Source organism: Cylas formicarius, unplaced genomic scaffold (assembly GCF_029955315.1).
Source record: "Cylas formicarius isolate icCylForm1 unplaced genomic scaffold, icCylForm1.1 PGA_scaffold_3__17_contigs__length_32017465, whole genome shotgun sequence".
NCBI lineage: Eukaryota > Metazoa > Arthropoda > Insecta > Coleoptera > Brentidae > Cylas > Cylas formicarius.
The window spans coordinates 16,499,774-16,643,952 of record NW_026844326.1 but is presented as its reverse complement, the minus strand read 5'-3'; the positions used below and the strand labels follow the sequence as shown (position 1 = coordinate 16,643,952).

The following is a 144,179-nucleotide window of genomic DNA, read 5'->3' as shown; positions in this document are numbered from 1 at the left end:
AACGCGATCGACAAGAGAGCGCGATAACGACGCCGCAGGAATCGCTACTGAAAGCGTCTCGGGCGTCCTTCTGCAAGACGCTTTGACGACGACTGATTCGCGCCGTCCAAACGCCTTCGCACCGCCGACAACAACAAAACGGTCGGATATCGCGAACGAATGCCGCTCGTGAACGATCGCCGGACTTACCTGATTGTCCTGCGGGCCCGATACGTTGCAGGATTCAATTATCAGGATTCGTTAGATCTTATTGGATTGAAACTGATGACTAACCCGGTGGCTGATTGTTCCGGAGAGTTGTATTTTGCAGGACTCTTTTGGGAGTTTATAGCGTTAAAAGGGGTAATTGTTGCTGGGGGATTTCGGCAAATTAATTTTCGCCGGGGGAGTTTCAGACGACGCGGGATAATGAAGTCGAGTCCCTCGATGATTGACTCGGGTTTACCTAAATTTTCCAAAATTATCTGTGCGCGCCGGCCTTTGTGAACTTTATTATTAATTGCTCTAACTATTCTAAATTTCAGATGGTGAGTTTAAATAAAACTGAAAGTTCATTGTTGGTAATTAAATAATAACATTATTCGTTTCGCAGGTAATGCTATTACTTTGTACAATGGAAAAAATTGACTAGAAATTAAAAAAATGCAGAAGGGGATTTAATCAATAAATAAATATAAAATACATCTGAAAAAAAACGTTTTGCTACTGCTACGAAATAATACTTAACTAACAATAATAAATAAAATTGAAAAAGTAAATCAAGTCAACACCCTCAAAATTAGAGTTGCAAACAGTACAAATATACAAAAATGGAATAAAATGTAACTAAAATTTAATATATCATATCTGTCACTATTAGACTTCACATTTGAATAGAAAAGCGCAATATAGAAAGATATTGCAGTTTTGGGATTTAAGAATTGCTTTGTGCTCCTTTTTTTAAATTTGTTACATTCGCTAATCATTTTTTCTATGTGGTTTTTGAAAATCCATTTTCTTTAGAGTTGCTTACTTCTTTTAGAAAAGGAAATATCAAAAAAATTTGGTGCATTTATGAACAATTTTTTTTCACTTCAGTACAGTTCATCCTGAACTTTTCTAATTTTTATTGCGCTTTAATTCTTTAAAAATTTTTCAAGTTTAAGTTATCACTAGAACTTTTGTAAATGAAGAACCCTCCTTTTGTGCGTTTTTACAGAGGTACTTTCTGATCTAGAGAACTTTCTTTTCATTGATGAGATAGTCACTCAATGAAAATAACCAAAACCTTCTTTGTGTTGTTGTGTTTAAAGGAAAACATGAAAGTCACTGGTTTCAAAGCATTTGCGCCAAACTTTCAAAGGATGCAATACAATATGCAAACAGCTAGAAAAAGGATCCTGCATTTCTCCAGTTTTTATTCTATTGTATTTTTTTGGCTTCGCTTTATGGTCAATCTTTGCCCAGCAGTGAGCACGTTGTCTTGACTTCTCTAAGTTGTGGAAAAACATTCGATGCGGTTTGAAATTTTCTGCACTAAAAAGTATATTATGCAACAAGTGTGGTAAACCGCATTTGAACACTAGTTTATTTGGCACGAGCAGAGCGCAGCGGAGTGAGTGTTAATTAAATGAGCTATTTTGAAAGTTTACCGAACGTGTTGCATATTATACTTTTTCTACGACCGTTATTTTTGGGTACATTTTTGTAAAACAACCCGAATACATTCACTGATATCACCGTCAGAATTGACAAAAGTCAAAATTCAATTACACCACACGCTATGTTGGTGTATCGTTGGGTACTTCAAAGAAGGGAGTAGAAACTAGTATATTATACAACAAGTGCGGTAAACTGCATTTAACTCACGAGTTTATTGGGCACGAGCGGAGCGCAGCGGAGCAAGTGTTTAATAATAAACGCGTTTAACGAAAGTGTTGCATACATTATCGCAAAACAACAGGAATACATTCACCGACATGCCCGTCAGAATTGACGTCAAAATTCAAAGCGTGGGAAATATCTCCGAAAACATCCGATTGCTCCCAAACCCGTGCGTTAAAATCCCGGAAATGTACGATGTGGCTTGGATCCGTGGGAAACGAAACTGACGTGTTAAAGTAACGCTTCCCGCACGCCAGATCGGTGTGTAATTAGGTATTTTACAGACGGGAGTAGAATAGTATTTGAAGAACTGTGTGAGAGTGAATGAAAATATTGTAGGTCTGATCCATATTTTCCGAAATATAATTCAGTACAGATTTTCTAAAAAGTTTCCATCATTATTAAATTTCTGTAAAAATTCTCATTTTCGATTAATTTTGATTCAATTTTCAAAAGTAGTGATTTTTTATCCTTTTTTTTCTTTGTCAAAAATCAACCAATATTGGTTTAGGTAGATGATAACAAAAGTTATCTAGTTATAGGGTATTTGATCTAAATTTAAAAATAAATAGATTTAATGTGAATCATTATAATTAAATTTTGGAAAAAAATGGATGCTAACACAAAGTACTTAGAAAGCAAAATTCAATAGTTCCCCAGGAATTTGAATAAAACGCTCGATGCGAATCACCCTGTATTCCAAAGCGACCTTCTAATTTTTCAATTACCGTGGCAATGGCACTACACCGCGATCCCATATTAGCGTCATACCGAACAATTCCTCTTCAATTAACGCGCCGCAAGTAGAAACGACTGTAATTAAAACGCTCTTAGGCTCAAAGAAGCGCGTCCTTAAGGTGAACGTCACACGCAGAACGATTAACCTTGCGTTCGATAACCGTGACATCTTAACTCATAAATTTATGTGTAAACGTTTTTACGTTGCTACTCGTCCACTAAAAATGTCACGCAGTTAAATGGAATCGATAGCCTTCTAAGATTCGATGCCCATCATACGGCAGAAGACATTTTTTTACGTATACATATGCAAATTATCCGATATTTTTTGTCTTTTTTATAAATCTCGTGAAAATCGGTTGCTATAGTTTTTATAGTGTAAAGAATGTACAACAAAATGTTGTCAGAACCTTCAAAAATTAGTAAACTAGTCATGAAAATCTTACCAATTTAGAAACACTAGATTTTGAAAAATGTAATTTCCGATTTTTTTGCTATATATAATTCTTTCCCGTAGTTCGAATAAAATAAGAATTTTAAATATTTTTTTTCACTTTAGTCCTTGTTTTAGTCAGAATTTTATATTTCAAAATATTTAATTGTTTTATGTAAAAAATATTGATAAAACTTTTAATATGTAATACATTAATATATATATATATATATATATATATATATATATATATATATATATATATATATATATATATATATATATATATATATATATATATATATATATTAATATATTACATATTAAAAGTTTTATAAATATTTTTAACATAAAACAATTAATAACTATATATGTAATATATGGAATTTATTAATTCCAGTTCTTTATGTCCCGCCATTCTGTCAAAAATTGAGTTTTTTGCACCAATACGAATAACTCTTCTGAATAGCACATTTTTAGTACCGTACCACATAACCAACTATGGACGTAATAACATCCATTGCAAGGGCGGCCCAGCTGGCTAGCCACTAAAGGTAGGTTTAGGAATCAGATTCAAGCAAGCATAACATAACATAACATAACTTGTGAGATTGTAACATAGGCTTTTACTTTTAGTTTTTACTTTTGTATCAACCTGTAATTTAATTGTGAATTTTTAGTAAGTTTTTATGTAGAAATGGACTGTGTCCGTAAAATGACTAATAAATAAATTAAGAAACAAATAAATAATTGACAGCTCAATTGATCGATCAATTGACACAAAAAAAACGCACTTTTTCAAAGTGTTCAGGTTGAACAATTACATTTTTTAATAACTATGTGACGCCAAACAAATAATTACAATACGTTATGGTAGTTTATTATTATATGTGTGGAATAATGGGAAAGTACAAATTAGCGATGTTGAAAAAATATACATTTATCGAACAGAACAAACTCTTTAAATACATGTGGTACATTTTTGTTACCATCAACTTGAGTTATTGCAAAATAATGGGGCTAAATAAGTGTTCAAATAGCATTATTAATATTTTATGTTATGTTTTTTTGTTTACTTCAAAATTCAGTGTCGCTAGCGTTGGTAATATTTTATAGCTAATTTTTGTAAGGCTAAACTAAGTATTCGTTGACAAGGCTATATACCGGCTTGAGATAGCGATTTGAAATTTGAAAGGGTTAATATGGACTGAATGTCCAATTTTTTGCCAATGTGTAGCCAATGGTTGCACTTCCGGTTTAAGCGGAAACCACAGCAACCCTCGAATTTTTGGATTCAGGATACGTAGGATAGGACGGTTTTTCTCTTTTTTTTGTTTTTTTAAATTTTTATTTAATTTTCGAAAATTTTGTCTAGGAGACTGTGACCATCATAAATACTATTTACCGGGTCACCTGATCATTTGATAAATTGTAAATGGAACGTTTCTTTACTTGTTCAGAGGCAAATAATATTTATTGTCATGATCTATTAATTTTTTAGGATAACATAGTTTTATCAAATAGCACCCTAGTGGGAACAAAAACTTTTTAAAACCGGTACTTTTTTTGCAACATTTTGACGCCAAAATTTTCTAAATGCGTTGAAAAATAAGCTCACAGGAAAAAAAAAAACAATTTTTTATAAAAACAAAATATTACTTGCAGAAGAAACTCTCGACAAGCTCATGCAGTGGAAAGAAAAAAACAGATTAGTATTTAAAAAAAATAAAAGTCAAGGGAGAGTTTCTTCTTAGATTCAGTGATTAGAATTTTTTGTTGAAAATGTTTTATTATGGTAAAAAGTTGATATGCTGTTGGAATACGGGGATAGAGCTAACGTAAGTATTGTATGTATACGTTCGTCATTAGCTGCAAGCACTTTTTACCGGATACTCAGAAGAACAAAAGAATATAATTTTTTTTCATTTCAAATCTGTCACTTTTTGGGATAATTCAACACAATATTTTGAAAATCTGTTAGAAAACAAAGCCTCAACAATATCGATAGAATCGATTTAAAAGTGGTATATCAACGTGTGTTACTGTAAGACAAGTTTTACGTTGACACAAAACATCACATTCATTTATTTTGGAACTGGAGTTATGTAATTATTTGAATTAAATAAGTGGGATAGATATTTACCTAATAACCAATTTATTTTATAATGAAACTTACATAGAATGTTTTCAAAATGTCCTCCTTCTTGTGTACGACACTCCCTGGTTCTAGAAATTACATTCGCTGTAACCCTTCCTAACATTTCTGGAGTTATACCATCAAATGCAGCTGATATTCTCCGCTGTAATTCTTGTAGGTCGACAACTGGATTTACCTAAACACGGTCTTTCACGTACCCCCAAACAAAAAAATCTAACGATGTCAAGTCTGGTGACCGTGGGGGCTAATTGATTGGACCGTGTGTTGAGATTTGTCTATTCGCATAAACATCACGTAGGTGTTCAGTGACATCTCTAAAATTATGGGGAGAGTTTTTTCAACATTTCCCGTTAATCAGAAACATATAAACTTTTTCTGCATTTGTAAATTGATTATTGGTTTCCATGATAATCCAAATCGATAACACGACAAAATCGAATTTTCAATCATGCCGACTTAATGATGAATGGAAGTAAAGCCGCCTAAGTAATATTTTGTTTTTATATCAAAAATATTTAATCTGGTTTTTTCCTTCCTATCAGCTTATTTTTTAACGCATTTTAAAAATTTTGGTGTCAAAATGTTGCAAAAAAGTACCGATTTTAAAAAGGTTTAAAAGAATTGACTACATAAAGTCAAAAAATTGGACATTCAGTCTATATTAACCCTTCCAAATTTCAAATCGCTATCTAAAGCCGTTTAAAAATTATAAGGTATTCTCACTTTCTTGTGTCACCCGGTATATATATTTCCTTCGCAGAGCCGTAGCAAGGCTACAAAATTGAATTACCACATTTGATGAAATATTATGTTAAAAGGGAATCGGGAGTAACGCAGGATAAGAAGAAAAATCGGAAAGGAAATGTCTCGTAACGCGCCGCTTAAAATGGATATTTAAATGAGATGAAGGTTTAGTTCGAGTTAGTTTTTTAAAATTCTGATTTATAACGTAATTTTAATAAAACGTGATTTGCGACGAAGAAGCGGTCTTATGGGCAGTTTATTTCAAAAATGGAGCTTATTTGTTGTACTAAGTCTGTGGCCGCAGCATGTCCATCATTATTTCACTAGACTTGTCGGAAGATCTTAAATCCAAGTTTTATCGTAGTTAATTGAAGCGTTTCATTAAAAAAAACCTGATCAATCACTACGTAATGGCATCCCGTTCGTGACTGGAAGTGCCGTATTTTAAATGTAATTAATAATTTATACGTCATTAACTAAGTATCGTGTGTCGATTCATTTAATATTCCCTGCACGAAGCTTTACGATTTTATTCATCATAAACACAGTTTTTATAACTTACGGGGAGATATTTTTGGCGCTGTTAGTAACGAGAGATGATAGATTTTAAAAGCGGGCAACTTTTACAAAATTGAACATAGGTTAATGTTTTCAGACCTGGTAAGTCCACCGAGTCACATAACTCGCGTGGACTACATGATGGATGCTTTTGAGTGGCGATTTCAAGTGGATACGATTAACACTGATTTCGCATATTCGATAGGATGTCCTACACCACGTTACTTCAGAAACTTTATTCTTAATTGACGAACCCTTAATTTGACGATTTCGTAGCTACTTGTCTGGTTGAAGAGAGTGTGTTAAAATGGGAAATTTTCTTTTCGAAGTTATAGATGTGACATTTTGGGGTGCCTCGGGATTCACATCTTGATCCACTGTTTTGCTTTTATGAATGACATTCACGAATGTTTAACCAACTGCCTTTTTCTGCACTTTGCCGCTGACCTCAAAATGAGCTTTATAATTAGACTTCCTGTTATTGTGATCAAATGCAATATGATCTTAATAATTTTCTTGACTGCTGTAATAGAAATTTCAAATATTTTGTTCTAGAACTAGAATTAAATTTAACTACAAAATTGGTCCACACTTCCTTGACCAAGGGAAACTCGATGTCACGTTGATGCAGTTATCCATTTTTCCTATCACATAAACAATGCTGTTTAAAAAGCACTTCAGATTCTTGGGAGACTTCAACTTCAGCAATATAATATACTTTATATACAATATTCTTCACGAGAGAGTTTCAGCTCCAGACATATCAGCTAGACTTGCTAATGATCACTGATTGCTTATTTATTTCGTATGTTTGTTTTAGTTTTCCATTTGTTGAGTATTGCTATGATTATTTCTATTTTTAGACTTGTTATTGATCTGAAGTATATTTTGTTTTGTCATTCAATTTGATTTAGTCTATATCAAACGTAGTTCTCATCTTAACCTACTGGGAATTCTACGTCTAGCATTTTGTAATTGGACCTTGCTCGTGGATGAATAAATAAATAAATAAGAATGTCAGAAATCCAAATGATGCCCGAATAATTTCCTAACTTAAACCAAACTCAACGCAAAATTGTTTTTTCTTCCGTGTATTTTTTAAGTTAATTATTTTAGTGCGAGTCAAAAGCAGCACAGGTCAACGGTAACGCGCCTATCTAGTAGCGGCACGATTAAAGTTGCAATTTGTAATTAAAGCATCCTATCATTTAACGGGATCCAGCTTGTGGACAGAGCTATCAGATTAATTGGTGCGGTGGTTATTGTCGTCTTAAATTTATGTAGTGCAAAATTTCGACACGTCACGAACATCCTTTGTCTTTAATTTATGTATGGCCCACTAGATTTATGCATATCATTGCTTCGGCATAGTAAACCTCTGTTCGAGTTCGATCTAAATCTATAACGCGGGTTGATATGGTAACTCCATCTTAGATGAATACAATTTGACCAGTTTTTATTACGTATTCAACACATGGGCAAAATAAACAAAATAAAAAAAACATTGTAGGTTTTTGAAAAAAAAAATGTTTATGATAATTTCTTTAAAAAATTTTTCAAAGCGTTCAAACTTATTAAATAAACTGCTTACCTAAACAGGTAGGTTAAATTAAATATAACAATGAACACGTTTTATGGAAATAAAATTGATTATATTATATGAAAATATGGCATATTTTTTTATAACTATTCCGTTTGACTTTGTATAAAGGTTTTGTATAAAATTTTCCAATTTTTGCTAATTGAGACCCCTGTATGGAACACATTCTGAATCGTTCCTGTTATATATCTCAATATTTTGACGAGCGGCTCGAATAAGATGACCCCGGCATTGACCCGATGTCGTCTATGTTCCGGCGTACGCAGGGCTCGGGGCACGATTACAGACGCAGCTTCCCTGAAACACGAATGTTTCATCTCTATCGCAACCAGGCCCAGCGTCCTACGTAGCGCCGCACACATTAGTTAGTCAGTCGAAAACAGATGCCGGATCACGCAAATAACAAAATCGACTGATATTTATGTTTATAGTAAACAGTAGTGTGTAAATAGCGACTTTGTTATGTTCGACGAAATAAATAAAATAGATAAATGGCACCCAAACTATTCACAACACCTTAAGGAATATAGACAGAAATATATGTTACAAGGCCAATCCATATAAGCGGATATGATTTGGAAAGCTATAAGGCCTATGAAAAATAAAAAGGCATCTTTAAGGAGCCGCCTAATAGAAATGTTCACCCAATATATCAACGGAAACACAATTCCAATGAATTGGAAAGAGTTATGGATAACGCCTATTCATAAAAGGGGTTCAAAAGAAAATATGCGAATTATAGATGTATCTCCATCAAGTACCATGCGTCGCCAGTTGTGGAATGGGCAAACTAAATGAAGACACGACAATGTATACTCTCCATTTTGCAGACTATCAGGTTGTTTTATAGCAGGATAAAGAGGATTTAGAGTTCATGGACCGAAGGCTATTTAGGAAATATCAAGAATGGGAACTCAGTCAATTGAAAAAAAACAGTATCTATGCATCGAAAGGGAGGAAACAGAATATCTCGCCGTAGACCAACAGGTTAAGATTAAGGCTTTTATAGAATATAACTACTTGGGTACGAAAATTGAAAGCAGTGGTCGTATAGAAGGAGAAATGGGGCAGATAATTATAAATGCTAAATGCTAAATGCTGTTCTGTGGTCTAAACAAATATCTCGAGATAGAAAACATCTCATATTTTACACGGTTTTCAAAAGTATACGGCTCTACGGATGTGCAATTCGACAGAAATCCAGAACGTCCGCTTTTAACATTGGAAATAGACTTCTGGCGAAAGATCCGCTGGAAGAATAAGGAATGAACAAATCAGAGAAATCATGAAGGCAGACATAAGAATAATCGATGAAATACAAAGGCGACAGTAGATGTGGTATAACTATGTTAAAAGAATGAATGAAGAACGTATTCCCAAACAAATTCGGAGTTCAGCACACCAACGAATGATAGCTCGGAAATTGGCATCACATTTTCCTTGAATCAATACGTCCTTGCAAAATATTTCGGTAATAATCCAAACTATGCAACGAATTTCATTTTCCTGATCGATGGTGGATGATTTAAAAACACTTATCACACGTATTGAAAAAGATATATATTAAATATTAAACTAAAACTGGAAAAACTGATTTACTCTGAGCGCTTTCGCGTGATTTAATCCTCGACGTCAAGATTTCTTCGTGTGCAAAATTATCGAGGTGAGTGCGGGACTCTCGTATCGTACATGTATCGCTAATTAAAAGGAGATTATAGCGTAATTGAGTTCGGAAATTAATGCGCCGTAAATTGATATAAGCACGGTGTAAATTTTGAGTGAAATATGGCCGCGGGTTTTTCGCCGGCAACGTAACTGGCAAATTTATAAACGTGGAACAATTATCGCCGAATTAGCCGAAATTTAAAATGGATTGTTAATCTTTGCTGTCGCGTAACAAAAATTAAAAGTGAAAATTATAAGGTAAAAGAAAAATTTAATTTATTTCCATAATAAAAGCAAAGAAATCACATTCGTTTCAGAAACTTTAGGCTTCAAGCGTAGAAAACAATATTAGCCATATGAAATCCATAACTAGCACTACACGAAATTACTCTCATCGATTTGGTCAAAGGCATGTGGTCTCTTTGCAACCAGTTGAGTCGGTTTGCAAATCTGTTCACTTGAAACCAAGAATTCTCAGTGTTCATTTGATCTCATCCAGTGAGAATTGCTCAGTAACGAACTTTACTCGGAGTTACTGCATTTCCATATTCGTCTTCCAAAAAGAATGAGCCGATGAGACCTCTGCTATAAATCCAGCACCAATCAGTAATTCTTTGTGGATGCATTTCTCTTTCTTGAATTAAGATGAAACTTCCACGAAAGCACATCCTAAAAATCGCAAAACTATAAAAAAAATTGCAACCCTTTCATATATGGCGTTCTTTCTGAATCACGATTTATTTAGGGAACGTTGGAAAACAGTACGAAGTTTAAGATTCAAACCTGAGGATCCGGTAAACTATACAACCCTCTGAATTTTGCAATCTTTTTTATTTGTTTCATTGCTTGCCTGAAATAAAACTGAACACAATAAGAAAAAGAACAGATTCATTTTCACTAAATGTTTTAATTTAAAAAATATTATTAGTTACAAGTTAGAATATAGAAGGGCATGGGTTGCACTGTTGTGGTGTAATTTCCGATTTTTTCATTGCTCCTTTTGAATTTCTTGCCAATAACGCCTTAAAAGTAAACTGGTGGTATATGCATGAAGCGACGTCGCCACATTTTGCGTTGGTCAGTGCACCAATATTGGAAATTAGTTTTGCCACGAAAGATTCGAGCCTTAAACCCTCCCGATTTCTCAATATGATTATACTGGAAGAATTTGGTATACGCCGAAGAAGTTAATTCTTTCCAAAAATTGCAGCAGAAAATACAATAAAAAAGAAGAAGTTTTGTTTCATTCAACATTCAGTTTTAACAATCAAGGTAGACGGTGGAAAAAAAAGTTATTGTTAGATGTCTTTTTATTGATCTCTACACTTTTTATATATTCATAGTATTTATCAAAAAAATCAGAAAAGACAACTTCAACTTTTTAAATGCCAATAACTCAAAAGCTCAGAGAGTTAGATGACCTAAAGAGTACTGTTTCTATGTAAAAATACCTAAAACTGCCAATTCATTACAATATTTTGGTTTCTAATATCTCCAGTTTAGTGACTGGCCATTCTTTCTGAATCATACTGTATAGATATTTCTGGGATGAATCATAATATGTAAAAAATAAATAAATAAGAAATAAATTTTGAAAAATATATTTTCTATAGTATATAGGGTTGTTTGGAAGGGATCCACATTATTACGAGTAGGCTTCCTAAAGAAATTTCTGTATCTGTAGACAGATAGTTTTTAAATTAAGATCACCACACGGTCTTATTGATGTTAAGATCAGTCCTGCTGAAAAGAACTTTCCAACTAACGACCAATTAAAAAATATTTAAAAACTACATTAAACCGATCCAAATTTTACTAATAATGGGTAATTTGTTCATTCTACTATCCCATTGTTCTATTCCATGCCAATTAATTTTTCGCTTAATCGATCTCATACCATCCTCGTCGTTAACCGCACTCTAATGAAACTACTATTCTGGCGAATTAGCATATTATCTAAAATTTATATAGAATTTCATTGCTCGAGAGGCAACTCCCGCCAAAGCCGTTAAACCCCACAATTTATACTAAGCGGGAGCGACGCCGAAGCACTATTGCCGTGCAGTTCGTCTTGGTTAAACTCATCTTATCTTTAATATTCGCCAACCGTATGGGATATACATTCCACACCTCGAGAGATATTAATGAAGTCTGAAGGGAGGAGGACGAGTGAAACACTTAATACCAGCTGGCCTGGGAACGAATTATTAACTTCGAGAGGGTCGGTGTGTAGTTTTCAAAATGGAGTTGACGAACCGCGTTTTGAAACGAAGGGTTAAGCTGCTAATTAAAAAGTTGTAAAACTAGGGCCGCCGCGCTGTAGCTGATTAACGTGATAAATAAATACCCGGATTTCATTTGTCAGCAGCGCTCTAAAACTCGCTTAACAAAATGAATGCTGCTAGTAACTGATTACGATACACCCTTTCTTAAAATACCCTTACGTTTTTAAATTTACTAACCAAAACTACTATTCATCTACTATTATAGTTGCACGCTTCAGCTTCTTTTTTCCGCTAACTAGAAAATCCGGGAGGCAAAGGAAAATTGACTATCGAAAAGGTCTATAGAGATAGAAGAACTGGACAAAAAGTATGACAGCTTTAACTTGCATAAGAAGATCAAAGAAATGACAGGACACCGGAAGAGCACAAAATCACATATTCTTAAGGTTAACGATGAAAACATAATTGGGGACACAAAAAAGGTGGCGGAACGGACGAAATACATTCCGATCTTAATAGAAGAGATTATAAAAAATACAAAAGGAGGCAAGGCTGCGGGTCCGGATGAAATCCCAATCGAAGATGTAATTGATGTCTTGACTGACCTATTTAACACCATTTATCAGACGGGCACAATACCTAGACAGTGGCTCCATTCGACCTTCATTGCCAGCCTCAAGCAGAAAAATGCCACAACTTGTGCTGATCATCGAACCATATCTCTAAAGGTGTTCCTTAAGATTATTCACAATCGTATTTTCAGAACCCTTGAAACGGATATGAGTAACACCCAGTTTGGTTTTAGAAATGGAATGGGTACAAGAGAGGCACTGTTTGGTATAAACGTGCTGACTCAAAGATGTCTCGATATGTACCAAGATATATACCTGGGGTCCATTGATTTCGAGAAAGCTTTCGATAAGGTGAAACATGAAAAAGTAATAGAGATTCTAATGGCTAAAAACATTGACAATAGCGACATCAATATAATATCAATACTGTATTGGAACCAAACAGCTAGGGTCAGGTTAGACGATCAATATACCGAGAACATCCAAATACTGAGGAGCGTACGACAGGGCTGTGTTCTGTCGCCATTGCTCTTTAATGTCTATAGTGAGGCCATATTCCGGGAAGCGTTGGATGATTGCTCAGAGGGGATAAAGATAAACGGCGAAATTCTCAACAACAACACAGTGATCACAACAGATAACATCGACGATTTGAAAAATCTAATGCATAGAATAAATACATGTTGCAACAAATACGGGTTAAAGATCACCCTTAACAAAACAAAAATTATGGTCGCCACTAAATCACCAGGCATAAACTGCCACTTAGTTATAAACAACAACATCATCGAAAGAGTGGACTCATACAAATACTTGGGAACGTGGATGACCTCTGGCATTGACCACACCAAGGAAATAAAAACCCGAATTGAAGCAGCACGAACAGCGTTTGTCAGGCTTAAAAAGTTCTTCACCAACAGAGACCTAAGTTTGCCTCTGCGGCTAAGAATGCTCAGGTGTTATGTGTTTTCCGTCCTTTTCTATGGTATGGAAACATGGACGCTGAAGCAGGTGCATATAAATAAACTGGACGCATTTGAGCTCTGGTGTTACAGAAGGATCCTGAGGATATCCTGGACGGAAAGGGTCTCAAATGCTGAGGTGCACAGAAGGATGGGATGTGAACCGAAAATTCTGGTGACAATCAAAAAACGAAAACTTGAATACATGGGACATCTAATGAGGGGCCCGAGATATGGCTTGCCAAAACTAATTATTCAGGGAAAAATCCGAGGAAAAAGAAGTGTCGGAAGGCGAAAAATATCCTGGCTGAGAAATCTGAGGGATTGGTTCGGATGTAGCAGCACCGAGCTGTTTAGAGCGACTGTCAATAGGGTTCGCATTGCCATGATGGTTTCCAACCTTCGATAGAAGATGGAATTTTAAGAAGAAGAAGCGACTCTGATTAAAATTTGGGACTCTTCAAACATGGCCTATGGCCCTTTGTTTTTTAATTTCTTTTAAATCGTTCTATAGCAACTATTTGAATTATCTTTTTCTAATATTTGCTGCGTTGCCTGTAGCTGCAGGATACTATTTAAGTGGCTTTGGATGGTTCTCACTGGATGGTATACCTTATACGAAACCATGTAAGTTTCTTCAGAAAAGTTTACAAAAGGTTTTTATAGTCTTCAGAGCAAGCTGTTTCTATTTTAATTCATTCGGTAATGAGAAGCATTGTATTTTTTTTGCTTTATAAAGTACTAGAGATTTGTCCAATGGCTTTTGCCCCTTGAATGGTGGAATATTTCCTGTGGTCGGTTTTGGTTGTTTGTTTAGTTGAGCAGTGGACCTGTTTCTTGTTCGGTAGGCATAAACATTCTTGATCAAAGTAGTGCATCGTTTAATGGTCTCTTTCTAGTTCTATAACTATCTATCTACTAGTATTCTTTGAATCAGCGATATTTCTTATATTCTTGAGAACTTAATTGTACTTCAAAATTTTGTGAAAACAATTGAAATTCTGTAGGCATTTCAACGTAGTGTTTTAGGGTTTCCTGTTCATGCCTTGTTCAGAAAAAGAATCTGAGCTTTTATTGTGGCATTTATTGTCATGTAGCGCTCGGGCATTCATATTAGATATTGATTGGCAGCAGTTCTTCTTCACACTCACAAATCACTGGTACTTCGCGTTTGGCTAAACCAACTTTCAAATAAATCAGCGGTGGTGTCTTCATGGTAATCCAGAGAAGAATCCTTAATATTTTTCGCAGACAGAGAAAGTCCATTTGGAATCCAACCATCTTTAGAGCATGCAAAATAGTTATTATAGGATCGAGGCGAGAAAACTTGCATGCTTTGGGCACATTATCAGAAATGAAAAATATCGAATACTCGCAACTTATAACACAGGGAAAACTAGAAGGTTAGTTACACAAACTTAGGCAATGGACAGTAAAATCCTCTGTCAAACTGTTCAGGGCGGCAGTAGACACAGTTAGATGGCCCAATATAATCACCAACGTCAACAGATGATAAGGCACTAAAAGAAGAACAAGAATATGTCAACATAGGTACCCGAAAATGATTTAATCTATTGTGAGGTGAGAGTTTAAGTCAATTTATTCAGTTAATAATTTGATTAACTCTAATATAATTTTTCTCTGTTAATTTGGTTCTTATATTTATTATCGCATAACACAGTGTTATTTAGCAATATTAACAATATAATATTAACAATTAAACTGAAATATTACTAATTATTTAGTGCTGTACTTTTATGTGCATTTAAATAAGAGTATATAACAAAGAGGCTTTCATATCGAGGGTGTTCATAGATATAAGAAAGTGGCTAACTGATACAAATTAAGGAAAGACCAGGGCTTAGAATTTAATTATTTGGGGTTTTGTTAGGAAAGATATTAAACGATATTTATTTATTTATGTATGTATTTATGTTTAAATCTAAAATAAAATTACAAATTATTTTTATTACCTACTTAAATTACTTACGCATAATATATCAGTATCACTATCGCTATCATTGCCTGTTCTAATTATTATTTGTTCTATATTATTTGCAATATAAATATACGATTGTTTTGCTTTTTCTATATGTTTAACAGAATTTGCCCAACTTTATTCTTTTACCTCTTTTTGATGGCGCGTTTGTTTCAGTCGAGGCAACCCAACCCTTTTCCGGGGTATCATAAGTGTCGAACCAGATTTCATCCAAGTAAATAATTGGCCTTTGTTGTTATCTGCAAATCCTAATTTTTTCTAGATATTCCAGTCGCCATTTCCCAATTCTAAAAGATTCTATTAAAACTTGCCTTTTGTCAAATTTTTTAAATCTAAAACCCATGTGTTGAATACACTTCCATAAGATAGTTCTGCCACATTTAACACCGGTTTCATCTTTTTCAAGCCTCCTAATTAAGATATCTAATGTAGGTAAGCCTTGTTCCTCGTATAACTGGTAAATTTTACGCCGTATTATATCTTGATCACTTTTATCTACACTCGAGAAAATGTCAGCATCGCTTCTTCTTTTCCTCGCTGAAATGGGATTATTCACAATTTTCCATACAGTTCATGTTGGAATTTTCGTCAATGTGGTCGTTTCTTCTGAAAATGCTTGCTTGCTGGCTTACTCAATAGAATAGTGTTTTCTACATTTGGGCGGGAGCATCTCCTGAGATACACTAGACTCGCACGTATTTTCATAATTCGCACACGATTCAACACACGCTGTGTTACACACGAAATAAGAATGATTACCAATAAATTTAAACTAAGTAGTATACCAAACCAAAGAATATTAAACAGAGGAAGGTATAAAATTATTTTCTATTACGGGCCACAATTTTACCTGAATTTAAATTTCGAAACTTTAGGTAATAATCTTGTTGCATTGTTTGTTCATGACCACCCTTGGATAATCCCTTTCAAAAGCAATTGGTCACTTTCTTATATCTATGAACCGACCAAACACAGTAAAATGCGAGCCAGTTTCAGTCAAGCTCTGAAGAAGTCAATAGAATAATTGGCCGAATGTTAGCTAGTTCAACTCAACAAAAACCGACGCAGGACGAATCCAGAAGTTTCATAAAAAGTAAAAAATGCCAGTTTTGCAGTTATATAGCAAGTGCACGAAGAATGGGATGAACAAAATTACATTCTTTAGGAAACGTCCTACACCGCAATGGATAGAAAAGTATCCAAACTGAGCAAACTATTGCTCGATACTTTAATACTTACTTTAGAAAGCTGTGTCTTGTAAACGATTCCCTTACGTCACTGTAATCTACATTATTATAACAAGATAATGTTGCAGTTTACAAAGTACGGAAATTATGATTCCACATGCGCTCCTAGATAAAATTTCTAGGAAACCGTGAAACTGATAGGACGCGACTCCATTAGAAATGCGGGGAATCCTCATCCGGAGAGTCCGGGACCTCTGTAAGTTAGTGACTTATGGCCCATTAAGTTGCCAGACCGTTTACTACAACATTCATAACACGTAGCCAAGGTGTTTAATTTCGCTTCGTGAGAGAGAGCAAAGCCGCCTTGAATACTGTGCCGCACTTCGGGTGAATTATGTTTATCTTCTGATCCTTATATACGATTTTGAGGATTTAAATTTTAGGCGTTGTTGAGTAAAGCGTTTATTAAGGTGCTTACATTCGGATTAATATATTCATAATTATTGAGAACCACGAGTTGGATTATTTGAAAATAAACTTTACCGACTGCAACTCACGCTTTGCTTATAGGCATTTTTACAAAATTTTTGATTTTTATATATACGGCTACTTAATAATATTACTTTATTACTCTATGACCTAAATAAGTGTATGTTTCAATAATGTTTATGCTAAGAAAAACCTTAAGGATTTTTAAACAATTTGAAATTTGTCAAATAATCTAATTTTAATTTCTCAAACATATAAGAAGGATTTGAAGTATGTAAATGAAATCTACAGTAAGGTGTAACGTTTTATATATCAATTACAAGAGGTTTCTCATGTTATACAGGGTGACCAAAAATTTATCCTAATCTAAAAACAACTTTATGTGAATATTACATTAATTTAATATTTTAACTTACCAGGGAATATTCTTTTTAATTTCCTGTGGAATGGTTTCAAGCGTCCTACAAAAAGTTCTAATTTCTTTTCGCGGAGTAAAACTAGAGGTTGCTTACCACCGATATGAAAAGAAAATAGGCGGCGAGTAGGCTTTAAGAATTTAGAAATAATACCGATCGCCAAACGGGCCGCTAAAGAAGTTTGAGGTCTCACCTTAAGCGCACGCCTCCGTCTCCTCAGCAGGCCTGCTTCCTCTTTGGTGTAAGTTCTGCTACTCAATTCGCAGAACTGACCGGGTGTTACGCCACGGACAACACAAACGCACAACGAGAAGCTTAAGAATTAAAGTTCCCTTCGCGGAAAACGCGCAACAGATCTCGGTGCTACCGCACACGGAATAGTAATGCACTCCCGATCGGCTTGACGCAAAAAAAAACTTTAACGGCCATACCGCGGTAAAAAATGTTCCAGCAACTTAAATTTTTATTTGAGTACGCACAAAATTATTGGTCCCAAAAAACCCGACTAAACATAAGAAAACTTTCTCTCTTTGCAAATTACCAAAAAATAAAATAATTAAAAAAAATTATATATATACAAGGACAGACGTGTGATCTGTCCAACTTCATTTTTTTTAGTTAATGTTTAAAATTGACAAATAATTTATTGTAATTTATTAGATTTTTATAAAATTTTTAAGCTTGTAAATTAATTTATCATCCAAGCTATAACGACAACTTACTAATCAAAACTTGAAGCGTCTCGTAAATAATACCCCTATAGAGAAATAAGACAAAACTGGCACCCTTAATAAATGAAAAATAAAGGCACCAAAAATTATAATTTCACGTTTTCTGCGTATTGTGACACCTCGGTACCATTCGATGGGTATATGAAAAGACGTGGCTGTAGCAACATTTCATAATATATATTTACAATTATCTAGCAATTAAAACATGAATAATATATGTTTAAATGCATTAACGAATTGCCTCTTCACTGGGAATAAAAATTATACCGAAGTTGGGCACCACTCCTAATAAACATTCATGATTATATACGAGAGTGACCCGAAGGCCTTTCTGGTGGGTCTATCTCAAAAATATTCCGACTTTCCTTTCACAAACCTGACCGCTCCAGTCGTGCGGAGAGAGGGGTACAGAAAAGCACTTTATGGCGGGGTTGGTTTGACCGCGTTATCCACTTACACCATCCACATACCCCAGCGATATTTTATTTACTATATCAATGAATAAGATTCTTAACTTAGAACTTAAATAATTATTACTCCCGATGCCGATGTTTAAGTTAGAATTTGGTTTTCAAAAATATACGCTGTAATTGCAAATAATTTTGGTTTAATTATATGTTTAATCTTTTTAATCGAAATTTTTCAACTCCAAAATTCCAGTTGTCCATAGCGATGGTGTTCAATAATTCAGAGGAGAGCATGGAGCCTTTCTCTACAAAATTTACAAGTACAGTGAAATCTCTCTTAACGGACACCTCGATAAGCGAATATTTCCCTTGTACGGACAGTTTAATATAGACTTCACCACTTCCCATAAGAAAACCTATATCGTGACTCTCTCCTAAACAGGCAGTCTCTTAAGCTGACTCGGAGAATGTTTTTAATATTTTTTACTACAAAAACTGACGCAGAACAATTAAATTATTCTTTCTGTATTCGACGCTTCTAACGATGTCTATCACATGATGTCGGGGAAGTATTAATATAATAAAATTAATCACATATTGTGGTGATTCCCAGAAGCATCCGTTGCGTCGTCGGTTTCTTTTTTGTTATTATCGCTTCCGTTCTTCATTAGGATGTGAAATACGTAAACGCAAATTTTTCATCTTTTATTAATGAAATCACCAAGGCAGTTTCTAACGTTGCAACAAAATGTTGAAGTTATTGAAGTTATTTAAGATCAGAGAAACTTTCTTAACAAAGTGGAATTCCAATGACAAATCACACACATCCACAAACCTTCATTCTTTTAAAATTTACCTGCATGACATGAATTTTCAGGTCCCTTCATACATGCTAAACCAAACGAAATTGCAGAATTTTTCTAACTTTCGCGCTTCGTATTTTTGGCTTGAAGATTTAGAACTCGCTACGACATTGCTTTGCTTTGTGAAGGATCTTCTTCGGTAAATCCTCAAGATATATAATCGTTTTTAGAGAGTTACCTCAATTCATTAAAAACTACAAAGAGACATTTACAAAGCGGTGAGACAGCAGTAGAGCATTAACAAATAAAACCCTGATTTAAAAAAAATGAAACTCTCCAAAGAACGCATAACGCATATGATATGAAAGAAAAGCTATTGCTTATAGGCAAATCAGCGAGATCTAGGGTATTCAAGAGCATTGATTCAAATCAGTTACCAGTTATATGTAAATCTAATAAAAAGACCTGGATGACAAGTGACGATAGAAGAATGGGTTTCAGGGCCGCCTCTCATCCCAAAGATATGGGTTTGAAAAACATCAAAATTTGTTTTCTTGCCCCGAACTGCACATGGGTATGTTAACCATTGTTTCAGGGCATTATCAGAAATTTCAAGACTCATTACAGGAACTTGATTGTAAAACACTTACTGGTTAATATGGACAAAGCGGACTCTCGCTACGACTTAGTTAAATTTTAAAAAATGCTCGACGCCATTTACTTTTTTAAGTTCAGGAAATCGATTAATCTTACGATGAGGAACCCATGGAAGATTAGCATCTAGGCCTACATCTACATCTACAGAAAAATAATTAAAATTGTTTTGTGAAAATAAAGCTTTTGTAATGTTATCGAACTTAGAAATACATGTTCAAGATAGTATTTTCAGAAAGAAATCCAGATAAACCACATTGGATGATTTATTTTACAAATAAAATTTAAAGCGATGTATGTTTCTGTAGAATTTGTTTTTTTTCTTATTTTTATATTGCCCATAAACACCAAATTTAATATGCATAATATTTTATATTTTAATCTGTTGAATTTGTTTCTATTTGTTTTTGGTTTGTTCTGTTCTTATTTGTTTTTTATTTTGTTATAATATGAATGTACAATATATGCGTATAAAGTGTTTTTACTCTTTTGTGTTTTATTTGCAGCTACTTCTATATTTTGTGATTGAGTTCCCTCGTAAGCGGACACCTCTCTTGTACGGACAATTTTTCTGGTCCCATCACTGTCAGCTCAAAAGAGATTTTACTAGTAATTTCACGAATATAAATATAATCACATAATCACCAAAATTAGATGTTGATTCGGATTACACTAGTTCATCTCAGTCAATACAATGAAAACTTAAGTTTGGAGAAAGAAATCATGAAAGGAAAAAGAGTAATGCATATAATAAAACATAAAGCCAGTTGCGAAGGGTTTTTACTATTTCTTTCCCAGATGATAATTTCTTATAATTTTTTAAAACATTTTTTTTCTCCAGACTCTGATGAACATATTTAATAAATAAATAATAAATTTTGTAGACTTTATATTCGAATTATATCAAGTGCATTCGAACAAGAAAACACCTCTCTGTAATTATATTTTCAATATAAATAATAAGATCTGTAACAAAATAATAACAATGGACGTGCGACCTTGGTTATGATATTTATTAATGAATTCAAAATAAAATTATTATGCTGACATATTGTCGGCAAGCATTTTTTTCTTAACAAGTCAGCTGAGCCGATTAATTGCCGTGAATACATAAGATTATTGCCTCATTAAAAACCTATACGCTTCTAGGAAATATTCTTTGTGCGAGAATTATTATGAACTAAATAATGAATAAATTAACGAATTCAAATAGTGTAAAGCACAGCTCGCCCACATATGCGGAAAACAAATTCCCTTCCTACATTATCTAGTTTACAAAGGCATTCAGTACCCACAAACTAAATGGCTAGCTAAAATTTCTAAAATATATTCTCGATACTTTTTATAGGAGCACGAGTAATGCTATGTAAGATATCTGGTTTCGCTTGGAGCGTATATACTCATGGTCGTAATATATCAGCCAATGTCATCTTCATTTTCCCATTAAAGTATAATAATCATTGCTAACGAAAACATTCATTAAGTTGTAATATAGAATTGCTCTTTCGAACCTGTTATAATAATATATTCTTAATATAAGATTTGGCGTAAAAATTAGATGATAAACTTTTGTTTCTGAAAAAACAAATATTTCTTTGGAATGTTCATATTAGTTTGTATATTATTTTTTCTACTCCCTATTCTTCCTTCGTGTCTACTCCCTTCGTGTCTAACCAAATTTGTTGAAAAATATACTATTTACCACACAATTTTTTTTACTCAAATTGTCTACCCAGGGTTAGATTTTCATCAATTTTTTTTCTCTGCGTGCAGAAGATTGATTGCATATTATCTGAATATCGATGTTTCTTTGAAATTAGCACACATCATTGCGAAATCCTTTAAAATCATCTTTGATAAGAACAACCCTGGACAAGATAAAAAAAGTTTTATAAAATTTTATTCATTTTACATTTATCAAAACCAACTTAACGATTGTAATAAAATAAAATTTAAAAACTAATAATTAAAACGAAAAAAATGTGTACGAAATTTCTTACAAAAAGTAGTAAAATAATACCAAAATACATCAAGATAACCTATAAGAGACTAGAAATTTGTCTTATTGGGTGTATTTAATTTTAATTTTATCTGTGTTACTGAGGCTTTAAATCCTTCCTTTTTAACGACAATTTGTGTGTCTGTCAACTATGTTGTAAACATGACGTCACCTTATACTTAAAAGTATACAGGCCATACATTCAAAATCACTTTATAACAATTTATTTCTATTATTTTACATCTTGGAAATAAATCTGGATGGATTATTGTGAAACGTGTCACATTTACAAATTAAACGAGTAGCTCCTTTTGTTTGCCACGCGCAAGCTAATAAGTCACAGCGCATTTCGGATCAAGTTTTCCGTAATATGCCTCTATGCAAGAGCAGATTGCAGGAGCACATGCACTTTAAAAGGAATACCGAGTAATCCCGGAAAATCCCCCGGAAAATCTTTCTTTCCGTGAAGGATTTAAATTCTCGTTGCTTTGTGCGGAATTTTCAAGTACAAACTGATTGTGACTTGCTCGCTTGTTGTTAAATTTTCATTAGCTGAGTGACTAATATTTTAAGGAAAACTGGACAAAAAATAAACCTAATCGCAATATACGACAAGGTACACTGTAGCCGAACTACGTGACTTTCAAAAAGCTGTACTTTTGGCATAGGCATGTACATTGGCATGGAGTCTCTAGTGTTATTAAATGTTGCTGTTGTTCGGATTAAATGTTATTTTTGTTTATTAAAATAATTAACAATTAAGTGAACAATTAACAACAAGCAATTTATTTTGTTCAATAAATACAAATGGAGCTATTTCATTTACTTTTATGAACCAGTGCCGGACACTTTTAGTGATTAATTTAATAATTAGGTGGTATTTTAAAGCCACCATAACGGTTTTTTTTATTAATCATTTGATGTTTGTCAAAACCTAACCTAATTTAGTGATTTTCCAACTTATAAAGGGTGTCCAGTTTGAGACATCTTGCTATACTCCCCTACATCCTAAAAAAATTTTTTTTTAAAAGCCACGAATTTTGTATAGCTCGAATTACTCTGTATCTACATGTAACCTCGGAATTTTCTTTGTTTTAATCCCCCATATTCATTTGCGAAACGAATATTAACGGGCTTTACATTGGAATATCGGTTATTCAAATAGAACTCAACGAAAAGTTATGCCCGCTATAAAAGAGCAGAACGCACCTGAGGTTTTATAAAATTTTACTGTAATGGCGGAGTATTAATGGCAATTCATTGGGGAGACCGGTTATATATTTTTTAATGCGTTGAGACTAACTCGCTGTTTCTTTTTGTGTCGCGGCTTGGTATTAAATGTTACAGTCATATACATCAAACTCTCTTGAATATACCTTAATTAACGCAACATAATTGCACGCGCCATTAATGATCTTATATTAAATTGTGCTCAAGCGAAAATCTCAATACGTCACCTATATCGATAATGAGGGGGAAATATTCTGCAATCTGTTTATTCACTGCACATGTAAATGAAAAGAGAAACGCAGCTTTGTAACATTTTAACATTTTAAACTTACACTTAAACCAACTTTAACCTTCTTCTCGAAGTAGTCTAAGATGTGCGCGTATCTAGGAAAAAAAACATTATCCTAAGGCCATCAAAGGAAAAAAAAAATAAAATTAACGCTTTATGACAAATTTAACAAACGGTGAGAAAAGAAAATTACTAGAAATATTAATTTTGATATAGTGTTTTTATTATGGTGTTAAAACGATGTCATGTATAAATATTGTTAATACGAGCCTAATGTCATTTGGATCATTGTAATATCAAACGAAATTAATTTTCTGATCGATTATAACAAATTTACATGGCGTGTTCATACGGCAACGCTTAGTAGTTTTTTGTGTTCATGCAGTTTGACAAATCTTGAAATGAAATTATTTCTACAAGAAAGGTGGTTCCAAACTCATTTAAGAAAACTAAATAGAGAGGTTAAATATTACCTTGTCGACAATAAACAACTTATTAAGTAAAGGCAACTCTTTGAGAGATCCAAAGAAAAATCGTATGCGAATTTTTTAAAATTTGGAATCAGACATGTGTGAAATGCACAAAAACTGATTTTATTGGCTGATATTGGCTTTTATGGCTCTTTGTTTGTATTTTGGCGAGGATGTTGGTTTTTTACATCAGAACTTTGATGGCTTGATGTTACTTTGAATTAAACGTCATAACACTGTATGATCCCAAATGATAATTAATGCAATTATTCAAAATAAATGTGAGTCCACGATCTGTCAATGTTCTATGCCAGGTTTCTTAAATCCTTTTAACAAAAGTATTTACCTACCTTATGGTGATCATTTACTTACTTTAATTTTAGTTCTAAAAATAAAATTCTCCGAATTGTACAGTTGGCTCCTACTCTGGGCGCTGAATTGCTGTCTGTTCCATTAGTCAAAGCTCTCCATACTTTAGTTGGCTACGTGAGACTAAGAGAGGACGATAAACCTGACAGGCACTGGAACCCAGATGAACTTCAAATTTTCGCATGTTATATTGTTAATTCATTACAATTATTCTAATTTATTTGTTTTTCTATTTAAATATTTGGTGACCACCAAGGATACTATAGGTCTGCACGCATTAATGTATTCACAAGATAACGTGTACAATACTATAAAAATATAGCTAAGCATAACTAAAGTTAGAACAATAAGCTGCAAGTAAGGGGTGATTTTTTTCGATGTATAGAACTTTAAGTTGCAATAAAACAACGATGGATTATTCGATTGACATGAATTTTATTTATCCGAAAGATAATCTTGTGGCATTACATTTTAAATATGATTTCTAGCATATGACCGCCACAGCTGGCGCGGATGTAGTCCAATCTGGACGTCCAATTTTCGATGACTTTTTCCAACATTTGTGGCCGTATATCGGCAATAACACGGCGAATGTTGTCCTCCAAATGATCAAGCGTTTGTGGCTTATCCGCATAGACCAATGACTTTACATAGCCCCACAGAAAGTAGTCTAGCGGTGTTAAATCACAAGATCTTGGAGGCCAATTCACAGGTCCAAAACGTGAAATTAGGCGGTCACCAAACGTGTCTTTCAATAAATCTATTGTGGTACGAGCTGTGTGACATGTTGCGTCGTCTTTTTGAAACCACATCTCCTGGACATCATGGTTATTCAATTCAGGAATAAAAGAGTTATTAATCAAAGCTCTATACCGATCACCATTGACTGTAACGTTCTGGCCATCATCGTTTTTGAAGAAGTACGGACCAATGATTCCACCAGCCCATAAAGCGCACCAAACAGTCAGTTTTTCTGGATGTAACGGTGTGTCGACATTTGAGGATTAGCTTCGCTCCAAATGCGACAGTATTGTTTGTTGACGTAGCCATTCAACGAGAAGTGCGCTTCATCGCTAAACAAAATTCGTATTCCGCACAGAACCATTATTTTCGAAATAAAATTGCACTATTTGCAAGCGTTTTTCAGGCGTGAGTCTATTCATGATGAATTGCCAAACCAAACTGAGAATAAATCACTTGACAGCTGTTAAATCGGTCGCCATCTTGAACGGTAATGCCAACTTTAAGTTCTATACATCGTTACTGACCACCATATATTTCTTTCAATAAATTGTTACTGTTTAACTTGTTTAATAAGACTAGAATACTTAAAATTAAATTAAATTTTTTACATTTTTTTAAAATAATATTAAAAATTTCATTAAATCGAAGATTGACTTAAGTTATATTTAGACGAACCAATGCGAATTATTAATGTTAGAATTAATTATTTTACACAAAACCGGGATATCATAGACCTGTGCTCCCTGTACTAAGGATGACAGATGAAATTTTTGTCGAGCCAGTGGAATACTGTTCCTAGTATTTCTTTCTATAATTTAACTTGAATGATATAAATTTTATAAACTTATTTTCAATTCTTTCCCAACGCTCTACATAAATAGTGTAATTAGGATTCCATATCACAATAGAGAAATTTGGCTTCAAGCTTAATCAGAAAACCATTTTAGATATTATAATGATACGTGAAATTTATTTTATTGCGTATAAATATTTTGGATGAACATTTACCAAACTTAAAAACAAACTTTTTTCGACACTGAACTTCACCACCAGTAACGCTGCTGCCACATTATTTATCAAACTCCGCTTTTATTTTATGCAAATTAGTGTTACCTCAATTTAGAAACGATTCGAGGTGTGTAGGTCTTAAAAACAGAAATGCGGAATTTATAAATACTATCATTGCAATTTATCTGCCCTTTGCGACAAAACCTGTAAGTTACCCACCCTGTTTAATGATGCCTGTCATTGCAAATTCATATTTTATTACTGTCTTGCATTAGTAAATATAGTATGGGTTTTTTTTACTTATCACTTCTTTTCATTAACCCCACGAACTCTTTAACAGAAATCTATCACTATTTTCGATAAAATTTGATGCCAAAAAGCAAATTGTAGTGAGTATAGTACGGCCGCAGATCACAACAATAAAAGACAATTAACCATAAACAATAGGAATAACAACAACAAAAATACAACTAATAATGTATACCGACCTTGCGTGAGCATGGAAGCGCATCAAACTGTTTGAAGTTACGACGAGGAATGGCTTGGAACTTGAGATAACTTCGAATAATTTGAATCTCATCGTATTTTAAATTTTAAATAGGCAGTTGTCATTTTGAAGTAAAAAAAAATGACATGTTCCAAATTTAAGCTCCATCTCAACGTGCGCGTTCTACATAAAACGTTTAACGGCCGTAGTTTTTCCGGACATAAACACGCTCCAAATTATTTGAGATGAGCGCAAAGTAGAGCGTTTAAAACGCCCTAATAATTATTTCGACGCTCACCGCTCTGATCTTGGCTCGCGTAACAGACAAAGTTGTTTATAGTTTTAATTAAAGACACAAAGTTAATTTCACGGGGCGGTAATAAAGTGAACGGCTCGCCCCCATAAGTTTCCGCGGGAGGAAGTATAACGTGTGGCGTAAAACATTTTTGGTCAGCTACCGTAATTTAATTTCACCTGCCCATAACTCATGTGGGCTTATTGTAAACTACGGGCGGTACAATTTTGTTAGTGTTTATGTGAAATATGATCATGTCAGAAATTTAGCCCTGACGGTAATTTATAAAGGCTTTACGGTGGCTGGAGAGGAGAGCTGAAAAAAACTTGGCGTGTGCGACGTGTTAATTTCGCGTGAGCCTCTTTCGAAAGGAAAAGGCGGAGGTGAAATTTGAAAATGAAGGCTAGGATTTTATTTGGAGTTTTTATCATTGTTTGTTGCACTTCGAGCACTAGAAGGTGAAAGTTGAGTTTATTTATTTGACGGTAAATAACTAGGCTCTATTTCTTGAGGCCAAAGAGGTGTACACCGTAAAACTTGGAGGTCTTAACCGTATTTCATAGGAATAGTATTGTCAATGGTCTCGAGCGTGGCAGGTAGTCGGACAGGTAGTTGATCTACCTGTGTCTTAGTGTTTAAAATTAGAATTATAATGATTTGCGGCAGATGATGGCAAGGTTCTTTCTTGAAAATGCTGAGAAACGGATTAGTAAATCTCGTCCTTCTAAAAACGAGAAAGTTAATAATCTCAATGTGAAAAAAGCTCTTCGCCACTAAAACTGGACAAAAATGCTTAAAATGTGTTCGAAAATGACTGCAGTAGGGCAGCAAACAAAATACCGACTTGTACACGAGGATAAACGCGGCCCCAGGTCACCAAGAAGAAGATAATGCACTCGTTTTAGCTAAAAAAAAAAACCTACCTTGAAAAAGGATAAAAATGAAATTTTGTTTCGAAAAAACTCAAAAATCACGATTAACAGAGAAATAATTGAAATACCATGCGTGCTGATGTTTTTGGTGACTATTTCCGGCAAACGTTATACTCATTTCGCCTGGGACTATTGTAGCCATGGATAATAGCAACTAGAGCTCAGGAAAATTCGAAAAAATACATACTCATCTGCTGATCTGAACCGTTTAAGTCTATATATCCTATTCACAGTCCTGGTTGGATAGCCGTGCTTGACTATAGTTAGCATACGTTTAGGTTAAGTTTTAGAATAACTCAATTTATAATGGATAAAATATCGTTCTCTTACTCCCTCTCTACCCAATCAGAGATGCGCAAGTGTAGTGGTTAAATAGTATCTGACACGTCTATAACCCTCTTCAAACTCGTTAAATTAAACATTCGCTGTGTTCGTACCTAAACAAACTCATTGTGCCTCTCCTGGCACTTCATTTTGCACCAAGTAAACCTGTTTTTTTTATTCTATATTATGTTTGTTGTCTACTACCATAAATTGCTAGTATTTCTTCATTTGGTACTCAGTACTTTAGGTACGACCACACATCTTCCCCAAAATCCGTTTTAAACTTTATTTCTTCATTGATTAGCAGCACACAGCACACTTAAATAATTCTTTTTTGTTTCTTTTATATTTCATTGACAAGATGGAATGTAATTTTTTTGTTATCACTTTGCCTTTCCCAGATTTCTTTGTGATTTTTGAAGAAGCAACAGCAGGCAACCGTTAATTCAACTCTCTATGTCCATTCATCTCTGATTGCTGAGTGATGTAGAACTCGAGTAGTTCATTACAAGTTCGTTAGAAAAGTAATAATCAGCGTTTAATTTCTAATGATTTCATGTCGTCGCGAAAACCACAAAACAGCATGACAATTTCCAACAACAAACAAATTTTTGCCATTCCAAATTTTTATGTTAAAAGATTTGGCCTCTGAATTGCAATTACTTTTTCTCAAAGCTTAATATTATTATTAGGATGTCATCGATCAAAATTACGTTATTTAAAATCTACAGAAAATGCTTTATTTTATCTTTATTTTAAACGGGTTATATTTTAACGTTGCATTTAATTGGTTCTATGGAGTGCTTGCTTTTTTATTTTTTAGTTACCTGGGAAAACTTTATAAAACGGAACTTCGACAATTAAATTTAGACTCAGTGCAATCCAAACTTTTAATTGAAGCTTGTTAAACATCTGCGCTTCCTCCAATCGCAGTATTCTGTTAATATTAATTTTAAAATATTTAATAAATTTGAGTACTTGCAGGCAGAATTTTAACGAATAAGAAAGTTTGCTTGTAAGTTAAATCTATTAAATATGCCAATCGAATTACACGCTTATCATAGGACGTTTTTATATTTGCATTAAAAAATTATTGCCTTCATATTTAGGGTCGACGCGATATGCTATATGACACATACAAACATTGCTTCGTTGGTAAAATATTAAAAGTGTGCAAAAATGAGTATGAAGAAGAGGTGGTAGAGTTCACTAAAGCTATACCGTTTTTACCAGCTTTCATGGACTTCGGAATAAGTTTAAGATCCGCCTGGCGTAAAGCAGAAGAGCAGAAGGGACCATTCATCTCAGCACGTGTACCACAAGCCAGGGCCGTATTTAAGATGTTAGACGACAAGAAGTGTGCCGTGCGGAATGTTGTATTGTATGAGTCGGGAAATTTTCTTTGATTAAACTGTTATTTTAATTCATATTATTCATATTTTGTAAATCTTCCTAAAACAGTCTCTACTTGATTTAGCTCGATTTCAAGTTGAGTTTAGGTTGAAGATAGGTTGATCTCCTATATTAAAAACACATTAGAAAGCTTAAACTGATTTACAATTTAAAGGTTTAACTCTAAAATATGTTCCTAGGAAAGCAATACAAAATCGTATGGAGATTTTTAATGTTTTTTTTCAAAGTTTGCCATTGGTTGATTTGTGGGGGTATTGGGGAGTATGCTGTTAGTTTTATGAAACAGTTTTTCTTAGCCGTCCAAGCTTTGGAGTTATTTTTATTCCGTCGGTACTGTTGGTAATTAGTAATTACCAACCAAGGAGAAAAAATATCTGCTTCTAGTGCTACTCGTGTAGAACGTGTCATCGAAGAAGAAAATGTTTACAGAAGTCGACTAGTGCCAGTATTAATTATTAATGTGATGACCGAGTCAAGTGACGATTACTTGGATGTAGAATAACTTTTTTTGATAAATATTCTAACATTTTTTTATAGCTAATTTTACTCCTTCATTTATATTTATAATAAACATATTAAAGTAAGAACGGATTTTTCACTGCATGGGCTAATAATAATCGAGGAATCGCACCGATGAAATTCTACACAAATTCGTCAGTTTTCAGCATTTGTATGCACGAAGTACCGAAGTACGGTTCTGGAACATCATTGTGGAATTGCGAATGTATTTATTGAAGGTAACAAAGAGACCCCCGAGCGAGGTAGGCCTGTGGTTAGACCTTCATAAAAATTTACCAGAGTTAAATACCGAAATATGTCGTGAAACGATATATGGTTGGGCGAACTTTAACTACTAAAAATAATACAGTAAGCTAGAATAACGAAAGCCGAGTTAAAAAATCAATTGAGTGTGTTGTTAATACACGTTACACTTCTGTAGATTGCTACGATGCTATCGTATTGATGAGGATACCCGGCATAAACATTTTTGAGGATTTCTGAACGAAACGTCATTGCCGTGGTGATCTGTGCAACGCAACGCTGAGCATTTCGTTATGGCTGGTTAAAATACTCGCCCGCTGACTACCTCAAAGGAATGTAATTTACATTCAAATTAGGCGTTAACTTTTGACGTATTGGCTGCGGCAGCCACATCAAAGCCGTCCTTTGATGCGTTAGTTGTCCAGACTATTAAACTAATCATTCAAATTGGTCTTGTTTGAAACCAACGATTCGAGATTATGCCAGGGAAATTTGGAATGTATTAGGGGTGTAAGATCAAGCGTTCCGACCGCCAACTAGTGCTGTAACGGAACTGAGGTCAAATTTCTATTATGCAAAAAAAACTATACGTCGGAACGGTCAAACGTCCCCACAAATATTAGCGCATAAACAAATGTATGCAACCTGTCCTACTACACATGAGTTATTTTGAAATTGCTAAGCTTAAGTTATCAATTTCAAGACGTAAGGCAACTCTGAAGTGTTATTATAATAAGAAAGACTTTGCATAATTCTTGACCAATATTTTAAAACGAAAGATTTGGCAAGATGTCATATTAAAAAATGGGGATATAAAAAACTCGCACTTTACAAGAACTTTATATATAACGCCACAATGAGATATTATTTTAATCTATTCCCTAATCCACATGGGATTTCGGACCAATCAATTTCACGTGTGGTTCGAAAATATTTTACTGTGGATCACAGCCTTTGAGTCTAGGAAATAAAAACCGAATTGACAGTCAGTTACACAAACCGCAGTTGCCGATATTGCCAATATCCGGGCGAAATGTCCATCAGACTGGGATCCAGGATAAAATAGTTCGCCAATCTTTTTCGTTTGATCAAACCGCCCGGAATTGATTGGTTATCAATTTATGCTTTTCTTGTTTGGCCGCTAGATGAATTTCTCCTATTACGGGAAAAAATCTACTTCGTACTATGTCCATTACATTGGATAAATTGTTAAGCACTTTTAACTGAGATTTCAGTAAATTTTACCATGAGAATGATTGCACAGACCTGCATATAATTTGACGCCGGTTTGTTTGGAGCCGACTTTGAAACCAATTTGCCCTGAATTCGAATATGCCATTAGCTTATGTCTAGTACCTTGAATTTCAAAAATATGTTATGTTACACTCTTGGTACTTGGTATTTTTTAATATCATACTATATGAACGTTATTAGTATAACATTTATTCAATTTCAGAGATGGAACTCATCGAAAAAGCTCATTGAAAACTTTCCTTTCCGTGACATTCTTGAATGTATCTTGACCCAAATGAAATCTTTGCTTTTGCTTCTCATTGACATCTCCAAAATTCTGAGAACATTTTTAATGTTCCAAGAGATATGACTTGATGAGCATTACATTTACCAATTTACCAAATGATGGTCGTTCACCTTCATTCTATGATTTTAAGAAATCGAACCATCTTTTTCCATCCTGAGATCACTTTTCGCCTCCTCAGGCTCAGCATGCTTCATTGACAACAACTCAAACAACATTTTTCCTCATTTAATAAATGGAATATTAATTTCATTTATTTCTCCAACCTCCTCCTACTCTGCTATCCCAGAGACATAAGAAGCAAGGCATTTATTTGGTGTAGCCATCTGTCGCTGTCCACGAAAAAACTTAACTACTTTTAAGTGTATACAATTCACTAATTGATGCTCTTTAAAAAGACCAAGCTATGTTTATGTTCAATGATCAATATCTGCATTGAATCATTATTTATTACCTATACATCAACCTTAAAATAATTATTTTAAAATTATTATTATTATTATCCACTAATTTAGAAGTCAAACGCATAAAGCAATTTCAGCCATACCATTTATGTACCTACTTACCGGCTAGTTATTATTTCCCTTTGTTTGCGACATTAAACCCCAGGGCAAATGATTGTTTGAGTAGAATTGCTTTACGCCTACCGCACATACAACTAATAATAATAATTAATAATAATAAAATATGCTCGTGTCAGAATACATATTTTAAAATGGATCGTCTCGTGCTCTGAATGTGAGACTTTTGATTAAAAATCTTCAACGTGTTGGCTTTCGATGGATTCTCCCCAATAAAATAACTTTAAAGATGTTATTACCTATTGTTATTGGGTAAAGCCATTAACAACAAACTTATTCTTACTTGAGTAACAGTACTGGGGTGGGCCAGGAATATTTCTTTGCTTCTGATATATTTCTTGAGTGATTGGAAAAAGTTCATCAAATCATTTGGCGCTTGATGCAAAACAAGTTGTGAAAAATGTGTATAAAACATTAATCAGTAGAGAACTTATTCAACAAGAAGCTTTAAAAAAAACCTGCCTACTTAAACGTGGTGAGTTTGAAAATCAGGATCAGGACCTAATAAAAAGAAAAATATATTGTCTTTAACGAAGCGAAGTTGTTCCTACCTTGGATAAACTGAAAAAAAGCTAGAAGAAAATGAAACCAATATAAATATAAGCCGTGCCATCCTCTAGAGTTGTTCAAAAAATGGGACTTAAGTACCGCAAAACAGACAAACGACAAGTAGTAATCGAAGATATTAAAAGTTATAGATTAGACAACAGATCCATCATTTACCTTGATGAAACATGGTCCGATACACACGACACTGTATCCATTCAAAACTGCCTACTGCACCTACAAATAAAGGAAAACGCATTATACACGACGGATTTTTCCCAAACTGCTTGCTGTTGTCTGCAACGAACATTAAAAGGATTCTAGCTTGGATTATCATAAGGAGACAATTACCGGACTTTTTGAAAACTGGTTTCTAAACAATTTTTTAAAAAAACATTCCCAATAACAGTTTTATTGTCATGGATAAAACAAGTTTCAACAACCATCTGCTACACAAAGAGTCAGCCTCATCAAGTTCAAAAATTGAAATTCAGGATTATTTGTTAGAAAATGGTATTTATTTTGAATTCAGGTAGTCCTAAATTCATGTGCAGTTAAAAAACAGTATGTATGCGATAATTTGGCTGAACAGACCGGGCATACTGGTTTACGTCTTTCTCAATATCATTGCATGTTTTAGTCCATAGAGCATTTGTGGGACAAAGTAAAATCAAACCACAGAGACATTAAGTCACAGTGTTATAAATTTCAAATAAAATGTATTTAATAACATACCAACTGAGAGCTGCAAAAATTCAGGACAGCAGATTATAAAAATTGAGGACTTTTACATTTCTATACAAAACAACATAATTCCTATTATAATTAATAATGAAACAATTAGATTTAGTCATTTAGAATGCATATATGTTCCTAGCTATGAATTCCTTGTACATAACGTAATTTATTAAGATTAAACCATTGAGACCTTGAACAGGATGGGCGTACTGTTTTTCCAAGCACCAACTAAAATCAAATGTCAGAGCAGAAAATGTTACTTCCACTTTAAGTCCCACTGTGATAAATTTGATAAAACAATATAAATAATATCCAATTGAGAACTGGAAAAATGCAGTACAGCACATTGTAAAAATTGAGGACTCTTACATTTCTATACAAAACAACATAAATCCTATTATAATTCATCTCAAAGACTACTCTGATAGTGCACCAGAATTGGATTTAGACATTTAGAATAAAAACGTGTAGATATTACTAGCTATGAATTTATTGTATATCATTGTTTGCCATTGTTTTTTCTTAGTGTAATTTAATAAGATTATACCCACCTAAATAAACAAATATATATATATATATATATATATATATATATATATATATATATATATATATATATATATATATATATATATATATATATATATATATATATATATATATATATATATATATATATATATATATATATATATATATATATATATATATATATATATATATATATATATATATATATATATATATATATATATTCTCACGTATTGATTCACGGATGGAAAAATGTGATGACACTATACTCCGGGATATCATCCGTTCGCTCGTTGAACTCCGACTGGAATCCTGCATCCGACTGGAATCCTGCAAATCCTGCATCCGACTGGAATCCTGCAGACGTTTCGCCAAAATCTCACTTGGCATCTTCAATGCTCGCGCTCCGAAAACACTTCGAGTGTTCGAATATATATATATTACCAAAACCTTTGAGAGTCCGGGAAAAAACCAGCACGATGAAGATTAAAACAGACTATAAATGCCCAGTGATGTCTTATTATCATATCTGGTGGAGATATTTTTTTATTTAAGACTAGAGATAATACCTTAATTTCATTCATTTCTTTTATTTTATTATAACAAATGTCTTTACACTTTAGGAAGATTTTGGAAAATATTTATGAATTAGATACCCACTTTACTTAATAGTGACCCTAGTGAATGTATATTGACGCTATAACCATCCTTTCAGTGAAACGAACTGTTTGCTGTAGAGTCCTTAAAAATGTATACCATATTCAATATGTCAATATTTTTATTGCAAAACATTTAAAGAAAATGAAAAATTACTGGCAATACATCTTAATATATAAATAACACGTAAATAACTTAACAATTATTACATCACACGGACGTTTCGCCCAAAGTTCTCAACAATGAGTCGATTTGTTTTAGGTTTTCCTCTGCGTGCTGATAAATTATTCCTTCAGGTAGGGCTTTGGGCTCGTGCCGTAATAAATCCAAGGACTCTTCCAAAATTTTCTTTGATTCCTGGAATGGTTCAAGTGTAAAAGGTTTTTCGAAGTGCGACTTGCTTTTTCAACACTAGGCTCCCAAAAAATACGCAATTCGAACACTTTATATGGAAAAAAATTGTCTACACCACTGCGATTGGAATCATCAGAAATAGGAACACTTTAAAATTTGCTAAAAAACTATTCATTAACAACAAAATATGTTCTTTGAGTAGATTATAAAAATAATAATAGTAATGATAATAATAATAACAATAGTAGCAAATAAAGTGCCAAACCAGAATTTGCGAGTGAGGTTTGGAAAAATATTTTTAATATTTTTATATCTTTTTATTCGACAAGAAAAGAAATCATTTGTTGAAACTGAAAATTAAATCACTATAACTATAATTTATTAATACCTAATAGCATATTAAAAATTTCGACATTGATTGGAAGGACAAAAGCGAAATATAAACCTACCTGTACAAAATAAATGAATTGCTGACTACCCATATGTCTTCTTCCCCTTTCCGAGATTACCACGTGCAACTGAAACAGCACTAAGCCTCTAATTTTGGTTTCACCTGAATTTCAAAGAAAATTGCTTTAGGATCTTGGTTGTGATGGATGGTAGAGTTCGCCGAAAGATATACCGTTTCTACAACCTTTTATGGTTTTCACTTCGGAATGAATTTAAGACGCGCCTGTTGTAAAGCGGAAGGAAACATTCTTTGTAGCACGTGTACCACAAGCCAGGGCCGTATTTAAGATGTTAGCCGACAAGAACTGTGCCCTGCAGTAAGGAAATTTTCTTTGATTAAACTGTTATATTAATTCATATTAGTGTGCTTTTTATAAATCTTCCTAAAACAGTTCCTACTTGAGATAGCTCGAATTCAAGTTGAGTTTGTCCATTAGATAGACTGATGTTAAAAACACATTAGAAAGCTTAAACTGATTTCCAATTTAAGGATTTAATATAATGACTCTAAAATATTTTCCGAAGAAAGCAATACAAAATCTTATGTGGATTTATAATGGACGTTTTCCCAGTTTGCTATTGGTAGATTTGTGCGGGTTGGAGAAATGGGAGTATGCTGTCAGTTTTATGAAACAGTATTTTCGTAGCCGTCGGAAGCTTTGGAATTATTTCTATTCCATCTTGTGTTGGTAAATAGTAATTAAAAACGAACTCTTATTCAATTGTTTTTTAAAACTCAGTACGCCATTTCTATTGAGGTACCATATTCCAATGGGTCAAAGACTCGGACACATTTGCCGGTTGCTGCCAAAATTATAATTTTAAATGTGTTCATGTTTATGAAATCGATATCTGGGAATAGTGGAGCCATAAAATTAACGTCCGAAATGACTTAAACACCAAATGCCACAGTACGTGATATAGTTGTGAATGGTGTCTAAGAAAGAAACACGCAGAAAGATCGTGAGATCCCAAAAAGTCTACTTTATAGAGTTACGTAGTGTGTTGAATATTGACCGTTGCCAAGAAACTTTGCGCGTTCGTACGAAGAAAACCACCAATAAGAGACAAGTTTTGATGGAATCAAGAAGAATTTCGGAGTGGAGGACTAGATATTTGAGAGAAATCCAAGGAATTCGTGCTAAAACCGCCATCATCATATATTTAGATAAGAACTAGTTTTCATAGCCACAATACCGTCAACAGAGGATGGACTGATAATAACAGCAGACGTATTATCATACTACATACGGGCTCTGAAGCTGGTTGGGTAGATAACGCTTTGTTGCTTTTTGCAAAAGATGTCAAAGAAGCAAAGGTTGACTACCACGAAAACATGACACATCTTTGAAAAATAGTTTTCTGAAAAATTGCTTCCCAATATTCCACCAAATAGTGTTGTCGTGATGGACAGAATTCATAATGGACTATAGAAGTAATTCAAAAATTTTTGCTTGAAAATGATATGTATTTTGAAAATTAAAATTCAAAATTTTCACGGCATGGACTAATAATAACCTAGACCTGCGTAAAAATTTAGCAAAGTTAAATACCGGGTTATGTTGTTAAAACGGTATATCGTTCTTGGAACTATACCTGAACTCGTACCTGGTACCAACGCCACCATTAAATGCGACAGTTCCTGAGAAGTTCTGGCTTTTAGTGTCAGGTCGTCTTCAGGACACGCAGGAAGCCCTTCGTCCAACTCGTGTCCGATTATCTGGCTTAAGACAAGCTTCACGTCGGTTAAATAATAATGGTTACTATGGAGATGTGGCTCGTACATCGTTATAAAATGTTTACATGAAATCGAGTCGCCCTTTTTCATTTCCATCAGCTCTTGGCCAATGTGTTCCAAGATATCGTTTACGCAGTAAGCAGACAATAATTGGTTGCATTGATTGCAAAACCAATCGGGACCTTTGTCGTTGTTGTCATGGTCCAAGAAAGAGCGCGGAAGCAAAAAGCCGTTGCAGTCGCTAGAAGATAAGGATCGTCAGATGAGATTTAGGTGACGCAAGAGAATTTGTCACCTTTTCTGGCATTTTAAAGCACTAAAAAAAGTACCAAACTCAGTGGGGTCGGAGCACCTGGCACAGATGCACCAAAAAAATTTTGATTCGTGTAAATGATATCTCCTGTTGGCGGTACCCCAGAGCGGATCGGTGTAACAAATACTCAGATGTTCACCTTTCTTGATATGGGTACCTGCCTTGATCACTATCGATCCCTGATCGGTAAACGTCTTGGTGCAATTGGCAGAACAGCTGTGCTCGAACATGGAGGACGTTTCATAGATGGCCACGTACGGTGGACTGGTGAGGGGTACTTCATGTGCGTTGACCTACAGGATTTTAAGTTTCTCGTTGGGGAATTATAATGGGGAGCGGTTTGTTCACCATTATAATTCCGCAAATTCGCATGATGTCTTCCTCTGTAAATATTTTCTTGAGTTTAAAGAATCTCAGAATAAATTGCGCGACGGTAATCCTTTCATTTTGGTATTTAGGCGTGCTTTTCCTTTGTTCGCAGTGAGACTCTAACAAGTCCAACTTCTTCCAGATATTCGACAAGAATTGCTTTTGATACAAACATCGCAAAGCCGTAATGCATTGGTACGATGGGTGTACAGTACCGAAAGTGCTTATCGTCACCTAAAAGGGGAAGCGAAAATCAATTAGGTTGGTGGATAAAAGATTCGAAGAAAGAAAACACCTTCGATCCTCTGGAGACTGTGTATTGGCATTCGGGTATGTGAGAGGGAGATTGTTCGCAGATTTTGGAACACACAGGCCATCCGCATTTCGAGCAGCACTCGTAGTTTTCTGGGTCGATTGCCTTTCCGCATCCCAAACAGATGGGAACAGTGACCTGAGCGGGGCCCCAGATCAAAGGCGGTTCTTGTAAAATGATATCGCCGGATTTGATATCTTTCGTTGCTACAAGATGACGCCCGATATTGTCGTCTTTGCATAACTAAAAGTATAGCAAAACTATATCTATTAATTACCATTGAAATGTAATTAATATTACGCATCAACCTCCTCCAAAAATTCTAAAAATTTTTTTCGCCGTTCCCAAATTTCTGTTACTTTTGAAAATATAAAAATAAGCAAAATTTAGTCAATGAAATATTTGGAAATATTAACGGTATTATTATTTTTCTACTCCCTTCTGTAAAATTCTCAATTATACACCGATCTAGCGTGCAAGGTGCGTCACTTTACCACGGGTTTGGGAGAAATCGGATGTTTTGAGATGGCCGTATTTGTCCAAATGTTCACTTGTCCGTATAAGGACGTTCGTAGCTCGTTCAGGACAGCGCGGGAGGGAGGCCGGCAAAGCGTTTACGTGGAGAAGGAATTTTCCTCGATAGAGAATAATTATTTGTTTACGTTACAATGTTTTTAAAATACATCTATGTCATAATATTTACAGTGACTCGGCTCAAAAGATTCAGTTGCATTTTAATTAATCAAAGAGCCAAACCCATCATAAATGTGTTTGTTTAAAAGTTCTCAATTATTTTAAATAAATCATTGCGGTCGTAGTAAAATTGTATTTAGGTACCTTTTACTCGGAAAATTGCCTACGCCGATTATCACGAATCATGAAAGGTTAATAAAAACATGTGCCCAATTGTTCTCACAGCTAAAATTACTGACGATTTTTAAATTTGTTCAATAAGCAATATGATTGAGGATATTTTGGATTATGCAAAAAATTAAACAGCTACCTAGCATACCCAAGAATGAAAAAGTAAAAGTTACCTAAGTAGTTTTCAGGATAGAAAGTATGAAAAAATTGAAACTGTATTAATTGTATTATCTGTCTTCGTCGAAATCTCTCTCTTTATTGGGATAAATGTTTCTGTCGCTTTCTGGTGTTCGTCGCCCGTGTCTCGGATTATTTGGACAAATGCACATTATCGCATTTGTGGCTTTCCCGATGTTTTGACGTTTGTCAATTCTGACGGTCATGTCAGTGAATGTGTTCGCGTTGTTTTGCGAAAATGTATCCAAAAACTAACTGTCGTAGAAAAATTATGGTATGCAACATGTTCGGTAAACTTTTTAAGTCCATCGTTTATTAAACCCTACGCTGCGCTTGTAGTTGCATACTATACTATTAACTAATTTCACATTGTCGTAGCAAAGTTTATCCTATTTACAAGATTGTAGAATAAAATTTAAATCGATTTTTTCCTCTCGGTAGAGTTTGAAATTTCGTAGTTCGTAATTTAGATGTTTCATCAAATTAACTGCGGTAAATGCCAATTTGATTTAACAAGACATTTACAAAGTATATTTGTAATTGTCTCTGACTGAATTAATTTAGTTACCGTGGGTAATTCTTTTCTAAAACAAATAGTAATTTTGGATTAAAGAAAATCTATTCCTTATACTTTTATATTATTTTTGTGCATGCAGCGCCAAGAAAAAGAGAATAATTGCAAGATTGTTGCTGAGTTGTATGTTTCCTATGAAATTATAAAAATTTTAATAATTCATGTGAACTTCTGCAATTGTAAAGTATAATATTATAATTATCTAAAGTATTTTAAAGAGTCTAGAACTGAATCCTCAAATAATATGTATTTTATTAAGCACATACAGGGCGATTCATTAACATACGGCCACAATTTAGGGGCTGGTTCTGAAAATGTTTTGTCACTCAGAACTCTGTCTCTCGACATCAAAAATTTGGTACACAATCGTAATACAATGCGTTTCAACGTCTACATTTTCTAAAGTTTTACAAAATTTAGTCGCCCCAAACTTTTTCGTGGAACGCCTGATGCTTTTAGTTGTTAAAACAAGCGTTCCTTCATTTAGAAACTTTCATTTTCTCTTTTTTTTTTCACAAAATTGCTCGTTTTCAAAATAAACCGGAAAATCCATCTGAATGTCTAGCTGTGTGTAGCTAATTATTTTATAAATTGTATGAGATAAATAAATTGAAAAAAAAAAACAAATAATATATAGTACCTACCATTGTTTTAGTCGATGCAATACCGTTCAACTTTCAATAAAGTGAAATAAAATTAGTTATAAATAACGGAAAAAAATATTGTACAAAATATTAACTAGATAAATACAATCTGACTTTGATTTTTAATATTATATATGAAAACGCATACTAATACACATTTATAAATTATTATATACATTTTTTTTTTTTAATTTGATAGTATTTTAATAATTCGATATAATGAGCCACTTCTAAATTTTAGTTTTATTGCAACAGATTTGACAACACTTATAGTTAAGTTGATAAACGTTTTGAGTTAGAATTATTATCATTTTTGGTAAGTTTCAATTTTATATCCTAAAGCGTTTATCGCCTTTTAAATTCCTGCTTTTGTTGTGAGTATTTTTTACAGAGGTCTTTCTTATTATTATTATATTCAACTAATAGTCCCTTGAAATTTTTATATTAATTGTAATAACTGATATTTTGCTTTTATAAACGTTGGGTTAATTGATTCAAAGTTCAGAGAACATGGAAAAGAAATCCTTCGTAGTGATGACTGTTCCAAGTTAAATTATTCTTCTTTGACATCCTTTAGTTTTTTTACTTTGCATCATGTGTGCCTACCTTATAGGGTTTGCAAACTTTTTTGTGTCGCTTCCAATCACTTTTCTGATGTTCCCTTGAACAATAGTGTACCGTGTGACAACCTCCGCATTTCTGAGTGGCTGGGCTCGAACAAACTTCACATTTTGGATCTTCAGACATCATTTAGAAGCACGCGAATCGGTTTTAAAGTTTAAAAAACATAGCACGATCGGTTTTAGACTCCACTGTACACAAGCAAACACACTTTTGGTCCCCACTAGGTTTTAAATAACCGAATCTCGCAACATATAAGTATATGCCTACTTCCCGACTTTAAATTAGCGAGTCTAAAAATAGGTGAAACTGTGTAATGGAGATGAGCACCGGCCTTCTTCAATAATAAAATTCATCATGTATTATTTCTTTTTATATTATGTATTACATCAATTCATGTTTTTTTTCAAATGAATTGCAACCATAAAAGAACACAAAAAATTCTGAGCAATAAATTCAAAGTTTTCTTAATTTTTCTATTCTTGCGTTTAGTTTTTTTTGTTTAAAACTTTCGTATAATATATATAATTGCATCTTTATTCTAAGTATCCAAATCAAATTTTGATTCACTGAGTCTTCATTACAGTAGACTTTATGTTGTTTCGTATAGGAATGTTTTTAACGTATTCATTGCTGACAACTGTATCGTGTTGTCCGTTAAATGTCACAAAAAAATGTTTTCGAAAATATAATTTAAAAAGCATTTAACTACGCTGAATGACATTTACACTCACATTTTTGGAGGTGTTGATGTTGCCATGGCAACTTTTAACCGCACATTTTTAAAATTGAATACGCCGAGACGTATTTTAATGATAAAGAAGGATACGAACTTAACCTTGTGTTTCCTAACTACGAAAACAAACATCAACCGAATTATGGGCTTACCTCGAAATTATCGAACAACTGCCGCATATTCACACTAATTGACCGGCCAAACAGAAACTTTTATGAAAATTAAAACGTCCAGTGAAACTCCTACACCTACAGCTGTCGTGTCGCTATAATCCACGTGTTTATCCTTGACTTTGAGTACACCAAGTTAAATGTATAAACATTTAATTATGAATCATTTTCAGTACTTATACCTACCCACAAACTTTGCCGACGTCTCAGATTACACCGCACAGTGCGACAAATATCGACGTACTTTGTCGCTAATTATTATTGTATTTCGACGGGCAATGTTATATTAAACATGGATAAATATGTGATAAATTCTTGGTTGGGGTATCGAATTTAAGAGTCAATATAGATTGTTCATTGACCATCGATTGGTAGTTCCTATCTGGTTTTTAAGGAATTGTTGATAAACGAAATTATTTATCGACATTTAAATATGCGTACAAGCTAGTTGAATTTTTTAAAAATAAGTTTTCAAACGCAACCCGTTATTGATTGTTAATATCAAATTTAATTCTAGAAGTATAATAACCACCATTCAAAAATTCTTTTTGTTTACAGAATGCAATGCTAAAAAAATTCTCGAACAAGGAATACAACAAATGGAGGGTCTTGAAATTAAAATACAAATTGTGGAATCGAACATCCCTTAATGATTTAATTATATAGATCATACAATAATGTACTACTAAATACGTTGATAATGGAAAATGTCCAAATAGCATTTCCTACAGTAATCTCTCACGCGAAGTACAATAATACAATCTACTTTCAACATCCATCTTGACATTTAAGATCCACAACATTTACAAAGTATCTGAAAGCAATTTGACAAGATGTTCTGTCAAATTATTACACTACTAATACCATAGGATATAACATCTGTAAAATTCAAGCCATCAAAAGCAGAATACACATTTCAAAACTCAGTGTGAATTTTAAAATGAAATCAAAATAAATTCTGATACTAGCTAGTCAGGTATAGAAGATAGACACTGAATAATGTACCGTATAATGGAAAAACGATGCATAGTCGTCTTAAAAAAGGCGAATTGTCAAACAAATTATTTTGAGGCGCAGAAGATTGAATTTCTGAAACCGAGGGCCAAAACTATTCTTCCCAAGGAAATACAAAATTATATTAAATTACATACTAAAAAACCAAAAAAATAACCTAGACATCAACCATAAATAAGAATACAAGCATAGGTAAAAAATTTAGTAGTCTACTTCTCAGAGGAAGAAGGACCCGACACGATTTTAACATTTTTAGACTTTCTTGGCTGAGCCTGTCCTGGCGGGCTGTAGGGAGTCCTTGAAGAACTGAAAGAAAAAAGTTTTATTTAAACTGAACTAATTTGGATGGATATAATAATTATTATACAAGTTTCAATAATTTTTCATCAAGTGAGCCTAATCTGAAGATTAAAAATTTGCAAAGCAAAAAAATGCAGCAACTGCATCCAAAAATAACAAATATAAATATAATATAATATTCTAATAAAAATGAATCTGAACTTTAGCAATTTTAAAAATAGAATAGCATGTCTGTCAAAACCTGTTTGGTGGTATTCTTACACTAGACCTATTTATTAACAAAATTTTTAGCAAAATCGCCCTACAAATTAATAATTATTTTTAACAATCATTTTGAGATACATGATAAATGGGTGAAAACATCGAAAAATTAAATTAAATTAAAACATTACAAACCACGCCAAATATTAAAACACCAATGCCATTTACATTTAAGGCTATAAAATATAAAACATGCATAGCAGAATTATCTTGTTGCCAGGACAAAGTAATTTTTATTACCCACAGGGAAAGTAATGCGCCATATATACATGTTTCATAATTAGGTAATCGGCAGTTCATTTCAAATTTACTTACAGTTTAGAAAATGGAGTTAGTCTTAGTAACGTCGACTTAACCTGTAAACAACCACCTCCCAGTGAAATTTTAAAAACTGAAATCAGTACATTTAATGAAAATTCTCAAAAAAGATGAAGCATTGGCTAAACTATTTCAACATCACTTTTAAATAAAATAGAAGCTAGTATTGGTTAGTGATACATTATCATTGCATAGCAATTGCTATATTAAGAGGTTAAAGATTATTGAATAAAATGCAAATCCTACCTTGCTGCACTTGCTGAGGAAGGTAGGGCTAATTTCGGCGACCTTATACTTCTACGAGCGGAAACTAGCGGTGTAGACCTTTCCTTGTTCCGACGGCTACTGCTACTATACATGCCCAATAACATTTATACATATATACAACATGAAGCAATTTAGAACAAAGTAAAGAGACGTGATTAAATTTTAAAAAAGTCAACCAAAACAGCTCAATAGTGTCGCAACTGTTGCAAAAAGCTGTGGTACAAGACACCAACCAACACTAAGGTCCATTATCATAACAAATTCCTATTTTTACACATTCTTTTTCTTTCAATAGTTGCTGATTTATGTAAAAGTACTAAAACGTACAAAATAGTATTTCCTACCTTGATCCAGCAGTAATCGCAGGGATTGCAGAATAACCGCTATAAGTATGACGATTACGACCAGTTCCAGAACTAATCCTGGGAATTTCTGATATGCATCTTGTTTTTGTAGTCCATTCCTTATTAAACTCTTCAGCCTCATCTTCATCTAAATTAATAAAATCTTCACGCTCTTCTCTATCTCCAGTGTGCATATTTTGCTCCTTTTCTATAATGTGAGCTCTTTCCCCAATATGATGACCTATTGCCATTTTTTTAGTACCTGTTACTGTATCTGTAACAGTTCTCTGTGTTTCCTTAATACCACCTGGAGCTACTTTAGTGCTTGAAGTTTCCTTATAAACTTGTGGTCTCCCATCAGGCCCTGGTGTCATGCTAATAACAGTGCTCGAACTACTATAGTTTGTACAGTTTCCCATCGGTCCCATACTGTCTAATGAACTATTCATCAGTCTGTTCATATTAGGCATAAAAGGCATTCCAAATGGAGACATCATAGAATGCATACGAGCTCTAGTGTTTTCAAACTCTCTAAATATGTTACCCACTTCAAAAGAATCTTGAAACAAAGAATTCATCATGTCCATATTTCTTCTCATCTGACGCATAGCCATGGAGGACCTAAAATTTGTTAATTTTTGAAAAAATCTGACCAGCATGGCGGAGTGTTTACCAACGGTCCATATTAAATATACAGCAAAAGGGAGAAACTTACCCGAAAAATGGGTCGCTATCCATATCGCCCATCAAAGAGCCGAAAATCGACATGCTCATCTCGTTTGCTAGTCCGATTTGACTTAAGATACACTGGATGTACGCAAAACACGATAAGATACACCACAAAACCACAAATAGCAATTGACCAAATTTGACGTGGTTGACTATCCGCTGCAAATGGCACAAATGTTGACTGACGAGAATTAATTTCCGGTCATCTGTCAAATATCGGAAATTTTCATCTAAGTAGAGTTATCTTTTTTTAGATTTTTGAAATAATTTAAATTCCTAGTTGTTGTTGATTGTTCTAAAATGTTAAGTTACGAAATAAAAACATTTTAGAACTTTGTTTTTTTTTTAATTCTGACATCTGCAATTCACAGTTTAGTGCATCACGTCCCACAATTGATTAAAAGTTGATGTTCTGTATATAGAGTTCTACAGAGAGAGAGAGAGAGAGAGAGAATATAATAAATTATATTGTAATAAAATTTATAAATATTCTAACAGATAGATTCAAATCATTCAAGCAGTAAAGTATTATCATGGATAAAGACCCAGTTGTCATAGTTAACATACAAAAAAGTAAACCAAAGAAAATAGTTGCATTAGCGATTTATTTCCTTAAGTTTAGGGCAAACGGTGACTTCATCTATCACCTTGGTACAAGTTTCATGTACTTGTCATAGACTAGAAGGGTAAAATATATATATATATATATATATATATATATATATATATATATATATATATATATATATATATATATATATATATATATATATATATATGATGACACTATATTCCGGGATATCATCCGTTCGCTAGTTGAACTCCGACTGGAATCCTGCAAATCCTGCATCCGACTGGAATCCTGCAGACGTTTCGCCAAAATCTCACTTGGCATCTTCAATGCTCGCGCTCCGAAAACACTTCGAACACAACGAGCGAACGGATGATATCCCGGAATATATCACATTTTTCCATCCGTGAATCAATACGTGAGAATATATATATATATATCGGTCAACCAAAATTATTTAGTAAGTCTTTTGATGCTGCTTTTGGTTCGTAATGCAATGGATAGTTGGCAAGAGATTACACGTGAATTACAGAACAATTTTCATCGGCTTTTAGGATCGGAGAAAACTCGCGAACACCATAGAATACTAATGCCAGTTTGCGAATCCAGCTCTAGTGGTAAGTATGCATCCGCCTTAGTTTGCAGTTTTGCGATATTTACATCACGGTGCTTTGATATTTGCCAGGTCTGTGGTCATCTTCATATGATTCCCATGTTTGACATGTGACTGACATTTGACTGTCATTTGACAGTTGTCATAACCGAAAGTAAAAATAAGCAGAAATACTTCATTTATATTTAATACGAGAGTGATAATTTTATTTATGTATGATTTTTCATTAGCGAGGCAGGAATTGAAAATTATTTTATAATAAATTCTGTTATTTTCAGACAAGTGGTAATTTTGTTGACGTGTTCAGGCGCATCTTTAAACGTCAAAACTTTTTTTTGAGCCACGTTGGAAGTTTATGTTTTGGAATTCCCTTCTTCCCTTTGCTAAGGTAATTTGCTACATAAAATAAAATAAATGACCTTACCACCTTAATGCTAAATTGCATTTGATGTGTTTAGCAAATGGTTTTATTATATCAAACATTTCTGTAATATTTGTTTACTGATCCATTCCACTAGGACGTAACATTATGAAGGTGAAAGATATAGAACGTACTGCTAATGTTGCCTGGTCTCCTAAACACCATCAGCCCATTTACCTGGCAGCTGGTACAGCAGCACAGCAGTTAGACGCTTCTTTCAGCACCAATGCCGCCCTAGAAATTTACTCTCTAAATTTAACAGAACCAGGTCCCGATACTCAGCTGATTTCATCTGTTCCCAGCGAACATAGATTTCATAAAATAATTTGGGGACCCAGTGGCACTGAATCTAATGGCATTATAATAGGGGGGTGTGAAGATGGGTTAATGCAAATTTACAATGCCTCTAAGATGCTCAAAAGTGAAAATTCTTTAATGGTCAAGCAGCAAAAGCATACCGGACCTGTACATGCTTTAGATTTTAACAATTTTCAACAAAACCTGTTTGCCTCAGGTGCCGGGGATTCTGAAATTTTTATATGGGATATCAACAATACAACGACTCCCATGACACCAGGTGATATATGATAAATGTTTAGGTGAGATATTTTAAGATATGTATTTTACATTGTAGGGGCAAAATCTCAACCATTCGAAGATGTTCTTTCAGTTGCTTGGAACAAGCAAGTTCAGCACATATTGGCATCCTCATTTGCATCAAAATGTGTAATATGGGACTTACGAAAAAATGAACAAATTATCAAATTAACTGATACAGTATCTAGAATTAGGTGGAAAATGGTCACTTGGCACCCTGAAGTTGCCACCCAGTTGTGTCTTGCATCAGGTAAACAAAATTATTTGACAAAAATATTTTCTTGATGGTTTATGATTTTTAGAGGAAGATCATTCACCAGTTATCCAAGTTTGGGATTTAAGGTTTGCTACTTCTCCCCTGAAAACACTAGAGAATCACCAAAGGGGTGTGCTTGCTGTGTCATGGTGCACAGATGATGCTGATCTTCTTGTTAGTTGTGGAAAAGATAACCGTATCATTTGTTGGAATCCAAATTCAAATCATCAGAATGGCGAGGTATCTACTGTGTCAATTAATATTCAAATCTCACAATATTTGATTTCATTTTAGTCGTAATGGGAACTTTAGATGTGAGTATTAAATATTGTTCACTTTTTAGATACTATCAGAAATCGCTAGGACGAACCAATGGAGCTTTGATGTGGTATGGTGTCCCAGAAATCCAGCTTTAATAGCTTGCCCCAATTTTGATGGACATGTTTCAGTGTATTCAATCATGGGAGGTGTGAATTACATTTTTTTTTTAATATTTAGGTATATATGAAATGCAAACCTTTTTTAGGAAAAACGCAGCAAGTTCAAACCACTAATAAAATAGCAGATAGTTTTCCAGGCATGGATGGTTATGTGCAAGCCCCAGTACAAACTACGCCTGCTGTAATCAGTGTTGACTTAAGTAAACCTCCGAAGTGGTTGAAAAGGCCAGTAGGTGCTAGCTTTGGGGTAAGAAAGTTAAATTAGAAGGTGTCTGCATAATTAAAAAAAAATTATTTTAGTTTGGAGGCAAATTAATAACATTTGAGAATGATAAAGAGAAAATTACCCTTGCTCAACAAACTACCCAGCCTGGCCAAGGTTCACCTCATATAAGTAGGATAGTACAGATAAGCCAAGTTATTACGGAACCAGAATTCATTCAAAAATCATCTGAACTTGAACAAGCTTTAGAAAGTGGCAATTTTATAGGTATGTGCAAATCAATAGCAATGAAATTGTTTCATTATGTGTTTTTAGAATATTGCCTAAACAAGTCAGAATCCTCAAATGATCAACATAGGAAGTACATTTGGCATTTCCTAAAAGCTAATTTTGATTCAAATCCAAGGGCAGAGTTTTTAAATTTGCTGGGTTACAGGATCGATGACGTGAATGCAAAGTTAAATGAACATATAGGCGAATCTTTACTGCAGAAAGGCGACATTATTGACCATCTTGCAAATGGCAGAGTAAATAAGCATATTTACTTTTTATAGTCTTTGTCTTTACCTATAATCCTTTTTAGATAGATGATTTTGACCTACTACAAGACAGTAATCAAAAAAACAATATTCCCTTCAAAATCAAAACAACTGATGGTAAACTTGTAAAAGTTTTAGGTTTTTGAATTGTAGAACTTTTTGTATGATTTTTAGATACCGATGGGCTCATCACTCAAGCACTTCTCCTCAACAATGTCGAAGCAGCTGTGGAATTGTGCTTAAAGGCAAAGAGATATGCAGATGCTTTGATTATTGCTACAACAGGTGCGAAGTATAACTGGGCACTTAAATAATTGGCTTTGATTGATTTTTTTTTATAGGGGGACCTGATTTACTAGCCAGAACTCAACACCAGTACCTAGAAAATTCTGAAGGTTATATATCCAATTTGATATCAGCTATTGTTTCTGAGGACTGGGGTTCTATTGTCAATAACTGTGATATAAGCAGTTGGAAGGAAGCTTTAGCGGCCATTTTAACTCACGCATCTGACGATCATTTACCAATACTTTGTGGTAACAAAATTAAATTATAACTGACCTCCGTTCTGATAATACAATTTTCAGAGCAACTTGGCATGCGTTTGGAAAATGAGATAGATATAAATCCTAAATTAGGTCAAGACGCGCAATTGTGTTACATTTGCTCTGGAAATTTTGATCGTCTGGTTTCCAGTTGGAGTGACGGAGATTTTAGTTCGACAGAAACTCTGCAAGAGCTCGTTGAACTGGTTTCTTTTCTACAAAAATCTATCGAACGGCAAGGGAAAAGAGTACAGGTAAGTTCATAAGCAACTAAAATTTGTGAGTAAAATTGTTTGCGCTTTCATTTTATTTCAGATTTCAGATGGTTTGGCAGATGTGCTATCCAGATACTCTGCCTTATTAGCTTCTCAAGGCGACCTATCAACTGCTCTTTCTTATTTGGGTTCTTCACAAAATGAAAAGATGGCATCGTTGCGGGACAGATTGCTCACCGCTTTGGGTCAAAAACCGTTGAATATCCAAGAGTTGAGGCAGCAACAGGGTAATAGACGTAGCAGCACAAGGACATCTTTCAGTAACTATGGAGGACCGTCCCAAAACACAGTAAGCAGATATTTTAAAAAAGAGAAACTTATCTTAATCTTAATTTAGCCACAGATTCAGCAATTTGTCCCACCACAACCTGTGCCACCTACCAACAATGCGTTTCCTTATGCTTTCAATACGGGGTTACCTAATCCGACAGTGAGCAGTCAACCATGGCAGACACAACCAACTCCCGTGTCTAATTATAGTTCTCAGCCACCTCCAAAAACATTTTCTCCGCCGTTGAGTCAACCTCCCAGACCTACTAGCGTGGGATCTTCCCATGGTAACGCTCTTTATAGTATACATAAAGACAGTCCATTGAAGCATTTGTTATCAGGAGGAAGTGCCGGTTTACCGACTCGGAAATATGTTCTTGATCCGTCTGTAACGTCAAATCAGTATTACAATCGGAATCAGTTTTCTTCTCAGCCTGTGCCGACGTTTGACGGTAGTTACGGGGCCTACCCAACCAACCCACACAATTCGAACTATGGCGGTCAGCCGATCAGCACACAATTATACCAGCCTTCGACAAGTAAGAATTTATTTATTTACAAAATATATATCATAAATATCCCTGCCAACCACTAGCTAGAATTAATAATAATAATAATAAACATTTATTTGAGCAATTAGATTAAACATTCGGAAAAAAAAATCTGGTGGGCCTCAAGGTTCTGACCTTGGACCACTTTTGTTCAAAATATTTTTATCCGATCTCATACCTTTAATCATCTGCAACAAGCTTGCCTACGTGGATGACCTAAGACTATATCGCTGGTGTACTAAAAATATATTGGATCGCAACATCAGCAAGTGCAATGTGGTTTCTTACCTGCATGGTTTCCAGTACAAAGCAAATTGTAGGATTTGTATATAAGAAATTGCACCCATTTTTGTAGCTCGTTTACTGTTAAATTGTTATATAACTGTTACGTTAGGTCCAAGCTTGACTATGGCTCTTTGGTATGGTCACCACTATATAACTGCCACTCTTAGTCCATTAAGAGTGTGCAGAGAAGGTTACTTGAGTATATAATGTTGATCATGATTTTCTGCTGGGAAGGTTCGCTGTACTGCCTCTGAGCTTGCGCAGAGACTTGCAATTTGTTATTAAATTTTACACCCATTTAATTTTATTCACAATTAATTTATCACTTCGAGAATGTCATACTCAACAAGCCTCCTAATTTTTGTATATTCCCTATTTTGCAAATTTATTGGAAGGGCGTTATATATTCTAGGGGTTGCAAACAGCTCTTTGCAAAGCTCCTCTGCACTGAAGTAAATTTTAGCATCGGTACTGACATGGTACAAGTCTGGTTTTTACTGAATGGCTGATTGATGCGTTGGAATGCCTTCATTTAAATATTTTCATTCACTCAAATGATTCAGAATAAATATAGCATTGGCACTTTTTTTTCTCAGAATTAATTTAGTTAGGCTAAAGTTTGGTTTTCTGTTTACACATTTATATTATCACATGGTATATTTAGATGTCTACAGTGTCAGCTGCCTAATTTTTTTAATATAGGTTCTGCTGCTGTGCCTAATCCTCCTTTAAATCCAGTACCTCTCGCCACGGCTCCTCAGTATGGGACCCAACCTCCAATTGAGGCAGCTCTATCCGCGGGAAATAGTTATCATGGACAATCGGCTCCTGGTTGGAATGATCCTCCAGTATTGAATCGACTTTCCAGGCAACAGGTAATACTTAAATATTTCAATGCTTATTTTTTATTAGCACCACCAAAATGTTTCTAATTTGTATATTTAAATGGCAAATACCGACTATTATATAAAGTAGTTCATTTGTACTGACCATGTAGCTAACTGAAGATATAGAGGCCCTGCTTATATTGATAATACAGAAACTTATGAAGCGACTATGAAAAAAGGTTCAAGAAGGTTCAGTCAACATGCGCATGCGCGAGATTTAGAATCTCGTTTTTAATTAATGAGCTTGCGGCATTCAACAACTAACATGGCCGCTAACAAATCGTCAATAAGTTGGGAATATATACCTAGAATTCGTTAAATGATGTAGGAAAACGAATTAAGTGTGTGGAAATCGCTGTTTAGAAAGAAAATGACTCAACATGCAGGTTAGTGGGTGAAATATTGGAGCATGCGCGATTATACGAAAATATCAATATCGACTGAGGCGCATTACTTTTTACTGTAGTAGGGTCACTATATTATCTAATAGCTATATGGTATTAAACAACAATGTTCCACTTGCAATTGGTTTGCTATAATTTAAATAGCACACTTGCTCTCTCTCTCTCTCTCTCTCTTAAGCTTTGTTATATTTATTATATTTCCATATTATTCTCTTACAAAAGATTTCGTCTTATCAGAAAGGGATGTCACCTATGCATGCTGGGACAAGATTATGGAGAAAGGTATTTCCGAGTGACAAATGTAGTTATATAGATTGTTTATATGTGTAGCTCATTGGTAAATGCAGTTTGTCGGAGTTTTGCTGTTTTGTAGATTAGATATGCCCGTTTCTATCAATTCTATATTTTGATGGTAACAATTATTAAACCATTATTAAACTTTTCAGTCAAAACCGGATTCAACTCCCTCTGAACCTATCACACATCCAATTTTTGGAACAGCCCCGCCCCAACCCACACCCGCACCCAACGGATACACTTACGGTGAAGTCACATCTCTACCACAACCCTACAACCCGTCTGCCCCTGTAGCTCGACCCCATCAGCAACCCCAAATGTTGAATCTTCCAACCATGTCTGCACCCCCACCAGCTGGGTTCCCAAATCCAAATAGTTTCAACCAAAATGCCATTAGCGGACTGCCATCTGCACCTCGAGTACAAGACATCAATGTTAAACCAGAGGTTCCTGAAGTTGTTCAAAAACCACCCATTCCAGATGAGCATATTCACTTGCAGAAGGTTCTGGATGAATTAAAACATAGATGCGGTTCAGCAGCAAATAATCCAGTGAGTGATGTATTCTTTGGGTTAATAAAATATTGACTGGTAGAAAGCTGATCTTGGTCAGTAAAACTATATACAGAATGATTCATGTTGAGTGTCCTTTTAAAAGATCTAGAGACCTATAAATAGAGCTTTTCAAATTTAAGCATAGGATCTTAAATGTAAGTAATTGTAGCTTTGTCAGATCTGCCAGAAACCAGTAGCAACATTGGAATTTTGATATTAATTAATTAATAAAAGTTAGTATTTATAAAACTTCTGGATTCATCCTGCTTCGGTTTGTGTTGAGTCGAACTAGCTAATGTTTTGCCAATCATCCTGTTGGCTTCTTCGGAGCTTGAAAAGTTTCAGTCAAGCTCTGAAAATGCCAACAGGATAATTGGAGAAACGTTGGCTAGTTCGACTCAACAAAAACCGACGCAGCAGGAATCCAGAAGTTTTGTAAAAAGTATTACAGTAGCCTGTGAAAGTTTCTTTGAAAAATTAACAAAAGTTGCTTACAATTTTGTGTATGTTTCTGTATTACAAAATATAGCATGTCCAATTTGAATTTGAAATTTTTAACATAGATTTCAGATACATTGGGCAATGATAAGTTCAAATCAAATTGCTTAAATATTTTTTACACTCCTAGGTTATCACATCATATTTGAATTAGTTTTTCACTTCACTCAACCTCAATCATACTGTATATTAACTGAATATAATGTTCATTGCTAGAAATATTAAATTTTAATCTTGACCACCATTTGCAGCAAACTAGAAGAAAACTTGATGATGTTGGTAAAAGGTTAGACACCTTATATGATTGCCTGAGGTATAATCAGGTATAGTTTATGAAGGTATTAAGCTATAAACTTGTAACTTTTACTGTTTTCTTCTCCAGCTCTCGTCCAATGCTTTGGGAGCCCTTCATCAAATTGTAAAATTGATAGAGAGTGGTGATTATGCTAACGGGCTACACTTGCATACCCAACTAGTGCAAGGCCCAGACTTTGCGCAAATAGCGGGATTTATGCCAGGATTGAAAGTACTGTTACAGTGTGCATTGCAGTTACATGTATACTTAAATTAGGGGCCAAAGTTTTTGTAAAAAGTTTTTATTTTAATGCTTTATTATTAAAATTCTTTCCTGAAACTATTGGAAGGGAGTGTAAAAGTTAAAAAAAAAATTGCAGAAATTAATTACTAAGCAACTTTGTAGTGATAAGAGTTATTGTATCTAGACTTGATTAAATTATATATACATTTTTACTCTCCTGGTTTTATTGAATACTATTAATTTAGAGTCTTCAGATCTTCAAAGTAATAACTGCTAGTTCGGATTTGCAAATCTCGAATTTCCATAATATCCGTCTTTAACCTAAGCTTGAGGATTTCCCTCCAGATTGCCTCCCTGTGGACGGGATCGGTTATACCCAGCCTGAGCAAGGAATTATCGTTCATTCTTATAAGTGCACGTCCTGTAATTTCATGATGTATGAAGTTTTGCATGTAAAGGGAACAATGATCACTGCAGTGCCTGCGTAGCCATTTCTGTACATCGATTACATTCCAAGAATAGACGGACTTTGGTTTATTCGTTTTCACCTACAAAGAAAAAATAATCCCTTAAATTTATTGCATTTAAATTTCGATAAAATGTGTTTTTAAAATACCTTGGGTTTATTATTGACACTGTTGATTGTTTCCTCGACCATTTGCCTTAATAAAACTTTTGCACCTCTTTTAAATCGTTAAAATTTCTTGTAAGTGGAAAAAATAAAAACATATCACTGGCAGCACAAAACCCATGGATTAACTAACCAAAACATTTCCTAATCTATGATAAGTTCAAATCAAATGGATTACAGACCACCGAAAGACACGGGGGAAGAATATAATACAGAATTTTTATTTGCATATTTAAAGCATGAAGTGTGGGCGAGTGTAGTAATGGGTTTGACCTTGGATGTTTTTATTAATGAAACAAAATAATAGGCTTCCGCGTTATCATTTTACCAAAGCATTTTTTTCAGATATCTAGGAAATTTTAAGGGTACTACAATATTTCTATCTCTATCATATATGAGTGGTATCTATATACAAGTATGGTGATGTAGGGAAAATACAACTAAACCTTTCGTATAAAATAATCGATAAACCTATTTCAAAATATCTTCCAAAATAGTTTCAACGACGCAATGAGATTCCATGTAAACAAACTCCACTGAATAAAAATAATTGGATTCTAGGTATCAAAAATACCTACGTGTTTTCCACGAAAATTGATCGATAGTGTTTCCTGAAAATAATCGAAACCGTAGTTATACATTTTCTAACCTTCCCGGAATATATAGGTTTCCATTGGCGCCCATCGACATGTTAATTTTTTCAGTCAACGGAATTCATGTCGTAGGTATGATAGATTATTGATAAAGTAAAATCAAAAATTTATAACCGGGTGACTTTAATGTTGAAAAAAACACATAGTATTTAAAAATTTAATTTCCGACCAATGCTTTCAAAATTTTGAGTGACGCAAGTATGCATGTATTTATTTGTATTCTCCCTTTTGGTTTTGAGTTATTTGAAAAAAAAAATGCATTGCAAATAAAGCTGGTCTACTTTATTTTAGGTAAGAAATGCAAAATAATTAATCAATCTTTACTTCTTTTCTCACATGTTGATTTTTTGTCATTCCACGCATCTAGTTTACTTAACAAAGATTGATAGATAAAAAAAATCATCTTATTGTTATTTTTCAAGGATTATACCATAAAGCAAAACGCCTTGTATATTAGTAATATTTATAATTTGTGGTGAGTATATGTCAGTTGACACAAAAACATTTGTATATAAAAAAAAGCAAAGTAAAACTGATAAAGGTCATTTACAATTACTTCAGAAAAATTGCCAATCTTGTTCTTTGATCGAGCCCACCATGCGCCACCTCTGACGACGCGACGGGTCATCGAGGACGTAGGTTGTTATCGATTCCTTTCGAAATCATAAAAGGCGTCGCGGCGCCCATGCTGCAAGATAGTACGTTCGGCGGCGCCTTCTCCAGCGGTGAAGAACCTACGTCATCGACCTCCAGAAACCCATTTTTCTGATGAATACTGCTCGTCTCTGTTGAATTTTCATTCGAAACGTAACAGGTAATATCAATTTTGATGTAAATTAGAGAATCAACTCCACAACATTTTGAATTATTTAGTTTTCGCTGAAAGGGAGCTTTTTGTAAGATTTATCTCATTGGAAAAATTTTAAGTTTGTTTGGTTACTTTTGAATACATCGAATATCAAAACGATTAAGTTGGTAGAATAATAATTAGTTTAGAAATGTAGTCTAAAAGGCAGGACCGCATTAAGAATAAAATTGAAGTAAGTTATATATTTTTCCTTATTTGACACAAGAAGAATTAACCACAAACGAATATACCACGAACCAGGTGAATAAGTGAAATCTAAAGACAATTTCATATCCATTTAGCTGCATTTTGCGATGACTGATTTAAAGATGTCTTAAAGTCAACAAATCATCCGTTGCTGAATATTTTGCTTCAGCTATTATATATATATATATATATATATATATATATATATATATATATATATATATATATATATATATATATATATATATATATATATATATATATATATATATATATATAGATATATATAATAGCAATTACATTAACATTTTATTTTATACAATATTTAAATGTTATGCTTTATTTTCGAAATACAGGGTGTATAAACATGTATGCTCAAAGCGACGGTTTAAGACTCCAGCTTCACAATTAAATTAGAACGAAAAATGTTCAGATTTTCACAGTTATGTATTACTTTATAACAGCTGTTTCGACAACATCGTGCCTTTATCAAATACAAAATATGACAATATTCCGACATCCAAATATACAAATCAGGTAGTAATAGATTCTTAATTACCACTTAAATCCAATTGGTCATTATGTAATAGATTGGATTATCTCATTTCAACAAATTTAGTTTTTTGCTTTTTGTTTCTTTATGTAAAATATCAAAATTATCGTCAAACTTGTGCATTTCTGAATATAAATGAATGGCATAGTTAGAATCCGAACTTTCATAAAAGCAATCTTAAGATCAAATTTAGATAGATGTTTCAAACATTTTCTTGCTAGGTTCTCATATGTATTTTTGTGTTTTTATAAATTTTGGGTTCGGTATTTAATATAGCATAGATAGAGTTCCGAGTTGCTTTTACCAAACTTTTGGATTTCTCCTGCGGTCGTTTCGCCAATCATCCTGTTGGCTTCCAAACGTCAGCAATTTCAGCAAAAGCAAAAACCGACGCAAGAGGAATCGAGAAGTTTTGTAAAATGCATTACAGTATCTTGTGGAAGTTTCTTTGAAAAATTAAAAAAGAGTTCCGAGTTATTTGCAACTGTTCTTTAGTCACAATTGTTGTCAAATTTAAATTTATAACCATACATCGGTAATTAAGAATCTGTTACTACCTGATTGTATATATTGCATATATAGATTTAATCACTCGTACAGTAATAATAACAATAAACAATTATTAGTAAGCGAATGTCTGCCCCTTCCAAAATTGTTGGTCTCTTTGTTACATCGAATTTTAAATAATCAGTATGATAGCGATAAAAGAATTTGGGAGATAAGTTTATGTGAACTTCATCATAAAAAATCATTTCCTATCAACTGTTAGAGTTTGTCACCACAAACCTGATCCACCCTGTATGATTTTCCATCTTTTTTCTTTTAGACATTCCATCCTCTCTAATTTGTAACCAACCCAATCATGTGGTATCATATCAAAATCATAAAATGATTTATTAAAGCGTAACAGTTCACCTTGACGCTACTTGATTTTTTTTATCGATTTTTTTTTAAAATGGCGTCATATCCATTTTTATGGTAAAACATATTGATGAAAAGATATATTCCAGTAACTATAATTAAGCTTGTGTAATGGCAGGAGAAATAAACTTTCGCAAAAGCGGTTAAGAAATTCTATTGCGTACTCTGCAAGGTTCGTTAAAAAATTGCTAGAGGTCCAAACGAAACTATAGATACAAATCGAACAAAATTAGGTACATTGTTTTAAATTTGAAGCTGTTCTAAACTGAAGATTAGATAAATGTAATTAAAAACTAATGAATACATAGAAATTGCGCACTATTTTCTTAATCTCGGATGTAATATTTCGCATTTTTAACGTGCGCAATTATTTGTTAACCTTGAATAAAGCTTGTTTCGAGTCGAAACGGTTTTATTAGTAAATATATTAAACAGGTACGCTTGGAAGAGTTGTAAACGAAGTAAGCAAACGGTAACAAAAATTACGCCTCACTTTATACAAGGTGTTTCAGAATAAGGTGCTGATCCTTAAGGGTGTGAATCGCTTAATTGGTAATATAAAAACTCACAGGGTGTTTCTAAGAAACAATCGTTTTTATATCACCATAATAAATCGAATTGATGAAATTTGGCACCCACATCCCCTTATCATAAATTTTTAGAATATTGCTCCCAAGTTTGAGTAGCCGTAAAATCAATGGGGATTTGAAAAATAATTTTTATATAAAAATATCTAGTCCACACATTATACCGACGCCACTGATAGAAAAACTATATATACAGACCAAATTGCATAGAAATTTGTAGGAAATTGTTAAAGTTATTATAAGATAAAATTTAACACTCTGTACCCAAAAATAATTGTAATTGGATCTTTTAAAACAAAAACTAAGTAAATTTGTCTTTATTGTACGAATGGATGGACACGAAGGAAATATTTGTGAGACTTGCGTTTCCTCTTTTCTCGGACATTTATTCATATGAAATCGATATTTCTATTTGCAACTCACCTACTATACTGCTTCGCTACGTTTATATTTTAAAAGCTAGCACCATGTTGGGCTTGTTTTAAATCAATCAAATCAATTTTTATGTTTCAATTCTCCCAGCAAATTAGAACGGAATACCATGTTAGTAACAAAATGTTTATAATACATTTCGAGGCCATTTGATAAGTAAGCAATTTTTAGATATGTCAGAATTTAATAATAAGTTACAATTAAAAAAAAAGAGAACCTCTCTATTATAATTCCGATCGTTAAAATCAATTTCAGAAAAGTGCAAGCTCGTACAGTTTAAGGTAAATGCACACAAATGGCCGATTCAGAAGGTGAAGAATGTAAACCATTTACCAGTATTTACCTTTGCGTCTAATCACCAATTATAATAATATCTTTACCATATTTTAAAAATTTGAGTAATCTAAAACTTGGAGAAATCTGAGAAGCGCGAAAGGTGTTATTATTGTCATAGCTAATGCGCCATGTTTCTGTTCTAGATGTTGTTCATAATGCGACTACTCTCAATCAATTGGTGTTGCTACAAACATTTATCAATCTCTAGTTACCATTACCAGACTGTGTGTGAAAAAAAGTGCGTTTTGAACTGTTAAACTAACGTTGGTTTCGCGCCGCCCGGTATATCGCCACGAGTCACGTTGCCCAGCTGTTAGGCAGGAAATAATAATCAGCAAGCGATACGTCATTGGATTTTGCATCACGTGTTGGTAGTAGGGAACGGATTGGTCGGAAACAATTTATAGCTGGCCGGGCTTTAACTGAATCAGATCAGTTCATACTTCGGACTCTGTAAAGGAGGAGCAAATCTGATAGAAGAAGAGAGACCCAAAAGAGAAAGTTTTCCGTCTTTTGTTTTCGTCGAGTTACCGTTGTATGGGTGAGTAATTATTTTATCAGATATTTTTATGTATTCGTTTTATAGTTCGAATTTTGAAGGTATTAAAAAAACAGAAATTGTAGGAGCGCGCAATGTTAACAATAAAAATAAGTATTTTATTTACGTTATTAAAGGAGTAAAACACCTAACCAGTTAATTGCTAATGACATAATTGTAGACGGATGGAGAATTTTGATTGTCTGAAACAAATTTTACAAAAAAAAAACAAACATTAAGGTCAAAGTTATATGTTGACCAAAAATAGAAAAACTGTATGACATGTTGCAAAATTTAATACTACGCTTAAAATTGTTGTCCCTAAACTATTTGTAATGATTTAATGATTTTCTACTTAACTAATATCGTCATAATATATGGAATAAATTTGGTGTCAAGTTTTAATTGTACCGAGTGGGTTCATTTTGGCGATTAACATCCAAAATTACAATTTGACTACTAATAATACTAATATAAGTATTTGGTTTTCTATATTATGGCCAAAATGATAAAAACACTGGATTTCTAATAGGGCTATACCTACTAATTAATTTTATGTAAAATTTCCATTTCCATAGCAAAAGTTCGCTATTTAAAAAAACCACATTTTCGAAAAACGCCCTGTAACTCTGACACTACTTTCCGTCTGCCTTTTTAGAAAGGGTAATTTCTCGTTAAAAGGGATGTATAAAAGACATATAATCTATCTACACATATAAATCTAAAATTACACCGGGTGTTTCAAATTCTCCTCTCACCATTAGGTTCTAAGAGATATAGGGTAGCTTGTATTCATGAGCCCGATAATATTCAGCTAAACCAATTATTTATCTTTGCTACTTCAGGAACTGAAAAAACTGAAATTTCCGATTTTATTTTTTAACAGTCCCAACAATATGATCATTGCAACATTTTGAGCTTCCTCCTTTTTTCCATACCAGGTGGTGTTTTTCCTGAATCAGCAACTTTAATTTTTGAAAACCGAAGATTTCAGTTTTTTAACTTACTTAACTTCTTCTTATACACAATTTTTGGTCTTATATAACCCAGAAGTTTGCAGCATTTTATAATAACTTGTAGTAATATAATTAAGGTAGAAATTAAAACGCAAAAAATGGTTGGGCCGGGTTTTAACGCGCTTGAATCATGTATGGTGCCAACAAAATTACCTATCACGGACGTCATCCAATACTTTTGCAAAACTTGTGTAATTATAGTTTCGCCGTTGGCTGAGCCAGACAAAACATTTTGTTTACTACGTATTTCGCACATGACGATAAGAAAAAAAATCGTATCTCATTATCGCACCGCGCGCGAAATAAGCTTATTAATTATTGAGCAATCAAAATTATTGCTTTCCTTTAACTGTCTATCTACTTCGCCTTATTGAGTCACGTGGCCAATCCCGTGAACTCGCCAGCGAACAATAAAATTGATAATCGATTTGTAGTCCGTACAACGGACTTTTTAATAAATTGTAGGCGCGTAGGAACAAGATACTATATATGTAATTGGAACAAATTTTAAAGAAGGGAAAATTTGAAAAAACTGAAATAAAATTACCAAATATGGGACTATTTTAAAGCCAAAACTGACAAATCTGGTAGGTATCTCTAGTACATAAAATTCATCGTCTTCATTTAAATTAAACCAAGCGGAGTTTTTTTATCTAATTCGATAAAAATTCTCCCGTTCGCTATAATGGCCCATATTATTGACCATAATTATTGACATTTATTTTTCCTTTCCCTTAAAAAATGGGTATTTGGTGGAACTTTTATACACATAGCATATTACAATTATAATAATAACGTTTATAGTTTTGGTTAGTTTTCTTGAGTTATATTTTTATCTATTCTCAGATACAACTTCGAAATTTATCGGTCAGACTTTATTACTGAGCGGCGAACAACTGACTAACAAATGACGTCAGCGACAATCTTATTCTGTCATGTGTAATTTTACTTTAAATAGGTATAGATATGTCGAATGCTGATAAGAACTAATGCAAATTGCATACTTTACATAATTGAACAAAAATCACCATTTCAGAGCGTGAAAAACAACCGTCTACAAAATCCAAACCGTTGTTGTCGAATGCGCAAGCAGTCGAGCAGCAACAACATGACACCCTCGCGGCAAATCCGACCGCAAGTCTCATGCTTAAGGATCGTTGCAGACCCTATCCTCTCTTGCCTATCGGCGAGGAGGCATTGGACAGCTCCTACGTGCCCACCGTGGGCCGCTGGGGCTGCGAATGGCCGAGTTGACTCGAAACAGCTGATTGCTGGTCTTCAAATGGAACCCTCCTAGGGTTTAAAAGCTCTGCGCCGAGTTTTGCCTCGGCCGACTCCACTAAAGCTGAACTCATCGGCTACGATCAAGTGCACGGCTACTGGCCACCGGCCCATCCTCTACCTTTGCCAAGATGGGCGGCCCAGCCTCTTGAACCCTATAAGTACGTTCAAAACGAGGTTTTCGGTATTTTTGTAATTCGTACATCTCTTTGACTAATTTTAGGTTGAGGAATGTACTTGAATTTGAAGAACTGGCCGGTGAAATCGAGATGGAGTTGCAAAATCTGCTGGAAGAACACAATTACGACACCGTGGGTAATTTCCTGGAGCTGTATCGTAGTTTCAAACGCAGCGGATGTAGGAGCGTAATTGAGTTCTTTCATAAGTAAGTCTCACATAAGTTGAGTATGGTGTGATTAGTTAAAAATTATAAATCGCAAAATAACCGTTTCACTTAACACTACGGGGGTGGAGATAGGGAAATATTATGGGTAATTTGAAGATACCATAAAATGCAGAGTGTTTTATTAACAAAAATGGATTATTACCTTTCTATTAGGTATACGTTTGGATAAGAATGCATATCATTTACTAGAAAAGAATTAATTACATTTCACTCAAAGATGGCGTAGATAGAAAGATGTAAAAAGTTAATTGGAATTTCCAATAAAATAAAAGGTTTTTTTTTAAAAACTTCTGGATTTCGCCTGCGTCGGTTTTTCTTGAGTCGAACTTGCTAACGTTTCGCCAATCATCCTGTTGGCTTTTTCAGAGGATGACTGAAACTGAAACTCCGTTTCAGTCAACAAAAACCGACTCAGGAGGAATCCAGAAGTTTTATAAAAAGTATGATACCAACCTGTGAAAGTTTCTTCAAAAAAAAAAAAAAAAATACAAGGTCTTCTTTGGTGTTGACTTTGGGATGGTCTAACAGTGCTATATTTGCAAATTTAGAATGAATGGGGCCCGACGTTGGAAAACTAATTTAAACTAAACTATTTCTTTCCGTTTTTCAGATATACACCTCGAATAACTACAGAGCATCATACATGCGTAGGTCTGGCATTAGAGTTAAGAAGCAGACTCAAAAAACTAAGAGATCGGTTCCCGGACCTGCACGAGCACATAGCAATAGTTTCGTGCGAGGAAAATATTGTGTCTGTGGCGGACTATACCACCCTGAGAGACACATTCGATACCGAACCATGCACTTTGGAAAAAGAACATGTATTGTTGTGTGTGAAACTGGAGTTTTCCGGAAGGAACGGAGTTTTACTATGTGATCCTGGATACCACGTCGCCAGGGTGGTCACCGTCATGGCAGATAAAGCATATCCCAACACGGGTAAATTAGTTAAATAATTGTATTTATTATTGAAAAATTGCAATCATCATGTGTTTCTGTAGGATGGTTTATTCAGTCAGAAGAAAACAATATCAGAAAAGAATACAATTATCAATTCATAGCCGCCAAGGAGACTTTCGTGCAATGGGACGAAAGAACCACGAGGGGCGACGATCAAAAAACGTTCACGGGATTGATATATGTGGAAAGGCCCTACTTGACTGCGATTGACGTCACCGAGAGGAGAAATTTGGTGTACACATTTAGAAGTCTGTTGTCTCGAGACCAAAAGGGCCATCTGCTCTCGGGGGTTTATTTCAAAGTCAAACCGAAAATGGATGAGTTCACCATCTTCTACCAGGACATGGGAAAACAAAGGACCAAGATGAATTTTTCAGCTTTCAAACAACCAGAGGTAATTTTATAGCCCTTGCATTTTTCAATAAGTACTTTCAAGAAAAAAAAAACATTAGAAAAAGTTGTATTAAAAATGATTTTTATGATAATTACTTTAGACTTCTGTTATTAAATTTAGTACAAACCTGCCATCCATAAGGAGTTTCATCAGATTTTCAAAAAATAGAGAAGTACGCCAAAAACAAAATCAGAAAAAAAGTTATATTAAATACATATGGATTTATGACATTGTTCAAAGATAATAGAGATGAAACCTTAATCAGGTGGTCAGCAGAGTCTTCTCTTTATATTGTTTATGAATTTATTTATTAACTTTCCTCCTTTTTAGGTTAACGAGGATTTGTTAAAAAAACTTACTATTTGCAATGAACAACTGAAAATGCCGTCCGGCAAGCTACTTAATATGATTCAATCGATTGGCGAGCTGCTTAGGGACGACCATTACCTTCGGGAGACATTGGCCATCGAAAACTTGATAAATGTTATGTCCGAAAACAACTAGTGACACCAACCAACCAAAACCGTACTTTATGTACTAAATATTTTAGGTTAGATTATGTGTGGAAAATTTTTTTAGGTTTCTTTTCCCCAAGTTTCAGTGGATTTTTCTAAAATTATTACAACATTATTATATATTATTATTATTATATGCAGATCAGCTTTCAAGTTTATTAGAGCAGAATATTAAAGAGGCTTCGTTATTGGTATTGGTGGTATAAAGCTTAAGATATTCAGCTGGAGGCGCAATTAGATAAAATACAACATTATATTTTTCACGGAGGATGCACTTCATGTAATTAATTTTTGTTATTGTATACATATTTATAGTATTATTTAAATTATAGTGTGGTGCTTGGCCGAATTTTTTTGAGTTTTGTGTTGTTTTGAGCAAGAAATATATTGTGCTTTTGCAATATAATGGACAGTTTTATTTATGAGTCCAAACGATAACGACAATCTTTACTACAAAAAATGTTGCACTTTTTCATTTGGTTACAAAATTCCAAAACATCAGTATACATGAAAAGTAATAAATAATGATAATAATGAACAAAGGTAATCGCATCATAAAAATATATGTTCTACCACAAGGACACTACGAAAAGAAAATATTAATTCTATACAAACTAAATATGCAAAAAAAAACTTTTAAAGGAGTATTAAAAAAAATAGGGCACAAAAACTTAAATTATTTCAAACATAAAAGATTTTAATTTAGAAAACTGGGAACTGTGAACGTCATACTTTTCTCTTCGATTTCTGTTAAATCTTTTCGCTTTACGTGACACTTTGACAATATCCTCTTAAATTTACTATTACCGTTACAATTATTTTCCTCAAGAAAATTGAAACTGGAGCTATTTATTTGATCTACAGAAAAGTTTAGGTTTTCAATATTTGAATTTATAAAACTTAACATCTGACATATTTGAGAATCTTTTGAACATGACGGAACTATTTCAATGTCTGTTTCAAATTGTTATGACTTTCGCACTATCAATATCAATCTACATCGGTCAGAATAAAAAGATTTCTTTGGGAGAAAAATGATATCCGCAAATATAAAAATTATAAAACATTAAGGTTAGTTTCTAACCAAGATCAACTTACCTGTTCTTTAGACTTTGTCTACAATTCATGCAACAAACAGGTTTTGTAATCAAAATCTATGCCTAAAATATTCAACGAATAAAAAAGCCGTTCTTTAAATATCATAAATTAGTTCTATGGTAATTTTTAAGTAGAACCAACATACCGACAACTATATTACTGTTTGACTTTCATCCCCATGACCGGTCTGAAGTGACCGAATACAGGACGACTGATCGACCGACCGTTCCAAAATTTGAATGATTTAAGATTTAATGCATGACTGAGACAGGCCACGGAAACGGAATAGGAGTATTGTTATAATTATTCTATAGCATTGAGTTGCGACATCGATCTTTAGATTTGCTTATGTGTTGAATTGAATATTGAATGAAATATCTAATTCCACATAGGTATTTAATTTAAAACACAGAACACAGCTAAATATTCTACCCACTAAAACATTAAATAGAACATATAGACACAATAATTCAAATTCAAATGAATGTGAATCGGTCGTTCGGGGTGTTCGGATTCAGTGACTATTGCCGCTTATGTTGGCAACAAAAAATATTGAAGTGAACATTAATTGAAATGAATCGGTCCTTTCCGGAATCGGTCATTGATTGATTCGGTTCTAGTAGAATAAACGATTGACACAACACTAACATAGAGGCTCTGCCTGTGCCGATAATACATGCGCATGTGCCAGATTTAAAATCTAGTTTTTAACCAATGAGCTTGCGGCATTAAACAACAGATATGGCCGCTGACAGATCGTCATTTTTACCGCAGTATTTTCTCAAAACATCCCTAGATCTCTTTAAAGGTCTTGAAAAAACTAGTTACGTGTGTGGAAATCCCTGTTTAGAAAGAAAATGACCTATGATTGTCGAAATTGTTGTAGGAAATTGTCAATTCGGGATATTCAAACAAGTCCGAAACTCAACAATTTATTGACACTACAAAACTCAACACGAAAAAGATTAATACCAAAAGTACAAAAAGTAACCACGCGTCTCTAATTCTAACATAACCTAACCTTCTTAACTAGACCCTAGTCTACATTCGTTCCTCGGACCATAGATGTAGGATATATTTTATTGTTTCGTTTAACGATTACCAACAGAAATATTGACGCAAACGCGAAAAATCAGTCTCTACGAAAATGTCGATGCCACCTACGGCCCATCAATTGTTATTGTAGTAGGGCCACTAGATCCACGAAAAAAAAAACTAACTGAAAATCCCCATTCCTTTCTCCCTTTCTGTGTGAGGACTCTCTATTAGCCTTCTAGGAGTGTTAATTCCATGGTTTACCCCGTTACTATTTTAAGCAAATTAAAAACAACTAGTCGCGGCACTGCTAATCTAACATAAAAATCGATGTGGATGTGGAAAAATAGCGGATATCAAAATGAATTTTTCAGCTCGCAAAAGGCGAATTTATTACGACACTAATTGTCCAAATTCAAAATTCGCGAAACCTAAAATGATTCCCGCATTTTATTTACTTAATATGGTTGAGCAAGTTGGGTCAATAACCTTGATAACCTTCTACTCTCGGTATGTTTTGGTATAGGTATATATTTTCTTTTGTTATCCAGTTAATATTGATATAAAAAAGAAATAAATTTAATTATCTGCCAATGTTTTATGCAAAAAAAAATTCTTTTGCAAACGTAAATTCTACAATTACTTTTTTTGTGACTGTTCAACCCAAAAAAGAGCTCCATTCTAGAAAATTGGAAGAAAAGCTGATTTCAACTGGAATTTCATCGGAATCTATGTAACATTATTCTCTATGGATATTCTTGTCTAGGCTTTCCAATTTACTTGACACGCTGTGTGTCTACAAAGGTTTGCGCAATTCTCTGGCACCTTCGCCATTTTTCCCTGTTTCTCAGAAGATCGGTATTTTCTTAAATTTGCTCTGTGTGTTCTCCGCCGAGTCGTGAACAGGGTCGTATCTTTTTTTCCCGCTTCATCAAGAAAGCTAACTGGCGGCCACTAACTAATATAATTTACACCATAATATTACATTTATTTGGAACACTGCCATAATACATAATATTTCTGCCGCACCTGCAATTTGTTTATTGGAAATTTTCGCTTTGAGGTTTTAAATACGTTGAAAAACATAATTGTTGTAATAAATTCACGTAAATGAAATTTTAAACTGACAAGTAGGCGTTGCTACTTGGTAGGTATAAAGTTTCACAAAGCAGTGTGTTCGCGCCGAAATAGATTCATCGCAAGTTCTTCTTGGAATATATTAAATATTCCAAAACGTCGCGAAAGACTAACTCCGAAATGTTTAGAAAACAAAGTGCCTTAAAGTCGACCGTTAAAAGGAACCAAGGCAAAAAAGTTAAGAATGGTACCAAAAGAAATCGACTAAGGGACCACCGCAAATTCAACCCATCTAATTTTGTTGTTAAGAGGGTAAGCGAATGATGTTTACTTGGTTGTCTATAATTACACAAAATATGGAGGAGCACACTGTAGTAATATTTAATTGCATAAGTTTGGGGAAAAAGTACCTACACCCACTTTCTTCCCCTTGGGGCATACAATTTCACAATTTCTTGACAAAAACACGGGAGCATTGTATATACTGTAACCTTTGTTTTCTTTTAAATATTGTGTTTCTTGAATAATATAACAAATTTACTAAATTAATTACTTTAAAAATTGTGAAAAATAAATAAACAAAAGTTTTTTCTTATTTTAAGCCAACGATCATTCCAATGAATAAATTTTAGTTAGTTATAGTTATGGCAACAAGAAATTAATAATAACGAATTTCTTGAATTTTGTGTTTCAAAAATAAGCTTGCAAATTGAACAATTGCTTTTTATAACCAAATTTTGATGATTTTTTTTGTATTATTTCTATTGTTAATTTGCAAGGTTCACGATCAACAAAGAAGTGCAAAACTGTTCCACTGCGCTTAATACCGAACAAAAGGAGAACAACTCGTATATAGTCTAAATAGAATGGTTCATTTTGATGCACTTCTGCCAGATCAGGGTTTCAATCTTTTCAATTTCAATCTCAAACGAAATTGAATTAGGTCAGTCTAAGTATAGGACTGGTTAGTGTTTTTAATATTTTTTAACACGAACTAGGCCCGTTCTGACAATTTCGTGTGGAAGTACTTGTTTTAACTTGCTTAAGTACCGCTCGGCGCTGAAGTGGGCAGCGCGTATTAGTACGGACACTTTAAACACGAATGTAGTAACCGGAACATAAATTTTCGCGTGAAGTGGCTGTTTCGAGGATTTTTAGTTCGACGTGTGTATGTGCCAAGTAAGTATAAGTCCGACTCTGTTCGATGATCAATTGACACTCCCAAAAATAGTAAATTACAATCACGCCGTAGCTCTGAATCACACATCCACTCCAAAAAGGTTTAAACCCATTTTAGAAGCAATGCGATTTTAGCGTAGGTAAGGAAAGCCCATTTTCAAATAAAATAGTGACGTCGGCGATCGAAGCTTGCCGAACTGGTACGAACTTCCACAGCGCAATACGAAAATCGAGGAAGGCGCGAGTCCACTTCCATCAAAGTCAAATTGACTGCCAGTTTGAGCGCTCAGTTTTGAAAATAGCTTAAATTTCGAATCCGCGATAAAATGGTACGAAGCACGGCTATAGGAATTGATTTGGGGACAACCTACTCATGCGTGGGAGTATGGCAACAAGGAAAAGTCGAAATTATCGCTAACGATCAAGGTAAAAAAAATATTTACACTATAGCTTTATTTGTCATAGAAAAATAGGTTTCTTAAGTTAGAGATAGCAAACTGGCACTTCTTTACTTTTAACGTTGTTCTACGAATGATCAAATATTGAGTGAGTACTTAAAGTAAAATCGTATAGTATATACAAAGCGTTCAAATTTTTATTATAATATTGATAAATTGGTCGAGAGAAAGCACCTTCACTATTTTTTGAAGTTTTCTGATGTTCCTCAATTTAAAACAACAAAATCAAATATTTAGAAACATTTCCTACCTAAGTTCCAGGCTGGCAACTATAAAAACATCATATGTAGACTGAAATAACTAATGAGCATCCTGCAGTTTTTGTTAGTTTTGCCAACTTGCTCCACTCTGATTAACAACCTTAAACATTATTTTAATTTCATTTTTTCATGGATTATGTACTTATATTATAAACACGGCAAGCTTTTAAAGGAAAATAATTTGTGAATCCAGCACTCAGTCTTTTAGTAGAAGCTGCGTAGAACTTTCATAGTCCCCAGAGGCCTTTGAGAAAATTAAAAAAATATTTTTTGAATACTAAATAGATACGAAATTAAAAATCTAGGAGAACAACAACTCCTTAAATGCACACAGCCAATTTGTTTTTATTTAATAATAAATTGTTTTTCAAGACCTCTTTGAATTAAATAAGAAAACATCAAATGAAAAGTGAATTTTCTCCAATTTTCAAGAACCTATCGTGCTTCATTGTTGATATTCCAAATAATTTTAAAGGTAATCGAACCACCCCCAGTTATATAGCGTTCACAGACACGGAGCGTCTGATAGGAGACGCAGCCAAAAATCAGGTGGCGATGAACCCCAACAATACCGTTTTTGATGCCAAGAGACTCATCGGCAGAAAATATAACGATCCAAAGATCCAACAGGATATGAAACTATGGCCGTTTAAAGTGGTGAACGATTGCGGCAAGCCCAAGGTGCAAGTGGAATTTAAAGGCGAAATGAAGACATTTTCTCCGGAAGAAATTAGTTCCATGGTGCTAACGAAAATGAAAGAAACTGCTGAAGCGTATCTCGGCGGAAGTATATCCGACGCTGTCATTACTGTTCCTGCTTATTTCAATGATTCCCAGAGACAGGCGACAAAAGATGCCGGGACAATCGCAGGTATGGAAATATGCATTTTTAGTTTAGGTTTGGGGTAATGCGATTTGAATAGAAACTGTATGCAGAAGAGAAAATTTGCCTCGCATGGCACTGAATATCGATTGATGGTTTCATTGCGTGTCTGTATTACATTTACGTCCATAGCTAAACTATATAGGTATTTTAAAATGTAAAGCAAATCGATATTCAAAGTAGTAAAATGTTTGTAGGTCAAGAACATTAATATTCCTTACAGTCTCTAGTTAAAGGCACGGGGCCATCTATATGGATCAAATTATATGTTCCTCATTTTGCAGCAAATTATTGGTCGTTATGCAACAGCGATAAATTTTGTTCATTATGATAAATCATAAAATTAAGACCGGATGTATGGAAAAGTAACAAAAATTGCAACAGATAAATTCTACAATTTTAGCCGACTGTACCAAAGCTGTTGCAAAACTCAAAATCTTATTGTTCAATAAACATTCCTGAATACTAAACGGGAAATTTGCCGGGGCCTGGCTTTGAGGATTTTTTTAGCACGTGTTATCTATTGAGGCCATGTTTTAAAATTTTCAAGGTTAGGCCTCTAGAGTTATTCTTTGAGGATTTTCGGAATGTGTGTGAGTACACAAAAAAACCTGTTTTTAATTGGATTGTTAGTAGCTGGTTAATACCGAAAATAAAAATTTCCTTTTTACAAAATATTTGCAGTGATTTTGACAAATCTTTCAACAAAGTTATAAATAAAAGTATATTTTCTACTCCCTACTTTAAAATAAGAAATCATGTATAAATATATGTATTATGTATACTCACGGTCGCGAGCCATTTCGGGCTTTAGTCATGGGTTTTGAAGCTATGGTATTTTGACTTTTGTCAATTCCTAACGTTTCATGAATGTTTTGAAAAAATGTATCCAAAAACTGATTGTTGTAGAGTTTGAGACCGTTCAATATACACCTTAGCGTTCATCACTTTTGATATTAAATAGTAAAAATATTTCTTAAAATCTAGCATTTTTATCATTTTCTCTGATTTCCTAATAAAACAGCATTCATGTTTTGACTTTCGAATTTTGTAAATGGAGTGAAATTGAATGAAAATGTATCAAAATTGAACGTTAACATTTATATAACGTTTCACGACATTAATCTGATTTGTTTTGCCATTCGCATTATGGTCACTTATAAATGGTAAATGTTTTCTCAATTAGGTACACATGATAATGACCATGCCAATATTGCAGCGTAGTGAACTGAAAATGAACTAAGAAAACCTCAAAACGTCGGCGTCAAGCGATATCAAATAATTTTATCTTTACATTTTCTTTTCCCACTAACGAACTAATTTTTGGTTTTCAACGGAGAGTACATTGATAATTTCGAAATTAAAATTTTGTGCAGCCTCATAACATAAAAGTTTATTTTTACATTCTCAGACAACTCAGACTCTTTTATAGGCATAAACGTGCTTCGCATCATTAATGAACCAACGGCAGCTGCTCTTGCTTACGGACTGGACAAGAACCTCCGCGGTGAAAGAAACGTCTTGATTTTTGACTTGGGAGGCGGTACATTCGACGTTTCCATACTTACCATAGACGAAGGTTCGTTGTTCGAAGTGAAGGCGACCGCAGGCGATACCCACTTGGGCGGCGAAGATTTCGACAATCGTTTGGTCGACTTCTTCGCTGACGAATTCAAGAGGAAACACAAGAAAGACATTACCAAAAACCCTAGAGCTTTGCGGAGGCTCCGGACCGCAGCAGAAAGGTACCTAACGGTGAAAGCTAATCTCTAAAAAGTCATTTTTGCACTAAAGTCGATTTTCTAAGAATTTTAGGCCTTGTGTGCTTATTTTATAATTATATATTAAATTTTTCCTATCCACAGAAGAACTACAAATATTAGAAAAAAAAAACGTTAAATTCAAAAGTTGTAGGGGTTTTCGTCTATCATTCAAAATCACCTATTGTACAGGGTATCTCAATAAAATATTACAAAAATATTTTGTTTTTCCTAAAACTTGTGAAAACTCCTAAAGATTTTTTTTGTTCATGGCCGTATTTACACTTTTGAGTTGACCCTTGAAACGGCTATTAAAACTAAACTACACGTAGAGCAAAATAACTTTTACATTCCTATCTTAGTTTTATTGTATTTTCAATTGGATTTGTATTTTTTTTATATTCAATTAAATCTGCGGTTTACAACCCAAGGGAGCTTGTCAAAAACTAAGATATCGGAATGTAAGAGTCTCTAAGTTGAGTCATTTAGATTTTATAGACGCTCAAATTACTTAAAATAATCCAAATTATTGCTTTTCAATAGCTGAAAAACAATTGAGAATATAATATGTATATGGCGTTTTTGGCATTAAATTATTAAACATTCGACAAACCAACTTGGAAACATTGACTTTATAATAACAGAATAGAATTAGTAGTGTTGAAACTCTTACTAAGCACTTATTTGGTCTTTATGTACTTTATGTACCTCAATAAACACTAAAATAATAACACTAATAAAAATAATATATATTTATTAAGTATTAATTTCTCACAAAATTTTATTGTTGCTAAAACTTGGTGCATAGCAAAAAAACATTTTCAATTATGTCAAATTTTGGATTAGATATACAGGGGGCATAAAAAGTACAAAGATATCACTTTTAAAATCGAAATAATGAAAATGAATTTTTGGGATCCAAATTTAAAGAGGGTTAAAGTATAAACAAAATTGGTTCATACATTTTTTGCATGAATAATAATCGTTTTTGAGAAAAATTAAATCAAAAATTGCAATTTTTTATTTTTTTGCACAAATTTACTTGAAAAACAAGGCTTTGACAACGGGACAGGCCCGGGCTCAGCCCATTCGACTCGCTGACCACATTATCTTTTTTTTTATTCTTCTGCCCAATTTCTCAAGGCACTTTGGCAACAAACAATTGCAAAAAAAACAATATTTAGAGCGAAGAGGACGTTGAGTTCCAGTACTGAAGCGACTCTCGAAATAGACGCATTGTTCGAAGGCATCGACTTTTACTCGAAGATATCAAGAGCGAGGTTCGAAGAGCTTAATTCGGATTTGTTTCGAAGTACCCTGGCGCCTGTAGAAAAGGCACTGAACGACGCTGGTACTGACAAAAACAAGATCGACGACGTCGTGCTGGTCGGTGGTTCCACCCGTATACCGAAAATCCAATCGTTATTGCAGAATTATTTCAACGGGAAAAGTCTAAATTTGAGTATTAATCCGGACGAGGCCGTGGCTTATGGGGCTGCTGTCCAGGCTGCGATTTTGAGCGGCGATTCGAGTTCTAAAATACAGGTGCGTTTCCTATAGACTCGCCCGATTTGTAGAATAAGGACATTTTATATTAAATATTCATTGGACCTTTTTGTTTTTTTTTTTTTAAGTAATCTTTGACACGTTGACGTCCTGCATTTTGGTAACAAAGCTTATTTTTTTATTTAAAAGCTGATGAAGATGCAGTTTTATTTTGTTTGCAGCATTTCCAAAGAGTTATATTGAAAAATTGAACTGAGGTGGCTTTTACTTGATGAAAATCCATTTATCAAAATAAATAAGAACTAAAAGTTCAGATTTTCAAGAAATTATATATTTTGACATGACAATTGTTTCGACAATACCGTGTCTTTATCAAATGTCAACATCATATACTAAAAATCATATACTAAAAATTCTGCGGTGGGTTCGCATGCTTCTAAGTAATACGTCAATGAGGTTCAGGCTGCAATGGCCTAAAACAGAGTCCAGAAGTAAATTGTTAATTAAATTAAATCTAATTCGGAATTCTCCTTTTTACTATGCTATATATGAATTGACAAAAACATTTAAATATCTACTAGTAGTAAAATAAACAAATGAGTGAAAATTAACCTTTAAAAAAAATAAATAACCATATATTTAAAACTATTTTTCGTCCAGAAGTAAGAAGGAAATGATTTTTATTTGATATTTTCTTAGGACGTGTTACTGGTGGATGTAACTCCACTCTCCCTCGGTATAGAGACTGCCGGAGGAGTCATGTCGAAGATCGTCGAGCGAAATTCTCGAATACCCTGCAAACAAACCCAAACTTTTACGACGTATTCGGACAATCAGCCCGCGGTAACTATTCAGGTTTTTGAGGGAGAACGTGCCATGACCAAGGACAATAACCTGCTCGGTAAGCCAGTGTGGATTTGGTCAGAATTGTAACATTTATTTTGCATCGGATATCACGATTTTTTGGTCAGTCCATGGTTAATTTTAACAAACAAATGCACTTAAAGCCTTGGTTAAAAAATGTGGTTCAGGTACAAATTTCTTTTGTAAAGTTAAATACAACTAACTTTTGACAAAAGTTATATTTTTATTAAAAATCTATATTAAACCAGATTTTTTTTAGTTAATGATGTGATTTTATGACGTACACTTTTTGGTCAAGGTTGCCAAAGTCTGGAAGTTATCCATCTATCCATAACTATAGTCATCTTGATGATGCTAAATGCTAAATCCAGAATGCTGTATTAATTGGGTTGTTGTTGTGGTTCTCAGTATTCCTCCATACGTTCTCGTTTTAAATTGGCAAAGAGATTATTAGACAACGTTGATTCAAGAATTAAAATTACGTATTTAAAGTATATCAAGAATTAATATGAAATGGTGATTACAATAAAATCCCTCTTACCTTTTTCTTCCTTATCTGAAAATATCTAGCGACCTAAGATAAGAGGGGGATTTAAAATAAGGAAGTTTGAATTTGAGTTGAGTTTGAGTTTGAGACTGCTCCAAACTAAAACGTTTTAGGTCAAGTTTTAACTCCCGCCCTTACTTACTTGCTCGGTGAAAATTGTAGTGAGGATACGGGATACATTGGTAATTCTAAAAGACCAATAGAACAATGCAGGGGTCAGTTCGACAACGAATGACTAACAGATTCCATTCGATTATACAGTGTGTCCCATTTAGGGCGTATCTTCTTCTTTTTCATGGAATGAAAGGTGGAAAGAACAGAAACCTTATATCTCCTCTTTTTTAGATACAGGGTGATTTTGATAAACTTATCGTGAAGATGGAAACTGATCTGAAAAGCGTATTTTAAGTAGGGTTCAGTTTGGGGACACACTGTACCCAATTTCAAGTCCCAGCTTTTCCGCCGCGACACCCTGTATATAAAAAAATCAAATCAAATGCCTTCCTCAGGCGCAATTGTTTCTTAGGGAATTTCGATTTGAGCGGCATCCCACCGGCGCCGCGCGGCGTTCCCAAAATCGACGTCACTTTCGATCTGGACGCCAACGGTATCTTGAACGTGACGGCCGTCGAGGTCGGCACCGGAAAGTCCAGAGCCATAACCATCAAAAACGACAAGGGAAGGTTGTCGCAAAGAGAGATAGAGCGTATGCTTGCGGACGCGGAAAAATACAAAGAGGAGGATGACCGTCAGCGCGACAGGGTGGCCAGCAGGAATAAGTTGGAGAGTTACATTTTTAGGTAATATGATTTAAATTGATTTATCTTTCATTCAAGTTTCTCATCTATCTATGGACAATTCGCTTCATGATTGCCATGAAAACTCTGATTACTGACTCTTACTTTGGCCCCATTATTGCTCAGGGCCCAATAAGCCAGTGAAAACCCGATCTCAATATCTGTACCCTAACCTAAGATATGAATAAAGGAACTTAAAATTAAAAGAAAAAGTTGAATTTTGGGAAGCATTTTCCTGCAGAGGAAACAGCAACAAATTTTAATCTCAGTGATCAAGAATTGATGGAAATTTGGGGCCAACATTGAGGTTAAAAAATAAATTTTAACAAATGACTTTGCATTAAAAAAAAAAAGATAAAATTTTGACAATTTTTTAGCGTGAAGCAAAGCATCGAGGAAGCGGGTTCGAAACTAACCGAAACGGAGAAGCGAAAAGCTCAAAAAGAATGCACGAATTGCATCAAGTGGTTGGACAATAACCAGACGGCGGAAATCGAGGAATACGAATACAAACTACGCGAAATTCAAAACGTTTGCCGCCCCATAATGACAAAATTGCATAAAGGCGGGAGGCCCGCCGCCGCAGGGGAGGAACAGGACGGCCCCACCATAGAAGAAGTCGACTAAAATACAAATTTATTCCCCCTGGCGTTTTATTTTTTCCGTTGTCGCGCAATTTGCGAATTGACTTTGTATAATTTAATCAGAAAATGCCATTTTCCAGGGAAAAACAAAATTTGGCAAAAAAATACTCGTTTTTTTCTGCCAATTCCATATTTGAGAAATTATTTTATGACTTATGACAGTTTCTATATTAATTATAAAATGGCAATAGAGTTTAGTTTCCTAATTATTATTATTATTGTTATTATTAATTATGAAAAAGGAGTTATAGAGGGAGATAATTTCGATGAATGTATTAATTTGGTTAACAAGGAAAACGTGTGTATAGTTTCCCTAATTAATGCATGTTGAAAGAGCACCAGTAAACAATATTGGGTACATTAACATTAATTATTACATACATTACCAGGATAAATCTAAGTATCGTCTAAAAAACCAAGTTCCTTCATTTTCGCCTAAGTTTTCAATATTTTGTTTCTCTAGTTTAATTTTTTTAAAATTTTTGTATGGTACGTTATTGCAAAAGAGCTGATAGGCTACCAAAAATAGATTATAAGCTCTACTTTAATAATGCAAATTTTTGAAGAATAACTCTTTCCAACTTAAGTCGGAAATTTTGAAAAATGAGTCAGAATTTCCGGAAAATCACTCAAAATTTCTGTCAGGTTTTTTGAATTTGAAACTTATTGTCTATATATCTGTCGCGTTATGGTTGAAGTCTGATGAACACCTGAAAGAATGCTTAGTTTTTCACACAAAAAGTACTGTTATTAGGCAGTGTGCATTTAATAAGTTCAAGGTCTGATTCCTTAAGAATACTTAAAAGATGAAGAGGTACCGGTTCCAACAAAACACTAATAGTTGACAATTTTAGCAACAGTAGTAAAACAACTTCAAATCCATATTGGAATTACATATTTAAGTGACCATTAACTCCCGTTTTGTCATTGACCATTCTTTATGAATCACCTGAAACATACATTCTGGATATTCAGGTCATGGAATGGGATAAGATTCTTAATCCCATAGACGAGGTACTAAACTGCACGTAAAACGTATGGGAACTTAGTTATACAAGGTGTTATGGAATTAACTTTATTATTATTATATATCAGGCTGTTGCTGTATTTAAAATTTTGGCCACTGTTAATTGTGGGCAGACTCGATTTTTTGTACCAATTCCTTATTTGAGAATTTATTTTATGACTTATCGTAATTACCAGTTAACAATTCGGTTGGGCAATAGTGCTTAGTTTCCTACTTCTGTATATGTGCTGATAAGAAATCCATAAATCCAATTTCTATGTTAATTATGAAAAAGGAGTTAAAGAGGGAGATAATTTCGATGAATATATTAATTCGGTTGAGGAGGAGGTCGTGTGAGAAAAGTGCAAAATATCATTTCATTAAATTATGTTCGTGTATTGTAGAGGTACAGTAGAGTCTCAGTTATTAATGCGGGTTCAAAGAGCAGAGTTTCTTTCGTTTAATTTTTTTATAATTTGTCTATAATACATTATTTAATTTAATTTAATAATGCGAATTTTTGAAGAATAAGTCTTTCTAATTTAAGGGTGCATTAACATTAACATTACCAGGATAAAGAGAAAATTTCGAGCCCTTTTGCTTAAATTTTCAATATTTTGTTTCCTTCGTTCAATTTTTTTTATGAATTGTCTAATACATTACGAAAGCGTTGACGGGCTGCCAAAAATAGAATATAGGTTTTAGTCAGAATTTCTTTAAAATAAGTCAGAATTCAGTTTTTTTGAATTTGAAACTTGTTTGGACGTTGCTTCTAGAAGGCGCTAGTTTCACTGTATTATTTAGATAAGTCGAATCATTTTCTTTTATCCGTTGCACCGAAACGTGATGGAAGAACATTTAGTTTTTTATAGAAAAAGTACTCTTATTTATTAGAAGTTCAAGGTGTCTTAATTTAACAAATTTGGCAGTAGTAATCAAAAACGAATTCATAATTCCAATATATCATATTTAAATGACTAGTTCCTCCAGTTTTAATATTGCCTATTACTTATGAATCACCTCGTATATCTGATATTTCCATTGGTACTACGTAAAAGTGCATCTGACTATTACGATTGCACTTATAATTAAAAGTATGTGGCTGTATTCGATTGAAGATTTCTAAGACCTTGCTTTGGTAGTGATTTCATCTCTACGTATTTGTAAAAAATTGATGCGCGACTCAAACGATATAATTTAGAATTAGTTTACACTTAACCAATATAGAATTATCAATATGGCGAACCTAAAGTGATTATATATTTATTCATTAACATTGACGTATTATAGATAAGTAGGAAATAAATCTTACTACCGCCCAACACTTAACTTCCGATCCCCACCGTACGTTAAGTCGACCGTGGCTGAAACTTCTCGACCGCACTGTATACAACAGGTTCGAGTTGTTGGCACACAGCCTCAAGAGAAGGGAGGCATACTTTCTTGAGTGTCGACCGCAAGCGGAGAGGAACGCTGTTGTGCCCAACGCTAGTGACGCATAACGAATAGGTTAGGAAACAAGTTTGAGATGTTTTTAAAGTTTAAAAACTGAAAAGTCCATTGTTGTGCGTGATTTTGTTAATCGTTAAACGTACGGTGAGAATTTTCGAAACGGAAAACGGTCGGTTTCCGGTGCTACAGCTGCCCATTTGATAGTTTCGAACAATGTGATTGTTTTTTCGGAAACACAATGAACGCACAATTTCGGCGGTTTTTCAAATCACGCTAAAGTTCTTCGCGGTAACGCGAGCGTTATATTGGATAAGAATTTAACGTGTTTTTTGCGATGGAAACCATCGCCATCAACAATCTTGGCCATAATTTACCTGAGGTGAGTAAATCCGAAAGGATTTTTCTTCGGCATTTTTACAGCACGGCGTCAGCAAGAGGCTGCGGTTAACGAATCTCTCGGTTTACATGGCGAGATGTTTTTTCAATCGCCGCGTCTCAATTTGGTTACATTTCGTCTGTCAAATAAATATGGAAAAATGTTTAGCAGTAAAATAGAAGCGGTTATCGGAGCGTTGTTACAATTTTATACTTCACTATTCAACCTTTGATATTTTGATCTGATTAGGTTGTTGTTGTTGTTCGTCATTGTTTGAAAAGCTCGTTTCGGAATTCTTTCGTTAAATTTTGAGTCCGGTTTTCGGAATGGTAGCACACACTTTGTTTTTATTAAAAACTGCTATATTTTGAGAATACAGGCTTGACTCGGAAATAATCGAGGGTTTAGTTCCCCTTTGCAGAAATAAACTAAATAAGGTCTTGATTAATTTGATCTCAGAACTAGTTTGTGACGCCACATGGGAATGTGGACGAAATCTTGGCCAAAAATCTAGCACCAATTATTGAAACAAAATAATTTGGTAAATTTCTGTAAAAAGCAGATATAGTTTCAAAAAATTTTTTTTTCAAAAATTCTTTTCCTTTTCACTTTTGTTGCACTCGATAGTGTAGTCTGTAGTGGAATGTAAAGGAGTCATAGGAACTAAAAATACTACAAAATTACTAAATTATCGTATAAAAAAGTTTATTTTTGAAAAGAAAAAAAGAAATCATACATACCAATATATCCAATAGCAGCTGAACATAGCAGTACCTATATTTAACATAAACTAATCTACCTTGAGCTAAGCATCTTCCTCCTCAATATTCTCTGTCGCTATCACTTTTTAATTTGTGGTTCCTCGAGGAAAGCTAAAGCACAATTCTTTTTCATATTTGAAATTAGATGCTCGGATGCTACAAGATTACCAAAAATGTCCTCCATATTTTGTTCTGCAAAAATTCTTGCATTCAATTCCCTGTTCCTTTTGACTTGTATATTTCGTGATTCCTGAGCTTTTTGTGTTTTGCTTTCTTGAAAAGCTTGTGTTTACTTCAAAACCACTGGATTGGGTTTGCAAAATTGTCCAAACTCTATCAGGTCTGTACTTGCAGAAATATCCTGCACTACTAAATTAAAATATATTAAAAGTAAATCCTGAATTGTTTTCTATTTTGTGCCATCTTTAGTTTTCTTTAATTATATTTAATGATATTTCGTAAGTTTCACAAAAAGAAATAATTGGTGGCAAATAACTTCTACTAACAATATCCGAAATTTTAATTATTTCAACAGAAGTTCTTTTTAGTACCCAAAATGTTGTTTGTTTGTTTGAAAAAATATTTCAGCAAACCGAAGCAAAGCAAAACTAATCAACTTTTTATGAAAACTCTTTAACCGTAAAAGTGCATGAAAGGCTCATTAAAGTGGTGTACTATTTCGTTTAGAAAAATATACCACCTGTACCCAACATCTCCGTCCCTGGAGTATAAAAATTTTACTTTTTAAAACATGTAGAAAAAATTAAAATAGTTATTCACGTTTCACAATCAAGCTTTATGGAGGAAAACTTGATCGGTCCTCCTAAAATTCACCAAATATTAACATAACATAAACGTAAAGCACGAATAATGTAAAATCATGCATATAATAATCCACTAAATCTAAAAATGGAAAAAAACTGGGTTTCATTTAAATTTCAACATGCGATATTAAACCTGATACTATAGGCTTTTGATAGCTGATGATGAACTATTCAAAACGACAATAATCTTGTGCACCTTGACAACACGAGTCGTTAAATATATTTCGTGGAGGCGGGCGGTGGGTTCTCTCTTTTCGCCACTTCATCTTCATCTTTTTAATATAGCTTTCATGGTTTGTGAAGTGCTAACGAAAGTTCATTTTGAGAACTGATGAGTGACAGAGGGGAAAACCGCAGGGGAATTTTGGTGTACAAATCCTTGAAATTAGTGGTAATAGTAGAGAAATTAGTTAAAAAAAATCGTTTTGTAGCGTCTAGGTAGAAGCACCGCAACTCTAACCAACTAACCAAAACTAACTTCAGCATGGCTAGAGTTTTGTCGGTGTTGCTAAGATCCTCAAACGTCGCTGTTATTGTCGAGTTGGTTGGTGAGGTAGTAATCTAGAGCAAAATGCGTATTTGAACTCAACAGTCGTTATAAGAAACAACGTAAAACTTGCTAGATCTTACCTTTCATTCTTACTTTACATTATTGTCTGATGTTTCCTAAAAGGAAATATTTAGTTGAGTGAACCTCGACTGTAACACTGGGAACTACTATCTTTTTTAAAACGACTTCTCGAACTTATTACACTCGAGACTACAGCTTTGACCGATGTGAGAAAAAATATATCTAATTACATATTGTTGGCTTGTTTATATGGTGGTGGCAATTTTGAATTAAGTCATTTAGAACAATATACTAACACAAGTATACAAAATTAAACTTTTTGGCAAATGTTTTTATTTTGAAAACTGATTCTGACGTAAGATTTTTTGAAAATGTCAAAGAAAAAAAAACGATATTTATACAACGAACGAAAACTGTTTCTTTGCAGAGAAATCTATTAATATCCAGGGTTGCCAAATCGCATTGAATGAGTGAAATCTTCGTCTTTTTACCAGAAGCTGCATTGTCGTGACATTCGGCTGTGTGTTTTTAAGGGCATATCCCGTTTTAACACCTACCAGTACTCCGCCATCATCCGCCTTGGTATACCCGTTCCATTTCCTTAATGTTCTGATGAAACCTCTTTCCCTGTTTTTCGCTAACTGCTTCAAGATTTTCAGGAAAATAGTGTGAAAACAGAAAATGCACTTTTAACCTAATATTACAACCTAGACGGTGAAAGTGTGTAACATATTTTGAACAAGGCTTTCGTAGCCTTCGTCCTTAGAGTTCATAAGAAACTTGTCAATTACTTATTTAAATGAAACCCACGCGTTTTTCTCGACATTGGTCATTGTGTTTTGAAAATCATTGTCTTTGCGGCCAAAAAATAAATACCGTCTCTTATTTTGGCATCAGATATGGCTGGAAATTTCTAGCACAAATATTTGAAACACGGTCCATTTTTGTCTAGCGCTTTAACAAACTGGTTCATCAAGCCCAGTTTGATGTGAAGAGGAGGCAGTAAAACTTTTTTATGGTCAACTAAGTTGTCTTTTAATACATTTTTGCTATCAGGTGTAAGGCTGGTTCCAGAGGGCCATTCTATATGTCTATCTCTTGCCCGACTATCCCACTCACAAATTAAGCACGGAAATTTTGGAAAACCCCCCTGTTGTCTTAGAAACATGCGCAATACTTTAAGGTCACCACAAAACATCCACTGATGTTCTTGGTAGTTTATTTTCTTCAAAAGAAGTCCTAGATTTTCAAAGGTTTTTTTTTTTTTTTAAATATACTGAATGTGGAACGCGAACAGAGGTCAGTTCCTCACCATTGTGCAATAAAACGCTTTGTAAACTACGTTTACTTGAACCAACGAACAGGCGCCATTCTCCTTTTATATACGGTACATTTCCTAATTTTGAAACTAAGCTAGGAATATTGTTGGAATAAACTAGCGGTTTATGAGGAACTGGTCGAATAGCAGAGTCAAGATTGGGATACACAAGTTGTTTCTTATTTTCTAATATTCGATACCATAGGAACACCAAAGCTTAAACATTTCTGTCAACCTTTTTGCCATCTTCAATGCAAAGGGAACAAACAGTATGAGGAGCCCAGGACTTATCTTGGTCGCCAATTAATTACACCATAGAGAGCGCTATAAAAAAATGATGTGATAGAGCAAAAATATTGCGTTTTTTGGAAAAAGAGCGCCCAAAAATATACAAATAAGCAAACAGCTACCGTAATACTATTTACAAATCTTTTGGATTTCTCCTGCATCGGTTGTTGATGAATCGAACTTGCTGTCGTTTTGCCAATCATCCTGTTGACTTCTTCAGTTTCAGTTAAGCTCTAAAGAAGTCAACAGGATGATCGGCGAAACGTCAGTAAGTTCGATTCATCAACAACCGACGCAGGAAGAATTACAATTTTTTAGTTTTTTATATACATAATTTTTTTTTAAATGCATTTTTATTCTTATCAACAAAAACTTGACCTCGGAATTAGTTTTGGTTAGTTGAATGGCTACGGGAATTAGTAAGTATTAGACGAGTTAGGGAGTTAGAGCGTTATAGGCGTAGAGGTATTAATAAGGAATAATGTGTTTTTCAGAGGTATTAGTTATCTAACATTTTTAATTTACTTAGAATTAGTGTACATATTTTTGACCGCGATTTACCTGTTGGAGTGAACCCCCTGTCCTTGCTCGGTTATTGTGTATGTTTTCAATTCTGACTGCATTAAAGTTCCCTCTAAAGTTTTCCAAGAAGATCCGTATTTACCCTAGAACGCACCATTTCGCAATAATTGTCAGATTTGCGAAGCCATTGTCAAGGTCGGACTCTTTGTTGTCTCGAATTCCCATCGTTGGTTTTTGACCTCAGGTTTGACGCGCGTCGATCACAGATCGACCATTATAACTTCTTCGAGAAGCGCAAGGCACGGAACGATCCCTGTCTAAGCCCGCATTGAAAAACTGGCGCACATACACACACACACATATACAGACACACAATTTGAAGTGTTAAAAAGGATAAATTTCTCCGCGTTCAGCGGCGGATATAAAAATGAAAAGCGGCAATGTGGCCCAAAGAATGCAGATATACGTCTAAGAGAATTTTCTACTTTCCTACGGTTACGGGAATGTGCGGTATGTGCTCGGGGCCAAACTGTTGTGTTTAAGCGTTTTTGTTCCCCCTTTGCCAGACTTCCTGTCGATTTATCATTTTCGTTTGCCATTTGTGTCAAGTATATGTGGCAAAAAATAAATTTAAGCAGCTTTTCGTTTTGTTTTGTTTTTCATAGTCTCATAAGTGCTAGGATAAGATTTTAATTATTGTTTAGTATATGTTCATTTTTTTGTTGTTATTGCCGAGTGCGGTTGTTATTTATTTTGTTAAAGAGAAAACACGCACATCTTATTAATAAAAATCAAGAAATTAAATTTCTTTAAAAATTGTTGGAGATCGTAAGAATAATTTTTATTTTAAGAGAAATCAGTGGCGTACCATCAAGGTCTGTCAGAACAGTCATGTGAAATTCCGTACGCCCTCCGCTGGTGTATTTAAAAAAAATTGTGGTGTGTGCCAACTTTCATTAAAATATCGAAAGTGGTATTGATATCAAAAATATATATTTTATTTTTGAAAATTTTACTGCTCTGTATTTCAAAAGTTAAGGCCTTAGGAGTTTTCTTTTTAAAACTAACCAAAAATCGCCGCCTTAATTATTGACAATCAATTAGAAAACACCCTGTACATTTATTCAATTACACATTTTTGAAAAGCTTATAAGAAGCACACTTAAATGTTTTAAATAAGAAAACAAATCATAGTAACCAAGATATCCCGCAGAATCAAAGGGAAATGTACACACTATGACAGATAAGAATGCAGAAAATATTGATCTTAGATACTCGCGCTAAAAAATGTTATTACGGGAGTGGGCAAAAATTTTAAAGTTATTCTTTTACGAAATCCACCTAGTAAATATTCCAAAAATATATGTGCTTTTTAAAGCTAAGTTTAATTCACCGAAAAGTGTTAAAAAATTGTTCTTTGTGCTTAAGTTTGATTTATAGTAATACTGAAAAACTTAATCGGCTTTATACGCGCTTTATTTGAGACAAACGTGGTCTCACGTTGTGGGAAAAGTAAAATATATTTCATAGGGGAACTCATAGGGCGCGGCCAGATCACGTTATTCCCATCGGCTATTAAAAGAATGTCCCGTTTTTGTCACGCAACGTGACTTCATCTGGTGCAGAGTTTACATTATCTACCTAGTTAATTACTGGTGGAAATTTGTAATTTCAAGGTCAGTAACGCATAACGAAGTATCATCTTTAAGTCAGTAATTATATAGATGTATGTACCTCAAGTTTTGTTGTCGTTTCCAAATGAAAACTTGTGCTACATGCTACAATTTATTATGCTTATATGGAAGGAGAGCTCTTTGATAGTAGTTTGGATCATCATGCCATGTTCAAGGTCAATTTTTCATGCTCTAAGTTCACATGAAGGCGAAAAGAATGAGAAAATTAGCTGTAATGCTACACATATGTAGTTACTTGCAACAATTATTCACTAATATTAAAATTGATTATTGGGGTTTCACATCAAAAACATCTTAATTATTTGTAAATCAAACCCAGCGCAAAATTAAATCACCTGAGATCACTTGGACCTTAGCTGTAAAAATTCAATTTCAGATACTAATTTAAAAAATGTAAATAATAAATATTAGTTTGTATATAGCGTGACTGAGAAACGAAGACGGAAAATCCTATACCACATACAGTGCTTTCCAGAACAAGATGTTGATCGTGAAGTGAATGAGGGTCAAGACTTCTTTGTCGATTCGAGTGTTGTGACACTCTCTTGTCTTGTTTTGTCTTGTCTGTATCACAGCATTGACTTGATTGGAATATTTCAGATAATTTTGAACTATTTGTATAATATTTAATCAAATCTTCTTCTGGTCTATCAACAACTCCTTTTTTCGTTTTTTTTCTTTGATCTTTTTCATTTATTTTCTCTGCTTTTTCCTTGTTTTTTGTTTTAATAATAAAATTCTATGGTGAATAAAATAAATCAATATTATTATAAGCCTTACACATTTTCCTTGCTTGTAAAATATTAGTAAAAACAGTTAAATGTATAAAATAGATGGTTAAACAATGACCAGGATTGTCTCACCTTCTAGGCCATCTGTTCCAGAATTATCCCAATAAAGACGGTCCATCAACATCCCGTAGCTTAAAAGTTAAGCTCGGAAACTTAGGGTTATAACGGTTTTGTTTGTGGGATGTTTTATTCCACCTAAGTTCGCAAAAACCACAATATTCTATTGACAAAACTGGGCCGCCCTATACCAAAATGTTCCCAAAATCACCCACCTTGAAATGGTATGGCATGCGCTGGATAAATTAAAATTTCGACGACACTGATTTAAATGTCCGCAATTAGGTTCTTATACGTGTCGATAAACGTTCATATAGTATATTGGGTGTGACCAGGGTACCACTACTTGCTTACTCCACGGCAATGCCGCACGGTTTCCTTTCCTGACCTCTGGGTTCAGGTTGAAAGCCAATCGATTCTTCATAAACGCGCGACGTAAGTGTGTTGTCCATTGGAAAAAAGTAAAAGTAACTGAATATCGTAACAGTTAGCAAAGCAAAGGTAGCGTTTAACTCTTGACATTTAAATGCTCGACTCGGATTTGCGCTTGCATATATGGACTCGTTTTTGAATTGTTTGTGGTATTCGATACGTTTGAGAAGAAATCGTTTGAAGACTCAAGAAATGCGAAAAATAAAAGATAAAATACGTTAAATTCATTAAACGTCCACACAGATAGCCGAGCTCTATTAGAACTCTAAAAATTGGGTTGGCCATATATAAGCAGTGGGCTTTTTTCTTATATTCTATAGCAGATACTTCTAATACATAAAATGTGGTCGTTGTACGCCATCCTTCTCAGTGTTTTTTAAAGTTTCAATAATTTGTTTGGAAATACATATTATATCTCAACAATTTGGTTTTACAGGTTCGTAAGACCGGCATTTTAAAACCTCAACACCTTGAAATGTAATCCAATGAGTTGATCTAGTATCTAGTCATTTTGAATGACAAAATTTGAACCTTCCTTTACAGCAAATGTTCTTTAATTACATCCCAAGTATCTGCCAATATTTATATTCCATCGTAATGGAACCCACTGCACTTTCAATTTGAAATATCGCCTAGAATGTGGAATCCACATTAAACGTTTAAAAGGTTATAATTGTACAAGAATTTTTTTTTCTAATTTTATGAAAATTTACGTAATATGTTAAGTTAGTTAAGGAAACATTTTTTATGTCACTTAATTATGTAATATAAAAATAGTTAAAAAACGTACACAATACTAAAATTCATAGGCAAACCAAGAAATAATGTTGGCAATGAAGTGAAAAATTAAAGGTCACAAGAAAAACTATCCATTTCCTGGGTTTTTCCTTACAACTCAATTCACAAAAATTATATTCCGCCGTATTTTAAATTTGCAGTTATAAAAATTGTTTGTTGAGTCTGAAAATTGCTTCGAAAGAGCTTTTCTGTTCGGAATGGAGATAAAATGGATACGTCGCCATGTGGCCCGCCCCTATGCCTTTGCCTGCCCGTTTCCTTTGGTTCGAATCCGAGCGGTAAATTCAAGAGCCCTGGGGCTTGGAGTAAAAGGATTAATGTTGGGGAAGTGTTTCCCATGGGTGATCCTTTTTTCCTCTACGGTAACAAAGCAGCGGTGGCGATTTTTAAAACGGACGACTTGAGATTTGCGGGAGCCATGGAATTTTATCTTTATCGGGAAAAAGCCAGTACACATAGAATTGAACGGGGCCTACAAAAATATTGATTCGCAGTTTAACCCAAAAGCTTTTCACTTTAATTAAATTTTTTAGTGAATTTAAGCATAGTTAAATAAATGAAAACAACCCATATTTAACAAATTGCCATCTAAAGTTATCTGCTAAACTGAATGTGGCATATACACATACATACCAATACAAAGATATTTTATTATATTAAATTTTCGCGATCAGTGCATTTAGTATGGTTCTTCAATACAAACTTCAAATATTGTTGAGTTGAAAAGACACCAGACGACAGAAAATAGAGAATTGACTATGTTGCCAGTTATTGGTCCGGTCTACTTATTGATAAACGAAAAGCGCCTTATTTCTTCGACATTTTGATGACAGATACCAATCTGATCACCATTCTCTTGTATTGTGGGAAAACGGAAAATTATAGAAAAAAATCTGCACCGTGTTGTCTCATTAAAGTGAAAAAACAACTGTACTGCATTTGTCTCATTACAGTTCTTTTATCGGCATTAGAAATTTTCGTAAATAAAAAGTTATCGGCAATTTTCTAAATCTAAGCCCATGTGATTTTGATCATTCTAGTCCAGACCATCATGTACAGTAGTTACTAAAGCAGCCCATAAATTTATAGCTGATTATGTTGTTGTTAATTATTACGGGTGATGTTCTTATTTTGGAATACGAATAACATTTGTAACGCCCCGTATAAGTCAACAAAACGAACTAAATAAATTCGCTTGCGAATTATGGGCAGAAATGTTCGGTCTTCGCTCGATTTTTCTAAAGAAATGTTCTGTACATGTTTCGTGTTTCACCTGCCGATTCGTAAATAATATTTATTCCAAGTTCTGTACCTGTCCCCGTGCAAACAAACAACTACCTGATCGAGAACGGGATCTCCTCGTCCACCTCGTTACGATCCTCAAACAAATTCAGGTGCACACTTTTTTTTACAGTCTAGCGGGGCAACAGCAACCGTTTTTACATTTTAGATGACTTAGTTACTTACCATGTAGCAAGATGGATTGAATATTATTGCTTCCTTGGGCACTTTTTTTAACATACCATTTTTTTAAACATACTTATTTTGTCTACAGTGTGTCCCAATTTTGAAGTACTACTATCAAACATTGAAACTTTAAGTGATTTCCTAAGAAATTCATCTTGAACTCCGCAGCCTTCGTATATTTTTCTGTTGTAAGATTTAGTCAAAGAATTCCTTCTTCGAGTGCCTTCTGTTCTTCGAACCGTTGCCGTAAATTTCTTAACCACGTTGTTCTTCAATGACCAGACCCCCTCTTGCTTCTATTTTTCCATTTCTCAAAAGCATAAAATCGTTACAAACGTATCCGGGAGCAGAGATCGGAAGTGACCGCAACCACCTACTACTATACGGCACTATAATTTACTACACATATATCTTTTTACAGAGCACGCCTAGTAACTTCATTATTTTGATAATGAAAGAATTTTTTTGTATTGGTTAGTTCACCTCTGGTAATTTGATTTTGACTGCCTAATGCTTCTAAATAGACCTATCTTTAATGGCTTTAAAGTTACCACTACAATCCCATTGGAAAAGTGCCCATATTCAACTAATCTAGTGACTTGGCGATGCGATGCGTAGTCGTCCGTTTCAGAAGGAATATCTTTTTCGTGTCTTTTTTGCCACCTTCTTGCTTACGGTCACCCCATAAATTATCGCTCTTAACTGGTTTCTCTCTTTTTTTTTCTTCAGCCGAAGTTGGTACTACATCTGCGTTCGCCTGCAGAAAACTGTGGACTGGTTTCGTTTTTCTCGTTTTGAAAAGCATGCATCCTCAAATCAGTATCCCAAAGCTAATTTAGAATCGTTGTATTTAACAGCTTTGACAAAAAAAAAACATCCATGCTGTAGTGGCTGGCTAAAAAAGCGAATACCACTTAGATTATCGCAAATTGTGATTTCCGTCTTTTACACCGTGTTCTCTATTCTGAGCGTAAAAGTAAATAACTTGTTCCATGAACCTGTAATTAGTTGTTGGCATATTTTTCATGAACTGGAGAAGCTGCAGCAGAAGCAGCTACACTTACAGTCCAGAACCAGAAAGATTTGAAACAAAGGTTTCAAAATATCTAAACATTGACAAGCTTTTATTTTTACTGGCGAAACGTTTTGATTAGTGGTTGATTTAGACTATTTGATAGTGGATAAAATGACACTATATGTCTACACTAACGTCAGGATCCTTGGGATTTTGTAATTTTGTCACTCGTGTACTTGACAAATAGTACTGTAATGAAGGGTTCTTTTGAATTCTAAGATTAGATTGGTAAAATAGATTACTCGTAATCTAAGTGCAGTGAAATACTATTATATTAGTTTTTAGGAATGGTTTGGATTCTTTTTGTTTGATCTAGTCCAGTCACAATAAAATCTAACATAACTATATATTTACCCAACTTGTTCCTACTTTTCACATTTGAAGATTACTGCCTTTTCGCGAGTTCTTCAATGTTTTTTCTTAAAAACTCATAAAGAATTAATAGTAGTTATTGTTTATGCTCTGTATAAACAGCACTAAATTATCTCTATTGATGTCCAGAAAGCGTCAAGGATAGTTTATTAGTATATGGCTTCCCTGAAGTGTGTTAGTTATTTTTTACTGTACAATGTATGGTTGGAGTTAATTTTTCCATGTCATTTATATATAGATACATAGTATCTATTTAATTTCTATATTTTTAAATTAAGAAATAAGATTTTCTTCTATTATATTCAAAACCTTTAAAAATAAAGTTCGAAACCGCACACAAACAACCACGGCTCAATCCGTAGGATCTTCGTCGTTTGACAACGGCGGTTAACCCAGATCTAAATATATCAAAATTGTTTTGGATAAACTTTGCTAAACCGCTTTATTGCAAGAACATTTGTTCCGTATGGTTTGTGCTGTTAAAACGTCGTTGTTTCTTTCTGCTTGTATGCAAATTGCGTAACATCGTTAAGTTTCATTTTAATGATATTAGATTTCTGCGGTTTGCTACGAATTCGGTTTTCTCGAATGTTAATATAGTTTTGATGCATTTGCTCTCAGCTAAATAAAATCAGTTCGATAAAATTGCGAAACTGTATACGGTGGTCGTAATTGGAGTGTTTTAAAAGTGTTTTCCACGGTCTTTAACGGAGAGAATTATAGACAATACCTTTATTTCACTTAACAAACTGCTTCAATAATATTTTTATAGGAATCGGATCAGATTTTCATAAATAAAAAGTTATGGGCAATCTTCAAAATGTCGAAATTTATCTCTAATTATATATGAAATAGGCCATATTATGATACAAGCATGATGCTTGGTGATGTTCTTTATGCACACCTTTTTCAGTCCTTAGGGATTGAATGATACTAATCGTTTTCGATTAATTTCTCGTCGCTGAAGTAATTAGAATTGATTTTAAGTCAATTGGGATGAGACTTTTGGGCCTGTGGGCGCTTGCCTAATAAGCAAGATTAAATTTGAGAGATCGTTTTCATATAACGAATGTACAATATACGACAATGTTCCTTAAAACATTAAAAATCTAAATAAATCTAAATTCCTTCAAAGGAAATTATAAACACATTTTTTTACAAGACTTCTGGATTTCTCCTGCGTCTATTTTTGTTGAGTCGAACTTGCTGACGTTTCGCCAATCATCCTGTTGGCTTCTTCAGAGCTTGACTGCAAAATGGCTCGTATTTTATTCTGTCATCCGTCAGTCATCCGAGACGGTTTATGCCTCTCATTTAGCTCCGCCGCCCTTAAATAAGATATAAGCAGGTACAGAGTAAAATACGAGCCAGTTTCAGTCACTGAAGAAGCCGACAGGATGATTGGTGAAACGTCAGCAAGTCTGATTAAGCGAAAACAGACGGAGGAGGAATCCAGAAGTATTGCAGTAGCCTGTGGAAGTTTCTTTGAAAACTTTCTGATTTATGCTCTTACCGTTTGATCCTGCTCTTTAACCCATAATCTCTGTTTTCATGTTTACTTTTTGCACTGCACTTTTGTTGCTTCATCGAGAATTGATATAATTCTAAAATAATGTATATAAATGTTTACAGTTTGTGCACACTTTTTTCATGTATTATTGTAGGTATTTTTGGGACTGAACTTTGTTCAAATTATATTGTCTGCAAATAACATCATTATTATTATATGTATTTTAAGATGGTCGAGCTCATAAGAACAAAAACTGTTGAAAGTTATTTTAAAGTCCTTGTGCTAAATTCAAATCAAGGGCAGGACAAAAATTGAATACAATGAAAGACGGGAACGATAGAATTCTGTAAACCACACGAACTGTTGATTGCCTCGCACATCAATTATTATAAAATATAATCAGTACCTCTACTATTGATTTGCTTTTTTAATTAAACATCAAGTTTAAGATACGAAAAAATGACACAACTTTTTGGTTCTATGAGTTGCCCACCGTGTCTCTTACTCCAACTGATTTAAAACCAAATCTAATCGCCTCAGGGTCCCAAAATAATAGGCCCACGAGCCCCTATTTTTGAGAACCACTCCCATTAAATTTCTAATGGAGTAAAAAAACTTTGGGTTCTGGTAAAAAGGAACGTTGTGAATAGTTTTACATCGAGTTTTGCAGATGAGGGTTTTGCGTGCTCCTCAGGAGGGTTTTGCGTGGTCCTCAGTACTCATTCGTTGTCAGATTTCAAATAGAAAAATGGGTAATATTCTACTAAAAGCAAGCAGTGCAAAAAAATTAGGGCACATAACTTCTGACCTTTAACAGTGTTCTGGCTAATATCCGAAATTAACCCGACAAACAGGTATCTTTAATGAGTTTTTCGTAATCAGAAATTCCCAGATATCATTTTTCATTTGTTAAACATGGGTTGGTGACCGCACCAAATTAAGTTCCTTCGTTATAACGTATAATGGCGGCATTTCAATTATTAACGGTACCCCTCTGTCGCGTGTTGGCTTCCAAACCCTCGCTCGACCATCGCCAAGGTCGACAGACGAGATTCTTTCGCCCTCTTGTCACAAAGTCATCGTCGCGCTAGTGAATTCTGCCCGTCCCAATTTAAAGACCAAGAAGAACAACAATAAATAACCTTGGTCTGCGACTCTGCTCTCGATTATCCATCGCTGACGGCCGCAGGCATTGAACTCAACAACGTCTTTTATTGACAGAAGTTTCTTCTTATTTCATCGGAGAGTCGTTTTACTATACCGTACATGAAAAATTTTATCGGTTCGTAAGATTTTAAAGGCATAAAGTGACACAGACGTTCCCCGCTTCCATTACGTCGTTTAGTTACATCGCAACGGGATTTTTTTTTACCAATATGACAACAGCGTATCATTTCTCATCCTTCTTTTTGGTTCCTATAGTCTCGGCATGTCTTTGTTGCACAGGTGGTTTGAGCGATTGACGGATAATGTAAGAGTACTTGGAAACGAACTATACTAATTTTTTTCATGTTTTAATACACTGTTTACCGCCGCCGCTTGACCCAAAGTCATGGCCAACTGGAATTAATTTTTGATGTCAAATAAAGTGTAACCGAAATCTTATTCAGGACTACATAAATCGTAACTATACTAATACTAATACTATACTAATAATAAGTTCGCTTAAGCATTACTAGTGCATAATGTTTGTTTATGGCTCAATTTTGATAATCTTTTTTTTTTATATATATCGTCGACTAAAGTCAAGGATAACTGACAAAGTTTTTTGAAGCGCATAATCGAGAAGTACTTTTATAGATTTTTTCAAATAGAAAATGACAGACAATGTTTTAAAAAAATAAATATTGTAAACATTGTAAATAACGATTATTTTGTATGTGATTTTAACATCTTACATATATTAATTATACAGATTTTCTAAATAATGATAAAGAAGAGTTTTTAAGGGAATTTAATTTTTTAGTATCATCTTAAAACATCATGAATAAATCTTAGTATTCGAAAGGTATAATGTAAACAAAAACTAAAATATACATTAGGTTTTATAAAGGAAACAGTATGCCGACGTCAATCAATTTTGATATTTCTGTTATTTTCATTATTAGGTGAGAATTAAAAATCATTTTTAATTTAAGAAATACAGCTTTGTAAAGTCTGTTTAGTTCATTTCTAATCCTCTCTAATCGTATTTAATTTTAAGAAAATCGTTAGGGTCTTTCAGTGAAATCTAACCGACAAAAACTAATTATTAAAATTGAGCCATAAACAAACATTTTACAGGAGTAATACTTAAGCCAGGCGCCCGAGATATTTCGAGCACCCTGTATTCAAACTTCATGGAAATTATTCTTTATTCTTAAAGAAATTCCTAATAGCCCTTCTCGATATTTGAAATCGAAAATTTAGTCCCCGTTGGCCACGACTTTAGGCTGCTGTAAAAAGAAACATAAGGTTTTAGTGCGTTTTTGAGAGATCTATCCATCAAAAAAAAAAAAATAAAAATCAAACCGTAATCAAAGATTTTATGACGATGTCCAGCACGGCACAAACGATGTTTCAAACACCCTGTATTATAAAGACATTATAAAGATTGGTATAGTTGGGTTCTAAGTACTCTTAAATAAGAATTCGTTGCCAATTTATTTATTTTTTAATCCCTAATAGTACCTCCCTGTCCCTTTTCTTAAATAGTCTCTGTTGGCCATGACTTTGAGTTGAAGCAATAAACAGAACAAGGTTTTAATGCACTTTTCAGAGTCGTATCTAACAAAAAAAATCAAAATCGAATTATAAACCAATATTTACAACGGTGTACGATTCTTAAGTGGAACACACTTTATGTGTACTTTGAATTGATATACTGCCCTGTCTTAGGGTTAACATTTCTTTTAAAACGTATACTTTGCTATTTCGACGATACATATTAATATACCGATTTATCCTTCTTTGATTAAAAAAAATTGGTCAGTGAAATACCAAAAAACAATAAATCAATCATGATATTTGTTACTCTAGAGTTTATTTATAGCAAGTGACTCTTATGACGTTTTTTTTCGTGTCTAAAAAAGTTCGGGCAAAAAATAATGATTATTTATAGGGGAATAGTTAATAAAAAATGCGTCGAATTTTCTGGAGAATCTGACCTTTTTGCTCTCATGCGTTACTATGTACTAAATAAGCAAAACGACTATGGTTAAATAAATAAATTAATTCAATAAACTTTAGAATCGATGGTTTGTTAAAAAAGAATGCAAAGCAGAGTGTGGTGCCCAAGATTTGTTGAAATATTTTGGCATTAAAACGCAAAAATTTTGGCGAGCAAATCTAGGTCATCAAAATGTGTTTTAATGGCGAATATGGTTAATTTTTGCTATGACATTTTATATCAATTTAAAATACTTTTCATATTGAAATATTCATTAGTCATTTGAACGGTTCTTGGTACAATCTATTTATCTTTCCGACTTTATCCTGTGCATTACGTGGAAGCTGGTAATTGTATTATTGAGCTTCTTCTCGCGTCTCAGTTTATCGCGTAAACGGATAACCATAACAATAATAATAAATAAAGATCTCGAAGCGAGATTTGCGATAACGAGTCGACTTAATAAATTATGAATTAATTTAATTAACCGTGGCAGAACGCAACCTTAATTAAGTGGAATTTGTTGTGGCATGATCTTGCAAGTGGCATTTCGATTCTGGATTGTGATAACGATATTAGAATTTATTTGACTGATGTTCGTAACAGTAGTCATTGTTTTTTTGTCGAGATTGTCTCGTGAATAAGGTTGATAAAGTCGTCAACGAGGGACTACCATTTTGCTTTCGTATTTGCGTTTATATATAAAATTCCAAAAAATAAATATAATAGCATGGTTTAGAGTTCAATATGAAAAATATTTCCAAATTTTCTTTTTTTCTTTACATTTTAACGGATAAAAAAATGTATGCGATTATATTAAAAACTGCGTCTATTAAATGTCCAACCATACAAAAAGCAACAAATATGAAGACAAATATTCAGTCCTTTGGCCACAAAATCAGTCATCCATATCCATATGTATAGTTCATAAAGCCTTTTAAATCTGGAGGTTGAATTGTACTCTCTGATATGCTGCATCGAGTTGAATAGCATAATATACATTTCTTTTTGCTCTGTCATCATTGCCGACTTTTATGTGATTCTATTTGTATCTCTCAGGTTCAGGATGCAGTTTCATTCCTATCGTAATCCTACCTCTTGGAGGGTCATATTCTGTGATGTGATGTGGTGAATCACAATTAGCAATAACTAGCCAGCAATTTTCGATCATCTAAAAATAACATAAAACAATTTTTATTAAATCTAATAGAATAATGTAATAACTGGTGGCTTTAGTCTCATCAAATAATTGTAAGTGCTCTACCAAAAAGTAGAGTCGTACGTTACGGCAAATCGAGTTACCAATATAACCGTTTAACGCTCCCCTATCCCAATTTATCTCTATCCTGTTTGGCAAACCATAACTGCGTGCTTAAAATTTGTCTCTTTATTTGACAAAAAGGTTACAGATGCGGGCGTGAGTTTTTATGTGTCTCTCGGCCGAAAAATTTATTGCGCTCTCTTTAAAATTTAATTAAAACATTCCGTTGGCAGCGTTTCAAAGAAAACATCGCTTTGTTTTCGTTTTTGGTTTCACATTATTTATAATGAGGTATTAGTTTCCCGGATGCTTAGAAGTGGCGGTAAAAACAAATATTTTTGTCTCAGCGCATGACGACTGACGAATAAAATTATGCAAGCCCTCGAAACAGATATTTTTAGTGTGCGAGTGATTCAACCAATTTGAAAAATTCGTTTCGTTTCGTTCTTCTGTATACTTCTGTATGCCATTTTCTGCCATTTTGAAACCACACCGCACCTGGAGGGAGTAAGTTGCAAAGTAGAACCGTACTGCGCAGAATCATAAATATTGTACTGTGCCTAATGAATAGTAGTGTGTAAATAGTTAGTGTTTAGTGACTTTAAAAGTTTAATTTTTGACGAAACAAATTTTACGCGAATTGATAGCAATTTCTAATAATACTATTAATACAAATACTATTTTATAAAAGTGGTTTGTGCTTATTTGGTGCAGGCGAATAAAGCTGTCATAAAAATAACTCAAATTTGTGTTTTTAATCATGACTTTATAGTTTGTTAATTTTTGCTCAAAACGGTTGGGGAAGTTTTTGTTATTGTTTTGAATTGTAGACTCGAAGAACAACAAGAAAACGATAAATATGAAGGTACGCATAAAAAATCCGAAGAAGCTCGGAGCTTTCCATTTCTAAGTCGGGCAAACGAAGGCGCATTGTAAATACGCATACCTAATTTAATCAAAACAACATAAACAACAATGTTGCATTCCGATTTAAGGCATCCACAAGCATAAACCAGCGTCTATTTTCCTTTCGCGGCGACACCAGACAACTGGAACAGGTTCCCACTTTAATTTATTCCGTTTAGTGGTTTTAAGAACGCTATCCGATTCATGAACAAAATGGCGTTGGCGTCTTATGTTATATATTGTTATTGTAATAGAAGATCGATTGCGTCATTTTAACACCTGCCTGGGCGATCTCTGCGGCACCTTGTAGTGACAGCATGGTGCGCTTTTTGAAAGGCTAGATACGATCTATAGGATTCAGAGTGTTCGATTTTGTTTTGTGCCTTTTGAGTAGTTTTTTAAATTAAAAAAAAAGTTATATGATATGATTGAAGAAGTGACGTAGACATTTTAAAACAAGTAGAGTCCATCCTCTTTCCAGAGACATCTAGATCCAATGAATATTGACGAAATAACAACTCATCTTTTACCCACTGGTTATCTACATGTAGTTTTTTGATATAAAAAATAATAAAACAAAAAGGTTATATTTTTATTCGATTATTCGAAGTAAATAGCAAGACCAGTCTTAAGCAGTTACTAACAAAAAAATATTAAAACTTTTCTTTCCTTCTTTTTTGGTTGTGTTTTTATATAAAAATTATATATCTTAAAATTCGACCGAAAGGTAAAATGACAATGGATTTATTGATATATCTATATGGTCTATTACGTACAATAAGTTTATGTATTGCCCGTAGTAATCGTTTACATCTTGTGGATGTCGATCTAATTCTTCATTTCAAGAAGACGCTCATATTTGTGCCTCGTACTAGGTCGCCAAACCGTTACCACATTCAGCCTAACCTTGTTCGGATAGAAACATTTATTACACGGAATTTCAATAGTTTCATTAAAATTTCAGTCACATGTCGCGTAAGGAGGTTGTTAAACTTGTAAAAACACTCACCTACATATGTACCATTACTTGTTGGGTTGTCCGGGGTGGCGCTGATGCTAGTGATCTTTTACTGCCTAGGTTTACATATTGTACGCTCAACTTGGCCATTTGTTATTATAATTAACCTCAGTCTCCGGTGATCTAATACATGTTTGTCTAAACGTGCCGTGACGTTGTAATAAACGGTATTTTTTTATTATTACAAGCAACGTAGAAATTTCAATATTCATTTTCGACGGGCAGTTATCTGTGTTGGACTATTTAAACAGTATATGTTTTCAAAGAAGTACAAAGCATTTGTCATAATAAGGTTTAAAGTATATGTACACCGTGTGCCAAATAAAACGGTCGACTGTACGATCTGGAAACCCATACGAGATACGAAAAAAAGTTTCGTACAAGAGTGGACTCCCCTATAGGATTTACAATATATAATATATATATATATATATATATATATATATATATATATATATATATATATATATATATATATATATATATATATATATATATATATATATATATATATATATATATATATAATTTTCTTGATACAGGGTGTCCCAAAAGTGTCCCCCCGACATCATATTTGTTATTTTAAATGGATCACCCTATATTTCGACATTTTTTGAATCCTTGATTAAAGTAAAGGTCACTTTCTTAGAAAATTGAGGTTATGTATTTTAATCATATTTTGATTGACCCATATAAAATTGTGTTGTGATTCTACTGATCCAGATATTGCAACGAAAATTTAACCACATTCTAAGGAGACGATGCACTACTCAATCAGTTTGACAGATGCGACTCAGCTTATACAGGGTATCCCAAATAGGCGGTGCCGTTTTGGCGAATTCAATTAACAAAATCTCAAGATTTTCATTTCATACATGTCTATTCAGATATCAATTCGAGGACAAAAAATAAGGTAAGTTTGTAATTTCTCTTATATTAAATTTTTACTTACTTTTTGAGATATTCGAGGTTTAAGATAACACCCGTATAAATTCTTGTTGAATTTAAAGCTGCCCACATTAGGTCACTGGTTGACAATATTAAGTATTTTTTAAATAGCAAAGACATGATACTAATGTTCCTCTTAAAATGCTCAATCTTTTTTTTGACGCATTAAAGTATAAACAAACTTTGTCATTTCTGTTTGTTTTCGTTGTTTTTCATATTTCTATTTATAAAGTTCATAGTTGTCAAGTTTTTTTCTTAGTATATATTTTATTTGTATTTTAAATAAGTTATAGTTTTTTGGTTAACCTATAAACTTTAATTATTTATTTTTGTTATTGGGTATTTTCAATCAAGCTAGATAATTAACTATTTAAAGTTTCTTTAAATATGAATTCTGAATTTTTATTAAATCTGTTAAAGTGTGTAGTATAGAGTCGATTTTTTTCAAAATTGCCACTTATTACACACCCTGTATTGTTGTCAATAGGTTTTATTCGTATATCTGGAGTATTATATCCTTAAAAGAAGTAGTATCATGCTTTTGATATTTAAAAAATAAATTTATACGGGTGTTATCTTAAACCTCTCAAAAAGTAAGTAAAATTTTATTATAATGTAAATAACAAACTTACCTTATTTTTTGTCCTCGAATTGATATCTGAATAGACATGTATGAAATGAAAATCTTGAGATTTTGTTAATTGAATTCGGCAAAACGGCACTACCTATTGGGGACAGTCTGTATAAGCCGAGGCGCATTTGTCAAACTGATTGAGTAGTGCATCTCCTTATTCTGTGGTTAAATTTTCGTTGCACTGTCTGAATCAGTAGCGTCACAACACAATTTTATATGGGGCAATCAAAATATGAAAAAAAAACTAATAACCTCAATTTCTGCCTAAATTATTCACAATTCAAATAGGAATTTCTTATAAAGTGACCTTTATTTTAACCAATAATTCAAAAAATGTCGGTGTTCCATTTAAAATAACAAAGTTGGTGTCGGGGGGGCGGGGCACTTTTGGGACACCTTGTATCAACAAAATTATGATATTTTAAATCTTTAGGAGAGTCCAAGAAACTTTTGTACAAAACTTTTTTTCTATATCTCTGTCGCACACTAAAAATGTGATCATTTTTATGTTTCCTGGATTGCTTTGTTTTCAGCTCGTTATTATGGTTTTCTGGTGATTCTCGTATTTTTATTTATATTTTTGTTAAAAATTCTTTTCTTATAAGATTTTAACCCTTTTGCAGTGTGGTTACCCCAATATTTCATATTACTTTTTCGTTGCAACGTTTCTTCATAGGATCACTTGCAAAACTTGGTACTGATGGCAGTTAATAGGCCTGATTAAAATGATCAGATACTGATCAAACCCCAATTTATAAACAGTCAAGTTGCAGAGTTCTAATATTAACTTCATATTCATCTCAAGGTCAGGGAGAAAAGGCCAGGTGTGATTTTTGATTTTCTTGTGGAAGAACGAGATGCGGAATAATTTGACGACATAACAGCATTCGATAATGCAAATTAGATTGTCGGTATTTAGGTATACTTTTACTCGATCGTACACGTTTGTGAAATAATGCGACACAGAATGGAGAATGTGTTCCGAAGCCGAACCACTTTCGCAATATTTTGTTTTATTGTGCTCAAAGAAAGTATCAGCGCTTATTTGCTAATTCTAATCGAGTGTAAAGTATAAGGTATACAGAATAATACTACTCATTGGCTATAGGCAAATTATCATTTGTGTTTCTTCAAGACAATTGCCCCTCTCCCCTCCCTAACTTAATATTCCAATTTTTGAGTCCGGCCTGTCGGAGTTTTCCGGAAGTTTCTGATCATAATTAATTAATTAACACCTGTTGAGCAGAAAACAGTAACAATCATTTAAAATCACCAGAAACCGTAGAAATTCAATCTGTTTTTTTTTCAGCTTAATAATTTAACTAAGTGTAAGTTAAAAAGAAACCATTTGGATCCGATCCCACCTATTCCATCACCAATAGACTAGATAGACTAAATTACCTAAGTATTCCGTTTAAGACACTTAACCATGTCATATTAATTATATTAATTAATTATGTATATAAATCAAATATCAAAAAGCATTTTCCACAGGAGTTGTAGTTAAAATTTCGACCAATTCCTTTATCTTCTTTTTATGTATGTAGACTATTAACCTACAAAATTGATTTTAATAATTTTTTTGCTTAAAATTGCTTTCCACACAAGATTCCTTCCTTTGCAAGATTGGTAATATAATATATAAATATAATGTATAAACAGACAAGGGTAGGTTCTCTTATTGGAGATATGTAGAAATTATTTTGGTAACTTACTGAAATTTCAACTTTAATCAAAATCTCAGTTCCTCGTGTCCAGTTGTCGAATATAAGCTTATAAATCTCAGGGTAGCTATTAGTTAATAAAAAAGTGTACACATGTACAAATAAGGTTATGGTTCAAGATGTGCGTCTATTTAAAGTGCACTCCTTTTCAAGCCGGAAGTAGTCGCTTGTACCCAAAATAACTTAGGGACTGCAGTGCATAGACGAAAGAACGTGTTGATATTCGGTGTGTCTAAATTCGTGTAGACAAATGCTCGTAATTCAACAATGTTGGACTATTTTATGTGTTCCTGAAGTTTTTTAAACTTACTACAAAGTTAAAAATACCAAAATAATTTAAAATTCCTTTGTATTTAAGGATTTTTAAATCAACCTAAGTTAGAAAAATATCTTTTGCATGAGGAAACCAAATATCAGTTTAATTTGATAAAAAATTGCCCTATAAAAAAAAGATTTAGTTTTTACGATAGTTTATTAAATATATCTCTAAATATTTTTAGACTTATACCAATAACTCTTCATTACTAAATAATTTTTCTTTTCTCCTTACTCTAACAAACTCAATTATTCACCAATTAAGCGTTCAGAAAGTGTCACTTTATGATGTCAGCTTGGTTATCAACGCCTCTCTGAGACATTTTCGGTATTTTAGTCACGGAGTTTGGAGCGATCGGAGCCACGAATGGTATTTTATTTATTTCGATTCATATCATAATCATAATTCACAAGTTAGTGGTTATAATACATCATTTATTTAGAAAAATAATTATTTGCCATCACTCTTGCAATGTTAAATATAAAATATTCTATGGGATATCAATACATGCAATACACACTATTTTCATTTTGAGATAGCCGCAACTAAAGCCAATAGTATTAAGAAGTAACCAATAAAAACATAAGTTACTAATAATCAGATACTCTCGACTCTCATTGTGAGACCTCTTGCATTTCACACCATGAAGAATTGATACCGCCTTCTTGGTTTCAAATTTTCATTAGAAATTACACATGCTTTTTTGTTTCCGTTTTTTTTTCTAATATTTATAACTTTAAAACATTTCTGTGTAAAAATATTGTATTTACTTATTTTGATTCATATCATAATCATAATTCACAAGTTAGTGGTTATAATACATCATTTATTTAGAAAAATAATTATTTGCCTTCACTCTTGCCATGTCAAACATAAAATATTCTATGGGATATCAATACACGCAATACACACTATTTTCATTTTGAGATAGCCACAATTAAAGCCAAAAGTGTTAAGAACTAATCGAAAAATAAGTAATAAGTAGGATACTCTTGACTCTCATTGTGGGATCTCCGCCATTTAACAACATGAAGAATTGATAGGGCCTTCTCGGCTTCAAATTTTCATTAGAAATTACACATGCTTTTTTGTTTCCGTTTTTTTTTCTAATATTTATAACTTCAAAACATTTCTGTGTAAAAATATTTTATTTACTTAATTACTTTTGCTCATAATTTTGAAATGAAAGAGTTTATTTTTTTATGAATACCAGAAGTTGGTATTAGTGAGGTATAGTGAGATACATGGTTTGTCCTAGTGCTGCATTAAATATTTCTAGTCTGCGTTAGGTAAATGTTAATTAATTTTACTGTTAAATTAAAGATTACTATTGGACATTTTAATCATTAAATTGCATTATTCCCATAATTTGGTACTCAAAAGATGGGGGTATCCCAAAATGTCAAATATTCAACCCAAGCTAGGATAACCAAATTATGTGATCACGTAGGAACCCGTGGGTATAGTTGGCCTTCCGGCTTATTTTGAACACCGCCCATACAAATTTATTGAAGGTACAACTATTTACTTACTGCAATAAATGTTTTTTTAATTGTTTACATTAGGTGCGTCTGCTGTAATAAAATGGATCTTTGTATTTGCGTACATAAATATTTCATCGTGTTCGTAGAAACAATGCGGTTCGCTTGGGAACGATATACTCTACGAAGATCTGTGGGGTTATTCGTTTGAAACACTACGTATTCCGGTTTATATGCAACTTAATTATTATGATTTCCTCCTTGGTTTAGCGTAAAATCGAACCAGCGTTTGCACGGTTGTTGCATTTTAAGGAGGCATTCTACCACGGACGCTAGGATTTCTCCTTAATTATGAACGGTCATTATTGTTTAACAATTTATCTTTAAAAACTGTAACGGAATTGATAATTTTCATCTCGCGAGTCAGCTAATACATTTCAAGCGTCGTGAGCTTTTATTTGTCGCCATACAGTTACAGTTCAGGAAAAACGATTTGAAATTTTGGTTGACTAACTACAACTATCCCTAAATAATATTTGATTGGCCAACATGTTTACTATTATAAATAAGCCAGGTGTGTTTTACATACAAATCCCTAATTATTTACTTACTTGCTGTTTGGGACACAAACAGGTTAAACCCGCAACAGTGCCCTCGTAAGAATCCAAATATAAGTAGGAAAATGTGAAGAGTGCATAGAAAAGTAACGATATAATATTTTAGATTAAAAAGCTCATCACATCCGCCAATCCTATCATAGAAAAAACAAAAGAAAAAAAAAGATAGAAAAAAGAAAAGTTTCTGACTTATTTATTTATTATGTGCTATACTTTAAATAAGTAAAAGCGAGGGAAGATCGATCTAATAGTCTAACATTCAGTTTCTTCTTTGAGGAATCATGAGAGATCGTAAATAAATACAGGTGAGAGTTATTGGAGTTTCTAACATTTAACATTTTATACAAGAAAAGAATATCAGTGACTACTATTCGATCCTCCAATGTTAAGAGTTTCTAATACATTCTTACTTTGTTTAAATCTTGTGGTGTTAAGATTTTCCTCGTAACAGAGGCATTTCAAAAATTTTCTCTGTAAACTTTGAATTCTATTTTTGTATACGTTACATACAGACTTAGGGCTCCAAATTACAGAAGAAAATTTCTTCTACTATGAACATGCGCGTGATATAGGTTAACAATTGCTTGTACGTGGTGTGTTCAAAATGTAAGGTGACTATTAATTTTTCAAAGAAACTTCCAAGAATTTGCATAAGATTTTGTATAGAAAATGGAATACAGTGCTGCAAAACACAAAAATGTTGACAGCAACGTATGGTGAATCTACTTTGAGCAAAAAAAATGTTTATATGGGGTACAGGTGCTTACAAGATGGCCGAGAAGACGCCGATGACGAACCTCGCTCTGGACGTCCCAGCACGTCAATAATTGATCAAAGCGTTGAAGAAGTGAAACAAATGGTGTTGAAAATTCGTGGAATCACTATTAGAGAAGTGGCTGAAGACGTCGACATCTCATCGACTCGTGGCATGCAATTTTTTCCGAAGTTTTGGGCACGAAACGTGTAGCAGCAAAATTTGTCCCGGAACTGCTTAATTTTGAACAAAAGGACAGTCGAAGGAGCATCGCTCAAGAACTGTTAATTTGCCTCTTCACTAAATTAAAAAAGTATTTATGAACATCTCGAAAATTTTACCAAATACACAAAGTTTACTAATTGGGCGATAATTAATAACGGTGTTTTTTTGATCGCTTATTCAAATAGACTGACAAAAAATAATACATTTAGCAACAAACCATTTATGTTACATTTTGTTGTATTTAAAAAAAAAGAGAAAAATAATTGACTCTGACAGGATGCATACATGAAATAAAAATCATTTTGCATTCCATTTTAATAGGTATGATGTCTTGAACTTTAAATTCTCCCACATATTTGGGATACTCTGTATGGTTGACCGATTGTGTTAACGTTCTAGGTTATGATATTTCTGTGAAAAATCTCAAGAATCCATTAAACAGTAAATCATGCACACTTGCCAATTTATATATTTTTTGTGAAGTGGCGAATATTTAAAAAACAAACTTAGTATAACGTTATACAAAATATGTTTAGAATGACTGAATCCAAATACGTGGAAATGTGCGGGGGTTCCATAAGAAAAAAACCAAAACCTTGCCTGGCCTTACCTGTATAGTAAGTATCATATTAAGTACAAATAAACAAAATTCCATTTTCTAGGTTTTTAAATTATCCTTATGCTTGAAACGTCTTGACTGCAAATGGAAACAGTTTTACACCATAATGTTCATACCTAAAAGATTAACTGCAAATTAAATCAAAATTCAGCTGCTAAAAAGGTTAATAAACGCATAAATCGAGCGGTCAGGATGTTTGGGGTCGGTTAGCAATTTTTGCCTGGACGGGGAACGTTTGATTTTATCGTGGTTCTTTCGTATTACCCTATACGCCCAGCTACAAGGTAGACAGCACGTAATGTCCGTAGTGATGTCAAAAATAAGAAAAATATAGAATGATTAGAAATGGCTCGACAGACATTGAATACAAATACCTTCTACTTCAAATCACATCAAATAAAAATAGTTTATTTGTCATAAATAATACTAGAGGTACTGAAAATATTACGGACCATACCATAGAAGTTTCGGTCCAGGTATTGAAATATTAAATCTCCACGGGCAATAAAAATGTAATTTTCACGGCTTAAATGAATAGAATAGGAAAAAACGATTATAATACTGATTCTTAGGCTGAATCAACGAAAATTGATTCTGAAAAACTCCAACAGAGAATCAAAAGGGAATGTATAAATTATTGTAGACAAATATTGAGCTAAGTGCCATTAAACGCCATTAATATATCGTGTAAGATATATGCATGTCGAAGTATCACTACCACTATGTCACTAATGAAGAAACAGTTTGACTAGTTTATTTTAACAGCATGAGGATTTACTTTTACTCAAAGTAAAGTAAAGTAACCCTGTTTTTTTAATATTTGGAGAGCTAAGTGTATTGACATAACGATATGCTTAAAACTCAGTAAAGATCTCTGAAAACACAATAATAGTTCAATTGTTACAAATGAACAAGAAATGAGTAATTTAACTACAGAACAATTTGCCAGAATTATTGCGATCGACAGACGCAAACTTATGTGGCGAAACTAATGAATCAATCCAATGTCTCGGTCTCGGTGCAGAGAAAGCTGTGCAAACCGTCAAGATAACTGGAAGATGACTTAAACAATGTGCGAAATACTCGCGTAAATGGAGATCCTCTTTTTTTTTGCTTCTGATCGTATACAGTATACAGACGAGATGGTGAAGATACTCAGAATGCAATATGCGACTTAACTCCAATTTTTGTAGAGCTGTAGTGAATCAAGGAGCAATGAATGCTGTTAAGGAACATTTCTGAACCATATGTTGTACCATTCGAGCCATATAGTTAAAATTATTTCATCTTAATGCAGGTTAATGTAAGACTGGATCTGCTGTAAGTAAGTATGAATCCTATAAAACACTCCCGGGAGCATCTAGTACTGAAGTTGCCTTGAGTTTGTTATAACCTACTATTTTTATTTTATTTCTCACATCATCGAGGCGCATCGCCCTACCCCGCTTTTAATTTAGCGGGAGTTGGCGCGACGACGACGTGTTCCCGAACAAATTGGAATTGTTTGAAGAACGAGCGAAGGAAGCTCATAAAAGGAGTGTTTTGTAAACAGATACGTCTAATAACTCCCTTAATGACTATTTATAGTCGGGTGCGGTGCTAAATGAAGACACTCATTGACTGAGTATCTTAACCTTTCCGCGCACTTACGAAACAGGCGTGTCCTTAAGAAACCGGGTTGTCCACTTCAATTCCTTTTTATCCGTAACACCTTAAAGATAAAGCTAGCTTTATTTCCATAAGAGAGTATAATACAAATATAAATAATGTAAAATTATGTAACGAATACGTATTAAAAGGCATCACAAGAAAGAAAATCTTTAATATTGTAATAGGCGAGGTGTAGCAATTTGTTTTTAAGAGTGTAATTGAATTTTGATTGACTAGCTATCTCCTTCAGTTCGATAGGCAATTTATTGCAAAATTTTAAGGTCAAAACGAAAGGACTATTTGATGAAAGAGGCAGTCGGTGTTTAGGTATTTGTATGTTAAGATTCGGTCTTAAATTGTACTGAACATATGAGTTTCTTGAGAGCTTTTTTCATAAGTGGCAGAATTTAGTATGTACATACTAGGAAGTGTCAATAAAAAGTGTTGTGGAAATAGGTCTTGATATGAAAAAGGCGTTTCTGCATCCTGAACACTTGTTGCGCAAGTGGGGAACGTCCCCAAACAAGTTAAGGCATAGTTAAGACAGGAACAGACAGGAAAAGTATTAAATTTTTACCAAGGGAAAAGAAACGTGATGACAAAGCAATAAACAGGAAGTTTTTTGAGAATGTGGACCACCTGTTCACACATTCTGCTTTCATTGAAGCGTACTGATAAACTCTCATTTAAGTCCCGCGTTGAAAAAGCGATCATCTTAGTATTACTTCCATTTAGTATCAATCGTTTTCTGTATAATGTTTCATTTGCTCAACGTCTTGGTTGCAACGCTAAGGAACAGACAGGAAAAATAGTACACTTTTATCAAGGGAAAAGAAACTTGATGGGGGAGTCTCCATATGACAAAGCAATAAATAGGAAGTTTTTTGAGAATGTGATTCACCTGTTCACACATTCTCCTTTCATTGAAGCGTACTCGTGTTTAAATCCCGCGTTGAAAAAAGCGATCATCTTGTTTTGCTTCCATTTAGTATCAATCGTCTTCTGCATAATGTTTCATTTGCTCAACGTCTTGGTTGCAACGCTAAGGAACAGACAGGAAAAATAGTACACTTTTATCAAGGGAAAAGAAACTTGATGGGGGAGTCTCCATATGACAAAGCAATAAATAGGAAGTTTTTTGAGAATGTGATTCACCTGTTCACACATTCTCCTTTCATTGAAGCGTACTCGTGTTTAAATCCCGCGTTGAAAAAAGCGATCATCTTGTTTTGCTTCCATTTAGTATCAATCGTCTTCTGCATAATGTTTCATTTGCTCAACGTCTTCGTTGGAATGCTAAGTTGCTCTGACGATGCTGCAGGAAGGGTAGAAACTTCATCATCCTCAAAAAGGGAATAAAAATTGTACCCGCCAAAATATTTGGCCGTCATTTCTACGCATTCGTTTTAATAAATGAAAAAACTGTCCTTTGTCGAACCGTTACATTCCATTTCAAATATATGGGAAGTAATAATAGGACGAAATGATCCACCAATAAATATAATAGGTATGTTCTGTAAATTTTGGTATTAGGACATTTTAGGGAGTTTGCCCAATTTTATCCGCCCAAAAAAATGGTTCAAAACAAAGGAATACAAATTGTAGATTTATATATGTACCGGGTATCCGTCCATCTTTTGATACACACGTACGAGCTTTTATGGATTACATCAAGAAATGGTTTATGATCTTTGTTAAATAAACAAAATTACAGATTGAACCTTACCAGTTTTGAATCTAATAATTTATGGTCAAGATATAACGGAGACACATTACATTAATATTATTTAACAATATTCATAACATACAATTTATTACAGATTAATAAAAGTCATATGATGCCGTGCTTTCTTTTGGCGACAAATCCTTTCACTTCAGTTCTATTGGATTGAATTTACAGTTCGTGCTAAAGGCAAGATATTTTTGTTTTATTCTTTCCGTAACATATTTAAAAAGCCATCATATAACACAGATCATATAATACATCATATAATTCAGATTTTCAGAAGTTAATTATTTATTAGACAAAATGCCTCTATCAAATACGGGGTTTGTTCCAATGTAACTTGTTAAATCATTAAGCAAAAGTCACTTTCATTAATTCACATTTTATCAATATAAAAAATCTTGTTACAAAACTTCTGGATTCCTGCTGCGTCGCTTTTTGTTGATTCGAACTTGCTGACGTTTCGCCAATCATCCTGTTGGCTTCTGCAGAGGTTGACTGAAACTGGATTGTATTTTACTCTGTATCTGTTTATATATTGTTTGAGGGGCGTGAGCCAAATGAGGGGCATAACCACTGTCTCGAATGATTGAACCCCAAGTTCGACTCAGCAAAAACCGACGCAGGTCGAATCCAGAAGTTTTGTAGCCTGTGGAAGTTTCTTTGAAAAATTAATAATAAATCTTTTTTTGCTCTTTTCCTTCGCCCACAAACAATTTGAAATATTGTCCAAGCTACATTAGGATTCTCTCTAATACTCATCATCAATAATTTTTGCTGGTGATGTTTTCGATTCCATTCATTCTGCATTATTCTTATTATTATTATTATTATTAGTTTTCCTTTCTTCTTTCTCAGCTTCTGCAAACTCGTGTAATGGCGGGAAGTGCAAAGCCAAACCATCTTCACTCCTTTAGAAATGTTCGTGTGGTGTTCAGGATGTTTTAATGTTTTCTTGTACGCCTAAAGATATGATTTCTGTGGTCCCATTGATAGGACGTGAACTTCGGTTAGTTTCCAGAACCGTCTCAACTCTAATTTAAGCTATGTATTTCTGTATCTTCTCGCTGATTGTGAGTTGGAGATTCTGTACATTAATGTCTATAATAAATGCCGTTTTCTTTGCCCATCTAGAAAAGTGATATTAGGTCTGCTGGAACGCACGGTCGTAATATAGTTTGACACCTGCATATTCCAATATTATTTCCAGGGGAACATTTCTAATATGGCAACTCTTCTGATAAAAGATTGCTCTTTGCCAATTTTTGGTAGATTATGTTTGCTACTTAGTTGTGACGGTGAAGATAGTCAGTCTGCGAAAGTTTGCTGCATGCTCCCACTATCTGCTGCTACAACTGTCATCTGTTACCATGGTATTTGCATTTCCAATGGAAACAGATTACCGCATCTCAACCAAGCGTTCGACCCAAATTTGTCGGCCTCAATGCTGTCAAGATCGTGTGGGTGTCTACCACGTAGAGACATGCTTTTCCATTGCCGAATTTTTCCCCATTTGTTTGGACCATTTTGTGTTCCCGATGTTCGGCACTATTAATCTTAACTTAACGTATAAGGCAACGTATTACTATATTACTACGCGGGTGGTGTTGCCTATTCTATGTGAGTGTAATGCGTATATTCCGTTTCACACCAACTCCAACTCCCAAACGAGTAGGTCAAGACAGGTATTGCAAAGGTGTTAATTGCCTTTATGATATTCTTACCAAGGTCAGATGCATAATACTATCAAGTCTAGAAACATATCCTTTCATTAGAGTTTTCTTTATAGCTGCGTGTTCCACTCTCCATTTATACATATCCTTTTTTACCATTGGTTCAATTTCTTGTTCCTCTGCAGTGGTGGATCCCCTCTTTATATTGATCGTTTTAAATTTGCCTAACTCAAACTTCATGTCAATATTTGTCGAGAATTTCTCTACTAGTTGGACCAGCTGTATCAGCTTAGATGGTGGCGGAGCATATAGTTTTAGATCATACCTATATAAAAGGTGCGAGATGTTTTGATCTTGCACGCGTTATCTTATTTTTGTTCTTCCGAAAAGATTAGAGCGGGGGTTCAGTGTCAACCAAAACCGCAGAGGATTCAAAGAGTGCTCCTGTCGTAGGATAAATGTATGGTAGTGCCCAATGGATCATTAGCTGTTGGAGAAGTGTTACTAGGAGTGGGTGTACTTTGGATAGCTTCAGTACTTGAATCAACCAAGAATGTGGTACTGAGTCAAAGGTTTTTTGTTAGTTATTATAACAGCATGATAGCTTTCTATTTTTCCTCTGAACCTGCTTGAGTATGGCAGAATCTATTAGTAATTGTTCTTTGCCTCCTTTCGTACCCTTCCGGCATCCTTTTTGCTCCTCAGTAAGAATATTGTGTTTATCCGTATGTTCTGTGAGGATTTTAGTTAAGCATGAAGTTAGGAGTTTATAGATTGTTTGGCAAGTTATTGGTCGGTACTTCCCTGTGTTGGAAGATATGCTGCTTTTCCGAAGTAAGTATGTTTTACCACCAGTAAAAAACAGCGGAATTATTTCCTGGTATATTATGAAGTCATTAAAGTGTTTCACTATGTAGGGGTGAAGATATGTGAATTTTCTGTACCAGTAATTATGTACGTTGTCACTGCTCCCCGTACGTTTCCAACTATGCAGATGCTTTGTTATGTTCTGAAGTAAAACTGGTGTAATTCTCTGGCTTGGCTGCTGTGTTCAGTGGTATTTGACCAAATCGAGTATCGAAATGCTTGTATTTTTGCGTTGGTTGGTTAGTTCTGCGTTCTCTCAATTATTTATGTTCCTCCCGTTTCGCAGGCTTCTGTGGAATTTCCGTTCATCTTTCTGTAACAGAACGTTTTGCTTCCTACGTCTTATCCGCTTCGTGTACCTATCCAACCGAAACCTACAGACCTTAAGTTTTTATTTCATCGTGTCCATAATATATAATATAACTTTTTTGTTGTCTTTGTCATATTTGATGTGAACTATATATTTCTCCATGATCGTAGATTTTCGTATTATTATTATTATTATCATTGTTATTTCATGTTATTTTCCCAAAATTTGACTAAACTTTCGACTGAACATAAAATTTCAATTTGAATTCAAATAAATTGTGTCTATGTGCTAACTAACAATATCTCACTATAGCTCGAACTTTATTATACTCTTTTTAAATTGACACTGTCACAGTCCCAAAGTGTCGAAGCAAGGTCGTTACTTTATACACTGCTCTACCGAATGATTCGAAAAAAAGAATTAAAGAAAACAATTTTGAATCAATTTTGAAATGAAGTCAAAACAAAACGAAAGCTACATTATACAAAAACTGTTAGATCGGTCTTAACCTTGTCCGATAAGACTGGCATATAATTCAAAATGCCGAACCGGGTTTTAATTAAAAGGTCTGATGGTTTTGTTGCCCATTCTTCGGCTTTGTGGGAACATCTAGCTTTTGATTTAGTGCGTTGCCGGTTTGTTGTCTGTACGACGTTACAGTTTAAACATAGAGATTACACTTTCATTGTTAAGACAACCATAGTCAGATATTAATGTGCGAGAAGGAGAGGCGCATAAGATTCGACAGAATTTTTATCGTTTTTAGTAAATTTGTTATCTGCATTTTAGTTTTTTTGAACATTACCACCAACGCGGGTATGGTCTGTTCATAGATATAACATACAATGCAACAAGATTATTACCTAAAATTTCGGAATTTAAATTCAGGTAAAATTGTGGACCGTAATAGAAAATAATTTTATACCTACCTGTGTTTAATATTCTTTGGTTTCGTATACTACTTAGTTTAAGTTTATCAGTAATTATTCTTATTTCGTTTGTAATACAGCGTGTGTTGAATCGTGTGCGAATTATGCAAAATATGTGCGAGCCTAGTGTATATCAGGAGATGCTCCTGCCCAAATGTAGAAAACACTATTCTATTGAGACTAAGGAAGTTATGAACAATGTTTTTTGATTCTCATTGAACGTGGTGCCAGCAAGCAAGCATCTTTAGAAGAAACGGCCAAATTGACGAAAATTCCAGCATCAACTGTATGGAAAATTGTGAATAATCCCATTTCAGCGAGGAAAAAAAAGAAGCGATGCTGACATTTTCTCGAGTATAGATGAAAGTGATCAAGATATAATACGGCGTAAAATTTACCAGTTATACGAGTAACAAAGCGTGCCTACATTATATATCTTAATTAGGAGGCTTGAAAAAGATGAAACCGGTGTTAAATGTGGCAGAACTACATGGGTTTTAAATTTTAAAAAATTGACAAAAAGCAAATTTTAATGGAATCTTTTAGAATTCGGAAATGGCGACTGAAATATCTAGAAAAAATAGGATTTGCAGAGAACAACAAAGGCCAATTATTTACTTGGATGAAACCTGGTTTGACACTTATGATACCCCGGAAAGGAGTTGGGTTGACTCAACTGATAAGTGTAAAACAAACGCGCCATCAAAAAGAGGTAAAAGAATAACTATTTTGCATGCTGGCTCTAAAGGTGGTTGGATTCCAAATTTAATTTCTTTGTCTGCGAACAATATTAAAGATTCTTCTCTGAATTACCATGAAGACACCACCACTGATTTATTTGAAAGTTCGTTTAAAAACAAACTAGTTCCAAACATTTCTCCTGATAGCGTCATTGTAATGGATAATGCAAGTTATCACAGTAGACAGTTGACTAGAACCCCTTCTTCATGTGACACAAACGCAAAAATCCAAAACTACATGTATAATAACGACATTTAAGTAATTTAAGTAGGTAATACAAATAATTTGTAATTTTATTTTATATTTAAACATAAATACATAAATAAATAAATAAATATTGTTTACTATCTTTCTTAACAAAACCCCAAATAATTACATTCTAAGCAAAGTACGGACCTGTTCGGCCATATTTCATTTTTACAGTTTGCGCGGGTCTTTTCTTAATTCGTATCAATTAGTCACTTTCTTATATCTATGAACAGACTTTACCTAAAACTGCCTCCGAATCGACCAGATGTTAATTGAGTCTGATGATACTGATCATATTATTGCTTCTGATGAACCATAAGAAATACCAATTTAACACACGTAGAAGTGCGCGGTCAGGAAAAATGAACATTGTGCTTTATTTGTATAAAAAGTGAAAAGTCATTAATTGTGAACTTTATGTGATAAATATTATAATTATGTCTGTGGACAAATGATTATTTTGCCAGTTTGACGTTTTATTTTTTTTTTAATATTCCCTTTTTATGTCCTGATTTTGAAGTTACTATTTAGTTACTATTTTACATCTTTACAAAAGGTTTTTTGTTGTTGTGAAACCTATGACGTAATAAAAGATTTGTTTCCGTGCCAGTCATTTTTAAAGCATCTTTAAGACTTTCGAGGAACGGTTTTTGCTGGCGTTTTGTGTATCTCTTAATGTAATGTAAGTGTAAAATATTAGGCGCGAACACAATAATCGCAATTTGTTGAAATGTTGTTTGACGTTTTGGATTAACAAAACCAAATGAGTTATTAGAATAGGTGGCAAAAAATTATAATACTGTTTTTAAAGTAAGAGTTATTTATTAAAAGTTACACATACATTACGCAAATATACTACATGGCTTTGACCGATTATCGAAATGCCTCAGAGCATTATTTAAAAAATTTTACATATTAGACAGAAATGTTCCTGCATTTCCATCGTAAATGTTTTATTTTCATAGTCATTTAAAATTTTAATAAAACCATTGTGGTTATGTCATTACATATATATTATTATTACTATTGTCGTACTGGCATTTTACAATACCACAATTTGTAGTCAGTGGTCAAATAGGATATCTTAAATTCTTGGCACTTAAAGGTAAGGTATTTGAAATGCCCTAAAGTCACACAGCGCGAAACAAGATTTGTGTGACAAAGAAGGTCAATAGCACTATAACCTCTGCCTGTTATTTATAAACCTAAAAATTGTCTTAAATACACTGAAAGGTTTAAACGTCTGATGGAAATCGAACACACCAAGATTTAGCCAATTACGTTGAATTCTTGAAGATCCCACTGCTTCCGGCCTATGCTTGATTTTTTTAATTTTGGTTAATAATTGGTTAATTGTAAGTTTGTTTTAAATAGTGTTTGTAAAAGAATACGCACTGCTGTTGTCTGACGAATACATTTTTTTGGAACATTCGAAAATAAACTATTGTATTCTATAGTCCCTTATCGTATTGTAAGATAATAAAAATGCAACACGGTAATGTCCTTATTTCGTTTTGTTTTCCCTGTTATGAACAAATACCAAAACCAACGTATTTCCTCGCGAATTAACAAGTTCTATCCCACTTCTGATTTGTAAGATAATAAAAATAAATCACAGCCGATTAAACTAATACATATGTTGAATACAATAAATAAGTACCGTACTGTATTGCATTTGGGACTGTTGCTTCCTAAAACCCGTATTAAATGGCTGGGAATGCATAGACTACCTACCGATCAACGAATGTTTAAGAACCACAACTTCATCTCAGTTATGGTCGCACTGCCTCGATATCCTAGCGTAAACATACAATACATACAGCAAGCAGAGACAAATATTCTAAATATTACAGAGTAGTTATAGACCAATGGATTTTCGAAATATATCTGGCCAATGAAAAACTTTAAGGCTCGCCCGCCTTGAAGCGCCATAGGCTTTATGTTCCGCGAAACGTTGTCTGCGTCGCGTTAATTGCCGCGGTCGGCACGAACTGCAAAATTAGCTGGCGACAGACCCAACATTAATCAAAAATAAAGAAAAGCAAATATACGTTATTAGTTGCCGTTTCGAGAATCTTTCATTGTTGCTAAACTGGATGGATTACATGTTAAGACTAACGACAAACGGGCGTTGAATTTGCCGACGTTGCAACATGAGTTTGAGTTTGCGTTGCGTTGGAAGTGGACAAATTTATAGTCTGGGGTGCAAAGTAATAAAAACCCGGAACTACAGCGTGAATCATAAGTTATGTCTTACTTTATTTATAGATCCCTTGAGATAAGATATCTGTTGGTATGATATTGTTCTTTTGTCCTCTCTTGCGAGCTCTTGCTTCTTCAATCCCTCTTGTGTTGTAGTCATAAAATCTATTATTTTGTTTATTTTGAACAGACGCATTTTTAGGAAAGATAGATTTCCTTACTGGTTACGTAGTAGCTTTTATTGAGTATTATATTGATTGCTTTGTTTCGAGGTCTTTAAAGTCGGTTTAGTTGTTTAATACTTTTGCTACTCCTTGGTAGATACGTAAGGTACCCTTCGATAAACCGATTGTACAAAATATTTCTAGAATTTAGATGTTACTGGAATGCACTTTGCTTTCAATTGCTCCAAAATAAACTTATTTCCTATCCTGATATAGTTAGATCTAAATAGTTATATTACTTTATAACAAATTTTTATTGTTTATTGGCAGCTTATTCTGTCCCAGTCATTTGCATTTTACTTTTTCCAAAAGTTCTGGATTCTTAGTGCGTCGGTTTTTGTTGAGTCGAACTTGCTAACCGTTTCACCAGTCATCCTGTTAGCTTCTTTAGAGCTTGACTGAAACTGGCTCGCGTTTTGCTCTGTACCTGCTTATATATTATTTGAAGGGGGCGGACCTAAATGAGGGACATAAACACCATCTCTGACTGATTTGATATATGATCATATGGACAACAGTGGCAAGCGTGGGATTGCTTTCGGCCTCATTGCTATTAGAAGGTTCTGGTGAAGTGTATTTTGTGATTGAACGTTTAATATCATTAATGTGGAAATTATTAGAGAGATAATTCTGGATTCAGTGAATCGGGCTGCGATAGTTGATAACCGATGGTTTTTGGGCCGGATGGTGATGTGACAATGCATTAAGGTATCGAGCTGTGTGCTGTGTAAACACAATGATGCAATGTTAGATCTGATTTTCTATTGATAAGAATATCTAAGAATAGGAGGTTATTATTAGTTTCTAATTCAATGATGAAACGTATGTTAGGGTGTAAAGAGTTTAAATGTCCAAGAAGGTCTACTAGGGACTCTTGACCATGAGGCCAAACAACAAAAGTATTATCGACATAGCGTTTCCATAATTTTGGTTTTAAATGGAAGGTGTCGAGAGTTTTCTTTAGCTGTTCCCGACGTTTGTTCAAAAATTTGCCCGTTATAAGAAAAATATTTTCCAGACAAGCATTTTTCAATTAAGGTGAGAAGGTTTGGTTCGAGGTTTTCGGATTTTAATATATCTGAAATGATGTTGAGAGTTTCATTAATAGGAACTTTAGTAAAGAGAGATTCTACGTCAAAAAAAAAAGTATCTAATGTGATACTTTTTAATTGTTCAATCAGTTTGCCCCTTAAAGAGTTTCAATAAGGAAGTTAGATATATTGCTAGAGAATATGTTGGGGAACCATTGGTGCTGATAATAAGTCGAAGTAATCCTGATATGTGAATTTTTGGGAATCCGCAGAGACGAGGAATATTAGAGTCATGAGGGGTGACAGGTTTTTTCATGAGGCCTGATAGAGAAGAAGCCTTAATGATAGATTTAAAGTTGCGTTCCATAGATCACGTAGGATCTTTTTTAGGTTCACGATATGATCCGTCTGTAAGATCTTGAATCTTTTCCTGATATTCATTTGTGTTTGTGTTTTGGTTAAATCTTATTTTTAATTTTATATTTATATCCAATTTAATGATTGTTGGTTATATTATAATAATAATATAATTATATAATTATATAATAATATAATTAAATAATATATTTCTTTAACTTAACCAATGTTGAAACTGTTGGTCAGCAGTCAAAAATTCTACTTAATATTAAAGATGTTCCACGGCTTACGCTTACCAAACATGTATTATTAAAATATTATCGATATTCTGGAAATTGTAGTGAGAAACTTACCCGAATTAATAGAAACCAAGGGAGCAAAAATAAACTGCCATTAAAAAGCGAAATTTTCTTGTTAGTGTAGAAATTTCATTAAATTGGCATTTTATTAGGGAAAGTGCTAAATAATGTCGTCCGTGGTATTAAAATGTCGAAATTAATATGCAGGTGCATATCACGGATATTACACGGTTTGCCGTATTAAATAAATAAATTAAAAACTTAAAGCGCAAATATCATACAGTCTTCTCGCGTAAAAGAGGCGTTAATTGTTAATATTGATTTGCGCAATCTAATGCATTTTTAATGTCCAGCGACACCAGTCGCAAATGCTCAACGACTGAGTCACCTATTACTTGCCGTTTCTACAATTTGTGTAGCTTTTTAATTTGCAAGGAATGTCCGCCTGTTCCGACTATCGGTGTAGAAAAAATATCTAAACAAAAGAATCCTTTTGTTGGGTTGGAGTAACAACCTGCGTATTGGTTTAGGTTAGGTATTTTATTTAGTTATACGTACCAACAGCGTTCCATTGTTGTGTTGACGCAGTATCTTAAAATCTTGAATATCAAAAATTAGTTATATCTTTTAACCCATACTGTTCAACACCAAAGTAGCTATAAATTTGAACAAAATGATGAATTTTTGGCGAACTAATAAACCTCTGATTGATGTACATTTACATTGATATATGCATTTATTTATATATACACTACGAATTGCTACGATCACTTTTGGAAGGCAACGCTATGTAATAATGAACATTTTACTTTTTTAAAACTTGAGTGTTTTTAACTTGCTGAGTAATTTTTCTTCCCTTTTACTGTACAAAAGCAGGTTTTAGATATTTTATGTCAACATCAACTTTCTTTCTTTTTTTGAATTTTTAAACTTACAAATAGAGTGCTTTTTGTTCTGATTTCATTTATGTGTATATATTTTCTTCTATTTTGCGCTCTCGAAACGATAGCTTTAAAACAATACACAAGGTGTTCCTTGCTCACTTTGAGTTTTGAATTTTTATCAAGCCTCACCATTGTTTATTTGAAAGAAAGTTACAGTGGTAACATATATTTTTGATTTTATACTGTTCAAAATAATGCAAAAAAATTGAGTCTCCATTTTTTTTTCGAATACTTCCGGTGCTTCAAACCTAGCAATCCCAAGTGATTCAATAAGAGTTTCCACATTACAATCTGAAATATTTTTGAAACGCCACTGTATTTGTTTATTATCATATGAGATTTCTAACCTCAAAACATAAAAAAATTAGTCATGGAGCAATATACGACTGAACAACGTGTAAAAATTGTGCAAACCTATTATTAAAATGGTCGATCAAGAAAAAATGCATTTCGGGCTCTACGTGAATTTTCCGGCGCGCAAAATCCACCTTCTGAGAGGACAATTTGGAATGTGGTTCAAAAATTTGAGCAAACTGGATCTGTAACTAACCTCAAAGTTCCTCAACGTGCTCGTTCAAGGCGGTCAGATCAAAATATTGCCATTGTTCGCGAAAGTGTAGCCAAAGATCCAAACACATCGATTCGCCATCGATCGCAGCAAGTGGACCTTACGTATTCAACCACACAGCGAATTCTAACAAAAGACTTGCATCTACACCCAGATACAGTCCAAATAACTCAGGAGTTGAGACCTCGAGATCATCAACAGCGCCGCGTGTTTGCAGAACGGGTACGAGAACAAGGGGTTCATTTTTCAACGAAAATCATCTTTAGCGATAAAGCACATTTTCAGAGAAATTGTTCAAAAATCAATGCATCGTCAAAAAGTGACTGTTTGGTGCGGAGGAATAATTGGCCCTGTTACCGTTAATGGTGTTCGCTATCGAAACATGATATCTGATTTTTTCTGGGAGCAGTTGGAAGGTATGGACATTGAAGATTTGTGGTTCCAACAGGATAGAGCCACTTATCACACATCCAGAGAAAGGATGCAATTGCTGTCGGGCAAGTTTCCTGGTCGGATTATCTCACGTAACGGCGATATAAATTGGCCGCCGCGATCATGTGATCTTACTCCCCTAGATTTTTTTTGGGGTATCTAAAAAGCAGAGTGGATAGAAATAAACCAAACACTATTCCAGAGCTGAAACAGGAGGTGAGACGCGAAATAGCCGGCATAGAACCTGAATTGTATCAAAAAGTGATAGGAAATTTCAATAAATGACTTACGTCATGCCGCATGAGTCGCGGGGTTCATTTGAATGGCATCATCTTTCATACCTAATTGTAATACACTAATCTAAAATGGCAAATAAAAATGTTTGTATATTTTTATATTCTTCTTCTTCTTTTTTTTATTATTTTAATGTGGAAACCCTTATTAAATCACCCTTTAGTTTCCGAGATCCCAATGGAATCTTAGTATTCTCTTGATGGATTAGCTTATTTCACAAGTTGAACAACGTGTTTTAGAAAACTATATGACTATTAAGACACAAGTCCTCCCATCTCCGAAATAGCCAGTGCCAAAAAACTTCTAAAATATATACTCAAAATCTCAAATCACCAGTGGCGAGAATATCTGATTTACCTTTTTTCTTTTGATTAAATATTGTTGTATATTTGGATAGGTTCACTTCATTAACGATTTTATTGTTTTGATGTTGGTCGCCAATCTAACACGACTTGAGCATCCATTATATGACGTCATTTATAAAATCCATAGTTTGAGAATTGCCGCCGTCTCTGTGTTTAGGGCCAATATACCAGCGGTTTACGTTTTATTGTATCGGAAAGAATTGTACAAAAAACAAAACGAATCGGAAATCAAGGTCGAAACTGGGAGCTGGTTCAGTTGGAAGCTTTTAATGACCGCCGGTTTCAGCACGTGGGCTTGCAGGTAGTAACGCGCGAAGGTTGAATGTAGAGACGACCTTTGGCCAGCAAAATTTTACTTCTTTCGTTTTGTGCGGCCTAATGTCGCACGCTAACCATTACCGTTGCCCGGTAGGTTTTCTTTTCAATAAATACCGAGTCACGCTCCGAAACAATAAGGCTTTGGTGCTTATTTATGGAGTCCAGGCACACGCAATACGTACATTCTTGATGTTTATAATAATTATTTATATTCAGTCTGACAAGATTTAAATGTGTGTGCGCGCAGTGTTCACGTTGACTGCTGTTTTATTTAATCGAGGACTATTTTTACGATGAAAGATAAGGAACACATAAAAAATATAAAGATTAAACATTTTTTGTGATACAGTTTTGGAAGACGTTTGGAAGACGTTTGATAGTTGTTCTTCAATGTAATTGATTTTTGTAGGTATCCCAGATAATACCAATCTAGATGTTTTAACGAGATTTGGTATATGGTCTATCCATAGATATAAGAAAGTAACCAATTGCTTTTGAATGGGATTATCCAAAATTTCGGAATTTAAATTCAGGTAAAATTGTGGTCCGTAATAGAAAGTAATTTTATACCTACCCGTGTTTAATATTCTTTGATAGTTTCAGATTATTAGTAATCATTCTTATTTCGTGTGTAATACAGCGTGTGTTGAATCGTGTGCGAATTATGCAAAATATGTGCGAGTCTAGTGTATCTCAGGAGATGCTCCCGCCCAAATGTAGAAAACACTATTCTATTGAGACTAAGGAAGTTATAAACAATATTTATTTGACTCTCATTGAAAGTGGTGCCAGCAAGCAAGCATCTTTAGAAGAAACGGCCACATTGACGAAAATTCCAACATCAACTGTATGGAAAATTGTGAATAATCCCATTACAGCGATGAAAAAAAGAAGCGATGCTGGCATTTTCTCGAGTGTAGATGAAAGTGATCAAGATATAATACGGCATAAAATTTACCAGTTATACGAGGACCAAAGCGTGCCTACATTAGATACCTTAATTAGGAGGTTTGAAAAAGATGAAACCGGTGTTAAATGTGGCAGAACTACCTTATGGAAGTGTATCCAACACATGGGTTTTAGAAAATTGACAAAAGGCAAAGTTTAATGGAATCTTTTAGAATTCGGAAATGGCGACTGGAATATCTAGAAAAAATTAGGATTTGCAGAGAACAACAAAGGCCAATTATTTACTTGGATGAAACTTGGTTCGACACTTATGATACCCCGGAAAAGAGTTGGGTTGACTCAACTGATAAGTGTAAAACAAACGCGCCATCAAAAAGAGGTAAAAGAATAACTATTTTGCATGCTGGCTCTAAAGATGGTTGGATTCCAAATTTACTTTCTTTGACTGTGAAAAATATTAAAGATTCTTCTCTGTTCCAAACATTTCTCCTGATAGCGTCATTGTAATGGATAATGCAAGTTACCACAGTAGACAGTTGACTAAAACCCCTTCTTCATGTGACACAAACGCAAAAATCCAAAACTACATGTATAATAACGACATTTATTTTCACGAAGATTATACCAAAAAGCAATTAATTGAGGTTCTACAAAGCTTGAACCTACAAAAGGAATACGTCTGTGATAATTATGCAAAAAATCTAGGGCATACAGTTTTAAGGCTTCCACCTTACCACTGTATATTTAATCCTATTGAACATGTTTGGCACCAACTGAAATTTGCCATTTGTCGTAACAATGTTTTTCCCCGTGTTAACTCCAATGTCCTCAAACTTATAGAAACCGAAGTTTTTAAGATCCCTCCACAAACTTGGGCAAATTCTTTTAAACATATAGAAAAGGCAGAACAATAGTATATCCGTATTGCAAATAATATAGAACAAATAATAATTAGAACAGGCGATGATAGCGATAGTGATACTGTTATATTATTTGAATAATTTTAAGTACTTTAAGTAGGTAATAAAAATAATTTGTAATTTTATTTTATATTTAAACATAAATACATACATAAATAAATAAATATTGTTTAGTATCGTTTCTAACAAAACCCCAAATAATTAAATTCTGAGCAAAGTACGGACCTGTTCGGCCATATTTCATTTTTACAGCTTGCGCGGGTCTTTTCTTAATTCGTATCAGTTAGTCACTTTCTTATATCTATGAACAGACTTTACCTACAAATACTACCCATCAAGAATCGCTTTTTGATTTATTTTAGTTTATACCACTTCATGTAGAATGTGATCTGCATATTTTGGCAGGCGTTGACGACACGCCATTTATATTAGAATATTGTTTTTAATCGTATTCGTTTCGAAGCAGATTTGACCAACAACAACAATTTATTTCAAACCTGTGCACCGTTTCTTTAATATTTACTGTTTCAGTCATGAAAAAAAACATTATCATCATCCATCCAATCATCTCAAAAGTTTAGACGTTTTTGCTTAACTTAAACTTCAAGTAGGTGTTTCAAAAAATTGTACCTAAATTTTCGTTTCATTAAATAATAGGACATTTGCAATATCAAATGTCCTATGCGTTTCAAATGGTAAGCAAATGCAGCAACATTGTGACGACCTGTATAACTACTCAAAAGGCATTATGCAAATCGGTACACCGCCCGTGGCACTGAAAAATAAATTGTGAAACACCTGTCTAGGTACTTTTCGTTTTTTATTCTACTCCCACCGGATGAGACTGCGTGCATGAAAGCGGCGATATACAGTTGAAAAACTGCAATTAGCTTCCATTATCTCGGCGTCATTAGGCAAAGCTCCCGACGGGAGGTGGTGTTAATGAACTAATGCAATGCGGAACCGGGATTTTTTTTTATTGTTAGACGTAGTCCCCTTGGAGTTTGGGCATGTGAATCACACCTGGAGGCTTCTCAAGACTTCAACATATATAGTTCAAAATAGGTACTTGAATGAATGAAACATTACTTGCAATTTTAAATATTGTTAAAGGTACCTAATTCTGGAAACACCCTGTTTATTCTAAATGAATACGAAAGACCTATTTAAAGTTTCATGTTTTTAGCTAGATTGTTTTGGCCGATTTTGTACCATAGAAATTGCAACACCCAGCATATATTTGATAAACTGCATGAAATGCAATTTCTGTCGCACCCGACAGTTCAAGATAACATTATGTTTAATAAGCATGTTCAGAATTTTTCGTACAATCTATCTATAAATGTACTACTTTGGTCTCTCGTTCGTCATTTTTGTCAATATCTTAAAATTTTAATAATAGAAATCGTAAACTCCTACGGCGGCAACCCAATTTTTAAGAATTCCCGTATTTCTATTCTAGCTTCTTATGGCCAGGGCGCTGCATTCAAACTTTTCGATCCATTATGCTCACATGCTTTTCCTAGATGAGCCCTGTACTCTCGACGAAGTATAGCCCTTCTTTCATGGGAGTCTGGATGGTTCTTCGGGCCTTTTTATTTCGGGGAATTCAGCAGAAATAATTGATAGAATATGAGCAAGTCATGTGTACATTTTAAATACATTCTAGAGCTATAAAAATTATTTTCAAAAAGTGTAAAATGGTTGGAATGTACATTTTGTTTAGATTTTCGCCCTCCTGACAAATTCACCATTTCAATTTTTCAAAAAACCATCATCTCATCGGAGGAAAGTTCTCCAGCTCCATAATAGGTATTCTGCCTGGTATAATTGAGGTGTATGTTTGTATAATACTGCTAATGTTGACCAATTTTACATCTGTCTTTTTTTTTGTTCCAGGAACGGGGATGGGACTACAAGCAAATCTGCGTCACTCGCGTTCCCGGTTATGGGTTTGGCATCGCCGTGTCAGGCGGCAGAGACAACCCCCATTTCGCATCCGGAGATCCCAGCATAGCGGTGAGCGACGTGTTGGCATCGGGTCCTGCGGAAAGGCTGCTGCAGTGAGTTAGAACTTTTTCATAGTTTTCCAGCGCTCCACTTCTCGAATTCGACACTTCTGTGCCTAGGAGAATGTCGTTCCTTAGTTTCAAGGATTTGGGTCTCATCCGTTAAAGATTGAGTCGGGCTCTTATCTACTTGAAAGAAGCAAAATTTTAAAATAACCCGCACACATTTTTCAGAACCCAATAGGAAAACAGGAACCTTAACCAAACACGTACTTTACACCTCATCCTTGGTCTGCCGTGAAAACAGTAACTAACCATATCTCATCTTCACAGATTTAGCTGCTCTTTTTAACAACTTGAACATGTTCAAGAAGATATGTCTTCTTCTTAAGGAACCAACTCCATTCAGTGAAGATTGGCAACTATCCTGGCAAATTCGTTTCGATCTTGCGCAGTCCTCAGCAATGTATGGGAGTCTAGCCCTGTCCAATCCCTCACGTTCTTTAACCATGAGACTTGTCTCCGCCCCGGCCCTCGTCTACCCTCAATTTTGCCTTCTATTATAATTTTTAGAAATGCATACTTATTGCCTCTCATGTGTCCGAGGTAGGTCGTTTTCCTTTTTTTAATTATGTTTATGAGGTCCCGTTCATTGTTTATCCCCAGTAATATCTCTTCGTTATTTACATGGTCATTCCAGGGTATTCTCAGCATACGTGGATAAACCCACATTTGTAACGCCTCTAATTTGTTTAGCGTACTAGTCTTTAGCGTCCACGACTCGACCCCGTACAATATAACAGAAAACACATAGCATTTAACGAAATTATACCGGATTTGGGTGTTAAGGCTTTTGTCACTTAGCAAGTTTCGCATTTTCAAAAATGTTGCTCTCGCCATTTCTATTCTTGTTCTTATTTGCACATCAGGATTTAGATCTTCTCCAATCCAGCAACCCAAATATCTAAATTTCTGCACTTTCGAAATAACTGTCCCGCGTATTCCTATGTCCAGAGGCTGGTTCGGGGTTCGGCTTATTACCATCGTTTTTGTCTTTTTTGTATTTATTTGGAGCCCCATGCGGTAAATTACCGTTGTTATTTTATTTATTAGATTTTGAAGACCTTCGGGACTGTCAGCAATTATAACAGTGTCCGCATACCTTAAGTTATTTATTAGTCTTCCGTTTACTCTAATGCCGTCTTCCACTTCTCTCAATGCTTGCTGAAATATTGCTTCGGAGTACATATTAAACAACATTGAGCTAAGCATGCATCCCTGTCTTACTCCATGTTTAATAAGCACTGTTTTCGTTTCGAGGCTGTCGAGTTTTATTGAGGCTACCTGGTGTTCGTACAAGTTCTGTATGATCTTCATATCATGTGAATCAATGCCTTTACTTTCAAGTATTTCGAGCAAGTCTCTATGCTTGACACGGTCGAAAGCTTTTGTGTAATCTATAAAGCACAAATATACATCCTTCTGTTGGTCCCTACATTTTTGCAGTAAGATCGACAGCGCAAACAACGCCTTCCCGAAAACCCATCTGCTCCTCACTTATATCTTGATCACATTTTCTTTTTATACGATTGTGCAGAACTTTTAGGAATAATTTTAACATCTGACTCATCAGACTGATCATGCGGAACTCGTCGCACTTTTTTGCTCCAGGTTTCTTTGGGATGGGAATGAAGGTCGACTTCATCCAGTCTTGTGGCATAACCCCCGTTTTGTAAATGGTGTTAAAGAACTGGACTACAATTTTTAAGTTTCTTTCTTAATTAATTCTGGATAGATATTATCTGGGCCAGCCGCTTTCCGGGATTTAAGACCATCTAAGGCTTTTTCAACTTCGGCCGCAATTATTTCTGGTCCTTGTTCTAGTTGGATCTGATTGTGATTGTCATCAAAAATGTCTGATAAGTATTTTACCCAGACTTCTTCTTCATTTTCGTGGTTGGTTGCCAGCTTGCCTTCTTCATCTAAGATTTTTATGTGGGGCCGTTGTTTTCTGCTTCCGGTAATTTCTTTTATTTTTTTGTGAATGTTAAATGCGTCGTGTTTTGTAATAAGTTCCTCTTCCATCTCCTGACACTTCACCTTCATCCAGGACTCCTTAGCTGCCCTAAGAAGATATGTAGGATAAGTAAAAGAAGGAAATTAGCTACTCAAGGCCAGAACTCCAATGTCTACTATCACTATGTCCAATTGTGGACATAGTGACTTTAAGACTGTTCTGCCTGAGGAGTTTGCTGATCCTTTGATAATGATTAGAAATGGTCTAATCATTATCAAACCTCATCAGAGTCGGCGTGAGAACCACAAGCGAGTAAATAAACTCTCAACACCTATTTTTATCGTTTTATGTTTTCCGAACATAAATTAGGTACTCTCTGTTGCAGGGTAAACGATCGGATTATTTCGGTTAACGGGATATCCCTTCAAAACGTGGACTATGCGACCGCGGTTCAAGTACTACGAGATTCTGGTGACACGGTGACTCTAGTGATCAAGAGGCGCGCTTTGCAGCATATCCATGGACACAGCGCCTCATACAGTGGACCGTCCACCCTCGCCGCTTTGGGCATCGCAACCCCGCCGCCAGCCAAAGTCACGCTAGTTAAGGGCTCCAAAAAAGAAGGTAAGTTGCCGGTAGTATCTTCTCTATCATATAACTCAGGGACCTGATATGTGTACTTGCAAGTAGTACCCATCATCGAAATGCATATAAATTACTTCTTTTAATGTAAGGAAGGAAGAAACCTAAAGGCTGTGTAATGTGGTTATCTTTTTAATTTACATTTTAAACTATTATTGCACATGCGTATAGAGACTTCCTAAATGATGATGATTAAAATAGCTCTGCAGGCCTAGAAGGCCTATGGCTTGGTTGACTTTGTTTCTCCATTCTTTTCTGTCTTCTACCTTCTTTCTCCAATTCCATTCTCTAATATTTTTTTGGGTAACCTATCTTTTTTCATTCGCTTTTTGCTGTCCCTGCAATGTTCGCAAATAGCTGTTGCAGTGCCTTATTGCTTCTTCTTTCCCATCTATCACCGACTTAAAGATTTGGCGCAAACATTTCTTTTCCAAACTGCTAGCATTCTTTGTTCGCTTTTGTCCATTGTCCACGTTTCGCTTCCGTCTCAGTCTCAGTATTGACTTTGTAATTTCTTACTATTTATAAATCTTCTGGATTCCTCCGGCGTCGTTTGTTTATAAATTCTTTGTTTTGCACTTCTAGACAGCAATTTGCTGTTAAGTAAATTACTTTGTTTCCTTTAAATAACAGCCTTTCAATTTGTTGTTTTAGGTTTTTGAGTTTCTAGTAAATTCTGCACCCAAGTATGTAAATGACTCCACTCCGTCTTGCTGTTTTAAACTTAAATTTCACGTGGGAGTACTCCTCCTTGATTCTGGTTTGCTTGTTGTCACTATTGCAATATCGTCTGCAAATACCAGACATTGTTGCTTTTATGATATATTAAAATTGTTCTGTTTGTACTCAACCTTCTGACAAACTCAAAAGAGCCGCCTTTTTTTCAAGGTTGCTAAATAATAAATGAAAATATCTTCAAAAGTTATTTTCTGGACAACATTATTAATTAATTAGGGTAGGAATAACTAATATAAGGATTTTCTCTTTATAAAAACCAGATTTTGGCATCGTGTTGGGCTGCAAACTCTTTATCAAGGAGATCTCATCAAAAACGAGGGAACAGTTAATCAATTCCAATCAGCTACTGGAAGTTGGAGATTTTATAACTAAACTAAACAACACGAGCTGCAACGACGTGATGTCCCTCAAAGAGGCGAAAAAAATTATCGACGGGTGCAAAGACAAGTTGCACATTACCGTAGCCAGAGATTACGCTGGTGCATCGAACGCTTCGCATCAAGCACAAAGCTCCATCAGTACAACCGGAGCGGTAAACAACTTCTACAAAGGAGACGATTTCCTAACATCATCGAACCAAAGCTATTCTAATCAGAATTTATACGTCCAACCGCCCACCAGGAACACAAATCTCAATCAGAACGGTTCTTTCGACGAGAAAGCGGACCCGTTATCCAATAACGGTCCAAATTCGCTACCAGAGGACAAAAGCAACTTGGCACCGCGCGGTGGTAGATCCAGAGGTCCGCTTTCTGAAGCCAATTTAAGTCAGATCGAGCAAAGGAATAGTTCGGCAGCGTATGGGAGAACGAAAGGAGACAGGGAGGAACCGCCCAGACCTCCACCTCCCCGAGCTGAAGGTAATGATTGTGTAAAAAGCAATCTCGTGATGGTAATTTTTATTTATACATGCAGACTACTATAGCTCCAGAAGGCAGATGTATGAAGAAGATCCGATTATTCAGAAGACAAAACAGCCCATGTGAGTTTTATTCGTACTAGGGTGTCAAACGACGCTTAATGGAAATTATGATTTTAGTCCTGATGCGAGATTTATTACGTTTCATAAGGAGGGTTCAGTAGGAATTAGATTAACCGGAGGTAACTTTTCCGGAATATTTGTAACGGCCGTCCAACCCGGAAGTCCGGCATCTCTACAGGGTTTGCAGCCTGGCGATAAAATATTGAAGGTAAGTCAAAGCAAATTTTGCAAAAAATATCGTCTCAAAAAGTGTCATTAAGCGTATTTTTGTTTGTTTTGCAGAATTTTGACTAGATGGGAAAATTTAAAAGTTCAGTTTTATTTTTCGGCCATTGATATTTTAATAACATTCCAATTTAACATCAACACACTTTTACCGAGATGAATGAGGACAATTATAGGGAAAGCGATGCTCCCAGAAATTTGAAAAAAAAAATTCAAATTAAATCTGTTAAAAAGAAGTACTTCAATGCATTTCCTGAAATGACCACTAGTGGCCGTAATTGTCAGCTTGATATTTATGCGAAATTTTCTTACATTAACGATAGTAGTTACTGAGATGAATTCAAATAATTTTGATTAATGCCCTTTCCTCTGTCCCTGAAAGGAAAGTAGGGGGCTGTTAAAATATTGTCGGAAATAAGTATTGATACCTTGAAATAGGATTAACTCATTCTTACAAACTTGGTCCGACAACTCAGTGAAAACCCCATCTCGATTCTTTATTATCCTTACCTAAAATATAAATAAAAGAAATAAAAGCTCAAAAAAAGTTAAATTTTGGGAAACATTTGTGCACTTTACGGGTTGTTATTGATGTCTAATTATCACTACACGCTGATTTATTATTAACAATGCCAAATTATATTCAAAATGGAATTTCGTTATTTAATAAATATTGTTGAAGATTAATTGTAAAAAATAAAAATCCAAATGATTTGTACACTATCTATTGTTCTGCTTTTTCCCAATAAGTTTAATTTAACTAACCAACCTTTTAAAATGTCCAGGTAAACGATATGGATATGGCTGGGGTGACGCGGGAGGAGGCAGTGCTATTTCTTCTAAGCCTGCAGGATAGAATAGAATTAATTGTTCAATATTGCAAAGAAGAATACGATAACATAGTTGCCTCCCAGAAGGGTGATAGTTTTTACATTAAAACCCACTTTCATTATGAAAACCCGGCCAAAGGGGAGATGTCTTTCCGATCTGGTGACGTTTTCCACGTTATCGATACATTGTATAACGGAGTCGTGGGGTGCTGGCAAGTTTTTAGGATAGGTATGTCGTATGTATTTCGCAAAATTCGACATTTGACTAAAACGAACGCTTTAGGCCGCAACAATCAAGAAGTGCAAAAAGGTATTATTCCAAACAAGTCTAGGGCCGAGGAACTGGCCACGGCGCAATTTAACGCAACGAAGAAGGAAATGTCGGCTAACGAATCGAGAGGAAGTTTCTTCAAGCGCAGAAGAAGCTCGAACCGCAGATCCAAAAGTCTCGGCAAAGAACATTGGGATGATATTCTGTTTTCCGACACGATTTCCAAATTTCCCGCTTACGAAAAAGTGTTATTAAAGCATCCGGGTTTTACCAGGCCCGTGATACTATTCGGGGCGATATCGGACATCGCGAGGGATAAACTGCTTAAAGATTTTCCGGACAAGTTTATTTCTCCGCGTGAGTTACACCGTATTTCGATATTTTTCTGTTATTTTTGCATTTTTTTTACAGAACTTGATGTCAGCGCGGAAGAAAGTGTAAAATCTCCGAAATCAACGTCTAATATAATACGGTTATCCGCGATACGAGATGTCATAGCGACCGGAAAACATGCTTTGTTGGATATAACTCCGAATGCTGTTGAAAGGCTCAATTACGCCCAAATGTATCCGATAGTTGTTTTCTTCAAAGCGGAAACCAAAATGGTCGTCAAGCAATTGAGAGTCGGCTTGCCCAAGTAACAACGTTTTGCGTCCCTTTTAAGTATTGCGTTTTTTATGGTGCAATTCTTTAAACAGGTCCGCCCACAAGAGTTCAAAGAAACTTCTAGAACAGTGTCAGAAATTGGATAAAGTTTGGAGTCACATTTTCAACGCGACCATAACCCTGACGGACAATACCGACAGTTGGTACAGGAAAGTTAGGGAAATCATAGACAAGCAACAAAGTGGTGCCCTCTGGATGTCGGAGAGCAAGGTAAGAGCTGTCGTAACTGCTTGTACGGTGTGGGTACTTCACATAGTAAGGCCACAGTTGAACCTGAAACAAAGCATTTCGTCCCCTCGCCCTTCTTCTTTATGTGCCTAATAATGATAGCTATCATGATGGTGTCAGGGGTATCACCCTCTTAAGTTTTTCACCTATGAAGTGCGCCCTCTCCCCACGCTTCTCTTGCCTTGTATTCTTCCCTGTATTATTAGTTGTAGCATATGGTAGCTTTTTCCGCCCCAGATAAGCAAGTTTCCTTGTCTTTACAGTGTCCACTATCTCTGTTGTTTTATCCATTCATCTTAATATATCTGCAGTTGTGACCCTTTCTGTCCAACAAACTAAGCATGCGTCTATATACCCATATTTCAAAATCCCAAAGTCTTTTTAAGTCATCTTTGTTCGTTGTCCCCGATTCCATTCCATAATGAAGGGTTGAAAAAATATAGCAATCTGATTTTAAGTGTGCTGTCTAGATCTGTGGCGCAGAATACTTTTCGCATGTTGGTAAATTTAGCTCTAGCTTGTCCTATTCTGGATCTTATTCCTCGGGAGTGTCCTCCAGTAGAGTTTAACATGGTTCCCAGGTATTTGCACTCACTTACTCTCTCGAGTTCCTTATTGCGAACATACTCCGAATATGCCGGACATTTGCTTTGCTGAAGACCTTGAATTTTGTCTTTTTTTTTTATTAAGTGTAAGATCAGCTTCTTCACTGCTATTGACAATTTTGTCTATCATTCTTTGTAGAAGCGCGCTACTTTGGGCTATTACCAACCAAGGTGTCATCGGCAAAACTTATATTGCCGATATGAGAGAGCACGCTTTCTATTAATACCTCGTCTTCTTTAAAAACAGCTTTTTGATTGTAATATAGATTGCTAATTATTCTCGTGTTTTTAAAGTCTATATCTTAGGATTTCCATAAGTGTGTGGTGCCTCACATGATCGAAAACTTTGTAGTAATCCACAAAATAGAGCCCTTACTAATTTTTGAAAGAAGCTTCCACAGGCTACTGTAATACTTTTTACAAAACTTCTGGATTCCTCCTGCGTCGGTTTTTGCTGAGCCGAACTTGCTGACAGTTTCAGTCAAGCTCTGAAGAAGCCAACAGGATGATTGGCGAAACGTCAGCAAGTTCGACTCAGCAAAAACCGACGCAGGAAGAATCCAAAAGTTTTGAAAAAAGTAAAGCAGACGCCCTTTCGTAGAGTTCGCAAGTTCTCGTGAAATATACATTCTACTTTGTTACTCTATATATGACACTTGCAAAACAACTTCGAAAGTAAACCAACACAAACTCTAACAATTTTCTAAAAACTGTAACACCGTGCTGACAGTTTCTCTCCCGTAAGGCGGGGCTAAGGCGATGCGTATAATTATCGGCGCAAACGTTTCTGATCAGTAAAATGCCAAAGCTGCGTGTTAGGTTCAACTACGGCAAATATATATTCGACCAGTTTAGCAATATTTTACATGCGGGGAAGCAGTTAGCAACGGAAAAAACCTTCTAGACATAAAAGACTAACGTGGTGGTGACGGTAATTATTCTGGTGTTTTCTTTCAGAGTTCCGATTTTTACTCCCAACTGAGTTACCCGTCCATTTTTTTGACTCCCAAAAGTACCAACTCGCTCCCTGGCCACTACCGACCCTCCCGTAGCCGTACGAAGCGAGCTCCCCTGTCAATGTACAGTTCGCCTCAATTTATACATCGCACGTCTCCATTGTATATGTCCCGCGATCGCTCGCCCAGTGTTTGTCGTGAATGTACGTCGGTTTATGCGCCTCAAAACTCTTGGGCAGTTACGTCGATATATGCCGATGAATCTTCTCCGGCTATGTCCAGAGAATGTTCTGTGTATGTGCCGGAACGCTCGTGCTCTCCCGAGGCTCGTGATCGTGATACTTTGACGTACGAAACTTGTCAGAATTATGCAAGTAGACCAATTTGTTTGAATGATCGTTTTGCTAATGATAATAATAACGAGTGTTTTTTTGCTAACACAATTAATAGCGATACGAAGAGGGCCAAAGAAGATACCGAACCTCTATACTATGAATGTGCGAGCAGTAAATGCACGGTTGATATTGATAACAAAAGGCTCCAGAAGTATGACTTCAAAATTTCGCCGATTCAAGAAGAAGTTTATGGAGAAATTTAGTGATTACTCACTTTTATAATTTAATTCTGATGGAAAGACTTACTGATATACTCTAGTTAATGATGTTTTGTTTTCCTGCTTTAGCTCAGAATGCTTAGCGTTTTTGTTTAATTAATAATGTTTACCCCTAACCAGTATACTTAATAGGCGCTCTCATGTTTACTAACACACATAAATTAATAAACAAACTTTCAGCTTCATAATAATGAATATCTTTGTTTGTTAACGCCCATTTTGTACATAACATCGCGCCATTTCTATCGCGATCATAATTTGCAGCCGGAAGAGTCATTGTCAGACGATTTCCTATTCCCAATGTCATCGCTTCGCCTTTCTTACGCCAGTTCTCCTGAAAGCGACCTCGAACATAGTCCTGGCCCGCCCGCGTCCCCAACCGGCACCGTGGGAGGCGTGGCCGGCCGCCTCACCAAAGCTAGTTCGGATCCCAGCGTTGTTTTACCTCCTGAAAGTGGGGCTAGCGACGTACTACCACCTTACCAGGTAGGTAAATTCACTTTTCTCCCATCTGACTCATCTTCATGACATTTTTAACATCACTCATTACTCTTTTCTACAGGGCGATTAAATAAGCAAGTCTCAGAAACCAGTTACGCCATAATGTTTGCTAGATATTAGAAAAATTTGCAAATTTTGACTAGAAAGTCAAGTTAGATGGAAAAATGTTGAAAAAAGTGTTTAACAGTTTAACATTTACAATTTGTATTTCCAGCGATATGAAAGCAAAAATGTTCAACAAAAATAATGCATGTACTTTTTGGATTTTAATTTAACAAAGAGGCTAATCCCCTTAGGGACCATCTTGGGCCACCAATTTTATTACCAAAATCCTTCACAAAGAGTCGTTTTCGCTTATTCAGCCAGCTTGTACAATTTGCTATGCTACCTAATCATTTTTAAATTGGTGATTGGTGGATTTTTTTTATAACGGTTTGACATAGTTCCCCCCAATGTGGACTCGCCCATAAATAAATAAATAATAGGCTTATCGTCTGAAAATTAGTTTTAAAGGGCAAAGAGTATAACGAATGGAATGTTATTTAATGCATCTCTTTCTTACTTTGTAGCCAAATTACGACCCTCGTTACGGCTTTGGCAACCAAAATCAGCAACAACCAATATTGGATGGTCAAACGCCTCTGGTCGAGTCAACGCTTACAAAAGATCCGTCATACACACTTTCAAATACTGACATTCCATCTTCTCTTGGCCCTCCCCCTGAGTACAACAAAGAGGGGCTCTATTCAGCGAGCATATATCAAAAGTCCAGCGATTTTGGAAAGCCCAATAATAACTTCGGCAATCAGGAACGAAGAGACGATTATGGAAGTCCTGATCGACGGGAATATAACGATAGGGCCATGCAACACAAGAGACAGGCAAGTACTCTGCTAGGGCCTTACAATCAATCAAAACTTCATGAGCAAAGCCCTTCCAAAGAAGGCATATATGGAGGGGCTCCAGATTTACCACCTAGGGTTGATCGAGCTGCTAAACCCATGGGGTTAGTAACAACCCCTGGCAAAATACCCAATGGAAGGTCAGCCCATGAGAGGTTATTTGGAACCAAACCAAGTCAGGTTGACAGTGCTGAAGTGGCTAATGGTAACGAAAACGGCGGTTTTGGAATTAATAACAAGGCAGGATCTTTGGATAGAAGTCAAAATTCCAAGTCTGATTCACTATCGAGCTATGACTCCTACAACAAGCAATCTTCGACAAGGATTGGTCCGAATGCTCACGACGATCTCAAAACTACCCTCTCAAAAATCGAGACAACCACGAGCAGAAACACTCATCAGGGTAGTCCCTCAAGGAATCCTAGGTGGAATGATCAACAAAACCATCATAGACATGGTGGTTCAAAATTGGATCTCAAATATGGGATGCCCCTAGGCGATCCCAATATGGATGGTAGCCCGAGGAATTCTAGAGATTTGCTGGACAAAGATGCTACAATACCAAGCGAACCAGTTAGCCCCAGGGGATCTGTGGAGAGGGATATGTATAGATATTCACGATCTCCTGCAAAACAAAACATTCCCAGCAAATCACACATGGAAACCAAAACCGACTATGGGAAATACAGGTAGAACAATAGCAAATAATAACTCAAATGGGAAATGTTTATTTGTATTTCCAGTAGAAATAACAACAACACCAATGGCAACAATATGGGTTTACCCCCGCCCCATCAACCGCCACCTGAATATACCAGGTCTTCCCACCAAGATTTGAGGGAATCCCAATTAAGTATACATCAACATTCTCCTTTAAGAAACCAACCTATGAATCATAACGGGTGAGTTGTCAGCAGCAGAGAAAATCCATTTTTCTAATATATAATTGGCCTTTTCCTCTGTTCCATTGACGATTTTATTGAGTATTTTTAGGTATGACATTGGTTCTCCTGGCAATCCGCCATCGATGAATGGAAACCAATATAAACCAATCCCCCCACCAAAACCCAAAAACTACAAACCACCTTATAAACAGGGTTATGGTGGACCAGCAGACGGTATGATTCAACCTCCACCAATATATCAACACGGAAAAAGTCATAGCAATCCCGTGGTGGGTTAATATTTTTTCCATTACTACTTATATTTCATTTGTATCTTTTTATTTGCAGGATCCTAGACATCAAAACCCCAATAATCCTCACAATTATTATTACAACTCCCCTCCCCCGTCAATGCTTCAGGGTGGTAACCATCACGCCGCCCCCTACTACCCTGACGGCGGACGGGGTGTAGTTGGTCACTATGAAATGGCGCCATCTTACCACCACGAGTCGCCAAGGCGGCATCCCAGCATTTCCTATGCCTCCCGTAGCGAGATAGCCCCCATAGCTCATCACGACTACAATACCAATGAGCACCATGCGATGGGCGGAGACCCTTTAATGGAGAATCATAGGCCGCCCGCAGTGGTCGACCTTCAGGGCTCTAGGGAGCAGCGGGGTTCTGCTTTTGAGTTATACAGAAAACCTGTGGGCCATAACTTAAGGTGAGTACTGTTTATGGTTAATAACGTGGTGCTTCATTTGAACTACTGACATCTCAATCTCAACTTTTAGTGTTTATGCTGCTTTATTTTCGTTGTCGTTTGTTGTCCCTCGATGTCTGTAGGAAAACTACAAATGAAGTATTGCTTCACTTTTTGTTGTTAGACATTGTCTAGTAAATGAGACAGACAGCATGTTGAGTTTTAGTTTTAACCTCATTTTGCATTTTTTAAATGACGTGGACTGATAAAAAAGTTGATTTTTCTGCAACTGACAACTGATAAAAAATGCTTGACTCTTTTTAATGTGGCAAATTGCTCATTAGTTTTCGAGAGACACTTTTCACGTGTCCAAAAATTTCGTTTTTCAATTAAAATTTGGATACTTCAGTTGTAGAAAAATAATGCCTACTCAACTCGCAACCCTGTTATATAAATAACTTTTTTCATCATTTTCATAATCTTATAAGACTGTGTTATTAGCCTTTTGATGTTTTTATTGTGGATACGGAGGTTCTCGCGGCTACAGCCTTTCAGAACACAACGCTTAATCCTGGTTCACCGTTTTTAATCTTTTCTTTCTGTCAAAATATTCTTTAATATGTGGACGAATATTCAGTTGTAAATACATTTTGTTTAAAAAATATGCATTCTCAAGGACTATACAGAGCTATTTCTCGCTAATATATATGTACACTGGTTGCTATCTTTGCTTTAACTAAAATGTATGTAAATACTCGATTTTTTTGTCCTAGGGTACTCTATATGTTGGATTTTTGACTGTTAGTGGTGTTTAATTCGGTATGTTGAAGAGGTTTGTGTGGTTTTTAACATGTTTTTACAAATTTGTTTGACAATGCATGAAATTGTTTATTTTGGTTAGTAGTTTAGGTTTTTGATCTTCTCGTGGAAATATAGAAAATTAACGACACTACCGTCGTTTGGTGCTAAGTTTGTTTAATATGCTGAAGTGTTCAACTGCTATTTTAGGTTTTTATAGTTTCTTATAAGGTGCTGATAAGTTGGTAAAAATGGTGCTTGGTGCATGTTTTATCTGCTAATAGCCATACACGTTTAAAAGTCAAAATCTAGTCATTTACGCTGTTTCATTTGTCATTGAAGGAGCTTTATGGACAGTCAGCCGGCTTTTTACGGATCGCAGCCTAATATAGCTCAAAAACTAAACCAATCGGCTACTAACTCACCAAAACCCAAACCCAAACTAACCAAAGCGCAATCATTCAAACACACCAAGAGCGAAAACGGAGGCTTCAGTACTCCCAAGCTCTTCAGGAAACTATCGTTCGGAAGAAAAAGCAGGGAGGGGACTCCAAAAATGTCCAAAAAGCTTTCGTTACAACCCGAGACTATTAAAGAATACCAAGTGATGAAGGATTTCAATAGAAATGCCCAAGATTTTACCAGGCCAAGCAAAAGAGATATCACATCGGCTTACATGGACCATAGAGGTGGTACTCTGGTAAACGAGTACTGGGGGGTTTCTCTAGAGGTCCCAGAGGGAGCTATTCCGCCAGGAGAGGAGAAACACATTTATTTTGTTATATCCGACCCTAGGTTGTGCGAAAGCGCCCCGCCATTGGATTTAGATAACGGTAATGCTTGCAGTGTTTTGGGATACCATTGGTGATGGAAATTGAATTAACAGTGAATAATTTCTCGGTTCTACGCTTTTTGTGTGGTGGTGAGGGTTTATTGGTAAACATAAAAAGAGGGTTTGGAACTAATCAAAGGATCTAAACAGGATATGGTTTTGTGGCGCCTAGAAAAACCTGGCGGCAGTTACGATATATGTTTATGTTCAGGCGGTGTTAATTCGATTTCTATTTGCAATGAAGGTAGCCAGTGTACATATTATACGATGCACCACGATGTCGAGGCTTTTCGCAATGAACCTCAGTTAGATGAGTGAAAGTGATACTTGTTAAATTTGTTGTTCGCGTAAATCATCTAGGTGGGGTTATTCCGAAAAGCACCACTTGAATGCAGAACTTGAGCATCCCTTTCGTTTTTTAGGTGAAACTATGCTGTCACCTCTAGTGATGTGCGGACCACAAGGTAAATAATTTATCATAGTAACGGCGGTGGGGTTTGGGCTGTATTTTCGCGACCCGACGTCTTTTGCGTCTTTAAATAAACTTTTGTTTTTTGCTTAATTATAATACCTCGCTATACATATTAAGATCTTCACATAACCTAACTACTAGAAAACCTCAATTCTTTTACACTTAGACAAACACTTATGGAAGATCGCTTCTTAGTTTCTCGCTCCATCTACTAATAGAAGGGCTAAAATTTGATATACAAGTTTTTAATTTGCAACCTTTCTTTCTTTGGTATGGCTGTATAATTGTCTATAATGACAAACTATAGTAAATCAAATTCGACAGTTTGGCTTGACGTCAAATACAAAGAGCAATTAACATCGTGTTAATGCTTTCTCTTGAATATTCGAAATCCTAAAATGAAACCAAGAAAATTGGAATACATTGGAATCATACCAACAAACAAATGTTTTTGAATCCAAAGAAGCAAAGCTAGTAAATTACAAACTTGTCTCCGCCCTTCGATGGCGCACAAAATGAGTGTTGTTTTTCTATGCAGTCTAGTGGTAAAACCATGTAGCTAGTAGAGATATGGATAGAAGGATATGGCCTCTGCCAATAATACAGGAACTTATGAAGGCACTATTAAACAAAAATTTGAGAAAGTGCGTTCGATATGCGCATGCGCGAGATTTACAATCTCGTTTTTAAACAATGACCTTGCGGCATTCAAAAACCAACATGGCCGCTGACAGGTCGTCGATAAGTTTAGATACGACATTTTTACCGCAGAATTTTCTCAAAAAATGCCTAGATCCCGTTAAATTAATTTATCCTATATTAAATGGTTTTTGGTTACTCTCTCTGAACTCTTCAGAACTCCGAAGCTTTGTTCTCGTTCCATGTAAGTATTACAAATACACAAATGGATGAGGTCTGTACCTTATGACTAAATACGGTTATATCACCGTTTGACGACAACGCTCGGTAACTTTGACGCAATGACGTCAGATCGACTATGGTCTGCGATAGTCATAGTAAATAAAGTACGTACGCCATTAAGCTACTTGACTTTGTTGACGGTGCTAGATCGGGAAAATACAGCATCAGACATTTGAAACGTGATTTTTGAACTGTTGTCCACCCATACAATTAATATGTTAATATTTTTTTAGGTACTGAATTTTTAAAGCCTGTGATTCTGAATATTCCGCATTATGCAAACACGTTGCCTAGCTTAGGAATAACTTTAAAAGCAACCGATTCGGAAAAAGACATCCATACGGACTGGGATAATATACTGTTACCTAGCAATCACGCTGCAAATAGTGTTGCTGTCAAAGTCGACCATTTCTAGGAGGTAGGCACGACTTGTTGCAAAAATGATTTTACAATTTTTACATATTTTATGACTGAAATTCCATTGATTTTATATAGACATATATATACGTGTAAATACTCATCTTTATAGGATTTTCTTTTAAACTGTTAAAGATATGCAAAAGGCGTGTGATCTAGGAAATCAAAACGTTGAATAATGTTACAACAGTTATGTCAATTAGCGATGTGCTAACGATATTATAACAATATTTTATCACTTACTTTAATAAATAAATTTATGCTCATATAGATTTTAGCTTCTAAAATAAAACGCCCTTATTTTTAGGTAATTCTGTTTCATTCCTTGTTGTCCGGCGATAAAATAAAACCAAGAGTTTTATAAATTAATGCGTTTTATTCTGTTTGACACATAAAATTCAGAAATATATATTTTACGTAATAATTTGTGTATATTATTTTATAATATAGTTATATGTATAACTTATATAACACACACGAACTTACTATTTTTATATAACTACATTTAACAGCATTCTTACATATTTTGAGATCACAAAATATATAAATTTAACAAATTTAACAATTTCTAATTCCCAAACGTATTGCAGAGCCGCGTCGATGTGGCCGACAATCCTATATTGCTAATTTTCAAAAAATGGCAGTCGAATTATTATTACATATTAGGAACAATTTTGAATTTTGTAATATTCCCTCGGCATCATCGACGGGTCCGGCGAGTTATCCAACGGAAAGTAATATGGTGTGTCGAAAAGTTCATCAAAATAAAAAAAATACTGAAACATAATAGGATCGAAAGCTATATCACATTTTTTCCAACAAAATAAAATATAAAAATATTTGTTTCCAATTTTTTTCTGGCATCAACAAAGATAATAGTTATGCGATTATAAAATAGAACGAAGCGTTGATAATTATGTTTAACTCGTACAACCACAGTCAAAATAACGGTTTAATGGCGAAAAAACGTTATGCAGTCAGGTACCGATTTATTAAAACAATTCTGAAGCTGGGAAGACATCGAGTATTCTTATAATATTATTCATCTTGTACGCTGAAGTTGGAATAAAAACCGTTTAAATTTTGATGGGCTGCACAAGTGTAATGTGACTGTCTAATTTTTAATTCCTTGCACTCCGACGGGTGGTGGTACGTTTGAACTACCCACGTCATAAAATGTTTCAATTCGACAATTGCGTTCCTAAAAGTTTTTGATATGCGTCCAACGCGCTTTTATAACTATGCAGTATACAAACTTGATTGTGAATTATTTTTCGAAAAATATTCCTGAGCTTCGTGTCCCTTGAAAATTGGTCGATTTTGAAATACAACCTCGAATTGAAAAATCTTTTTTACTTTTGGGTGGCACTTCATGTTTTATACAAGCGAATTAATTACTCATCAGAACCGCTTTAGAACTATATTATTTTTTGATGGAAGGTGAATCAAAATTTTGCACCAATGACCATTGCACGACCCATTTTTCGAACGCAAAATGTACAAAGTTGTTTTCAAAAAAAGGCCACCCAAATTTACACACGCACATTCTGTCAACCCTCTCGCACCAAGTAAAACTTTATATCTTGGGATGCTTTGCACCTCATTTTGTACTTTTATCCTTTTAAATTGTAATAGATAGAAATGTCGATTTCCGATTCTAGGTTTCAATCGTCTTCGACATCTATCCATAAATTAAAAAACAATTGTAACAAGAACGATTTTTCTCTCCCTCGCTTGCTAAATTATAGTAAAAACTAACAACTACAAATCGTTTTTCTGTTTTCTTAAAAAAGTCAGGTTCCTACGCAGCGTTATGTACAAAAAGCGAAAAATTAGTTCCAAAAGCTCCACTCGGGCTTTCAAAATTTAATAATAGTACATAATCATAATTTGTCTCTTCTTCCCTAAGGAATCATCTACAATATATGTACAGGCCTACTTTAAAGCATTTAACTCGAATTCTTACACGACAATCCCGAAAACAATACCTCTCTGGACTACCCTGGATATAACTTAATAATGTACATTGTCTTTTCTTCTCGATAATCTAATTGACATCTTTTACGAGAAACAAGTAAATGTGGCTTTCTGTTATGGTCACTCGTGATGCAATTTCGGATGTGTTCGCTTGAAAAAATGAGTATTCCGATTTGACTAGCGTGGACAACTATTGATGGCAAAAAGGATAAATAGATCGACCGATCCTAAAGTCGAGTCTATATAACATTTCCATAACTGTAAACATAACTTTATAAATAATCACAAGTACTAAATATCTCTTCAATATGCAATTGATCAATACTTCATAAACGTAAGTGTAATATTAATATGATTAAGATTACACACAGAACACCATTGCGCAAATGCAAGTGGAGTAAAACAAACTAACCCCACTTTTTGGATTCTGTCGTGAGCATTGCACATGGCGGTTTAACCTGCACTTGCTCCCGACAAAATCCATTGTTATCGTCCCAAAAAACACGATATCAGTATCAATTCTGTGATCCGTCAAAGTATTTTTTTTTGAAAACCAATTGAGTATATGTTAACAAACCTTCTCTTACGAAGGCATCCTTTAGGAATTTTTTATAATATTTGTCAATTGTTGTAAGCTGGCCAAATGACCTTATGTAGGTCTTGGCCATAAGAAGTAAAAAGAAGAAAAACCCTACTTTCTTTAAACTTTGCTTCAATTTTTTTGTTCAGTATTCGTGTTTTTGTGCAGCTAGGCGTACAGCATGCACCTTTTTTCTAAAGCCGGCTACACACGATCCAGCAGTTCAGCTCGAACTGTCAGTTAAGACTGTTCAGGCGAACCCACCTTTTTTTCAACCAATCTTTACACCATACCGTAAGTTTTTTTTTAATTTATTTTTACCCAAAGCAACTACTAAGCCGAAAAGTGCTAACGCGTTGTCGTCAATAGCCATGATGATGATGATTGAGGAGGACTGTTCAGTTCGAAGTGACAGACCTGCCGGATCGTGTGTAGCCGGCTTAAGGATTATAATTAAATTTTTTATATTCAAAACCAGATAGATAAATTGGACTGAATGGATATAAAAGAAATATGTTACAGTTTATGTGGGAGCAATTCACTTGATTTCCCATTTTGCAAAAAATTCTAATGACCGCTTCAGAATACTTCTCCCAGTTACAAAAACGTTTATGGTGAGAGTTATGAATATGTGGCATAAACCCAGCTTAACGAATCGGGTCTTGTGTACAGAACAAAAATTGTTGAAGCGATAATAAAACGTCTCAGATTTTTTGAAACACTGTGTATTGGATCCAAGGATCAGCACCGATTTTTTGTGTAACTGTAGATACGAGGTAATCATTAAAACCGCAATGCCAAAATTCCCATCACGAAAGCACCATCGAAAGTTATATGTTCTACAAATATATCACAATACCACAGATACCCCTTTCTTCAGCGGAGAACAGGCGTCGATGAAAACTAGCCAGCTAGTCGTGGGTCCCAAGTCCAAAGTTGAATTACAAACTGACCCGGTTCATGACAATTACCGATCATTCGGGCGCCGTATTTTTTATCATCTCTTTCTGCTCACCGACGCTCGCTATGACACTCTTCTGTTGCTCGATCTGCGGCTGTTGGCTGGGCTGAGGCGACGACGTCTTCTCTTGCGCGGTTTGGATGATGGAAGAACTAGTAACCACTTCGTTGTCTCTAACGGGGTCGCCGCCCTTGCCGTTTTCTTCCAGCTGACCTCTGAGATCTTCGATTTCTTTAACAAGCTCCGCGTTCCTCAACTCTAGCTCGCTGATGCGGTCCTCTTTAGTGCGGCTATCCAAGATCGCCTGCTCGCATTCTTTCGTTAACCCCTTAAACAATCCCAACACCTTATCTCTAACGTCGCCGTCCACCCCCTTCAACACCTCTTCCAGTTTGGCGAATTCGGAATTTTTCTCCGACGTTTCGGAAGCACTGTCCTCCGTGTCGGTCGACAGCTCGATTTCCGGGTTGTATTTCTGTACGAGAACCGAGCTGCAACTTTGCACCACGGACACCGTCGAATCGATTATCTTCTCGGGAGTTCGAGCGGCCTCGACGGTTTCCTCTTCTTTCGCGTGACCGTTGGTCAACGGAGAAGGCGTTTCCGCCTTGGAAGGTGACTGCGCGCCATTTTTGTCCAACGGACTACTCGACG

At 34.6% G+C, this 144,179-nt stretch overlaps 9 protein-coding genes across 28 annotated transcripts in view; 4 read left to right on the top strand and 5 right to left on the bottom strand.

Annotated features, from left to right (window-relative positions):
* LOC132699070 (Ig-like and fibronectin type-III domain-containing protein 2) overlaps nucleotides 1-129 on the bottom strand; it is a 244,429-nt gene extending 244,300 nt beyond the window's left edge. For 2 of the 4 annotated variants that reach the window (XM_060665534.1, XM_060665535.1), the window contains exon 1: nucleotides 1-127. This exon is cut by the window's left edge and continues 148 nt beyond it. The gene's annotated coding sequence lies outside the window, so the exon portion shown is untranslated. The other 2 variants (XM_060665536.1, XM_060665538.1) reach the window with 2 other exon arrangements.
* A 35,080-nt stretch (nucleotides 130-35,209) lies between these two features.
* LOC132699880 (SET domain-containing protein SmydA-8-like) lies at nucleotides 35,210-42,579 on the bottom strand. 2 transcript variants are annotated; one of them, XM_060666835.1, is made up of 7 exons: nucleotides 41,519-42,351; nucleotides 38,636-38,896; nucleotides 38,320-38,574; nucleotides 37,954-38,264; nucleotides 37,529-37,899; nucleotides 35,920-36,023; nucleotides 35,210-35,473 (listed from the first exon to the last, which is right to left on the bottom strand). In XM_060666835.1, exons 1-7 carry the CDS (start codon nucleotides 41,660-41,662, stop codon nucleotides 35,327-35,329), a joined length of 1,593 nt encoding a protein of 530 aa, XP_060522818.1. In that variant the 5' UTR covers nucleotides 41,663-42,351; the 3' UTR covers nucleotides 35,210-35,326. The 2 variants fall into 2 exon arrangements, with proteins under 2 accessions (XP_060522818.1, XP_060522819.1); XM_060666836.1 differs by lacking the exon at nucleotides 41,519-42,351 and adding an exon at nucleotides 42,422-42,579 and having other exon boundaries at nucleotides 35,211-35,473.
* Nucleotides 42,580-43,074: 495 nt separating this feature from the next.
* LOC132700046 (myeloid leukemia factor) lies at nucleotides 43,075-46,050 on the bottom strand. 3 transcript variants are annotated; one of them, XM_060667132.1, is made up of 4 exons: nucleotides 45,659-46,050; nucleotides 44,944-45,564; nucleotides 44,579-44,680; nucleotides 43,075-43,759 (listed from the first exon to the last, which is right to left on the bottom strand). In XM_060667132.1, exons 1-4 carry the CDS (start codon nucleotides 45,715-45,717, stop codon nucleotides 43,663-43,665), a joined length of 879 nt encoding a protein of 292 aa, XP_060523115.1. In that variant the 5' UTR covers nucleotides 45,718-46,050; the 3' UTR covers nucleotides 43,075-43,662. The 3 variants fall into 3 exon arrangements, with proteins under 3 accessions (XP_060523115.1, XP_060523114.1, XP_060523116.1); XM_060667131.1 differs by having other exon boundaries at nucleotides 44,579-44,683; nucleotides 45,659-46,045; XM_060667133.1 differs by lacking the exon at nucleotides 44,579-44,680 and having other exon boundaries at nucleotides 45,659-46,047.
* Nucleotides 46,051-46,741: 691 nt separating this feature from the next.
* On the top strand, nucleotides 46,742-54,484 carry LOC132700044 (protein transport protein Sec31A). Of its 5 annotated transcripts, none has more exons than XM_060667127.1 (21): nucleotides 46,742-46,860; nucleotides 47,135-47,244; nucleotides 47,375-47,854; nucleotides 47,912-48,124; nucleotides 48,177-48,370; nucleotides 48,474-48,597; nucleotides 48,657-48,817; nucleotides 48,871-49,060; nucleotides 49,109-49,320; nucleotides 49,377-49,449; nucleotides 49,507-49,617; nucleotides 49,674-49,868; nucleotides 49,920-50,131; nucleotides 50,193-50,441; nucleotides 50,490-50,709; nucleotides 50,764-50,961; nucleotides 51,961-52,133; nucleotides 52,787-52,831; nucleotides 52,996-53,397; nucleotides 54,150-54,221; nucleotides 54,281-54,484. In XM_060667127.1, the coding sequence occupies exons 3-21, from the start codon at nucleotides 47,386-47,388 to the stop codon at nucleotides 54,467-54,469; spliced, it is 3,702 nt and encodes a 1,233-aa protein (XP_060523110.1). In that variant the 5' UTR covers nucleotides 46,742-46,860; nucleotides 47,135-47,244; nucleotides 47,375-47,385; the 3' UTR covers nucleotides 54,470-54,484. The 5 variants fall into 5 exon arrangements, with proteins under 5 accessions (XP_060523110.1, XP_060523109.1, XP_060523111.1 ...); XM_060667126.1 differs by lacking the exon at nucleotides 46,742-46,860 and adding an exon at nucleotides 46,942-47,069; XM_060667128.1 differs by lacking the exon at nucleotides 46,742-46,860 and having other exon boundaries at nucleotides 47,083-47,244; nucleotides 50,496-50,709.
* A 157-nt stretch (nucleotides 54,485-54,641) lies between these two features.
* On the bottom strand, nucleotides 54,642-55,580 carry LOC132700047 (protein aveugle). Its single transcript, XM_060667134.1, has 2 exons — nucleotides 55,053-55,580; nucleotides 54,642-54,984 (listed from the first exon to the last, which is right to left on the bottom strand). Exons 1-2 carry the CDS (start codon nucleotides 55,092-55,094, stop codon nucleotides 54,673-54,675), a joined length of 354 nt encoding a protein of 117 aa, XP_060523117.1. The 5' UTR covers nucleotides 55,095-55,580; the 3' UTR covers nucleotides 54,642-54,672.
* Nucleotides 55,581-56,376: 796 nt separating this feature from the next.
* LOC132700043 (uncharacterized) lies at nucleotides 56,377-65,119 on the top strand. Its single transcript, XM_060667124.1, has 7 exons — nucleotides 56,377-56,534; nucleotides 59,747-60,144; nucleotides 62,194-62,599; nucleotides 62,662-62,823; nucleotides 63,455-63,783; nucleotides 63,846-64,198; nucleotides 64,529-65,119. Exons 4-7 carry the CDS (start codon nucleotides 62,708-62,710, stop codon nucleotides 64,700-64,702), a joined length of 972 nt encoding a protein of 323 aa, XP_060523107.1. The 5' UTR covers nucleotides 56,377-56,534; nucleotides 59,747-60,144; nucleotides 62,194-62,599; nucleotides 62,662-62,707; the 3' UTR covers nucleotides 64,703-65,119.
* A 3,884-nt stretch (nucleotides 65,120-69,003) lies between these two features.
* LOC132699840 (heat shock protein 68-like) lies at nucleotides 69,004-79,149 on the top strand. 4 transcript variants are annotated; one of them, XM_060666767.1, is made up of 8 exons: nucleotides 69,004-69,102; nucleotides 69,238-69,528; nucleotides 70,296-70,691; nucleotides 72,136-72,448; nucleotides 73,648-74,008; nucleotides 74,669-74,870; nucleotides 75,907-76,180; nucleotides 76,555-79,149. In XM_060666767.1, exons 2-8 carry the CDS (start codon nucleotides 69,429-69,431, stop codon nucleotides 76,802-76,804), a joined length of 1,896 nt encoding a protein of 631 aa, XP_060522750.1. In that variant the 5' UTR covers nucleotides 69,004-69,102; nucleotides 69,238-69,428; the 3' UTR covers nucleotides 76,805-79,149. The 4 variants fall into 4 exon arrangements, with proteins under 4 accessions (XP_060522750.1, XP_060522749.1, XP_060522752.1 ...); XM_060666768.1 differs by lacking the exon at nucleotides 69,004-69,102 and having other exon boundaries at nucleotides 69,197-69,242; nucleotides 69,319-69,528; XM_060666766.1 differs by lacking the exon at nucleotides 69,004-69,102 and having other exon boundaries at nucleotides 69,182-69,528.
* A 122-nt stretch (nucleotides 79,150-79,271) lies between these two features.
* LOC132699837 (tight junction protein ZO-1) lies at nucleotides 79,272-140,390 on the top strand. Of its 7 annotated transcripts, XM_060666758.1 has the most exons (20): nucleotides 79,272-79,658; nucleotides 124,694-124,857; nucleotides 127,206-127,444; nucleotides 128,461-129,060; nucleotides 129,116-129,182; nucleotides 129,240-129,390; nucleotides 130,193-130,466; nucleotides 130,521-130,865; nucleotides 130,920-131,145; nucleotides 131,207-131,384; nucleotides 132,965-133,333; nucleotides 133,841-134,062; nucleotides 134,647-135,668; nucleotides 135,723-135,881; nucleotides 135,973-136,153; nucleotides 136,212-136,588; nucleotides 137,708-138,198; nucleotides 138,620-138,661; nucleotides 139,824-140,008; nucleotides 140,315-140,390. In XM_060666758.1, the coding sequence occupies exons 1-19, from the start codon at nucleotides 79,614-79,616 to the stop codon at nucleotides 140,003-140,005; spliced, it is 5,334 nt and encodes a 1,777-aa protein (XP_060522741.1). In that variant the 5' UTR covers nucleotides 79,272-79,613; the 3' UTR covers nucleotides 140,006-140,008; nucleotides 140,315-140,390. The 7 variants fall into 7 exon arrangements, with proteins under 7 accessions (XP_060522741.1, XP_060522742.1, XP_060522740.1 ...); XM_060666759.1 differs by lacking the exon at nucleotides 140,315-140,390 and having other exon boundaries at nucleotides 135,726-135,881; nucleotides 139,824-140,015; XM_060666757.1 differs by lacking the exon at nucleotides 140,315-140,390 and having other exon boundaries at nucleotides 139,824-140,015.
* Nucleotides 140,391-143,538: 3,148 nt separating this feature from the next.
* The window catches only part of LOC132699839 (ski oncogene), a 183,050-nt gene continuing 182,409 nt past the window's right edge, over nucleotides 143,539-144,179 (bottom strand). Inside the window, exon 4 of the mRNA XM_060666765.1 lies at nucleotides 143,539-144,179. This exon is cut by the window's right edge and continues 104 nt beyond it. Coding sequence (XP_060522748.1) covers nucleotides 143,539-144,179 — 641 coding nt within the window.

What these genes read in the sequence shown, in the direction of transcription:
- LOC132700047 (XM_060667134.1), bottom strand. Translation starts at nt 55,094, where the DNA reads ATGGTCGAGGAAACAATCAACAGTGTCAATAATAAACCCAAG. An exon ending in GTGTCAATAATAAACCCAAG is followed by an intron (nt 54,985 to 55,052) that starts GTATTTTAAAAA and finishes TTTTCTTTGTAG; the next exon opens with GTGAAAACGAATAAACCAAA.
- LOC132699837 (XM_060666758.1), top strand. Translation starts at nt 79,614, where the DNA reads ATGGAAACCATCGCCATCAACAATCTTGGCCATAATTTACCTGAG. An exon ending in CTGGCAAGTTTTTAGGATAG is followed by an intron (nt 130,467 to 130,520) that starts GTATGTCGTATG and finishes CGAACGCTTTAG; the next exon opens with GCCGCAACAATCAAGAAGTG. An exon ending in ACGTACTACCACCTTACCAG is followed by an intron (nt 134,063 to 134,646) that starts GTAGGTAAATTC and finishes CTTACTTTGTAG; the next exon opens with CCAAATTACGACCCTCGTTA.
- LOC132700046 (XM_060667131.1), bottom strand. Translation starts at nt 45,717, where the DNA reads ATGAGCATGTCGATTTTCGGCTCTTTGATGGGCGATATGGATAGCGAC. An exon ending in GCGATTACTGCTGGATCAAG is followed by an intron (nt 44,684 to 44,943) that starts GTAGGAAATACT and finishes GGGCATGTATAG; the next exon opens with TAGCAGTAGCCGTCGGAACA. An exon ending in TCCTCAGCAAGTGCAGCAAG is followed by an intron (nt 43,760 to 44,578) that starts GTAGGATTTGCA and finishes TTTTTCTTTCAG; the next exon opens with TTCTTCAAGGACTCCCTACA.
- LOC132700043 (XM_060667124.1), top strand. Translation starts at nt 62,708, where the DNA reads ATGGAGTTGCAAAATCTGCTGGAAGAACACAATTACGACACCGTGGGT. An exon ending in GTAATTGAGTTCTTTCATAA is followed by an intron (nt 62,824 to 63,454) that starts GTAAGTCTCACA and finishes TCCGTTTTTCAG; the next exon opens with ATATACACCTCGAATAACTA. An exon ending in TAAAGCATATCCCAACACGG is followed by an intron (nt 63,784 to 63,845) that starts GTAAATTAGTTA and finishes GTGTTTCTGTAG; the next exon opens with GATGGTTTATTCAGTCAGAA.
- LOC132700044 (XM_060667127.1), top strand. Translation starts at nt 47,386, where the DNA reads ATGAAGGTGAAAGATATAGAACGTACTGCTAATGTTGCCTGGTCTCCT. An exon ending in CAGTAGGTGCTAGCTTTGGG is followed by an intron (nt 48,818 to 48,870) that starts GTAAGAAAGTTA and finishes AAATTATTTTAG; the next exon opens with TTTGGAGGCAAATTAATAAC. An exon ending in GGACAAGATTATGGAGAAAG is followed by an intron (nt 52,832 to 52,995) that starts GTATTTCCGAGT and finishes TAAACTTTTCAG; the next exon opens with TCAAAACCGGATTCAACTCC.
- LOC132699840 (XM_060666767.1), top strand. Translation starts at nt 69,429, where the DNA reads ATGGTACGAAGCACGGCTATAGGAATTGATTTGGGGACAACCTACTCA. An exon ending in AATTATCGCTAACGATCAAG is followed by an intron (nt 69,529 to 70,295) that starts GTAAAAAAAATA and finishes ATAATTTTAAAG; the next exon opens with GTAATCGAACCACCCCCAGT. An exon ending in CTCCGGACCGCAGCAGAAAG is followed by an intron (nt 72,449 to 73,647) that starts GTACCTAACGGT and finishes AACAATATTTAG; the next exon opens with AGCGAAGAGGACGTTGAGTT.
- LOC132699880 (XM_060666835.1), bottom strand. Translation starts at nt 41,662, where the DNA reads ATGATGTCTGAAGATCCAAAATGTGAAGTTTGTTCGAGCCCAGCCACT. An exon ending in CAGTCTCCAGAGGATCGAAG is followed by an intron (nt 38,575 to 38,635) that starts GTGTTTTCTTTC and finishes TTCCCCTTTTAG; the next exon opens with GTGACGATAAGCACTTTCGG. An exon ending in AATTCATTTATTTTGTACAG is followed by an intron (nt 35,474 to 35,919) that starts GTAGGTTTATAT and finishes GAACCATTCCAG; the next exon opens with GAATCAAAGAAAATTTTGGA.